The sequence below is a fragment of the Bubalus kerabau genome, chromosome 3 (assembly GCF_029407905.1).
Source record: "Bubalus kerabau isolate K-KA32 ecotype Philippines breed swamp buffalo chromosome 3, PCC_UOA_SB_1v2, whole genome shotgun sequence".
NCBI lineage: Eukaryota > Metazoa > Chordata > Mammalia > Artiodactyla > Bovidae > Bubalus > Bubalus kerabau.
This window is the reverse complement of record NC_073626.1, coordinates 163,148,123-163,292,301: the sequence shown is the minus strand read 5'-3', so window position 1 is coordinate 163,292,301 and position 144,179 is coordinate 163,148,123. Positions and strand designations below refer to the sequence as shown.

The 144,179-nt window shown below is 38.9% G+C and overlaps 3 long non-coding RNA genes across 4 annotated transcripts; 2 read left to right on the top strand and 1 right to left on the bottom strand.

Moving 5' to 3' along the window:
* The first annotated feature begins 62,758 nt into the window (after positions 1 to 62,758).
* On the top strand, positions 62,759 to 64,852 carry LOC129647853 (uncharacterized). Its single transcript, XR_008712542.1, has 3 exons — positions 62,759 to 62,864; positions 64,173 to 64,295; positions 64,734 to 64,852. It is a non-coding gene; the product is annotated as an uncharacterized LOC129647853 (long non-coding RNA).
* Positions 64,853 to 67,542: 2,690 nt separating this feature from the next.
* Positions 67,543 to 119,709, top strand: LOC129646805 (uncharacterized). 2 transcript variants are annotated; one of them, XR_008712176.1, is made up of 3 exons: positions 67,543 to 68,263; positions 88,597 to 88,839; positions 107,820 to 109,566. It is a non-coding gene; the product is annotated as an uncharacterized LOC129646805 (long non-coding RNA). The 2 variants fall into 2 exon arrangements; XR_008712177.1 differs by lacking the exon at positions 107,820 to 109,566 and adding an exon at positions 118,872 to 119,709 and having other exon boundaries at positions 67,544 to 68,263.
* On the bottom strand, positions 100,261 to 132,952 carry LOC129646806 (uncharacterized). The gene is made up of 3 exons (XR_008712178.1): positions 132,820 to 132,952; positions 103,892 to 103,932; positions 100,261 to 100,397 (listed from the first exon to the last, which is right to left on the bottom strand). It is a non-coding gene; the product is annotated as an uncharacterized LOC129646806 (long non-coding RNA).
* Positions 132,953 to 144,179: the final 11,227 nt, after the last annotated feature.

Sequence of the window (144,179 nt, the reverse complement as noted above, 5' to 3'; positions counted from 1 at the left end):
TAAACTTCCAAGAGGAGAAGCACATTAGTCTAATGAAGGGAGTGGAAAAAAAAATATCCCTGTACATACTAATTTGAGCAGCAAAATGATCTGGAGAAGTTGGAGATCTTGATAAATGGGGCCAAGTAATTGACAGAGTGTTATAATTAGGGCAAGGCATCTGTCAGTTAATTATCTTTTCCACCATAAATAATTACAATTTTTACATGTTCCCATAGCTTCTAATTTCTAGCTGGGATTATCTTCTCCATTCTCATCGATTTAAGCTTTGAAGATGAGACAGGAATGGATATAAAGAGAAAATTTCCCAGTTATCCTCTCTGAAAAATAAATGCAAGGTAAAAAGTATCTGGCTGGGTAGGCTATGAATTTGGCAAGAAGGAATGTAAATTGGCAGTAATGTAATTTTCTATTTCAGGTTTCCTTTGTGTGTGATTCAGACAATGCACCCAGGCTTGGGAATTCATTTGCTCACTTGTCAATTTATTTAAAAAAAATCTTTATAGAATCCCTAATGCTATAATAGCTCAGGGATCTACAAAGATGTTTTAAAGAACTCGTGGTTTGGTGGAATAGACTTATACATGAACACGAAAAAGGCAATGGGAATAGGAATAGTATAAGAAAAGACATCTCAAAATCTTTAGAGCAGTGGTCCCTTTATTTTGAATTGCACACCCCTTTTAGGAAAAATATTTTGGGTGTAGACTCTCATTATCTAAACATAATTTATAAATTATGTATAAGTACAGATGTTAGTCTGCATATTAGATAGCTATACAATTTATTTTAATATTTAGATTAAATACAAACAGAAATTCTGAGTTTTTTTAATATACAATACATTTTAATATATTCCTTGTGTTATACCCATCCCACTTTGTAGAATCATTGCTTCCAAAACTTGATCATGAATATTCCAACATGCCTCAAGCTCAAAAGATTTGGAAAGTAGAGGGCAGAGATGATGCAAAAAAGTTAGGTGGGGATCAGACAATAGTAATGTGTATACTGTAGTTCAATGTTTTCCAAAGTGTGTTCCAGTGAACATTAACTGAGATTCTTTGAAATTAAAAAAACAAAAAAAAGGTATCTAACAGATTTGGAAACTGTAGGCTTGAATTATAAAATTTCCTTATTATAGGTCTAACAGTCTGTGATGGTCTCATGGTTGCCTATTTGTCATTTTACTAAGCTCTTGAGTTGAAAGACTATATTTTTCCATTTTATTTTTATTCAATAGTTAACCATTGAAAATGTCTGCAAATATTAGGTTCATAAACATTGGCACTGTGCTTGGAATTGAATTCTGTTGTTTAAAGGTAGGAAAAACATGATTCCATTAGACTTTAAGAGTATTGTTTTTTACCTTATATTATTGTCACTTTTCTATACTAGCCATTAGTTAATGAATTGCACAATATTTCTATTTTGACTTAGTCATCTAAAAACACTCTTCACAGACCAGCTATCTGTGGAGGAAAATAAGTAACCACTCTTTCCTTGTCAGTTGAGGGGCTCCCCAAGGATCTGAAATCCTGGAACTTTTTACCAGCACATCAAAAGTTGGGATTAAGGCCCTATATCTCCAGATAACTCTTAAAATTTGCTAATGTTCTATCTATTGTGGAGCAACATGTCCAGTTGAGTGAAGGTCACTCTTTTGTGCCTAAACATATTTAGATGTCTGTTTTGGAGAAAAATATTTCTCAAATGCTACATGCAGCCTTGCTATCACAAAGACAGCATAACAAACAGAAGTCGACTTTTATCCGATGACACAGAGTTGTAATTATTGTCATTAATCACTGTACTGTGATTGATGGAAGCATGATATGCTTGAGCTATCTTGCTGCATAAGGTTGCTTTTCCCCCTATGTTAACTGACCCCAAACTATGGCTTTCCAAGTATGGCTTTCTAATTTGTGTGTGTTCTTTATACTTGTTTTTTCTATCCTTTAGTTCCAAGTATACATACTTGTAAAGAACAAGTATAAAATACAGCTATAAATACATAATTATATATATATATATATATATATATATATCTATATATATATATCTGTAACTGTGTGTCTGTGACCACTGCCCACAATCTTACCTCTCACTACCTTCAACCTCCTTCTTCTAATTAAACCAGAGAAATCAAGCTTATGAAAACTGGATACAAGTAGAATCTGAGTGATGGCCTGAGAGCTCCTTCCTGAAATAACTTTTGTTCACTACTTGAATCTCTCAAAGATTATTCTGCTGGTTTATCATTATTTGCATTTATCAAGTACTTATAAAGTAACAGACATTTTCACATACAATTTTCCCTGTGGTTTGTGCAAAAGAGTGCAAGTTAGATATTCCTAAGTGTATTTTCATGTGAGTAGGGTTTTCAGATTTAACCCAAAAATTTGCAGCACTCCCAGTTAATGTTAAATTTTACATAAATATTTATTATTTAGTGTAAGTATGTTCCTTGAGATGTAATTACATGGGGCATATTTATGCTAAAGATTATTTGTTATTGATCAGAAAGTCATATGTAACTGGGTGTTCTGTACTTTATCTGGTGAATTTACATGTTAAAACACTAATTTCAGAGAACTGAGGAATGATATAGATTTGCATAGCTAGAAAGTATTAGGATTATGATTTAAATTCAGGGCTTTTGACTTCAAGTCCAGGGCTCATGATTATTCTCTGTACCACTGAAAATGGTGAAACCTTGTCTTCTGGATAAGTGGATACTAATGTATCCACTGCAGGGCCCATATATCAGACTATTAATATCCTACTTTCCAAGGACAGTTATAACAAATTATGACAAACTAGGCAACTTAAAACAGCAAAATTCTATTTTCTCATAATTTTGGAGTCCAAAATCCAAAATCAAGGGACTGGTAGGGTTTATGCTCTCTAAAGACTCTGGGGGTAGTTGCTTCCTTGCCCTTTCCTAGCTCCTGATGGTTCCTTACAACCTTGACTTTACTTGACTGAAGATCCTCCAAGATTCTTTCTCTGTGTGTGTGTGTGTCTGTTTCTGTTATCTTCCTCATCTTTGAAGAAAAAGTCATTGGGCTAAAATCCACTCTAATACAGTACATCCTCATCTTAATTAAATCTGCAAAGGCAATATTTCCAATCAGATGACATTCAAGGTATGTAGGACTTAAACATATGTTTATAGGAGGATACAATTCTTCAGTGGTAAAGAATACATCTGCAATGTAGGAGATGCAAGATGTAAGATCGAAATGTTAGATTTCTTCGTTGGGAAGATCCCCTGGAGGAGGGCTTGGCAACCCACTCCAGTATTCTTTATGGGAGAATCCCATGGCTTTCTATGATCCATGGTATTGCAAAGAGTCAGATGCAACTGAAGCAAATCACACACCCATGCAATTCAACTCTTAACATGCAATTCAATCATTAGTACAGAGTGGAATATAAGAAAATTATATTACCAATCTAGAAAAACTAGGACACTAAATACAAGACCTAGAAATGTGAATGTGAATGGTGGACACTCTGACTACATTTGGTTTCTGATGGGATCGACCCAAAACACAGTGTAACTTGGGCCATGGGCAGAATAATAGAGATAGCTAATACACACTTATATATATTTTCCAGAGTCAGACGCTCAAATCTGTACAATAGTGCCAGGGGATAGGTATGATTTTCACTCTGTTTTATAGATGAGGAAAGGGATACAAAATGCTAAGTAATTTGCTGAAAGTCATGAAGCTAATATGTGATACAGTTGTGATTGAAGCCCAGGCAATCTGATGCTGGAATCCACATTCTTTACAATTACTTGGGACTATCTAGGGGAAGAGGAGGCAGTTTAGGCAGAAAGAAAGGCAATTTGAGGAAGGAAAATACAAATGAGAAATAATGACCACTCTAATTTTCCTGTTGGTTGGTGTTTGTCTTCTCTTGGTTTTGCCTCTTGACCTTGCTTATATGTACATCAAGCAGAGGTTCTCAAATTTGAGTGGGCATTAGAATCACCCAGAAGACTTGTTGAATACAAGTGCCCCCTCCCCCCATGACCCCCTAGTTTCTGATTCTATGGGGTCAGGATAAAGCACAAAAATTGGCATTTCTTACAGTTTGATGCAGATACTACCAGTTATAGATCACAGTTTGAGACAACTGATATAGAGCAAGTTGAGAAGAGATTAGGATAGAAAATGGTTTTCAGATTCAAAAATTTAATGGCAATTAGGATCTGTCCATAGGGAAAGAACCACCAATTATTTTATAGGGAATTCTTTTGTGCCTCAGATGGTAAAGAGTCTGCCTTCAATACAAGAAATCTGGGTTTGATCTCTGGGTCAAGAAGAAACCCTGGAGAAGGGAATGACAACCCACTCCAGTATTCTTGCCTAGAGAATTCCATGGACAGAGGAGCCTTGTGGGCTATGGTCTATGGGGTGGCAAAGAGTCAAACACAACTAAGTGATAAATTCTTTAAAATAATTTATTAATATAAATTATTTTATAAGCCAAACTCAAACTTCTATTTTTAAAATAATAATATAGTATTTTGTATCCATGTGTATCACACACACATACACATATACACATTGCACTCATAATTTATCATTAAAGATCCTGGATTTATAACACCTGCAAAGCAGCCTAGGATTTAGACCTTTGAAACAGGACATGGATTCTAGTTCAGGCTCGTTCATAAATTAGCAAGTACTTCTTTTCTCTGAGCCACATTCATTACCCCCACCCCTATAAACTAAAGGAGCTGAGATTGAGAAATAGTTACCTACACAGTGGTACCTAGTGCCATTACCTGTTATTTTTGAGAAAAACAATGATACAGAAAATATTATCTCTTATGCATTTTTTTCCTATTATCTTTTTTCATGAGCATAAGTTAATTGTAAAAGATTAATGCATTCAGACAAGCTAAAAATGCATATTATTCACAAAACCCCACTCAGAGAGAAGCATTTTTAATATTTTGGATATTAGTTCAAAAGTTTCAACATTCTATACATACTCAATATTCTATGACCATATTTGTATATTAATTCAAATGTATATATGTCAGTATTTTTAATACTCTTGTAGTATTACATTGCACAGTTATCCCACAAGTTATTTAACCAATGTAGTATTCTTGGGAATTAAAATTGACTCTAATTTGTGATGGCTTCCTCTATGGCTCAGTGGTAAAGAAGAGTCTACTCTAAATGAGGAGTTGCAGGTGATGCTGGTTTGATTCCTGGGTCAGGAAGTTCCCCTGGAGAAGGAAACGGCAACCCACTCCAGTACTCTTGCCTGGAAACTTCCATGGAGCCTGGTGGGTTACAGTATGAAGAGTCACAAAGAAAGTCAGACACAACTGAGCACAGAGCAAATGGTGATGGTCATCATGAGTACCTTCATACACACATTTTGATGCTTTTGTCCATTCTAGAGGTGAAATTGTTGGATAAAGTGATGTCACTTTTATGTATCTATAAAATAAAAAAACAAATTACTTATTTCTATGTGTTTATTCTTTGTGTGTCTAATGCAGAGAAAACAACTGTAAGGGTGACTTTGACATGTGAATAAATGAGATCTCCTGCTCTTTAAAGATGGATGACTTTTACATTTACTTTTTAGTGGTTTTCTGTGTTTCCTAATTAGTGGACACATAGGCATGAGTTGAGATATACTGTAAGCAGCAGCCTTGTTATCAAGGGATAGCCATCTCTAAGCTAAAACCAGAAAAGAAATATCAGTGTGGGAAAAGAGACAGTGAGAGAGGGATTCATTTTTCTAGACAGAAGGGGAAGAATTTGGCTTAATAAAAGTTTTAACCAAGTCCAAATGAAATACATGCATGAATGCCCTCAGGCCCTTGAGCTCATTCTACTCTCATAGGAAGAAGGAAAAGTAGTCAGGAAAATCAAAAAGAAAGACAGTGCCAAAGTCGGCAGGTACAGTCTGCAAGGAACCTGTGTAAAGGCTGTACTGAACTGAATCGCTCTTTGTGAACCAAGACTGAGCTGATCCAGCATCCTTTAGCCTGAAGGCTGCAAGGAGTGTGCTGCTAGAAACTAAGGCATCAGGGAACCCTTTCTGACTGGGAGCCTGTTCACACAGGGAGAGAGAGAGACAACAGGGGAAGTACCGGTTTGATGGAGAAGTGCTAAGGAAAATGGACCGAACCAGTGTTGACATGGCAGAGTGTCAGGACTCCACTCCAGCAGATGCTGGATCCCTGAGTGCCCAGATCCCAGCCTCAGTCCAGGCTGATAGCAGGAGATGGGAGGCTTCCAAATAGGCTGAGTCTGGGCATGCAGAAGTGTCAGAGGCAGCAGCCTTGTGGAGGAGAGGAGAGAGCTGTTCCACTCAGGAACAATCAATTGATCTTTTGATTGATTCCCTGGTACGCATGCCTGGCCATAAGTCAATCAGCACAAGATGTGTGTGGGGTGGAGGGAAGGCGGAGATAATAAGAGAAGAGGAGAGGAAGGTGGGATGTGGTTCACAAAGAAGGTGGGGTATGGGGTGCCTTCCAAGGCATCAGCTGGAAGAAAACTCAGTGCTGCCCTGGGAGAGGGAAGGCAGGCTGAAATTCCTCTCAAAACAGGCAGCCTTGCAGACCTTTCCCCGAGCTGACCTTTGCAGACTTGAGGGCTCATGTCCAAGGGAGCGTCTACCTCTGGAAGCACTGTGAACCTGGAGAGTGTGAAGGAAGGTTCCCTAGTGGATGGATGTGAGGAGGACACAGTCGGCTAACTTGGGGCTGCATTCACAGTATCAACAAGAGGGCAGTGGGTATGGGCTTCCTGCAGTGAGGTTGGAAATCCAGACACATAGCTCATGTTTTACTTTTTCGTTAATAAGACTAAAGAAGTTACACAACCTGTATAGATTAGAAATTAGAACATGGTTCCAATACAGTAGGAATTCAGGCAACACTTATCTCTGATTTTTTTCAGTTAAGGGAAAAAGACTGTATCTTAGTAAACAGACCTCTTGACATAAAATGAGATAATTTTAAATATATACACAGGGTCAAAGCCACAGAAAGCTATCCTGAAAAGATGATGCAACTAAGTCCTCAGGAAGGAGCTTAGGATTATAAAAGTGAACCAGAATCTAGAACAGAGAATCTAGAATGGTGGAGCAGAATCCAGAATCTGACAACATACCCTATACTCCGTTGTTTCATCTCGAAGGTTGCATGGGCAGCTACTCTGGTTTTGCTTCCTGCTTGTACCTTTGCACAATCTGTTCCTCTCCCAGGCAGTCCGTATCTACTTTGGCCTAACTGTCTCCTCCTCCTGGAGGCCTCCTTGACCATCCCTTCTGGGATGGCAACTAGCACTTCAACACTTTCATCTGCAAGTTCTCCTGCAGCCCCATCACAACACTCACCAAAATATCCCAAGCAATAACTAAACCACTGTATGCCTAGTTATCTCTTTTCTATCTGTCTCCTCCTCAAAAATATGATCTCCAAGAAGGTGAAACCAAGCCTGCCTTCAGAACAGTTCAGTCGCTCAGTCGTGTCTGACTCTTTGCAACCCTATGAATTGCAGCACACCAGGCCTCCCTGTCCATCATCAACTCCTGGAGTTCACTCAAACTCATGTCCATCGAGTCAGTGATGCCATACAGCCATCTCATCCGCTGTCATCCCCTTCTCCTCCTGCCCCCAATCCCTCCCAGCATCAGAGTCTTTTCCAATGAGTCAACTCTTCTCATGAGGTGGCCAAAGTACTGGAGTTTCCGCTTTAGCATCATTCCTTCCAAAGAACACCCAGGACTGATCTCCTTTAGAATGGACTGGTTGGATCTCCTTGCAGTCCAAGGGACTCTCAAGAGTCTTCTCCAACACCACAGTTCAAAAGCATCAATTCTTCGACGCTCAGCCTTCTTTACAGTCCAACTCTCACATCCATATATGACTACTGGAAAAACCATAGCCTTGACTAGATGGACCTTGGTTGGCAAAGTAATGTCTCTGCTTTTTAATATGCTATCTTGTTTGGTCATAACTTTCCTTCCAAGGAGTAAGCATCTTTTAATTTCATGGCTGCAATCATCATCTGCAGTGATTTTAGAGCCCCAAAAAATAAAGTCTGACACTCTTTCCACTGTTTCCCCACCTATTTCCCCTGAAGGCATGGGACCAGATGCCATGATCTTAGTTTTCTGAATGTTGAGCTTTAAGCTAACTTTTTCACTCTCCTCTTTCACTTTCATCAAGAGGCTTTTTATTTCCTCTTCACTTTCTGCCATAAGGGTGGTGTCATGTGCATATCTGAGGTTACTGATATTTCTCCCAACAATCTTGATTCCAGCTTGTGCTTCTTCCAGCCCAGCGTTTCTCATGATGTACTCTGCATATAAGTTAAAGAAGCAGGGTGACAATATACAGCCTTGACGTACTCCTTTTCCTATTTGGAACCAGTCTGTTGTTCCATGTCCAATTCTAACTGTTGCTTCCTGACCTGCATACAGGTTTCTCAAGAGGCAAGTCAGGTGGTCTGGTATTCCCATCTCTTGAAGAATTTTCCACAGTTTATTGTGATCCACACAGTCAAAGGCTTTGGCATAGTCAATAAAGCCTGCCTTAGATGCCATATATTCCCAATATAAGATGAGCATGTGTGTGCGTGTGTGTGTGTGTGTTAGTTGCTTAGTTGTGTCTGACTCTGCGACCCCGTGGACTATAGTCCTCCAGGCTCCTCATCCATGGGATTCCCCAGGATAGAATACTGGAGTGGGTAACCATTCCCTTCTCTAGAAGATCTTCCTGACCTAGGAATTGAACCCCAGTCTCCTGCATTGCAGGTGGATTCTTTATTATCTGAGCCATCAGGGGAGCCCAAGATTAGCACATGCTAATCAATAAATGAATGAGTGAGTGAATAAGGACCTGTAGCAAAATCTAGGAAAGATTCACAGACTCCAAAAAAGTATGGGTTTAGTGGGAAAATATTGATCTACAAAGCCCAAGAATACTGCAAAGCATGATTTAAAAAAAATCTTACTAGGTGGGCCCAATCAGTCAACGGTACTATCTGAAGGGAAAGACTATTCTAGAGACCTTAGTATTCTTCTGAGTGTGTCCACTTTGACCTACCTCCCTGAAAATCCTCCAGAACAAGAACTTGTCAAGAAGAGAAACTAGCAGGACACTAAGCACTTTGAAGCCTTATTTTGTGCCAGGCACAGTTAAGCAGTTTATATATGGGATCAGTTCATTCCCACAGGCAGATTTGTGAATTAGGGATTAGTGGTGCTCTTTTCGACTGGAGCTTACAGATGTCATCAGGTTGCTTAAGGGGAAATAGTGTTCAAGGGTAGAGCAAGGATACTAACCTAGATTTATTTCTGACTCCAGAGTCTATACTTTCCTTCTAGACACCATCTTCTTTATTAAAGATCTTCCAGTGTAGCTGCTGATTTTCTAAGGATTCTGAGATGGCATGAGTTATTCTTAGAGTGCTATAGCTGCCCTAGGGCAGTGTGTGTATGTATGTTTGCAAAAGCACATATGGGCAAACACATATGTGTTTTTGTATTTCTAAACAATGCTATTGCAAAAATATTAGCAATAACTTTGCCATCTCAACGCCAGCTTCCTAGGAAAGAAAAGAGTTGAAATTTTATCCCTGTTCATCAATCAGAAAATGGATAGTACATTTTTCTTTTACCTAGTGTGGAGTGGATTATGGATCATGTATGAAATGAAGTGGTCAGATTCACAGTAGCAAGATTGGTAGCTGGAATGTCTTCCCGTTTGATTATACTTGCAATCTAATAGAATAAAGAGATCCCCTTAATTACTTTTTTTGATACCATTTGGATTTGCCTATGGCCACTGCCCTGGATTACCTGTGGGTAGACTATTTCAGTTTGGGTTTTAGGTTTATTCAAGTGGCTTTCAAGTTTATTAATGATGACCCCTCTGCACGGAGGCTCTGTTGACATCTCAGCTCCTTCTGTTTACTTTATTGCCACAATGTCTCTTGAAACTCAAACACAGGCTTCTTCACCTAATCCAGGAAGGTCTAGGGCAGGGTGAACCCATGCATCAGTCTGTGAGTGATCTGTCGGTTCATAATATGAAGGAGCTTCCACATGAGACTTGAGCAGGAGGGCAAGCTGGGAAACTGGACACTTTCCTAGACTATTTTTTTCCTGTTCCTTTCTCTCCTCTTTTTTTGATAGGTGTGCCTTGTTATGTTACTTGAAGTGATTAAACTAAAGCATGGCATATATGTCTTTACTCACATCTAAGAGCAAGGCAGAATTAAAAGTCGAATGTAAATTGTCAATGTATTATATTTTTTTTATTTTTCATGTCTCTACTATATATAACCTCAGATATGCAGATAACAACACCTTTACAAAAGCAGAAAGGGAAGAGGGACTAAAGAGCCTCTTGATGAAAGTGAAAGAGGAGAGTGAAAAAGCTGGCTTAAAACTCAACGTCCAAAACGCTAAGATCTTGGCATCCGGTCCTATCACTTCATGGCAAAGAGTTGGGGAAACAATGGAAACAGGTACAGACTTTATCTTCTTGGGCTCCAAAATCACTGCAGATGGTGACTGCAGTCATGAAATTAAAAGATTCTTGCTCCTTGGAAGAAAAATTGTGACAAATCTAGACAGGGTATTAAAAAGCAGAGATACTATTTTGCTGACAAATGTCCATATACTAAAAGCTATGGTTTTTGTGATAGTCATGTATGGATGTGACAGTTGGACCATAAGAAAGCTGAATGCTGAAGAATTGATGGTTTCAAACTGTAGTGCTGGAGAAGACTCTTGAGGGTCCCTTGGACTATAAGGAAGTCCAACCAGTTCATCCTAAAGGAAATCAGTCCTGAATATTCATTTGAAGTACTGATGCTGAAGCTGAAGGTCCAATCCAATACTTTGGCCACCTGATGCAAAAGGATGACTCATTGGAAAAGACCTTGATGCTGGGCAAGATCAAAGGCAAGAGGAGAAGGGGATGACAGAGTATGAGATGGTTGGATAACATCACCGACTCGATGGACATGAGTTTGAGCAAGCTCTGGGAGTTGGTGATGGACAGGGAAGCCTGGTGTGCTGCAGTCCATGGGGCTGCAAATAATCGGACAGACTAAGCAACTGAATGATGATGATTTACCTTCAGCAAAGAAAATAACTCTGCTGGGACTCAATAGCATGATACAAAATGGGTCACCTGACAATCTGAGGTTAAAAACCACTTATGTAGACCATAGCATGCCTTGTCCTGGCTTTGCAAATGCAATCAGTTGACCAATTCAGCTTCCATGTTCAGGGCCAGAGCAGCTAACACTGAGCAGTGAGGTTCTGTGACTTGATAGGTGAAAAAGAGTCTTGTCACTTCAGAGGAAACTTCAGGCTCATCATCCATCAGGGTTTCCCTTCCACAAGGACAGCAACACCTCAGCTGCTTTCTTGTTGAAGGCCAAAGAGCCACTAGGAGGAGCTAACGACTGAGTGAGTTTGTGCTCACCCATATTTACAGCAAATTGCCTCCACAGACCTCCTAGCTTCGGCTGCAGGCTCAGGGTGTTTAATTATTTACATGGTAATGGATGGACCAGGAATTGCCTGCCCTTGAAACAGCTCACCTAGGAGAGCAATGGTGTCTCCTGGTTTCATTTGCGGTTTCTTTCCTGTGAGGAGGAAGGCATTTCACTCAATTTTACTGTAGACAGAAAGACAGAAAAAATGCTGTGTTAGCATGAGTCCCAAATGGCTTCCATTAAAAAAAAAAATACGCTGACTTCTGGGTTCCTTATGTTTCTGACAAGCTCCCTGCATGCAGGAACCATGGTAGAGACTCAGGTCACGGTGAATGCTTTCCTGGGTAACATGGGGAGTCCTTCCCTTTTTTGTACAGAGGATGCTGCTGCCAAGTCGCTTCAGTTGTGTCTGACTCTGTGTGACCCCAGAGATGGCAGCCCACCAGGCTCCCCTGTCCCTGGGACTCTCCCGGCAAGAACACCGGAGTGGGTTGCCATTTCCTTCTCCAATACATGAAAGTGAGAAGTGAAAGTGAAGGTTAAAAAAGAAGTGATTCTGTAGTCCAGCACCTGGGGTTGAATCTCAGATCTGCCGTTTCATATTTTTGGATGTGTTTCTTAACCACCTTGTTCCTCCTTTTCTCCATCTGTGAGAGTGCCATCTCCTCCTGGGGTTGTGGTGAGGATGAAGTGAATTAGCACATGTCTGTACAGGCATGCCTGATAGTGCCCAGCTCTGCTTGGTGAGTTTTCTATTCCTCAAAGCCAAATGCATCCCAAACTGACAGAGAAATTCAAGTGAAATAACAATTTTATACTTTGCCTTTTCAGTTAACAGTTTATCACTATTACATTCAGAAGTGTTTCTGAATTTAAAGCTCTCTGTAAGGGTGGAAATGAGAGTTTTCAAGTAATTTTCAACATTTTAAAAAAGACTAGTGATGCTATTAGGTTTAATTTAACTGAATTAAGAATCTATTTATTTTTGTTTTTGTTAAGATTTCTGGCAAAGCTATGAGTCTTGCAGTTCTATATCTTTAAGTATTTCTTAAATAGGTAAAAGTAATTAAAAGTATTCTTTTGAAGTAAATAGGATCTCCTAAACATTGGGATTTAGATGGAAAAAATTGTAAATTTTCCTTGATAAGAAAGAAGTTTGGAAACTTCAGTTATGCTATTATCATGTATTGCTATAGTCTTCATGACTCTATTATGAATTTGCATAGCCATTTAATTAACAGTTTTGACATAAAAGCTTAACTGTTTTTAAGTAAGTTTTCCTTACTGGTGGTAAAATAAAGACAATTGCAGAAGAAAATATATAAAATAAGAGGAAGTATGTTGAAGAAAATCCAGTCATCTAGGAATTCGGCCTTTGTGAAATAATCTTTTTTAAAATGTCCTTTTTATATTTGCTTTTGTATATACGTATAATGTATATGTGTTTATGTGTGTGTATATGTATGCATCTATATACATTGCTTTGCCAACAAAGGTCTGTCTAGTCAAGGCTATGGTTTTTCTAGTAGTCATGTATGGATGTGAGAGTTGGACTATAAAGAAAGCTGAGCGCCGAAGAACTGATGCTTTTGAACTATGGTGTTGGAGAAGACTCTTGAGAGTCCCTTGGACTGCAAGGAGATCCAACCAGTCCATTCTGAAGATCAGCCCTGGGTGTTCTTTGGAAGGAATGGTGCTAAAGCTGAAACTCCAGTACTTCGGCCACCTCATGCGAAGAGTTGACTCATTGGAAAAGACTCTGATGCTGGGAGGAATTGGGGGCAGGAGGAGAAGGGGATGACAGAGGATGAGATGGCTGGATGGCATCACTGACTCGATGGACATGAGTCTGAGTGAACTCCGGGAGTTGGTGATGGACAGGGAGGCCTGGCGTGCTGCGATTCATGGGGTCGCAAAGAGTCGGACACGACTGAGTGACTGAACTGAACTGAACTGAACTGATATATATATGTGTAGTTGTTAAATTCAGATTCTTGTTGCTGTCTTTCAGTCCCTCAGTCATGTCCAGCTCTTTGTGATCCCATGGACCGCAGCATGCAGTCCAGGAAGCCAGGCTTCCCTGTCCTTCACCATCACCCAGAGCTTGCTCAAACTCATGTCCATTGCATTGTTGATGCCCTCCAACCATCTTGTCCTCTGTTGTCCCCTTCTCCTCCTGCCTGTATCTTTCTCAGCATCAGGGCCTTTTCCAATGAGTCTGCTCATCGCATCAGGTGGCCGAAGTATTGGAGCTTCAGCTTCAACAACAGTCCTTGCGATGAATCAATTCAGTTCAGTCATTCAGTCGTGTCTGACTCTTTGTGATCCCGTGGACTGCAGCATGCCAGGCTTCTCTGTCCATCACCAACTCCTGGAGCTTGCTCAAACTCATGTCCATTGAGTCAGTGATGCCATTCAACCATCTCATCCTCTTTTGTCCCCTTCTTCTCCTTCCTTCAATCTTTCCCCAAATCAGGGTATTTCCACTGAGTCAGTTCTTTGCATCAGGTGGCCAAAGTTTTGGAGTTTCAGCTTCAGCATCTGTCCTTCCAATGAATATTCAGGACTGATTTCCTTTAGGATTGGTTGGTTTGATCTCCATGCAGTCCAAGGGACTCTCAAGAGTCTTCTCCAACACCACAGTTCAAAAGCATCAATTCTTCAGCGCTCAGTTTTCTTTATAGTCCAACTCTCACATCCATACATGACTATTGGAAAAACCATAGCCTTGACAAGATGGACTTTTGTCAGCAAAGTAGTATCTCTGCTTTTTAACACGCAGTCTGTTTGTCATAGCTTTTCTTTCTTTATGATCTGCTCATTTTCACTTATCATCACTATTATTTTCTCATATCATTCAAGTTTTAGAAGACAGTGTGCTTATTGTTTCTAGAATTACACATTATTTTATTTACCAAACCTGTATACTTGGACATTTATATGATTTCTAGTTTGTTTGCTCTTTTGGCAAAATACTTTAAAGCAGGATTTTTGCAGATAGACTGCTTGAGTTTAAATTTTGGCTATACCTTTTCCTGCCTGTATGACCTTTGTTAATCGATTTAGTTGTCAATGCCTCAGTTTCCTTTTCTATAAAATGGTGGCAAGGTTAATACATATCTTATGGAGGTTTGTGAGGACCAAATTATTCAATTTGTACAAAGCATTTAGAAAAGGGCATGTAATAAGCACTCCATCAACATCATCTATTGTGGTTATTATAAACGGTGCTGTGAGAAATAAAATGTTAATTCAGCTTTGATTTATGATCATGTCCTTAGGATACATTATTAGAAAGATTATTAGTACAAAAAAGATTTTATGTATCATTTTTGCAATTTGTGCACCTTTCTTTAATTCATGCAAAGTTTTAGGAGAAGACAGCTACACCTGCTGAGATCATTGTACATTTTTACTTTTATTTGAGAGAAGTGGGGAGTCAGTAGAAGATTTTGAGCAGAAATGAGATGCAATCTGGTATATGATTTTAAGAAATCTCTCTGACTGCTAATCATAGGGTCCAATGGCTGATAACAATGATGGGAGACCGGAATCCAATGATGGGAGGCCAGAATGGAATCTTCTAAAGTAGTCCAGGTGAGTGATCATGGGGACTCATACTGGAGTTATGGTGGAGTCAGAGAAGGTCGGATTCTGGATGTACTTTAACAGGTAGAGCCATCAGGATCTGCTGGTTGGATGTGGGAAGTAAAGAAAGAAGAGCTGAGAATGCATTCAAGATTTTGACTGGAGCCATTGGAAGGTTGGCGTTGCCATCGAGTGAGATAAGGAAGACTGTGGATGGAGCAGGTTTGGGGGTGAAGATATGGTATTCATATTTGAAAATCTTGAGTTTAGATGTTTAATAAATCTCTAAATAGAGATGTATAGTAGGAATATTTGTAGTTGAATCTGTTTTGGTAACTCACTGTATAATTTGTACTCCTGCAAATAAACTTGCAAGTTTGTGAAAAGATGCATAATAAAAGTGTACTAATTTGAACTTTACATACATATTATTAAAACCCAATAATTATCACAACACTTGTATTAGACTTAGAGTAACAAAATATTTTTTAGAGGGGAGGAATATTTTAATCATTGGCATTGGTTAGAATGTCTGGTTTGTGGTAATAATAAAATGCAGACTATCTTTTGATCAGTCTTAGTATAGTTTTTAAATCCTTCTTTATATTATCCACACTCTAACAAGATTGCTTCCAGTGCTTCTCCACCCTTGGAACACTGTTGTTTGAAATGATTCACCTTGAAAGCTCTACCAAAAGCTGAATTTATGGTGATATTAATGAAACTTGAGCTGCAGGGCCTGAAAGGGCAAAAAAAAAAGAAAAGAAAGAAATAAAAGTAAAATATATTAATAGCACATTCCATTTTGATCAGGTATCACTAGACAGTGCTGGGATATGGTTGAGGGTAAGTTGACTTGGGAAATGCTGCTTTGGTGTTAGTGGAATATATTTAGAAAGTCACAGACATTTCTTGTGGAGGCATGTTTATGCAAATGTCCTGCATTATAGCCAGGGTTATAATTCACCGACACATCTGCTATTGTGATACCATAGTGCAGAGACAGAAAATTCTTATATCTTGGTTCTCAGTAGGGAAAACAGGAAAAACAGAATGTGAAAGGTACAGGATCAGAAGTTAGTCTGTAAAGAAAAAAGATTCTCTATTATCATTTATATAAAAATTTAATACAGGATTCAATCATTATTGATACATATGCAAAAAATTAAAATTCTATCCTGACAGGAATTCACTCAATGATGCAGCATATATAATTATAAATGAGTCATACAATGAAATTATTTTCCTGTTTTTTTATGATTCAATAGGCTTCCCTGGTAGCTCAGGTGGTAAAGAATCAGTTTGCAATTCAGGAGACCTAAGTTTGATTTCTGTGTCAGGAAGATCCCTTGAAGGAAGGAATGGCTACTCACTCCAATATTCTTGACTGGAGAATTCCCATGGTCAGAGGAGCCTGGTGGACTACAGTCCATGGAGTTGCGAAGAGTCTGACACAACCAAGCAACTAACACTTTCATTCTCAAAATTCAGATATTCCACTACTGCATGAAATCAACAGCAAACTGGGTTAGAGAGTGTCAGTTAAGGAGTATTTAAGGAAAGTCACTGAGTAAGGCAGTTTGAAATGTTGGAACATTAAGCTTTCATACATAAAAGAAATTTGGCAATATGTAATCTCACAAACACATTACATTCTCAATGAGATGCTTTAATGATGAATTTCACTTTTTAAACTATCAATACTACAAACAAATTTTGTCACAGTAGGCTTAAATTCATATTTTCATTCTCTCTATGAAATATAATAAAAATGATCACCATATGAAAAAACAATAAAAAAAAAACCATACAGCCTAAGTACTGGGGGAAAATCTTATAGATGGGCACCAGACAACAATGTAACACAAATATTATATTTTTCTTGGTTCTTAAAATGTTTATGATAACTTTCAGCATTAAAAATTTTATACTTTGAAAGTTTTCACTTAAATTAAAATTAATCTTTGTACCTAATTTTGTATTCATAATACTGCATCCTTATTCCTCCTCCCCTCTTTTCCTCTTTTTTTCCCTTAAAGAAAGCCCTCAAAACTGACAATACTTCAGATGTTTCATCTCTAAAAAATTTGTATTAGGCTTCCATGGTAGCTCAGATGGTAAAGAATCTGCCTGTAATGCAGGAGACCTCAGTTCAATCCCTGGTTTGGGAAGATCCACTGGAGGAGGGCACGCAACCCATTCCAGTATTCTTGCCTGGAGAATTCCATGGACAGAGGAGCCTGGCAGAAGTGGCTTAGCACGCATGTGATGGTTCAAAAGATGTTGTGAACCACATCTTGAAGGGTGTGTGTTGTCAAGGAGATTCATTTAACCATATAAGACCTGATAAGATCCCAGCTATTCAAGTTTGTGGTCAGTGGACCTGATTTCAAAGAATAAAGCAAAAAGGGTTTTCACACAAATTCTACAAGTGCATCTGTTTGTTCTATACCAGATTAAACAGTTTGCTGTTCAGAATTATATCTTCTCTGGTCATTTACCTTTCTTCTTCTCAATGGCAATGACTGCTTCTGGCATTGTTTTTGTTCTCACCAATGGAGGGATGGTCTTGTATGGATGACAAGGAAACTCAGAAAACACTACTCTTGGACCAGAAAGATCAGTGAGTCATCGAAATGCTCAGAGTCATTCTAAGGATTTCAAAACAGGGACAGCAACAGCTAGCACCTGGCTTTGATATTATAATTAAACTCAGATATCTTGGGATCTTTTAACCATCTGAAAGTTTGAGCATTATTTAAGTAGAAATAAATTCTGGCTTCTAAAAAAAAAAAAAAATTGTCAGTGCTTTAAACCCAGATAGGCCCCTGCCACCATTTTAGCCAGAGGCAGCTTCATCTGAATCCACAAGGTTAGAGGGAAGCAGGGATTGAGCTGTGCTCTCAGAATCTTCTGAGGAAGGTATATAGAAATTTCTACATGCTCTGGTGTTTTCTGATGAACTTGCCAGTGATAGAGCTGCAGTGAGGAGGAGTGGCTGAGGCCCTAGCTCCTGAGCACCTGGTCCAAGGATCATGTGAGACTCACAGCCTCACCTGGAGGCACTGGGTTGAGCAGAAGTGTGATCAAGTCTCCCAGGACTGGTGGGTTGACTGTGGTCCAACCGTAGAGGAGAGGATCAGACTGAGAGTCCCTAAGCCACCTTCCATCACCAGTCTGCACCCAAGGTGACCCTACACAGCCCCCTTCACCAAATACCAGGCCTCCTCTTGGAAAGGACTGTGGAGATGAGAAGAAACTTGAAAAACTGAACATTTATCCAGTGCTTCAAGAAACAGCATGAATTGCTGACTTGCATCACATCTGGGGTGATCCTCCCATCTTCTCCATGCATGTGGATGGCTTTGTGAAAGATTAGTGCCCTGACAGAGACGTGAAGGCACGCGCTTCCTTGTACAGCTGACTGAAGTGTGAGTAAGCTTGCAACCCTGCCTCGTTCTTTAAGAACAACCTTGCTGCTCCCCATGGAGGTCAATAAGGAAAGAATTAGTACAACAGCTACATGGGGAATAAGGATTATCTGAGATTTTCACCTACTCCTAACCAACCACCTTGTCCTAGCAGGGATCTCTTCTGGCTTCCAGTGTCCTGCCAGAGAATGAGGCCAGGGTTGCAAACGTTATTCCTGAAATGCATCATTTGTTTCAAAGAAGGGGGGTGTGATTTGCCTCACAGTGGATCCCAGCAGTAGTTGGCTAGCCAAGAGGTAAGTCAGGGTTAAGTCACTTAACCCTGTAACCCATCTATGTCAGTGAGGTCTGGGCAGACACAGTGAGAAACTTGGCACAGAAACTGGTCTTTCATCTACTACTTTTCTAGGATGATTTTCCTGGGTGATGCAGGAGCCAATGAAAATATGCATAATGAAGGTCATTTTGGCTTCCAGTTTGGACTCAGCATTCGGCCCCCGCCCCACCTGACCTTCCTCCTAATCCACAGGACAGCCAAGAGATTTCCTGCAGCTTGACTGAAACAGACACTAAGTCAGGCCCGAGCTGCATAAATTCAGCGCCGCGGGATGCAGCAGGTACTGTCAAACGTCCAAGTGTTAATATCAGAGAGATTATGAGAAATTCCTTTCTGATTTGAGCAAGTTCCTTTTATGGAAACCAATGTGTTTCAATTAAATGTGCAAAACTGCCAAAGCCTGTAGGACATATAAAATCAGGTAGGCTAATAAAGTCCTAAGGTATGTTAGCAAAATCCAACATGTTTGTGCGAAGGAAATCAATGATTCAAAGAACTCACACTTCTGCCGTCTCTGAAGGGGAGGAATGGTTCACTAGGTGTGAGTGAGTCACTTCAAATACAAGTCCAGACGTTCCGGAATTTTATGTGCATAAGTGCAATGTTATTGGAGGAGTTCTCACGAAGACGAATGACTATGAGGCCCATCTACTTTCTCAGAAGAAGATTTATGGAACAATTCATCAATTCAGACCAATGTATTTAATTTACCAAGAGTGATACCCAAACAGCATTAATGACCAAAGGAGGGGCCTTCCTGGTTAGTCACACTCAGATGCCACCTCCCAGATCAACAAGGGGTCCCTCTATGTGAAATAGCTCTATTTCACACAGGACACTGCACACAGCACCATTTAGTTCCAACATTTGTGAGACAAACTTTAATACTGTTTGGCTTCCAAGTTAACCTCAGGGTGACTGTGCTTTAGAAATAAAAAATTTCGATGGCTATTCTGTTCCCTCCTAAACCCCCCAGGTTAGACAAACAGTTCAGCTTGAAAAAAAATGGTAAAGAAAAATAAATAAATCCCTTACGACAGCTTATGGAAGTTTTATGCTTAGTGTAAATAGAGGACAAAATACAAATGGAAAACTAGAGGAAGAGGGGCAGGGAAGATTCAGAGGCTAACAAAAGCCAGCAGTCCCAAGCCAAACAAAGAAAATTATTTTGTTCCAGTTCCATTTAAGTCAGTTTTTACACAATCTCTTTCTTTTATTATCACACTTACAATGAATAACAAATAAATATTTTTAAATAGCCTATGTATTGACAATGCTTGTGGAGTGTCTGTATTTGGGAGGAGGAGAATTGCTGAAGGTAAGAAATCTGGTTCACCGGAAAAATACACGTGGGCAGGTTGGTCTATGTAAGCAGCTGCCCAATGAGGTAGTTCTTGTTTAGTGGCTAAGTCGTGTCTAGCTCTTTTGCAATCCCATGGACTGTGGCTTGCCAGGCTTTCCTGTCCATGGGATTTCCCAGGGAAGAATACTGGAGTGGATTGCCATTTCCTTCTCCAGGGGATCTTCCTGACTCTGGGATCAAACCTGGGAAGCCAGGTCTCCTGCACTGCAGGCAGATTCTTTACCAGTGAGCCACCAATGACGATGCTGCAGCCAAAAGGCATACCTCCTGCCGCTTCTCCTCTCCAACAGCTCCAAAATTGAGCTGTATTTCCTCTTCTGTCTCTTAAAGGAAATACCCTAAAGATAAATGCATGAACTGCCAGAACTGACACCTCTTGTAGCAATTACCTTGGAGAAAGCCCTGAAATGCCAAATACAGAGTGAACTCATCCAAGTTTTCCTTATATCTGTGCTCATGGATTCTTGCCCCAGACATCCAGAGGGGTCTTTTTATGGAGCTAAAGACCTACATGTAGTATCTGTAGGAGTAAGTGGAAGAACCGTATCCTCTGGGAAGGGGAAGAATATTTTATATTTTTAAGTCTGAAGTGGGCAGAGTAAAGTTTAAAGTTTTCAATGGCACTGAGTGATGAGAATCTGGCTCAGGCCAAAGGCTGCTTATTAAAAAAAAAAAAAAAAAACAAAAAAAAACAAAAGCTGGCTTTCCTAAGCCTATTCTTTGGGGCTTATTGCTGAGTGATTTTTTTTCCTTTCCTTTGAGTAATCTCTTCAACAAAATGGGGATCCGAAAAGGAAAAGGAAACCTTCACAATGCAAACTGGCCCCTGGGAGCAAAGACTGATTAATGGACAATTTTATGGCTCATTTGTAAAAAGGGAAATTCTAACAGAGCCCTCTGTTTACTTTGCTCCTACAATTCATATAAAAAAGACAGAATGTGGAGATGTGGGAAGGTGGGGAGCATTTTTAGATCTTCCAACCCTCAATTGCTCCACTAAAGAGAGCAAATAGATGATGAGCATCTGAACATTAATGAGTCCAAATTACCTGGGGATTTGTTACAAATACTAATTGTCAGGAAATGACAAAGTGCCAGCACATTTTTCATTTTCTTTCTTTGGTAGTGTAAATGCAAGTTCAAATGAAACTCTGGAAGCTTAAGGCTGGACTCCAGTTTTTTCTTCCTCTCCCACAGTGAGCGCCATCATCACAAAGGTGGCCGACGGACTTAACAAGTCTGGCATATTTATCAGTGCAAGTGTGTGAGCATCCACGTGTACGTGCATGCTTGTATGTGTGCAGGGGAGTGCATCAGTGTGTAAGCATGCTTGTGCATGCAGATATATTAAACTGTTGTTAAGCTGGGTTGATTCTCCCTATTCAGTCCATCATAACCCATTTCCAAGGACAAGGGCTATCCACATCATCTATAGATAAATGAGCATTGTGTTGGTTCCGTGTCCTCCAAGTGCAAATTTCAGGAAGAACTAGTTTAGATGCCAGAGATGGATACACCCCACCTTCTAATTCAAGCCTCGTTTGAATTATATTTAAACATAAGTTTCTGGAGCTCAGTCTTACTAAGTAGCTACTCTACATTCTTTCTCTAATTCAGGTAAAGTGAAAAAAAAAAAACCCACAAAACTCAAAATAATAATCTAGATATGGCTCACTTGAAAGCACAGAAGCTCTCTAGTTTTACCTTGCAGGCTGCACCAGATCAGGTGTCTACAAGGGCTCTCCCATCTTCCTTTCTGCACAAATGCCTGCACACACCAGGTGCACAGCATAGCATTTGTGGTATATTTGGCTTTGATTTCCCAAATCTGGTGAGAATCTGTATGTTGTTTCACAGAGACTGTCCTCCTGGGAGCTTCTTTTTAGATGTATTTTTCTCTGACATCAGGGTTGATATATACTGGACTGGTTCCTTTCACGGCTGGTCAGTTGTATTTACACATGAAAAGGGCATCTCTTATTGTAGAAATCAAGTTTCTTTCACTTGCAAGTGACTAACACATGTCAAACTAGTTTAAAAAATCACATGGATTCACTCACTTTAGTAACTGACCATCATACCTGGTAGAGGTAGGTATTCATGTGATGCCGCTCAGTGCTTTCTTCTCTTTCTGAGTTTTGCTTCTTCTGACTTGGCTTCATTCTTTCCACAAGCTGCACCAGGAATGCAGCCTTGCAGGGGAGGGTGCCAGCAAGGAGCCAAGTCCACCTTCCCCATCACAATACATAAAAGCCATCAGAAGATGTGGTACATATATACAATGAAATGCTATTGTTCTTGCTTAGTTGGTAAGTTGTGTGCAACTCTTTTGAAACCCCATAGGCTGCAGCCCTCCAGGCTCCTCTGTTCATGGGATTTTCTGGGCAAGAATACCGGGATGGGTTGCCATTTCCTTCTCCAGGGAATCTTCCTGACCCAGGGATCAAACCTGCATCTCCTGCATTGGAAGGTGGATTCTTTACCACTGAGCCACCAGGGAAGCCTGTAATGGAATTTTACTCAGTCATGAAAAGGAATGAAACTGGATCATTTGTAAAGATGTGGATGGATCTATAGACTGTCATACAGAGTGAAGTAAATCATAAAGAGAAAAACGAATATCATATATTAACACATAATATGTGAAATCTGAAAAGATTGGTATAGATGATCTTTTTTACAAAGCAGAAGAAGAGACACACAGATGTAGGGAACAAATGTATGGATACCAAAGGTGGGGAGGGATGAACTGGGAGATTGACATATACACACTATTGATACTGTGTATATAATAGATAATGAATGAGAACCTACTGTATGGCACAGGGAACTCTACTCAACACTCTGTGGTGACCCAAATGGGAAAGAAATCCAAAAAAAGAGGCGATATATATGTAGTATAGCTAATTCACTTTGCTGTACAGCAGAAACTAACACAACATTGTAAAGCTACTATACTCCAATAAAAACTTTAAAAAAGAAAACCACTGGCAAAAAAGAATAACTACCAAAAAAGTATATTAAATTAAAGCCATCAGGGTCCCTCATCACCTTTGGGTGATGATGCTTGAAACTATTTCAGTGTTGGGAAGGGTGGGGTTACTATGATCGACCTGTCTTTGATCCTTGGCTTTTGTTTGTTTCCTCCAAGAAGAGGAAAGAGAAAGGAAAATAGAACCAGTAGCTACTGTAATCCATCACCCTTCGATACTGTATCCACTTGACTTCATTCTTGGTACCATTAATGTCAAGAATTTTGCTGGAGAAAAAGCCAATGAAAAAGTACCAAAAATCTTTAAAATAGATTTCCATGCTAAAATCTTTCTGAAAACATGTAGAAGAAACTGATAATGAATCTGTCTCTGAGGAAGACAACTGGGGACAAAAGGTAGTAGGGAGATTGAATTGGCACAGTGTTTTTTACTGTCTGTCTCACCAGGCCCTTGCATTATTTGTTAAAAACAGTTAAAAAAAATGAGAAAACCTATAAAAATGGCCTCACAAATAGGAGTATACTCAGATAATTGATATAAAGTTAATACAAAAGCAAACGTTTCAGTCTATTGTCTTTACAGTACAAAAGGAGAGAGATTAGGATAATGCTTCCAATGATCAAATTGTTTAAAATAATGTTTTCACAGCTTGTTTAATAGAATCTTAAAATGCATGTTAACTGTCATAAAAGAGCCATACAGAATGGCATAGATTCCAAATTCTACCTTCATAAAATAAAGTATATCAATTAAAATAGTAAAAAAAACTAGAAAATATGAACATTGATAGTGTCTGGGTGGTGGAGTTTAAAAGCGAGTTTAAATTTTTTCCTTGTATTTTCTAATTTCTCTCCAATGAGTATTAAACTACAAGCAGAAAATAATTCAGTTAAAATATGCTTAAGTACAGTAAGTGGCAATTTAGGTTTCTATTTTAAAAAGTACAGCATGAGTGTCCTTCTTTCTATTGATTTTACCCTCCAACTCTCCATTATTAATAATGGCAAGCAACAGTCTCACCCCTTACTCTTTACAGTATATTATTTCATTATTTCATTCATTAAGAAATACGTGATTCAATGTGCTTGAAAAGTGAAGGGCAAAATGAAGGGTTTGTCAAAATCTTGTTTCTACCCACGCTCCAATTCCACCTCCAAATCCAAGGGGTTGTAACTTACTCTTTCCCCGAATAAGTTTGGAAGGGTTGTTTTCCCCCTACTTAAAGCAATTAAAAAACTAATCATTTCTAAGAAAATATTAAAATATTCAATACACACTGGGGTCTTTTCCTGGGAAGGCTTCACAGTGAATAGTTGTATTGAGTCTTTGCTCCTTAACAAACTTGAGCTTCAGTATTGGAGTATTATTAAGAGGCAACATGGGCTTGTAAGCGAATTTCATGACTTTTGCAGCTACAGTCAGGGAGCCCATTTTCCCTTCCACGTGTGAATGCAACTCAGATTAATTTTGGTCTGAGTTGGGCCTGTGTATCTTGGGGAGAATAAACTCCTAAGTGTATAATTAGTAATTACACACTTATTTCTATGTCCTGACTTGTAGAGATCAATTTTGTTTTTTCCAGTTAAACACAATGACTACATTGAAAAAAAAAAAAAAAAGTTTTTAGAGCCAACTATTTGACCTGGTTTCTTCACAGTACAGTTCAGGGTAATGTGAGGTTTTTTGACAACTTTTTTTTCTTCTTGGCATAAGCTTACATCTCAGATATTTAGAGCATGGAATAGAATTTTCCTGTATGGCACATTGGATGTTGGGTAACAAACCTAGATTTTTTATACCTCAAAAGGGTGTAGTTGGGCTTATTATAAAAGTGTGATTGAAAAGACCTCTAGGATACCGTATATTTTACTTGTCCTTTAAGACAGGACTGATGCTTCTCTACCTGCAACATTTCTCACTAGTGTCGTTTAAGGTTTTGTAATGAGGGGCATAATGCATATGGCCATTAGGAAGTCATATTTATTTATTTTATTTTTTTTTGTTTCATATATGATATTATTCATGTTTCAATGCCATTCTCCCAATCATCCCACCCTCTCCCTCTCATACAGAGTCCACAAGACTGTTCTATACATCAGTGTCTCTTTTGCTGTCTTGTATACAGGGTTATCGTTGCCATCTTTCTAAATTCCATATATACCCCATGCCCAAGGTAAGAGAAACCCAAGTAAGACGGTAGGTGTTGCAAGAGGGCATCAGAGGGCAAACACACTGAAACCATACTCACAGAAAACTAGTCAATCTCATCACACTAGGACCACAGCCTTGTCTAACTCAATGAAACTAAGCCATGCCCGTGGGGCCACCCAAGACGGGCAGGTCATGGTGGAGAGATCTGACAGAATGTGGTCCACTGGAGAAGGGAATGGCAAACCACTTCAGTATTCTTGCCTTGAGAACCCCATGAACAGTATGAAAAGGCAAAATGATAGGATATTGAAAGAGAAACTCCCTAGGTCAGTTAGGTGCCCAATATGCTACTGGAGATCAGTGGAGAAATAACTCCAGAAAGAATGAAGGGATGGAGCCAAAGCAAAAACAATACCAGCTGTGGATGTGACTGGTGATAGAAGCTAGGTCTGATGTTGTAAAGAGCAATATTGCATAGGAACCTGGAATGTCAGGTCCATGAATCAAGGCAAATTGGAAGTGGTCAAACAAGAAATGGCAAGAGTGAATGTCGACATTCTAGGAATCAGCAAACTGAAATGGACTGGAAAGGGTGAATTTAACTCAGATGACCATTATATCTACTACTGCGGGAAGGAATCCCTCAGAAGAAATGGAGTAGCCATCATGGTCAACAAGAGTCTGAAATGCAGTACTTGGATGCAATCTCAAAAACGACAGAATGATCTCTGTTCGTTTCCAAGGCAAACCATTCAATATCACAGTAATCCAAGCCTAAGCCCCAACCAGTAATGCTGAAGAAGCTGAAGTTGAACGGTTCTATGAAGACCTACAAGACCTTTTAGAACTAACACCCAAAAAAGATGTCCTTTTCATTATAGGGGACTGGATTGCAAAAGTAGGAAGTCAAGAAACACCTAGAGTAACAGGCAAATTTGGCCTTGGAATATGGAATGAAGCAGGGCAAAGACTAATAGAGTTTTGCCAAGAAAATGCACTGGACATAACAAACACCCTCTTCCAACAACACAAGAGAAGACTCTATACATGGACATCACCAGATGGTCAACACCAAAATCAGATTGATTATATTCTTTGCAGCCAAAGATGGAGAAGCTCTATGCAGTAAGCAAAAACAAGACCAGGAGCTGACTGTGGCTCAGAACATGAACTCCTTATTGCCAAATTCAGACTTAAATTGAAGAAAGTAGGGAAAACCACTAGCCCATTCAGGTATGACCTAAATCAAATTCCTTATGGTTATACAGTGGAAGTGAGAAATAGATTTAAGGGCCTAGATCTGATAGATAGAGTGCCTGATGAACTATGGAACGAGGTTCGTGATATTGTACAGGAGACAGGGATCAAGACCATCCCCATGGAAAAGAAATGCAAAAAAGCAAAATGGCTGTCTGGGGAGGCCTTACAAATAGCTGTGAAAAGAAGAGAAGTGAAAAGCAAAGGAGAAAAGGAAAGATATAAACATCTGAATGCAGAGTTCCAAAGAATAGCAAGAAGAGATAAGAAAGCCTTCTTCAGCGATCAATGCAAAGAAATAGAGGAAAACAACAGAATGGGAAAGACTAGGGATCTCTTCAAGAAAATCAGAGATACCAAGTGAACATTTCATGCAAAGATAGGCTCGATAAAGGACAGAAATGGTATGGACCTAACAGAAGCAGAAGATATTAAGAAGAAGTGGCAAGAATACACAGAAGAACTGTACAAAAAAGATCTTCATGACCCAGATAAACACAATGGTGTGACAACTCACCTAGAGCCAGACATCCTGGAGTGTGAAGTCAAGTGGGCCTTAGAGAGCATCACTATGAACAAAGCTAGTGGAGGTGATGGAATCCTAGTTGAGCTACTCCAAATCCTGAAAGATGATGATGTGAAAGTGCTGCACTCAATATGCCAGCAAATTTGGAAAACTCAGCAGTGGCCACAGGACTGGAAAAGGTCAGTTTTCATTCCAATCCCAAAGAAAGGCAATGCCAAAGAATGCTCAAACTGCCGCACAATTGCACTCATCTCACACGCTAATAAAGTAATGCTCAAAATTCTCCAAGCCAGGCTTCAGCAATACGTGAACCGTGAACTTCCTGATGTTCAAGCTGGTTTTAGAAAAGGCAGAAGAACCAGATCAAATTGCCAACATCCGCTGAATCATCAAAAAAGCAAGAGAGTTCCAGAAAAACATCTATTTCTGCTTTCTTGACTATGCCAAAGCCTTTGACTATGTGGATCACGATAAACCGTGGAAAATTCTGAAAGAGATGGGAATACCAGACCACCTGATCTGCCTCTTGAGAAATTTGTATGCAGGTCAGGAAGCAACAGTTAGAACTGGACATGGAACAACAGACTGGTTCCAAATAGGAAAAGGAGTTCGTCAAGGCTGTATATTGTCACCCTGTTTATTTAACTTCTACGCAGAGTACATCATGAGAAATGCTGGACTGGAAGAAACACAAACTGGAATCAAGATTGCCAGGAGAAAGATCAATCACCTCAGATATGCAGATGACACCACCCTTATGGCAGAAAGTGAAGAGGAACTCAAAAGCCTCTTGATGAAAGTGAAAGAGGAGAGTGAAAAAGTTGGCTTAAAGCTCAACATTCAGAAAACGAAGATCATGGCATCCGGTCCCACCACTTCATGGGAAATAGATGGGTAAACAGTGGAAACAGTGTCAGACTTTCTTTTTCTGAGCTCCAAAATCACTGCAGATGGTGACTGCAGCCATAAAATTAAAAGACGCTTACTCCTTCGAAGGAATGTTATGACCAACCTAGATAGCATATTCAAAAGCAGAGACATTACTTTGCCAACAAAGGTTCATCTAGTCAAGTCTATGGTTTTTCCTGTGGTCATGTATGGATGTGAGAGTTGGACTGTGAAGAAGGCTGAGCACCGAAGAATTGAAGCTTTTGAACTGTGGTGTTGGAGAAGACTCTTGAGAGTCCCTTGGTCTGCAAGGAGATCCAACCAGTCCATTTTAGAGGAGATAAGCCCTGGGATTTCTTTGGAAGGAATGATGCTAAAACTGAAACTCCAGTACTTTGGCCACCTCATGTGAAGACTTGACTCATTGGAAAAGACTCTGATGCTGTGAGGGATTGGGGGCAGGAGGAGAAGGGGACGACAGAGGATGAGATGGCTGGATGGCATCACTGACTCGATGGATGTGAGTCTCAGTGAACTCTGGGAGTTGATGATGGACAGGGAGGCCTGGCATGCTGCGATTCATGAGGCCTCAAAGAGTTGGACACGACTGAGCTACTGATCTGATCTGATCTGATACTGTATTGATGTTTTTCTTTCTGGCTTACTTCACTCTGTATAATAGGCTCCAGTTTCATCTACCTCATTAGAACTGATTCAAATGTATTCTTTTTAATGGTTGAGTAATGGTCCATTGTGTATACGTACCACAGCTTTCTTATCAATTCATCTGCTGATGGACATCTAGGTTGGTTCCATGTCCTGGCTATTATAAACAGTGCTGCAATGAACATTGAGGTACATGTGTCTCTTTCAATTCTGGTTTCCTCAGTGTGTATACCCAGCAGTGGGATTGCTAGGTCAAGGAACTTCCTGACCCAGGAAGTCATATTTAGGTGGACTACTCCCATAGCTGGGGCAAAGAACATTCCACCCAGATCCCCCATGGCAACGATAGAACCAAGTGTCCATGTACTCCAACTCCCCCAATTTTCTCCCATCTAGAAGGAGGAATTAGAGGGGAATCAACTTTCCTCAAGAAACAACTTAAGATCTCCATTTTGTTTCCACCTTACATGTGAATCTAATTTTAAGAGAATTATAGGAAAGAGCCAATAAACTTAAGCTTGTTGGTTTGATTTCAACACAGACCCAATCATTTCACAGTATTTCATGACTGACAACCAAGGCAAAGCTCTCTCCTTTGATTTTACATCTATCAGCAAAGCTTTCTGATATTTCTTAGTTCAGAAGAGATCTCTTTGGGTGTTTAACTTGCCTCCTTGAAGATGGAGTACATGAGACCTCAAGAGAAATTGTGCAGTTATGAATTCAGGTGCACAAAATATAATTTATTTCTAAATTACTGAGGTCTACCAAGCTCAAGAGGCCCATTTCTGTAGTATAGGAGAACATCAGTTCAGTTCAGTTCAGTTCAGTCATTCAGTCGTGTCTGACTCTTTGCAACCCCATGAATCGCAGCACATTAGGCCTCCCTGTCCATCACCAGCTCCCAGAGTTTACTCAAACTCATGTCCATGAAGTCGCTGATGCCATCCAGCCATCTCATCCTCTGTCGTCCCCTTCTCCTCCTGCCCCCAATCCCTCCCAGCATCAGAGTCTTTTCCAATGAGTCAACTCTTCGCATGAGGTGGCCAAAGTATTGGAGTTTCAGCTTTAACATCAGTGCTTCCAAAGAATACCCAGGACTGATTTCCTTTAGGATGGACTGGTTGGATCTCCCTGCAGTCCAAGGGACTCTCAAGAGTCTTCTCCAACACCACAGTTCAAAAGCATCAATTCTTTGGCTCTCAGCTTTCTTTATAGTCCAACTCTCACATCCATACATGACCACAGGAAAAACCATAGCTTCGACTAGATGGACCTTTGTTGGCAAAGTAATGTCTCTGCTTTTGAATATACTATCTAGGCTGGTCATATCTTTCCTTCCAAGGAGTAAGCATCTTAGAATTTCATGGCTGCAATCACCATCTGTAGTGATTTTGGAGCCCCCCAAAATAAAGTCTGCCACTGTTTCCCCATCTATTTGCCATGAAGTGATGGGACCAGATGCCATGATCTTCGTTTTCTGAATGTTGAGCTTTAAGCCAACTTTTTCACTCTCCTCTTTCACTTTCATTAAGAGGCTTTTGAGTTCCTCTTCACTTTCTGCCATAAGGGTGGTGTCATCTGCATATCTGAGGTGATTGATATTTCTCCTGGCAATCTTGATTCCAGCTTGTGCTTCCTCTAGCCCAACGTTTCTCATGATATACTCTGCATATAAGTTATATAAGCAGGGTGACAATATACAGCCTTGACGAACTCCTTTTCCTATTTGGAACCAGTCTGTTGTTCCATGTCCAGTTCTAACTGTTGCTTCCTGACCTGCATATAGGTTTCTCAAGGGCAGGTCAGGTGGCCTTGTATTCCCATCTCTTTCAGAATTTTCCACGGTTTATCGTGATCCACATAGTCAAAGGCTTTGGCATAGTCAAGAAAGCAGAAATAGATGTTTTTCTGGAACTCTCTTTCTTTTATGATGATCCAGCAGATGTTGGCAATTTGATCTCTGGTTCTTCTGCCTTTTCTAAAACCAGCCTGAATATTTGGAAGTTCAGAGTTCACATATTGCTGGGGCCTGTCTTGGAGAATTTTGAGCATTACTTTACTAGCATGTGAGATGAGTGCAATTGTGCAGTGGTTTGAGCATTCTTTGGCACTGCCATTCTTTGGGATTGGAATGAAAACTGACATTTTCCAGTCCTGTGGCCACTGCTGAGTTTTCCAAATTTGCTGGCATATTGAGTGCAGCACTTTCACAGCATCATCTTTTAGGATTTGAAATAGCTCAACTGGGATTCCATCACCTCCACTAGCTTAGTTTGTAGTGATGCTTTCAAGGCCCACTTGACTTCACATTTCAGGATGTCTGGCTCTAGATGAGTGATCACACCATCATGATTATCTGGGTCATGATGCTCTTTTTTGTATAGGTCTTCAGTGTATTCTTGCCACCTCTTCTTAATAGGTGGCATCTGCTTCTTTTAGGTTCATACCATTTCTGTCCTTTATCGAGCCCATCTTTGCATGAAACGTTCCCTTGGTATCTCTAATTTTCTTGAAGGGATCTCTAGTCTTTCCCATTCTGTTGCTTTCCCCTATTTCTTTGCATTGATCACTTAGGAAGGCTTTCTTATCTCTCCTTGCTATTCTTTGAACTCTGCATTCAGATGTTTATACCTTTCCTTTTCTCCTTTGCTTTTCACTTCTCTTCTTTTCACAGAGATTTGTAAGGCCTCCTCAGACAGCCATTTTGCTTTTTCGCATTTTTTCTTCTTGGGGATGGTCTTGATCTCTGTGTTCTGTACAATGTCATGAACCTCTGTCCATAGTTCATCAGGCACTCTGTCATTAGTTAAGGATCTAATCCCTTAACTATATTTCTCACTTCTACTGTAAGGGATTTGATTTAGGTCATACTTGAATGGTCTAGTGGCTTTCCCAACTTTCTTCAATAAGTCTGAATTCGGCAATAAGGAGTTCATGATCTGAGTCACAGTCAGCTCCCAGTCTTGTTTTTGCTGACCGTATAAAGCTTCTCCACCTTTGGCTGCAGAGAATATAATTAATCTTATTTTGGTGTTGACCATCTGGTGATGTCCATGTGTACAGTCTTCTCTTGTGTTGTTGGAAGAGGGTGTTTGCTATAACTGGTGTGTTCTCTTGGCAAAAGTCTATTAACCTTTGCCCTGCTTCATTCTGTACTCCAAGGCCAAATTTGCCTGTTATTCCAGGTGTTTCTTGACTTCCTACTTTTGCAATCCAGTCCCCTATAATGAAAAGGACATCTTTTGGGGGTGTTAGTTCTAAAAGGTCTTGTAGGTCTTCACAGAACCATTCAACTTCAGCTTCTTCAATGTTACTGGTTGGGGCTTAGGCTTGGATTACTGTGATATTGAATGGTTTGCCTTGGAAACGAACAGAGTTCATTCTGTCGTTTTTGAGATTGCGTCCAAGTACTGCATTTCAGACTCTTTTGTTGACCATGATGGCTACTCCATTTCTTCTGAGGGATTCCTTCCCGCAGTAGTAGATATAATGGTCATCTGAGTTAAATTCACCCTTTCCAGTCCGTTTTAGTTCGCTGATTCCTAAAATGTTGACGTTCACTCTTGCCATCTCCTGTTTGACCACTTCTAATTTGCCTTGATTCATGGACCTAACATTCCAGGTTCCTCTGCAATATTGCTCATGGACCTTGTTTCTATCACCAGTCACATCCAAAACTGGGTGTTGTTTTTGCTTTGGGTCCATCCCTTCATTCTTTCTGGAGTTATTTCTCCACTGATCTCCAGTAGCATATTGGGCACCTACTGACCTAGGGAGTTTCTCTTTCAATATCCTATCATTTTGCCTTTTGATACTGTTCATGGGGTTGTCAAGGCAAGAATACTGAAGTGGTTTGCCATTCCCTCCTCAGTGGACCACATTCTATCAGACATCTCCAGCATGACTCACCCGTCTTGGGCGGCCCCACACAGCATGGCTTAGTTTCTTTGAGTTAGACAAACCTGTGGTCCGTGTGATTAGATTGGCTAGTTTTCTGTGATTATGGTTTCAATGTGTCAGCCCTCTGAAGCCCTCTCGCAACACCTACTGTCTTATTTGGGTTTCTCTTAACTTGGACATGGGGTATCGCTTCACGGCTGCTCCAGCAAAGCGCAGCCGCTGCTCCTTACCTTGGACGAGGGATTATCTCCTCAGGGTCGCCCCTCCTGACCTTGAAAGTGGAGTAGCTCCTCTTGGCCTTCCTGTACCTGCGCAGCTCCCGCTCCCTGGGTGTGGGGTAGCTCCTCTAGGTCACCACCCCTGACCCTGGGCTAGGGGTAGCTCCCCTCAACATCAGTCAATCAGCTGGGATTTAAAAGTCAGTCACTTTGCAGTAGCTACCTAGTCAATTCAATCCCTTCTCTCTAGACCTTTTGCTTCTGGGTTGAGGCCAGGCTTATATTGGTCCATGTACATCTTTCAACCTGCCAACCACCTTGCAGGTAGCCAGTCCTGCAGGAAGTGTGGTGGGAAAACCTATCCAAAATTGTGCACATACCTGCATGTATGTGTGTGTGCATGTCCATGTGTTCACTTTCTTTTGTTCACCCCCCCCAACCCCGGAATCATTTAAGCAGAAATAGCTTAAATGTCATCATTTAAATGCGGTCACCACCATTTACTTGTGTGGCTTCAGCTGGTCACTACTCCTCTTGCTGTGGCCACATATGTTGAGTTGAAGCTCTGTGTCCTTCTGGTCCCAATATTAGTGTCAACTAATCCTGGGTCTTCCAGATTCTTCTGGATCCCTCCTGGAGGTGCAAATAACTACTGCTCTACAGACATGGAATAATTGGAGACTCTCAGGCCCTCCTTCAGTTAGGTCTGCCCTGTCAGCTTCTCTGTCTCCTATAGGTTGGCTTTCTAAGAAGGGTGTGACTTTTCTAAGAAAATTTCTTTTTCTCTGGCTAAATTTCTTCTGCAGCCACATAGATATATTTTCAGGCTTCTTTGATCCCCCTGGGACACAGTCTCAGGCAGGAATCCCACCCCAGGAGTCCCACACTAGGCTCTTTTCTCTGCTTTCTCTCTTCCTCCCTCTCTCTTCTGTGAGAAGATTCAACTCCTTCATGGGGTGGCCAGGAAATAACTCTTGCATTATCTTGACTTCTTCCCCACTCTGAGATTTATGACATAAATTCTTTGCTCCAAGTCTTCCAATATTTGCTCTTGATATTTAAATCAAGTTTTCAAAAACTGTTAGTCCCTGCATATTTGTGGTTAGTATCTTACTTTGGGGATAATATCTTTCTTTAGGGGTAATGCATCTCAAAAACACTATTTCTGTTTAAATGATTGGGGGGTGCAAAAGAAAGTTAGCACATGGACATGTGCACACACATACATGCAGGCACATGCACAATTTGGATAGGGTTTCCTACCACATAGCCTCATATTTTAAATTATTTGGCTCATTGTATATGTGTGTGTTTGTGTGTGTGTGTGTGTAATTTAAATGATTGATATGTAATTTCTGTTCCCTTTTTTAATTCTTAAGTGTCCACGGAGGGGTCTATACAAAGTAATGAAAGCTGATATGCTGAGCATAATTTAATTAACCAGTAAACTATATGAAAAAAGACATCAGGCTTCACTTCTGGGAATCCTAGAATCTATCCTTCTTCTGTCATTTGGTCAGGAGGTCAGCATCTCCTGGGAATGATGGGACTGAAATAAACAACTTTCCAAGGCTGGAGAAATGGACAGTCAGTGTGAAATTAGTGTGTGTGTGTCTGTGTGTGTGCTCATGTGTGCATACTCAGTTGTGTCTGACTCTGTGACTCCATAGACTGTAGCCTGCCAGGCCCCTCTGTCCATAGAATATCCCTGGCAAGGATACTGTAGCCAATTGCCATTTTCTTCTCCAGGAAGACTTCTTGACCCAAGAATTGAACCTGCGTCACCTGTCTGAACAGGCAGATTTTTTACCACCTAGCCACCAGGGGAAAGATGCATTAATAGCTGCCTACATGACCCAGATGGTAAAGAATCCATCTGTAATGCAGGAGACCTGGGTTCAATCCCTGGGTTGCGAATATGCCCTGGAAGAGGGCATGGCAACACACTCCAGTATTCTTGTCTGAAGAATCCCCATGGACAGAGAAGCCTGATGGGCTACAGTCCATGGGGTGGCAAAGAGTTGGACACAACTGAGCAACTAAGTACAGCACAAGACACTCAGCCTGGAATGAGAAACTCCTTTCTAGATGTCTCACTGGCATTATTATCCTTTCCCCTCATATCTTTTCCCCATAAAACATTTCTGTCCATTTTCAACTAGTCATACCTTCTCACACATTAAATGTAATTTCATGTCTTTGTTCCTTCTGCCTAAAAATGCAGAAGAAATTTGCTCAAATGTTTCATCAAGCTGCTTGGTCAGTTCTCTAGGGGAACCTTCCCTAAACTAATCCTCTGGACAGTTAGATTCTTGCCTTTCTGTATTCCTATCACCCCAGAAGTAAACTTCCATAATGGGATTTGTTGCATCATTTAATCGGGGTTTGTTTATGCCCCAATATTCCTCACCAGATGACGATCCCTTTGAAGGAGACTTGGTCATCCATGACTTAGCGATGAATAGCACAGTGTGGGCACATAGCTGTGCCCCATGTTTGAGAAATGAATGAGTTACTATAGATGGAAGAGACCCAACGAAAATAAACAAAATCAAACAAAACAGGCAAATGTAAAAGACAACCTTGTTCATAGAATGTTTTTCCTATAAATACTCCAGAATTTAATAATCACTGAACCAGAATCTACTGGTGTGAAGGGAATAAATTGCTCACATTGTAGCAGACATATTAATTCTTTGGGGCCATTAAGATCAATTTAGATTTTGATTACACAATTCCAAAATTGCTTGCTAACCTCAGTTAGCAAATCAGTTAAAGCTTGGAGAGTAAATCCGTGTATTGGAGAGAGGCCAGTAAAATTTCTAAAGTGTTAGTTTTTCTTATTTTTAATGAGGTTTTTTTTTTTAATTTTAACATCACTGAACTACCACATCTGTGTTAATGAATACAAAATACTCATTTGGAATGATCCAGGGACATTTTTGATAAGTAAGTGTATACTCTACTAGTTCAACAAAACCAGGGAAAGTTTCTTCTTTAAAAACCAGCTCACAGCAATCTGGTTTGCACAGTAATATCTTGCTTGAAATACTTTTTTGTTTGTTTGTTTTTGCAAAGGTAAATTTTATTTCAACTGACATTGACTTACATCAATTTTCTTAATTTGTTGTTGTTGTCTAATTGCTAGGAGGCAGGAGGGGTGAATTTGCATTTAGAATCAAACCCCATTCCTGCCAGAGACACTCAGAGGGCTCAAACAAACCTTGTGCACATCACGACCGAGGGACCCCACAGAGACTAAGACAGAACTGAGTTTGAGCATCTCCTGTGGAGGTATGGGTCAGCAGTGGACTGCCACAGGGACAGGGGCCCTGGGTGCAGCAGACTTGGGTATGGCATAAGCCCTCTTGGAGGAGGTCAGCATTAACCCCATCATAGAGCTGCCAGAACTTACACAGGACTGGGATACAGACTCTTGGAGGGCACAAACAGAACCTTGTGTGTAACAGGACCCAGGAGAAAGGAGCAGTGGCCCCACAAGAGACAGACCCAGACTTGCCTGTGAATGTCCAGGAGTCTCCAGCAGAGGTATGGGTCGGTGGTGGCCTGCTGCAGGATTGGGGGCACTGAGTGTAGCAGTACATGCATGGGATCTTTTGAAGGAGGTCACCATTATCTTCATTACCTCCACAATAGTTAGGCCCCAGGTAAATAGCAGGGAGGGAACACAGCTCCACCTATCAACAGAAAATTGGGTTAAAGATTTACTGACCATGGACCCACTCATCAGAACAAGACCCAGTTTCCTCCTCAGTCAGTCTCTCCCATCAGGAAGCTTCCATAAGCCTCTTATCCTTCTCCATCCAAGGGCAGACAGACTGAAAACCACAACCACAGAAAACTAACCAATCTGATCACATGGACTACAGCCTTGTCTAACTCAATGAAACTATGATCCATGCTGTGTAGGGCCACTCAAGATGGACAGGTCATGGTGGAGAGTTCTGACAGAATGTGGTCCACTGGAGAAGGGAATGGCAAACCACTTCAGTATTCTTGCCTTGAGAACCCCATGGATAGTATGAAAAGGCAAAAAGATAGGACACTGAAAGATGAACTCCCTAGGTTTGTAGGTGCCCAATATGCTACTGGAGATCAGTGAAGAAATAACTCCAGAAAGAATGAAGGGATGGACCCAGAGCAAAAACAACACCCAGTTTTGGATGTGACTGGTGACGGAAGCAAGGTCCAATGCTGTAAAGAGCGATATAGCATAGGAACCTGGAATGTTAGGTCCATGAATCAAGGCAAATTGGAAGTGGTCAAACAGGAGATGGCAAGAGTGAATGTCAACATTTTAGGAATCAGCAAACTAAAATGGACTGGAATGGGTGAATTTGACTCAGATGACCATTATATCTACTATTGTGGGCAAGAATCCCTTAGAATAAATGGAGTAGCCATCATAATCAACAAAAGAGTCCGAAATGCAGTACCTGGATGCAATCTCAAAGACGAAAGAATGATCTCTGTTTGTTTCCAAGGCAAGTCATTCAATATCATGGTAATCCAAGTCCATGCCTCGACCAGTAATGCTGAAGAAGCTGAAGTTGGTAGGTTTTATGAAGACCTACAAGACTTTCTGGAGAAGGCAATGGCACCCCACTCCAGTATTCTTGCCTGGAAAAACCCATGGACGGAGGAGCCTGGTAGGCTGCAGTCCATGGGGTCGCAAAGAGTCGGACATGACTGAGCGACTTCCCTTTCACTTTTCACTTTCATGCATTGGAGAAGGAAATGGCAACCCACTCCATTGTTCTTGCCTGGAGAATCCCAGGGACGGGGGAGCCTGGTGGGCTGCCGTCTATGGGGTCACACAGAGTTGGACACGACTGAAGTGACTTAGCAGCAGCAACAAGACTTTCTAGAACTAACACCCCCAAAATATGTCCTTTTCTTTACAGGGACTGGAATGCAAAAGTAGGAAGTCAAGAAACACCTGGAGTAACAGGCAAATTTGGCTTTGAATATGGAATGAAGCAGGGCAAAGGCTAATAGAGTTTTGCCAAGAAAACACACTGGTCATAGCAAATACCCTCTTCCAATGATACAAGAGAAGACTGTACACATGGACATCACCAGATAGTCAACACCGAAATCAGACTGATTATATTCTTTGCAGCCAAAGATGGAGACACTCTATATGGTCAGCAAAACAAGACTGGGAGCTGACTGTGGCTCAGATCATGACTCCTTATTGCCAAATTCAGACTGAAGTGAAGAAAGTAGGGAAAACCACTAGACCATTCAGGTATGACCTAAATCAAATTCTTTACAGTAGAAGTGAGAAATAGAGTTAAGGTATTAGATCTGACAGAATGCCTGATGAACTATGGAAAGCGGTTCGTGACATTGTACAGAACACAGAGATCAAGACCATCCCCAAGAAGAAAAAATGCAAAAAAGCAAAATGGCTGTCTGAGGAGGCCTTACAAATAGCTGTGAATAGAAAAGAAGTGAAAAGCAAAGGAGAAAAGGAAAGATATATCCATTTGAATGCAGAGTTCCAAAGAAGAGCAAGGAGAGATAAGAAAGCCTTCCTCTGTGATCAGTGCAAAGAAATAGAAGAAAACAGTAGAATGGGAAAGACTAGAGATCTCTTCAAGAAAATTAGAGATACCAAGAGAACATTTCACTCAAAGATGGGCTCAACAAAGGACAGAAATGGTATGGACCTAACAGAAGTCAAAGATATTAAGAAGAGGTGGCAAGAAAACACAGAAAAACTATACAAAAAAGATCTTCATGACCCAGATAATCATGATGGTGTGATCACTCACCTAGAGCCAGACATCCTGGAATGTGAAGTCAAGTGGGCCCTATGAAGCATCACTGTGAACAAAGCTAGTGGAATTGACAGAATTTCAGTTGAGCTATTTCAAATCCTGAAAGAAGATGCTGTGAAAGTGCTGCACTCAATATGCCAGCAAATTTGGAAAGCTCAGCCTTGGCCACAAGACTGGAAAAGGTCAGTTTTCATTCCAATCCCAAATAAAGGCAATGCCAAAGAAAGCTCGAACTATTGCACAATTGCACTCATCTCACACGCTAGTAAAGTAATGCTCAAAAATCTTTAAGGCAGGCTTCAACAGTATGTGAACCATGAACTTCCAGGTGTTCAAGCTGGTTTTAGAAAAGGCAGAGAAACCAGAGGTCAAATTGCCAACATCCACTTGATCATCGAAAAGGCAAGAGAATTCCAGAAAAACATCTATTTCTGCTTTCTTGACTATGCCAAAGCCTTTGACTGTGTGGATCACAATAAACTGTGGAAAATTCTTCAAGAGATGGGAATACCAGACTACCTGACCTGGTTCCTGAGAAATCTGTATGCAGGTCAGGAAATAACAGAACTGGACATGGAACAACAGACTGGTTGAATATAGGAAAAGGGGTATGTCAAGGCTGTATATTGTCACCCTGCTTATTTAACTTATATGCTGAGTACATCATGAGAAATGCTGGGCTGGAGGAAGCACAAGCTGGAATCAAGATTGCTGGCAGAAATATCAATAATCTCAGATATGCAGATGAGACCTCCCTTATGGCAGAAAGTGAAGAAGAACTAAAGAGCCTCTTGATGAAAGTGAAAGAGGAGAGTGAAAAAGTTGGCTTAAAGCTCAACATTCAGAAAACGAAGATCATGGCATCTGGAATGGGGGAACAGTGGAATCAGTGGAAGACTTTTTATTTTTTGGGGCTCTAAAATCACTGCAGATGGTGATTGCAGAAATTAAAAGATGCTTACTCCTTGGCAGGAAAGTTATGGCCAACCTAGACAGCATATTAAAAAGCAGAGATATTACTTTGCCAATAAAGGTCCATCTAGTCAAAGCTATGGTTTTTCCAGTAGTCAATATGGATGAGAGAGTTGGAGTATAAGGAAAGCTGAGTACCAAAGAATTAATGCTTTTGAGCTTTGATGCTGGAGAAGACTCTTGAGAGTCCCTTGGACTGCAAGGAGATCCAACTACTCAATCCTAAAGGAAATCAGTCCTGAATATTCATTGGAAGGACTGATTCTGAAGCTGAAACTCCAATACTTGTGGCCACCTGATGCAAAGAACTGACTCATTTGAAAAGACCCTGATTCTGGGAAAGATTCAAGGCTAGAGGAGAAGGGGACGACAGAGGATGAGATGGTTGGATGGTATCATCGACTCAACGGACTTGAGTTTGAGTAAAGTCCAGGAGTTGGCAATGGACAGTGAGGCCCGGTGTGCTGTGGTCCATGGGGTAGCAAAGTGTCGGACACGACTGAGCGACTGAACTGAACTGAACTGAATCGCTAAGATGTGTTGGAGTCTTATCTCATCCCATGGACTGTTGCCTAGCCAGGCTCTCTGTCCGTGGGCTTTTCAAGGCAGCAGTGGTTGCCGTTTTTTCCTCTAAGTGAGTTTCTGCACCCAGGGATTGAAACAGTGTCTCTTGCGTTGGCAGGAAGATTCTTTGTCACTGAGTAAAGTGAAAGTGAAGTCGCTTAGTCATGTCCAACTCTTTGCGAATCCATGGACTGCAGCCTACCAGGTGCCTCAGTCCATGGAATTTTCCAGGCAAGAATACTGGAGTGGATTGCCATTGCCTTATCCAGGAGATCTTCCCAATCCAGGGATTGAACCCAGTTCTCCTGCATTGTAGGCAGAAGCTTTATTGTCTGAGCCACCGGGGAAGTCCACTGAGCAACCAGGGTATAAATTAATGAGGTCTTATTTTATCTGGTGAAATTCAGCCTCCTTTCCTCTTTTACATGTTCTCTCTGCTAAAATGGTTCTATGGGTTTTTATAGTCCTCTGTGTCCTTTTTTTTTATCCTCCCAGATCCTGCAACACATTTTTTCTAAAGTGAAAATGTTGCATTATCTGCTCTAAGCTTTACAGTGTCTCCTCATAAAATCTGCAGCTTTCCTCACTGGCCTCAGTTTTCCCTTCATGTTTCACCCCTCCCATCCCTTCCCACAATCCCTTGCAATTCCTCAAAAGCCTCGTGCCTGTTTGTTCTGCTCCCCATGCCTGGAAGCCTTTTTGCACCTGGCTACCTGGTATGCCTGCATCACAACAACGTCAGCTTAGTTTCTTGCCTATGAAGCCCACTTTGCTTTGTTTTCCCACAATTGGATTAGAAGACCCACCATGTTCCTAATAGAACTTACTTGCACTGAACTCAAGCTGCCATTTTCCCTGATTCTTTCTGCCACCAGGATTTGAGGTATTTGAAAGCAAGACCCTTGTGGCATTAATCATTGTGTCACACATAGCCTATGACTGTGTCTGATCACTGTAGGCTTCAGGCATCTTTTGAATGGGACTCTCACTCTTTCTTTAGAGGTGGGTGAATGGTTTTGAAGCTCATGGGAAAACATGACTCAATGGACCCTGAAGAGGATTAATGTAATTACACTGTAGTTTCCTAATTTGTGTTCTTTCTAGTCTTTAGTGACTGAAAACTCAGAGTCAAGGTGAAGGTTTTGGAACTCCAGGTTCTTCTTTATCTATCCTGCAGGATTGCAAGAAGAATTCCTTGGCAACCTCCCAGGATTAGAAAATCAAGAGATGAAAGCAATAGTCACATTAATGTCTCACAAGTTGAGGATGTACTAGGGAACTTTCTCTGAACACATTATCCCATTTAGTCTTTACAGTAACCCTAGAAGGTAAATACTGGCATTTGAATTTTATGGGTAATGAAACTAAAGCTGAGAGAGACTTAAAAATTTCCTCAAGGTCAAGTGGTCAAGTTTAAAACGGGTTTTCCTAGCCTCCAAGGCAGTGCTCCAATATTCTATATATCAAGAGTCCAGAATGGAAAACAACACCATTGTCAAGAAGCAGCATAGTCCATGTGATACTGACCTATTAGAAAAGAGAGAAGAATGTTTATTTTCCCACATTGCAAGTTTACCACATAAAGACAGAGAATACATTTGAATGAACATCTAAGAAGCATAATGATATCATCCAGACGTAGGCTTTTAGGACATCATTGGACCCTGATCTTGCTTTTCAAGTGAAAGGTTTTATAGGACAAGGTGAGCAATTTATTGTTTCCTAGAAAATAAATAAAAAGATAATAAAAAAGGGAAAAGAACACTAGAAATTGAAATCTTCCTTTGTAAAAATAATATTAATGCACATCATTTTAAATATATGGAAAATAATAAACAGTATAACATAAATAAAAATCACTAGTAGTCCCATCAATAATCAATAATTTATATTGTTTCTGCAGTATTCTTCCCTTCTTAATATTTTGTAAGCATTTTATAATTTCTTTGAAACTATGAAATTATTTTCCATCATGTAACTATATCGTAACTGAATTAGCCTTTCTTCTTTTTTTTTTAACATGCAGGCTGTTTCTATTTTTTTCTCACTTTTCAAATAACACATTGAAGATAATGTTTGGTTATTTTTTATTCTAATGTAATTTCAAACTTAGACAACTAAAGTTGCAAGCATAAGGAACTCCTTATAACTTTTATCCAGGTTTATTCTTCCTTTTGGAGAAGGTGATGGCACCCCACTTCAGTACTCTTGCCTGGAAAATCCCATGGACGGAGGAACCTGGTAGGCTGCAGTCCATGGGGTCGCGAAGAGTCGGAGATGACTAAGTGACTTCACTTTCACTTTTTACTTTCATGCATTGGAGAAGGAAATGGCAACCCACTCCAGTGTTCTTGCCTGGAGAATCCCAGGGACAGGGGAGCCTGGTGGGCTGCCGTCTATGGGGTCGCACAGAGTCGGACACGACTGAAGCGACTTAGCAGCAGCAGCAGCAGCAGCATTCTTCCTTTCTTCCTCTCTCTCTCTCTCACACACATGCATATTCAAACATGCCTTCATTTTTTTCTGAATTGTTTGAGAATGAATTCTGCTTTTATATTAAAACACTGTCTGTAATTCCTAAAGACAAAAACTTTCTCCTACATAATGACAAAACAATCTTTAAAATTTGAAACTTTAATTTTGATATCACTTTATCTAATCCACAGTAAATTTTCAAAGTCTTTTTTCAGTCTAGGATCTAATGCATCATAGCAAAAAACATTTTTATATGTGTTTTATATAAATTTTTACCTTTAAATTTATAGTAATCTTTTTATTCTAGATACCTAAAAGAAGGATTATGAAGTTTTTTTTTATTCAGTCGCTAAGTTGTGTCCAACTCTTTGCAACCCCATGGACTGCATCGCATCAGACTTCCCTCTCCATTGCTTATGAGGTTGTAAGATATAGATATTTTCATGACTGTTGATTTAAGTTGCTAAAAGTAGTGGTCATCTGACCAAAAATAATAGGAAAGTACTCATAAGACATACTGATCATTAACTGCAATCATTAAAAAACCCAAAAAACCCAATATCACATTCTCTTATATTACTTCAATTTCTCTGATTGCCCACAATAAGGAATTTTTCCCTTTGTGTTTACTGACCTATTGTGTTCCTCTTTTTGTTAGGTATTTACAGCCTCACCTCTTTTTTCAATTATAAACTTTAAAATTTTCATATTTTCTTACATACTCTTTACATATTAAGGATCAGTGTCAGTCAATGTTAGCTGCTCAGTCATGTCTGACTCTTTGCAACCCCATGGACTGTAGCCTACCAGGCTCCTCTGTCCATGGAATTCTCCAGGCAAGAATACTAGAATGGGTTGTCATTTCCTTCTCCAGGGAATTGTCCCAACCCAGGGATCTAAACCTGGTATCCTGGATTGCAGGCAGATTCTTTACTGTCTGGGCCACCAGGGAAATGATTTAATTGTTCCCAGTACAGAGAAGCCTTTAAATTTAAATTAGCACAGCCTGATGTTAACTACATGAATCCATCCCATAATTGTGGGAGGTTTTATTCCTTGGTTGAAATTTTGTTTGTTGCTCTGATTGAACTTGAGTAATAGAGGAAAATGTATATTTATGGCCAAGATCAGAGCAGGTATTATTAATTGATAAGGTGACAGAATCTTATCTTGTAATATCAATAGTGGCCTGAACATAACTATATATATTTTTTTCTCTTTTAAGTTAAATTTCCTAAGAGTCAACCAATTAAAGTCTTAGAGTGGTGAAATCCACCAAGATAACCCAGAAAGTGCTAGACACAGGTAATTTGCACAAACCCATGAATTGGAATGATTTTTAAAACTAGCATAGGATCATATCTATGATAGAAAATCATTTGATTCATATGCAGAGTTCCAAGAAGTCAAGAAAATATTATAAAGGATCATATGAATCAGGTTAAGGGTCTTGGGCAAGTTGTCTGCTTCTGATGTCATCTTTTTATTTCTCATGTGAGTGCAGTTTTTCCTCTTGAGTATTGTTTTAAGGCGATTTTGAAATCAGCAGTCCTCTCTATAGGTCAGTCCAGTGCAGGGAAACTTTGTGGGTGAAAATTAATCCAAGAGTTAATTACCTTCAGTTTTACTGTGCATTTATTATATTAAGGATATTATTATCTATTCATCATATGTGATAGTCAATAATTTGGGTGATCTGTTTGCCTTTGGGGAATTCCCTCTTTATAGTTCTTATAAGATGACCATGGAAGATCTTTAAGGCTCTAATATTTAGATACATAGAGAAGGAAATGGCAACCCACTCCAGTATTCTTGCTTGGAGAATCCCATGGACAGAGGAGCCTGGTAAATTAAGTCCATGGGATAGCAAAAGTCCGACACGACTTAGCAACTAAACCACCACCACCATTTAGATACAATGATAGAAGAAATGAAAAAGATCTATAAAAAACATTCTAGAAATTAAAAAGTTTCTTAAACTCAGTTGGAAACAATCAATATCTGGCAGAGGACTGTGATTGCTTGAACAGAAAAAAGGAAGGAATTATGGAAGGAATTATTATAGGAAGAAATTATGACGTTGTACTTTGAGACCTGTAGTATAGTTCAGAGTGAATCAATAACTCCTCAGCTGTGTATGCCAGAATCTGAGATTCCTTAACTGCAGAATGGGATGGCCCAATTCACACGGTTAATGGTCTTACAGTGTGAGATGAAAGACTAATTGTGATGCATATTATTGTATATTTTAGGGATGCAGAAAAACTTGGGCTATATTTAATTGTCATGAGAACAGAATGCAGGGAAAAGTTTTATGGGTGCATAAGAATATATGTGGGGAATGTATTAAGATCATCGTGAATGTATATGCATGAATGTTTTATTATAGCATCCCAATAAAGGACTCTAAGTAGAGAACACTGAGCATAGTAAAACATTCAGAGAAAGACAGTCAAAGCTGAAAGTGGAGATTTAAGAGGAATTCAAAGAAGATTTTGAAGTAACTAAAGATATCTTAGACAAACCAGGAAGCCTAGCAAACATACATACACTTTGAAAATCATTGGTTGATTCTCTGTCTTTCATCTGACAGATATAATAGTATGCCTTTTATATAATCACACATCATCTTGATGTTGTAAATACAGTGAGAAATGAACTAAATGTAATTTTTTGTTTTCAAAGGCTTATAGTCTAGCTGGGAGAACAATAAATGTTCAATTATGTGCATTATCACTTAATTAGCTGCACTAAGGCTAAGAAGGAAAGCACTGGATGCCTAAGCACTTACAAGAAGGGACCAGATCTAACTGGGGTGTGGAGGAAGTTGGAATAAGATGTATTTTCTTAGCGGATTCCTGGTAGGAGGAACAAGAAACATAAGTTATACAAAGTTCAAGTTACACAAAGTGTTAAAGTTTAAAATTCAGAAGGATGTGAAATACACTCACTTGTTTACTGAAAAAACTTATTTGCCAGTTCTGAGAACACAAAAGAGATGGTTTCTAGTTCAGATTGTTCCCAGAGAACTTGGACCCAAGTGAAATATTCCAGTTGGGGCTGCACAAGACATTCATTTCTTTTGGTGGCACGGAGAGAAGACTTCTGCCTGGTCTGCATGTGGTATCAGAGAAAATAGTCTGGACAACTGGTGCCAGGAGTAGATAAGCCCGCAGGTGGTGAAAACACGAGGGAACGGCAGGATATTCCTAAAAGGGAGCATACACTTGGTCTTGGAAAGGTACGATTAGCACCAACTGAGCCATATGGAAAACGGTGAGCAGAATCTGGGCAGGATTCTCACTTCCAGCTGTGCCCAATCTGTAGCCCATATACAAACCTGTCATGAATCCAGTCCTACCTATAGCTTAGTCCAAATGACAGGATTGTGTTTCTTCTCTCTCAAAGCCAGGGGCAGGTCAAGGAAATAAAAACGGAGAAATGACCTTCCTCACTGACATCGTCCTTCCCGGCTATCTGAACAACTCAGGGAGGTGGGAGCCTGGCTGGAGAGTTTTCCGGGGGTAGATCTGCCCATGAGGACCTTCACTCTGCAGGCTGAAAAGCACAACAGAAGTTTGGAGGTTAAAGGGGGAGAATGGTGGGATTCACAGGGAGTGAGATGTCTTGAGGTTTAGAACCAGAAGTCAAGGAGCCAAAGACTAAATGGTTAAAGAACAGTTCATTTGAAATATAAATACAATACTATAGACTCTAAGTGGTTTATGAGCAAAATGCAGTTCAGAAAAGCAGATTTGGTGCCATGCTGAATGTTTTAATTTTTTTTTTTATATGCTCCACATTAGAGCTTGCATTTTCTCATACCTCCAAGGCATAGTCTTTTATGGTTTTGGAGATAAAAGATTTACATTTAAATCATGCTTTCCCCATGCCACACTGTAACAATAGCATTTTAAGTTCTACTGTTCAACCAAAGGTCAGAATGCCTCTTTTTTTTTTTTTTTTTTAATTCTACATATGCTACCACCTGAGCCAAGTGAGCAAATCTTTTTAGCTTTGAATATCTAAATATTATAATAGTGTATACTGCATGAAATTCAAGTGCAAAGAATTTCACAACAAAATGGAAATAGGAAAATGTTATCCTCGGTTTCTTGTGACAAGCAGATATCACAGAAATACAAGATCCCAAACCCTGAAGTAGATACTTTTTGTTAAAGACTCACATCTATTTTTGAGCCAGGGGGACCACCAAGAGACTATGTTCTAGGCTAATAGACTCTCCCGAAAAGCATAAAATTGACAACCAAACGCCAAGACCATTGTTTTCTTTCATTATTGTCTTGAAATTTACTGCCTGCAAAGTCCCTAATTTTTCCTTACAACATTAAACCTATAGTGAATAATAATGTGTTGTACACTTAAAAAATTAAAAGAATAGATATTATGTTATATCCTTATGACATTTGAGAAAGTCCTTTAAAAATCATCTCCCAAGCATATTTTTGCAAACGGGATCATGAGCTGTCTTTTTTTTTTTTAAATTTTATTTTATTTTTAAACTTTACATAATTGTATTAGTTTTGCCAAATATCAAAATGAATCCGCCACAGATATACATGAGCTGTCTTGTTACTATGTACACCAAATCCTAATTAATTATTGGAGACAGAGTTTTGGGTCAAACAGAAAAGAACAGCTTTATTGCTTTGCTGGGCAAAGGGGGACAGAGCAGGCTAAAGCCCTCAAAATTGTGCCCTAATCAAGAGGGGGTAATGAGATGATTTATAGTAATGGTTCAAAGAGCGTGTGGCCAGTTCATGAACATTCTTATGATTGGTTCTGGTGAGGTAAATAGAGTCAGCATCATCAACCTTCTGGTTTCATTGGTCTGGGGTCTACGTGCTTATGAACTACATACCCTTAACTTCTCCTACATAGTGCGGGTTTCAGTATCTACAGAACAGGTCAAAGATATTGTTATATGTAACTCTTGTGGGGAAACCAAGACCTTGCCCCAAGGCTGCACTATTGTTTCTTAACTTTTCCTTCCTTGCCTTTGCATCCCCTCCTTTCCTTAATTAGCAACCATCTGAACTTGTTTCTTGGAACTCAGTGGAAGTCATAGAAGCCGTTGTTCAGTTGCTCAGTCATGTTCAACTCTTTGTAACCATGGGTTGCAGCACACCAGACTTCCCTGTCCTTCACTATCTCCCAGAGTTTGCTCAAAGTCATGTTCATGACCCCATGAATTGTAGCCTGCCAGTCTCCTCTGTCCCTGCTATTTCCCAGGCAAGAAAACTAAAGTGGGTTGCCATTTCCTTCTCCAGGAGATCTTCGAGACCCAGTGATTGAACCCAGTTCTCCTGCACTGGCTGGCAGATTCTTTACACTCACTGAGCCACCAGGGAAGCCCTTCATCGAAGCTGAATGAAGCCTATTTCCTGTAATAAGAAGTGGGGAGTACAGAAAGGCTTTTATGCCCAGAGACCACACAAAGTCCTGCTTGGTATCACTATCATTAATATCCATTGCAAAGCCCATTTGTATGTTGTTCATAAAGTTGGATGCAAAGAGGAGGATTGGAATGCATAGACTTTCATAATCAAGTGTCCTTATATTCAGATGTGTTAGGGGACAAATCTCCCAGGTAAAGATATTGATTTGTACCTTTGTCCTTGTAATTACTGGAGAAGGAAGTGGCAACCCACTCCAGTATTATTGCCTGGAGAATCCCATGGACAGAGGAGCCTGGGGGACTACAATCCATGGGGTGGCAAAGAACCGGACACAACTGAGACACTGAACCACCCTGTAATGACAGTCTCGGTCTTTCATTTCAAAATTGAAATTATAAGACAAAAATGGGAAGATAGCCTGTTTCTGATTCCAAATGTGAGATCAAATGTTTACTAGAGTCATGTATTCTTTGTTTTTAACTAGACACAAACTCTCTTTATCACCTGCAGATTTGGTGAATGAACCAAAGAATGAGGGTGTGTTTCCAAAAGCCAAGAAAGAGTGGAGAAGACCTTTGCCTTCACGAATGGTGTGATGGACCCAAGCATTTAATTGAAAGTGTGCAAATAAAGAAGCTCAAAAATAAGTCCTATCAAACAAAAAGTTTCATTTTTAAATGATAGCAGGTGTGGCTGATTATTTTTTAATAAATAAGACTTGAGAGTTTTTTAAGTATGTAAAAGTTTGCTTTTATTAACATGCACATATCAAATTCCTCTAGTTCTAAGGTGTTCTTGGGGGTAAAAACGAACTGCAAATTAGATATAGTTCATTCCTTTGGCTTCAGTGAAATGTGGTACCAGAGGGAGTCTATTACTACATGAAGCTAAAATTTGACCCATAACAGTTACTTAAAGCTCTCTGCTGCTCTAATATCTTCCAGCCAAATGATTTTTTAGACAAAAAAAAATCTGCTAAGTTGGAAAAGGAAATCACTTTGTCTACTTTGGACAATCAGTGATATAGCACTTCATCTCAAAGGAATGTGAAGGGAATGTTTAAACTGTAATGTTTTCACAGGCAAGGAGTGTCCCAAGGATCTATAAGGTCAAGACTGGATGGATAGTTCATCTTTTTTCAGAGTAAAACTGTCTAGAAAATCCAATGAAAATAGTCTTTAGTAACTTATGGTTGGACATCACTCCATAGTGCTATCTACCAAAATCATTACCCTTTAGACGAGAGAAAATTTGTGTTTATTAAGAGTTGCAGAGAGCTACCTGCAGTGGAGGTATTTGCCCTCGGTACTATCTAACTTTCTCCCCTGCTCCTCCTCCTCTTCTTTGTTCTGTGTCTTTTTACCTGCCATCCTGCTCATCATTTATTTAGTATTCTTGAGGATGTTCCTTTCCTTTTTCCCAGCCCCAAACTTCTTCTCAAGAAGACACTCAAAATAGCATTTGCACTGGGATGTGGAATTAAGTCAACTGTACTTTCTCCTGTTTTGTGTGTTTTTCATGTTTTTTAAAATGTTTCTTAATTCAACCTTTTCTAAAGATGTTCAGGCATGAGCCGGTATTTAGAAGAAATGCTTTAGCCTTCAAAACAGAAGATTTGATGGCATCCCAAAATCATGTTCTCTATAAGTGGCTTACTCACTTCAGCCTACAGTCTCGAGAATAATGATTAGGCCTGGCATGCTACAGTCCATGGTGTCACAAAGAGTCAGACACGACTGAGCAACTGAACTTAACTGAACTGAATATTTCACGGTATCACAGGAGCCTAAGAAGCATCTGTGATATTTACTTAGGCCCTGAATTGCTTAAGAGATGTCCCGTAGTTGAATATTAGTGACAAATATTTTCCATGTGACCATGGAGAAGGTCCCCTAGTTTTCAGAGTGGACACATATTGTAGAATTCTTACCAGATCTAGAAGTATCCCCAGGACAGAGTAAGCAAAGTAGACATGGGTTGTTTTTGTCTACCTAACATTCCCTTGGTATCCAGCTCTTCTTCCATTTTCAGTCTATGGTTATATTTAGAGGAAGGTATATCACCCTGAACTGGAAACTCAGATTATTTCATTTTTCTGATACAAAGTGATTGGCTTCTGAATGGTCATTTGACCCAAACTGAGTGATGAGAGTCAACTCCCCGAATTTAGTTGTCTCTTTTTAAAGACATTATCTTTGGCTAGAATTGATAGCTATGAGTATGATGAAAGCTTAGAGCCACTTTCAACCATCTCATGAGGAAAAATATGCTAAACATTAAGCCAACACATAGCAAAGCAGAACTGAGAGATAGGAAGCCATCCATGTCTTAGTGATGTTGCCTCAGCTTTTAGATATAGCTGGGCTTGGAATCAGCCACACTGTCTGAGCTCCTCAGTACGTTCTAATCTTAAATTTGTGTGAGCTGGGTTTTTATCACTGGTGACCAAAGAAGTATTGTTTAATCAAGGATGTCATCGAGTGACCCATTAATGAAGATGCCAAACAACTGATTAGAGCTGGGGACACAGAACAGATACAATTGCTAAAGTCAAACTCAAGGTGACATTGATGCTACCCTTTGTTGACTGTCTGCCTCATGACAGATGATTACAATGTTACAGACACATGCCCTCTTTCACCCCATCTCCGGCTCTTCGCTGATAGGTGATTTCTGATTGACATTTGGAACACATTCCTAGAATGGACAGCAAAGTGGAATTTGACACCAGGCTATTTTTTCTCCTTGGTCAGTTAACAGTGCCTGCTTGAACTGGTTCCTCCCTGTCAAGTGTCATTCAAAAATCACCCAATTGTTGGTCCACCCTTGCTCTGTTGTTGATGAGAATGCCATGTGGGCTTGAATCAAAGCTTTGGTGAAATTTGTCTATTTTACATCTGTTCCTGGCTGGGAACTTAATGAGACGCATGGCATAATGAGATGTGTGTCTGGAGTGTGTAATGAGATTCTTGATTCAAATGTCTAATGAAGCCTATAGCCTAATGAAATGTATAGCATAATGAGATGCATGGCCTGGATGTATGGTACAGATTTGAAAGTCCTTTTAGAAAATATCATTAGGCATGCAAAGTTTTCTCCCGTCGTATGAGCCCCACCCACATTTCTTTGAGATTTGTTTAGCTTGTAATTTCTCAGTGCCATTGTCATCATTATCATGTGTGCTTCCCACGTTCAAAGCAAAGAGAACACAGGCACTAACCTCACCAAATGTGACGAAAAGTCTGAAATCAAAGCAGACATCTTAGCTTCTTGAAAAACGAAAATCAGATTTTGATTTTTTTTACCTTTAATTTCTTATTTTTTAATGCAACAAACTATATTAAAGGCCTATTACCTAACAAAAATCCTAAAACTCTGTGGCCTAAATAATCAGCATTTATTACTGCCCGTGGGACTTCCCAGGTGGCCCAGTTGGTAAAGAATCCACCTGCCAATGCAAAAGACACGGATTGGATCCCTGGACTGGGAAGATCTTCTGGAGGAGACAATATCAACCCACTCCAGTATTCTTGCCTGGAAAACCCCATGGACAGAGGAGCCTGGCAGGTTATGGTCCAGGGAGTCACAAAGAGTCGGACATTACTTACCATGAATGAGGATTAGTCTACTAGTCAACTGTGAGGCTCTCTTGGACTTAACTAGACATACTTGTGGGCTTGTAATTAGAAACATGTCAGAACTGTTGAATGTGACTGGGCTGTGAATATACAGCCTTGATGTACTACTTTTCCTATTTGGAACCAGTCTGTTGTTCCATGTCCAGTTCTAACTGTTGCTTCCTAACCTGCATATAGGTTTCTCAATAGGCAGGTCAGGTGGTCTGGTATTTCCATCTCTTTCAGAATGTTCCACAGTTTTTTGTGATTCACACAGTCAAAGGCTTTGGCATAGTTAATACAGCAAAAATAAATGTTTTTCTTGAACTCTTTTGCTTTTTCGATGATCCAGTGGATGTTGGCAATTTGATCTCTGGTTTCTCTGCCGTTTTTAAAACCAGCTTGAATTTCTGGAATTTCGCAGTTCATGTATTGCTGAAGCCTGGCTTGGAGAATTTTGAGCACTACTTTACTACAGTGTGAGATGAGTGCAATTGTGCAGTAGTTTGAGGATTATTTGTCATTGCCTTTCTTTGGGATTGGAATGAAAACTGACCTTTTCCAGTCCTGTGACCACTGCTGAATTTTTAAAATTTGCTGACATAAGCATCATCTTTTAGGATTTGAAATAGCTCAGCTGAAATTCTATCACCTCCACTAGCTTTGTTCATAGTGATGCTTCCTAAGGCCCACTTGACTTCATGTTCCAGGATGTCTGGCTCTAGATAAGTGTGGGTGATCACACCATCATGATTATCTAGGTAGTGAAGATCTTTTTTGTACAGTTCTTCTGTGTATTCTTGCCACTTCTTCTTAATATCTTCTGATTCTGTTAGGTCCATATCATTTCTGTCCTTTATTGAGCCCATCTTTGCATGAAATGTTACCTTGGTATCTCTAATTTTCTTGAAGAGATCTCTAGTCTTTCCCATTCTATTGTTTTCCTCCATTTCTTTGCATTGATCACTGAAGAAGGCTTTCTCATTTCTCCTTGCTATTCTTTGGAACTCTGCATTCAAATGGGTATATCTTTCCTTTTCTCCTTTGCTTTTCACTTCTCTTCTTTTCACAGCTATTTGTAAGGCCTCCTCGGACAGCATTTTGCTTTTTTGCATTTCTTTTCCTTGGTGATGGTCTTGATTCCTGTCTCCTATACAATGTCACGAACCTCTGTCCATAGTTCATCAGGCACTCTGTCTATGAGATCTAGTCCCTTAAATCTATTTCTCACTTCCACTGTATAGTTATAAGGGATTTGATTTAGGTCATACCTGGATGGTCTAGTGGTTTTCTGTAACCTCAGTCCGTGGCATTTTCCAGGCAAGAATACTAGAGTGGGTTGCTGTTCCCTTCTCCAGGGGATCTTCCTCACCCAGGGATCAAACCTGGGTCTCCTACATTGCAGGCAGATTCTTTACCATCTGAGCCTTCAGGTAACCTAGCCAGGCTTAATCTAATAGTAGAGTCAGGGGACCAAGAGGGGAGAAAAAGTCTGCAAAGTTTCAAGTGTCTGGACTCCAAACAGTCACACTGTTACTTCAATCACATCCCTTTGGACCAAAACACTTATAAGGCCAGCCCAGAATCAAGGAATGGGGAAATATATTCCACCCCTTAATGGGAGGAAAAGCCATGTCGTGTTGACATAAAGAGAATGAACACAGGAAGGAGGGAAGGCTTTTTATACTTTACCAAAGTGGAGAAGAACATCTTTCCATTCTTTCACCACTAATGAAAATTTTTATTGGGCTGGGGGGGTAGTATTTATGAAAAATTCCTTTTTCTGTAAATGTGAGAAATTTTCAAAAGCATAGAGATATTGATTATGAATGTTCTAAGTCACATAGTGCATCTCACTGAAACCCTATGTCCTATGGGTTGACAATGGATGCTTTCAGTAAATGAAATAGCTGAAATTCAATCTTCCTGGAAACAAATAAGCAAAAATGCTAATGAGAATTATCTCTAATTTTCCTTTTAACATTTGGAAAATATCTGATAGTGGATAAGATCAGGAGTCTACTTCATCTTTGAATTAAAATCTAGTGAAGTTTTTTTTCAACCTTTTCCTGGGTTGCCTTAAGAGTTATATTAAAGATTTCATTCTGCCAAGAACTACTGGTGATTAACCCCAGGCATGAGGTATATGTTACATGAACCGGCCCTAAAGTTTCTGAAGAGCTGCAGAGAGTTTTAGCACTGAGTATCTCATTTGCAATAGCCTCTTGGATGAAACCCAGGACACTCCTTTGAAAATTTATAGGGACTAGTCTATCCAGCAGTTTAACAGGCAAACTGATTTTTTTTGTTTTAAACATACCACAGCCAAAGTTTTATCTCCTTCCCATCTCCCAGATTGAATATCCATTATCTTTCAAGATGCCATTACCCTTAGATGCCTCAGATTTATTTGTCTAGCAGTTTTATAGAATAAAGGCCTGATAAGGTCCTCTTTAAATACACATCCTAACCACATTTTAGAAACCAGCAGTTGGTCCCATCATTTCCCTAACTTAAGATTATGCTTTTCTAATGTAGGGGGATCATAAATTTCACTCCCATGTGCATTTTACAATTATGGAAAGGAATAAATCAAACAAAATACTCAAAGATAAGAAATTGTTTTTTTCCAATTTATTTTCCAGCTGTGCTTCTGTATCCATGGAATAGTTTTCTTAGGTACCTACAGGTAAGAATGCTCATGTGTATCTTCAGTACAGGTTTGTGAATGCATTGATTTATTGATTATTTTGATTCAAAACCTGGCCTTAACCTGATTAACCTTAGCAGTCTTTCTTAATCTTAGCTTCACTAACTGAGTATGTTTAAATACTTTAATACTTCTTTCAGTTTAATTCAGTTCAGTTCAGTTGCTCAGTTGTGTCCGACTCTGCAATCTCATGAACTGCAGCATGCCAGGCGTCCCTGCATTGCCAGGAGTGAACTCCCGGAGTTCACTGAAACTCATGTCCATTGAGTCAGTGATGCCATCCAGCCATCTCATCCTCTGTCGTCCCCTTCTCCTCCAGCCCTTAATCTTTCCTAGCATCAGGGTCTTTTCAAATGAGTCAGCTCTTCACATCAGGTGGCCAAAGTATTGGAGTTTCAGCTTCAGCATCAGTCCTTCCAATGAATACCCAGGACTGATCTCCTCTAGAATGGATTGGTTGGACTCTCAGGAGTCTTCTCCAACACCCCAGTTCAAAAGCATCAATTCTTCTGCACTCAACTTTCTTCACAGTCCAAGTCTCACATCCATACACGACTACTGGAAAAACCATAGCCTTGACTAGACGGACCTTTGTTGACAAAGTAATGTCTCTCCTTTTTAATATACTGTCTAGGCTGGCCATAACTTTCTTTCCAAGGAGTGTCTTTTAATTTCATGGTTGCAATCACCATCTGCAGTGATTTTAGAGCGCCAAAAAATAAAGTAAGCCACTGTTTCCACTGTTTCCTCATCTATTTGCCATGAAGTGATGGGGCTGGATGCCATGATCTTAGTTTTCTGAATGTTGAGCTTTAAGCCAAACGTTTTACTCTCTTCTTTCACTTTCATCAAGTGGCTCTTTAGTTCTTCACTTTCTGCCATAAGGCTGATGTCATCTGCATATCTGAGGTGATTGACATTTCTCCTGGCAATCTTGATTCCAGCTTGTGCTTCCTCAAGCCCAGAGTTTCTCATGATGTACTCTGCATATAAGTTAAATAAGCAGGGTGACAATATACAGCCTTGACGTACTTCTTTTCCTATTTGGAACCAGTCTGTTGTTCCATGTCCAGTTCTAACTGCTTCTTCTTGACCTGTATACAGGTTTCTCAAGAGGCAGGTCATATGATCTATCATGAAATATTTAGGCATGATAGTTTATTGTTAATCTGATAGCATCTAGGTCTCTGTGTTGCCTACATGATGTGTACCATTGTGGACTCATGGCTCCCAATTAAATGCTACTTGCGGCTTTACATACAAAGTGACTTACAAAATGAAAACTTCTCTGAGGTGATTTTATTAATGTAAATGTCTTCCTTGATCAAATCGTCTTACCCAGACCTCTATTTCACTGTGTGCTGTGCTGATTCACAGATTCAGTTGCATTTATTCCCCAAAGGTTCTGTAATTCATTTCACCTCAATGAGTAGCAAAACTCACATGTAATTTATTATTTGTATAATTTAATGCTAGTATCAGGGCCAGTCTGTAGTCATCTTGAGGGATGTGCACAGTAGTGAAGCAGCAGAGATGGCAAGAACCTGGGCAGAATACAGAAAAGCCAGGGAAAGGACTGAAAAACTTTGGTTCCAGGGAATCTGGTGGTCTTCAGTCATAGAAATCTAGGCCAGAATTTCTCAAAATGGAATTTTCAGATCACCTGCAGTAGAGTTATCTGGAAGTGAAAGTGTTAGTCACTCAGTTGTGTCTGACCTTCTGTGACCCCATGGACCGTAGCCTGCCAGGCTCCTCTGTCCTTGGAATTCTCCAGGCAAGCATGCTTTTGAAAAAAAACGTGGCTGTCATCTATTCTACTCAATCAAAATCTCTAGGACAGGTCTCCAGAATGTCTGGCAGCTTGTAGATGATTATTAAATGAATGAGGAATCATTGAACAAACAAACTATATTGATATCAACATCAAAACCATACAATCTCTCAGTCATCCAGCTCCAGGTTAGTAATGAAAGGCAACAGATGAATGAAGCATGCCATCAACTAAAGGATGTCTGGTACCGAGCCGAATGCTATTAAAGTTGGTGGCGTTTCATATTCTACCTGTTTCTGTGTTCTACCTTCTTTAGAAACCAAAAGGCATTCCATTGTCTGGCTCCATCTGTGATCTGAGTGTGGATGCTCCTCAGTCCACACTGGTGAATCTTTCCAACTTTATAGTTCAAGTCAGGTGAAAGACCAGGTAGACATCATCACCAACATTTCACAAACATTGGTAATAGACACAACCAACAGTTTCCAGGGCAGAGGTTCAGAAAGTTTGAGGCATTTGCCCCAGTTCATACAGCTAGAAAGTAGAAGAGACAGCACAGAAATCAGATTTGCAAGGCTGTTCAGGAAACTGTCTCTGTTGATACTGGTCACTTTCTAGAATTTTCAGCTGTGAGGGACACGCTCGGACTTGGAATGAAGACCCCTTGACTTGCTTCTGTTCTACAACTAGCTTTAGTTTTTATACCCAAAGAGGCTCATTTTTCCCTGAACAATGAGCTGTCTCCCCCAAGACACATATTATGCAAAAAAATGTTGCAACAAATGTTCACTTTAACAGCAAGTATTTTTTTTTTTTTTTTTTTTAATTTTATTTTATTTTTAAACTTTACATAACTGTATTAGATTTGCCAAATATCAAAATGAATCTGCCACAGGTATACATGTGTTCCCCATCCTGAACCCTCCTCCCTCCTCCCTCCCCATTCCATCCCTCTGGGTCGTCCCAGTGCACCAGCCCCAAGCATCCAGTATCGTGCATCAAACCTGGACTGGCAACTCATTTCATACATGATATTTACATGTTTCAATGCCATTCTCCCAAATCTTCCCACCCTCTCCCTCTCCCACAGAGTCCATAAGACTGTTCTATACATCAGTGTCTCTTTTGCTGTCTCGTACACAGGGTTATTGTTACCATCTTTCTAAATTCCATATATATGTGTTAGTATACTGTATTGGTGTTTTTCTTTCTGGCTTACTTCACTCTGTATAATAGGCTCCAGTTTCATCCACCTCATTAGAACTGATTCAAATGTATTCTTTTTAATGGCTGAATAATACTCCATTGTGTATATGTACCACAGCTTTCTTATCCATTCATCTGCTGATGGACATCTAGGTTGCTTCCATGTCCTGGCTATTATAAACAGTGCTGCGATGAACATTGGGGTACTCGTGTCTCTTTCCCTTCTGGTTTTCTCAGTGTGTATGCCCAGCAGTGGGATTGCTGGATCATAAGGCATGTCTATTTCCAGTTTTTTAAGGAATCTCCACACTGTTCTCCATAGTGGCTGCACTAGTTTGCATTCCCACCAACAGTGGAAGAGGGTTCCCTTTTCTCCACACCCTCTCCAGCATTTATTACTTGTAGACTTTTGGATTGCAGCCATTCTGACTGGCGTGAAATGGTACCTCATAGTGGTTTTGATTTGCATTTCTCTGATAATGAGTGATGTTGAGCATCTTTTCATGTGTTTGTTAGCCATCTTTATGTCTTCTTTGGAGAAATGTCTATTTAGTTCTTTGGCCCATTTTTTGATTGGGTCATTTATTTTTCTGGAGTTGAGCTGTAGGAGTTGCTTGTATATTCTCGAGATTAGTTGTTTGTCAGTTGCTTCATTTGCTATTATCTTCTCCCATTCTGAAGGCTGTCTTTTCACCTTGCTAATAGTTTCCTTTGATGTGCAGAAGCTTTTAAGGTTAATTAGGTCCCATTTGTTTATTTTTGCAAGTATTTTTTCCAAACTCTATGTATTAATATATGTGTTTGTGCGTGTATCTCCGTTTCATTCATTTATAGCTCCTTCAGTCCTGTCTGCCTTCCTGTCCTTGAAGACTCCTTACTCTTGTTTTCACATAACCACAAATGACTGTCATACTGAAATAGTATTCTCAGGCTTGGTCCCCCCAACCTAGCTACCACCCACAGCATCAGTGTGTTAACAGTCAAACACCACAGATGGTGAGGGCTAGAAAAACCTTTGAGATCATCTAAGATAGCTATCATTTCACATGAGGAAACAGGGTCCCCCAGGGGTTAAACTCTTCATCCAAAATTTTAGCATTGATCAACACTGCCCTTTTACTATGTGTGCTTTTTCATCAATTCAGATACAATAAAAACAAATTATATTGGTAAAATGAGATGCTGTTCTAAAAACTGTGTTTCTCTTTTTAGTGACCTTGACACATCTCTAACCTGTCACAGAAACATGGTAAAGCCCATATTTAATCCTGGAAATATCTAAGTAAATCTGCTCACTAATAACACTTTGGGTCTGATAATAGAATAATCAGGCTGAATAGTAGGTAACGTAAGTTGTTTTCTTATGGAGTATGCTTTCTTAAGTTGACCCACTTAGGAGAAAATGATAGAGACTGTTTCTAAAGTCAAGCAAAGAGCAAATTGTGATTTGGGGTTAAACTTCTAGGTGACAGAGATGAGCTGTTTCTCTGTTGTTTAAAATAGCAATTTACAGCAGGAGTTTACAATTTCTCAGAGAAGGTTCTTATCAACTTAAATGTCAGGGAATTTGCTGGCTCTGTCTCTTGCTTTTGGCAAACATGTGAATCCCATTCCCCTGGTCCGTGGAAACACAGAAGATTGTATATTTTAATTCGTCTGAAGTTATACCACAGAGTCTGTAAATATTATATAACAAATCTGAGCATTACTACATTCTTGTGCATTCAGGAGACATCGCTATGATCACCATAATCAACCTAATTGGGAAAGACTGTCTAAGCGAAGGCAATAACATTTGTTTACTTGCTTGTAGGAATGTGTTCACAGCCTGGTACCACCACATTTAAATTAGTTTTCATCCCAAACAGAGAGAAATGCGCCCTTCAGTCAACACAGTCTGTTAATTTGAATGTGTTTAAATGAACTGTGTGTGTGCCCGTAGGAGACTCGGAGAAGCTCTGTTCTTTGTCCTCCTGTGGGAGGACTCAGTGACATTCAGACCTTTGCCTTCTTTCATATTTTGCAGATGCAGAGAAGAAGGGGCCCTCCTCCATTCCCTGAGGAGGCTGGTCACAGGCCCAAAATTGCCCATAGAACCTCATCCCTGGTTACAATGGGGGCAGCGAAATCAAGTCTCCTTAGTGTTGTGGTTCGTCATGAAAAAAGGCAAGACTGTGAGTGTAAGAGACAGTGGCAGAGTGACAGAGTTGGACAAATCAAGTCCAGATGAAGATAGGGTGTTCATACCCCTTTTGTAGGAAATCCTGTACCATTTGTGTTACTCTGTCTCACAGAATTAACCTCTTGACCCCAGACATTTCCTTCAGAATCACCATTGTTTTATTCCCAAAGGAGTTGCCACCTCATCCCCATTCCAGCCCCACCTTCTGCTTCACCCTTTCCTTGGAAACCTTTGCCAGGTTCACTTTCTATATCAGATCTCCATGTCCTCAATGCAGGGTGGTAGCTCTGGGTAGCAAATCTGGAGGCAAGGAAAGGGGGGAATCAGAGGGAGCAAAGAGTGTCTCCCATGACTTGTGCTACATCTCATCAAAGCGTTCGTGTGTCATCATGGAAAGCGTGGGTACTAGTGTTACTAGCATTCTTGTGTTAAGGGAAAGTTTTTCAGTGTAAGAGGTTTTAGAACAATCTCTCCATCAAGGAAAGACCCCTGTCCCTAGAGAAGGGGGAAGAATGGAATTCACAGGATTGCCCTGCCCTGTGCCGTCATTGTGTGAGGCCATGTTGCAGGCAAATAGAAAGTGAGACAGGACAGGGTTCAGAGCGAGAGGGACAAACATTCGGTGCCCCCAGCTCATGCTAAAAATACCCCATGAGACACCCATGCACAAGTCAGTTGAAATTAACCGAAGTTACCTTTTTGCCTTTATATGCATTCTTCAGAAAGCATTTTGTGTTTTTGTCTTATTCCCTGGGAACCTCCCAATCCCAGATTTTACCTTTAAAATTTTTCATGGGGACTAAGGAGTATGCTATATTGGTGGTCACTTTTGTTGACTTTAAAGGACATCAACTATGATTGGCACTCACTCAACATGTGGTGAATGAAAGTCATACCCCATGACTTGCTGCTGGCCCTCTCTGCAAATGTTAACTATCAAAGAAAGTGGTTTTATTCAACAATAATAAACTACAGTTGTGTGGGTCACACCAGTCTGAGAGGTATAACCTCAGAGGGACAATAAAACAACAGCAACTCTTTGCAGTAGACTTTTGAGAGAATGAATACCTGGAATGCCAATCACCATTTCTTGTCATTTTCATGAACTTCCTAGGGAGTCTGATGTGTAACTAGGGGCAACCACAGTTCTCTTTCTTCTTATAGCATGGACCATTTTGTTGACTTTTGTTAGTAACCAATGTTCCTGGTATCTTTCTTGTCACTGGTCACATTTTCTCTGTTTCCCCAATTCTGTTTATGTAGGATCCTTTTCAGTTATTCCTGGCAGTAATACAACTCACATTTAAACAACCCAGAAATTTATTGATCCTCATCTGGGACATGTATGAAAAGAACTGTCTTCAGGTTTAGCTGGATCCTGGGGTTCACAAATGTCATCAGGGATTCTCTTTCCCCTCTTTTAATAATTTTCTCTTCAAATGCAGCTACAAATAGTAATGAGAAGCTTTACACTCATCTCTTTAGCTTAATCAGTCTAAGGAAAACAGGTAGAACTTTCTAATGACTCCTAAAAAGTATTCTGCTGAGGATTCTAGCATGTCTAGTTTGTATCGCATGCCCATATTTTATTGATTAGTTTGTTTGAGGCATACAGATCCTAACTGGGTCAAACGAATGCTGCTGTTAACAGCTAGTGGGTTCAACTCCACCTGATCCATACTGATGGGTTCCCTCTAGGAAAAGAGATCCTATTAATAGAAGAAGAAGGGGAAGAGGGTTTTAGAGAGGCCAAGCAGGTTTCTACAACCATGTTTCTGTGATGATTTTCCGAGGCTTCTGGAAGTAAGTTAATTATTCCAGGTTCCAAAATAAAATGAAATAAAATTCCCTTTCTCAGTACAAGTGTTACTTTATTTGACTAGTTGTAGAAGTGAAAGAGAAATTTTTGGAGACGTGGATATTATAGCCCTTTTTGTTTGTTTGTTTGTTTAGAAAGAGCATCTCCCAAGGGCTCTGGCATAAATGAGCAGCCCCTGGGCAGTCCATAAAAGACAATCTGTGGCATGTGAGGACTATGTCATGCTGGACTTAACAATCACAGCCTAATTGCTGCTGCCTATGTTCTGAGTTTCTTCTCTTGGAGGTTGCTTCTCATCATAACGCCTTCTCCTAGAGAAGGCACACTGATTAATTTCCTGGTGATTAATCCATCCAGCCCTGGGGATTGGGTATCAACAGCAGTGCTTTGTGTTCATTCATTGACCCATCCATGAATTTCTTTGATGTTCTCTAGCAAATAGACTAAGTCTCTACTCTGTTCAAATGTCATCTGTTCAGATAGCGTTTCTTTACTTGACCTACAGCAGCAGCCCACCCTACACACTTACTAAATTCTGATCCAGCTTTACTTTTCTTCTTAGCACTTATTCCTGCCTGATATGATGTCACATGTGGTTGCTTATTACTTTTCTGTTTCTCTCATTATAATACAAGGAGCCTTATGACAGGTTTCTTTTTTATCTTGTTCTCTGTTGCATTGCTGTTCCTAATGTAGTGCTTGGCACATCCTAGCCATGCAGTAGTTATCTATTAGTTGTGACAAGAAATGAATAAATGAGCAAACAAGATTATAGCAGGTGTAGGTCTTAGACCATAATTCTGGGACCCTTATTACACAAACATAAACATGTTCAGTAAAAAATCCATCAGTAATTTTTTAATGTGTGAATAAAAGTGTCTGTAAAAGATCTCAGATCATGCCCTGTACTTTGTATCACATTGTTAGTCTTGCATCTCCTCTTAATTTCTTTCTGCTTTACTTACTGGTTTTCCTTTTACCCCAGAATCATGACTAAACTGATGGGGATGATTAATAAATAAAATAAAATATTTTGATGTGATTTCTGCTAAGTAAAGCCATAGACCAGGTATAATTTAAGCTGCATGGAATAATTGTATTAATTTTTCAGAATTTTTTTTTTTGAGCAACTGCCTTAAACACACAAATAGAAATATGACTTCTAATGTGCATTCTTATTCTTTAACTGTCACAATTTTAATTTTCTGTCTTTAAGATATTTTATTTTTAGATTTACATTCTTTGCTACATCTGAGTATAAGGTCATGCCATCCACTTGGTGTGAATAGGTTCAGTTAAAATCCAGAATGTTGGTTTCATAATTTCATTCCTCACCCAATTTCTCCTGCCTCTTTGTCTTTAGGGTGCCTGGAGACTGTGGGCAGCTCAGAGCCAAGCAGAACCAGTAGCCTGTTCTGGAGATTCTGCTACCCCTCAAGTGCAGTGGGAATTCCTTTCTGCCTGAGTGAAATGTCTAGTCTATAAAACTGGTTAGTAAAACATACTGTAATTTGGAATTTGGTAATGCTGGCTTCATTTTGACAGAACCCAGGCTGACCCATAGCATTACGTCATGAACAGATGTGAATTCTAGAGGGGTGGAATTCTTAAAAGCTAGTTCAGAAAGAAGAAAACTGAGTCAAAGGCGGTCTTAATTCTTCTGTAACTTCTACACAGTAAGCTGTGTTTAACTCTCTTTTTAGTCCAAGTGACCTTAGAATCACCTTTGTCTCTCTTGATATGTAGATGAGAGAAACTGGTAATAGCACAAATGAATGCTTTCAAAACTGTGCTTTACACGTAATTAAGACCCTTTGGAATCTCTTACGTTTAAATAATTAAGAATTCTAATAGCTTAATGATGCCAGGCAAGTCAATCAAGAAACTCCATCCTCAGCTGTTTTCATCTGAAGAACAGAAACAATAATACCATAAGTGCGGTTTTATTGTAACAGAAATAAGAGGTTAGTTGTGGAATTATTGTGAGACCAAATGGGTAATGACTGTGTGAATGTACTTTTCAAACTATAAAGCTCTATAAAAATATTACAGTAGTTAATATTAATAGCTATGGGCAGATTAAAATAATGGCAATGATTGTATTATAGAAAACTTTGTTGCCAGCATGTTTTTAAGAGATTATGTCATGCTTAGGACTTTGATAGAATTTTCCAAGCTGTATTCATAACTGTGTCTCCTTTTAGACTTTAACTGATTATTGATTATTGATTATTTAATTGCTTCAAAAACCAATTACCATTTGGTGGGAATAGAAGTGAAAGAGTAGAGGGCTACTGAATGCGTGTATATATATGTATATAGATAAATAGGGATATATAAACAGAGATGTCTATGCTAATATAAATATATGTTAAAATTCTATTTTCTTGCAAAGTAAGCAAAACTCATGTCAAGATATGTTAAGAAACTATTGTACTGATGATACTTCACTTGACCATTTGTGAAGAGTATCCAAACAGAAAGAGTCCTTGTTCAGATAACATCTTGGAAGATGATCTCTGTTATCAACTTATGATACTGAGATGGTGAATAATAAATACAGATTTTATTCAATCATTTTGAAACCTGTTACCCAAAGAAGTTCCGTGAATACAGAGCATTAGTAAACTTTAAGTCATTACACATAGTCATTCAGGAAATATGTCAGTTGCTGTTCTAAGTACTAGAGGTTTATGAAGAAAAAGATAGACATTGGCTTTAACCTCAAGGAATTTGTATCTAATATTGGAGTGAAACATTAAGCAAATATATAAAAGAAAATAACCACAATTTTCTAGGCTCCAGTTCTCCATTAAGTCATCATCTGGGATGATAAAGTCAAAAGAAAGAAAAATCCAAGAGCAATGGTGACTTTATGGTGCAACATGAGGCCTAAGGACACAGACTCCTTGGAGATGCAGGTCCGTGGCTCTTCACATTGCTGTGATGCATTTCAATGAATTCCTTTGTTTGCTTGATTGTGTATTTGTGTGTGTATGTGTGTCATTCAGTCGTGCCTGACTCTTTGTCACCTATGGGCTGTAACCTGCCAGGCTCCTCTGGTCCATGGAATTCTCTAGGTAAGAATACTGGAACGGGTTGCCATTCTCTTCTGCAGGGGGTCTTCCTGACTCAGTGATGAATCCCAGGTCTCCTGCACTGCAGGCGGATTCTCTGACACTGGCACCAGTGCTTTTCAGTGAATTCCCTGTTGACTTTACCAGCTTGATTAGCTGGCACCTAGTTGCTCAGTTGTGTCCAACTCTTTGTGACTCCATCGACTGTAGCCCACCAGGCTCCTCTGTCTATGGGATTTCCCAGGCAAGAATTTTGGAGTGAGTTGCCATTTCCTTTCCCAGGGGATCTTCCTGACTCAGGGATCAAACCCATGATTCCTGTATCTCCTGCATTGCAGACAGATTTTCTACCCGCTGAGCCATCCAGGAAGGCTTGATGGACAAAGCAGACCACAAATGGTAAGTAGACATCATAGCAGGACCTAGCTGCTATGGGGTCTGGGGTCATCTACCAAGACTTTGTTTCTGTGACTTAGGTGGAATTCCCAGGATAATATATGTCTTTGTTTGAGCCTGGGCCTTTTTTAGTCACTGTCCTCATTCTATACACTGACCCCCAAATATACATTTATATGCCAAATATACGCCCCCCATTCTATACACAACTGCATCCCCAAATAGTTAGGATCCTACACTGAATCACACTGACTTAGTGTCAGCTAGGTCCTCTCTTCCTGCTGCTGCTAATAATAACAATAAATAATGCTATTGTGGGGCTTATGATATCCCTAGAAGTACTCTTAAGCATGTTAGATAAATAACAGTATCAGATTTTGCATATTATGAAGGGCATTCTAAGTCTCTATGTATAAAATATTTCATAGTTTGTTGTTGCTGTTCAGTCACTAAGTCATGTCTGACTCTGTGATCCCATGAACTACACCATGAACTACAGCTTCCCTGTCTTTCACTGTCTCCTGGAGTTTGCTCAAACTCATAGTCATTGAGTCAGTGATGCTATCTAACAATCTCATCCTCTGCAGCCCCCTTCTCCTCTTGTCCTCAAACTGTCCCAACATCAGGGTCTTTTCCAATGGGCGAACTCTTCACATCAGGTGGCCAAAGTATCAGCACTTAAGCTTCAGCATCAGTTCTTCCAATGAATATTCAGGGTTGATTTCCTTTAGGATTGACTGGTTTGATTTTCTTGCTGTCAAAGGGATTCTCAAGAGTCTTCTCCAGCACCACAATTTGAAAGCATCAATTTTTGGTGCTCAGCCTTGTTTACGATCCAACTCTCACATCTGTACATGACTACTGGAAAAACCATAGCTTTGACTATATTGATCTTTTGTTGGCAAAGTGATGTCTCTGTTTTTTAATATGCTAAGTTTGTCATAGCTTTTCTTCCAAGGAGCAAGCATCTTTTAATTTCATGGCTGCAGCCACTGTCCACAGTGATTTTGGAGCCCAAGAAAATAAAACCTGTCATTGTTTCCACTTTTTCCCCATCTATTTGTCACAAAGTGGTAGAACCAGATGCCATCATCTTAGTTTTTTGAATGTTGAGTTTTAAGGCAACTTTTCATTCACCTCTTTCACCCTCATCAAGAGATTATTTAGTTCTTCTTTACTTTCTGCCATTAGAATGGTATCATTTGCATATCTGAGTTTTCTGGTATTTCTCCCAGTAGTCATGATTCCAGCTTGCGATCCATTCAGCCCATCATTTAATAAAGTCAGTTCATGGAGTTCTCATGGCAAGTATACTGTGAAGGCCTAGCGTGCTGCAGTCTATGGGGTTGCAAAGACTCGGACATGACTAGGCAACTGAACAGCAACAAATAAAGACCATTTCCATTTACTGTGAGTACTCATGTTTCTATTTGAAACTGCACAGTTATACCACCTAAGGTTTAGCAATTATATACATTAAGAAGTATGTCTTCCTCCTGTAACATTAAAAGCAGGTAAACCCATATATTTAATATGGGTTTATTCTTTCTTATTTATTTGTTTATTTATTCTTATAACCTATTAATATGGGTTTAATTTTGTCAGGACCTTTCAGGTGGTGCAGTGGTAAAGAATCTGACTGTCAACTCAGGCAATGCAGGAGATGCAGGTTCGATCCTTCAGTCTGGAAGGCTCCCTGGAGAAGGAAATAGCAACCCACTCCAGTATTCTTGCCTGGAGAATGCCATAGCAGAAGAGCCTAGTGGTTTATAATCCATGGGGTTCCAAAGAGTCAGACATGACTGAGCCCAGACAGGCATGCATGATCTTGTTTATATTCCATATATTCCAGGAGCTTTAAAACTTGTTTAAAACATTATTAAGCAGCTAAGAGTGTTGCTGGTCAGCTAGAGGTTGCTACAAGATTAGTATATAAAAGTATATCCCAATCCCTACTATTACTTCCCTTATTTTACTTTTTATTATGGAAAATTTATAATATGTACAAAAGTACAGGAGCCAGTATAGCTGACCCCCATGTACCCATTATGTGGCTTCCACAACTATCAACTGATGACAGTTTTACTGTCATGCACTTTATTGTTATATTTATAAAATTAGTGACCAATGATATTTCCAGATGATACATCTTCCAGACGTTCTAAGAAGATGGTGGTGGAGTGGGGAATGTCTGGATTGCTAATGTAGAAAAGGAGAACATACATGGAAGGAAAGAGCTTGGTAAAATTAGAAAAAGCACTCAAAAGGAAAATATTTGAAGATTAGAGTGTATAAAAAAAGGCCACAAAATCTCCATCCCTAGGTTGCCCCGGGAATCAGCCCCAGCTGAGCACCTGCCTGACAACCATATCACCTACCAGCTACGGGGATACCATCTTGTAATTTCCAGCCCAGCTGAGCTCCATATGAGATTATGTGGAGGAAAAGAACTACCCAGCTGAACCTAGTCAACCCATGATTTGTTAGAGAGAATTTTAAAAGTTGCTATTTTAAGGAAACTAAGTTTTAGGTTGGTTTGTTAAGTAGCAAAAAATGAAACAGAATTGGTACTGGACATAAAGGGCTGCCATGGTGAAAAATAAAAGTAATAATGATTTTGGAACTGGGGCAAGTAGAAGCTGGAAGGACCTCAAGAAGACTGTTGGTGAAGGTGTAAAATACAGTGAGAACTTTTTTTTTTTTTTTTGAGAGTTGGGGAAAAGAGGAGTTAAGTCCCAATAGAAAATAGTGAAACATTGCCTGAGGAAACATGGGAGAAAAAGTAGTTAATAAACCGATGGGTCTGACAAAGGCTATTTCCAGAAAGAATATCAAAAATTACTCAGGCTATTGGCCAAAGTAAGTCTGAAGGCCAGCCCACATTCAAAGGCTTGAGAATGGACTTCACTTCCTATGAGGGTAGTGGAAACAATCTGTGACCTCTGTTAATCCACCATAATGAATAGTTGATGTATGAAGGGTATGTACAATCCCAGCAGGTAGTGTAAGAGAGCCCCCCAAATAACCCTGAATCTGACTGAAGAAACACATAAGAAAGAAAAGGTTAATGTATAAAACCCTTCCACCTTGAATAGAGTAATGGGTTGATTTAGTCTTTAATTAGGAGGGCTTGTCAATTCTGCAAACCTGCCCTTTGCTTCTTCTATTATCCCTGAAAGTAATCAAGCAGACCAGCCAGAATAATCACAGATATAAATAGGACATTTGCTTCCACTATGAGAGAACAAACCAGGTTTATTGTTTCCTTGATGTTGAATTAAGGATCTAGTCTGGTTTTTCCATTAAACAAGACTAAAATCCACATCCGAGCAAGTTACTCGGCTCTGCTTTAAACAAAAGGCCATCATTGTCAAGATACAGACTGTTTCATTTTTATCACAGGAAGAAATGTTAAGGTAGGTTAATGTCTTTAGAAATTATTTATCCCAGAAACTCTCCTGTGCATTATACTGAAGTAGACTGAGAATCACAAGACATTAATCTGAAAGAAAGAGCCACCGCTGTCTTCTGCCATAACAAGAGACCATGGACTGTAGCCCGCCAGGCTTCTCCGTCCAAGGAATTCTCCAGGCAAGGACATAGGAGTGGGGACAGCCACTCCTTTCTCCAAGAAATCTTTCCAACCCAGGGATTGAACCCATGTCTCTAGCATTGCAGGCAGATTCTTTACCTACTGAGTCACCAGGGAAGCCCAACAAGAGACCACGATTATAGCAAACTCCCCCCAAATACCTAAATAGTAGATTTTTTGAGTCTTTTTAGATACTGCTACTTAACAGCTGTGTTCTATTATGTTGCTTATGTGTGCCCCAAAGATGGTCAGTATATCTTTGCTTGTAGTTTTTTATTATTTACTTATTTAAAATTTTAAGGCTTTATTTAGTTTGTTACAATATTGTTTCTGTTTTATGGTTTGGTTTTTTGGCTGCATGACATGTGGAATCTTAGCTCCCTGACCGGGGATTGAACCCGTGTCCCCTGCATTGGAAGGTGAAGTCTTAAGTACAGTACTGCTAGTTAAGTTCCTATTAAATACTTGTCCATGATCATTTGAAAATTAATGAGAAAGCCCTGGGGGAAAAAATCTTACGTTTGGATGTTTCAGCCAATTTCCTCCCCCCATCTCTTTCCTGGTTTCATAACAACCCTCTGTGCAGAAAAAAAATATGAGATCCTAGAGGCTGATGCTACTAGAGACCAAATTCAAACTGGTCAGGGAAGAGATGGATAAGAATAACGGGTAAACTCTGATTGCCCAGATGAGTGTGTGCCTCTGCATTAATCTCCTAATAGAGAAGGAGAGAGGGCCCTGACTTGCCTTCTCTCAGATCCATTATTTCAGGGCTGGAAAAGATCTTAATAGATACTCCAAGAACTTCCAATCTGCTACCTCAATTTTTAAAAACACAGTGAAACTGCAGGGCGAACAAAGGCCATCAGCAATTCTGTGCATTCAGAAAAGCAAGTGTAGGAAGGACACGGAGTTCTGTACAAAGTTGGTAGAAAAACTATTCTATTACTCACCCAGCTTTCCTAACCTACATTTCTTGCTCCATGAAAAGACAAACTATCTGCCTATCAAAGGGTTCCGATGAAATGTCCTGCCCTGATGGGTCCTGAGGTCACCAGTGGGCTGGGGCCACTATCTTGTCTCAGTTCAGTTCAGTTAGTCAGCCACAAATAATCTGGCTATAAATGTGCCTAAGTACTGCTGCTAAGTTGCTTCAGTCGTGTCCGACTCTGTGCGACCCCATAGACGGCAGCCCACCAGGCTCCCGTCCCTGGGATTCTCCAGGCAAGAACATTGGAGTGGGTTGCCATTTCCTTCTCCAATGCATGAAAGTGAAAAGTGAAAGGGAAGTCGCTCAGTCGTATCCGACTCTTTGCAACTCCATGGACTGCAGCCTACCAGGCTCCTCCATCCATAGGATTTTCCAGGCAAGAGTACTGGAGTGGGGTGCCATTGCCTTCTCCGTGCCTAAGTACAGATATTTCCAAATAGTTGGCTCCCCGTTCCCTTCATATCCTCCATGGTTTTCTCTTGTCTGCATGTTTCCCTCTTTTAGAATTAGGATTTCCAGTGCAAGAAATCTTGATTCTAGTTGTGAGGCTCCCTCTAACACACTTATAATAATGATATCTTGTGCTAGTCATTTCACCACTCCATCCCATTTTCCCATCTATGGATTACGCTTTGCCTCTAGAACTAATATCCTATGATGCTACACCTGGTCTGCGTTCTCCCAGGGGCCCCGATTTTCCTTAACCATAGCCCAAAAGGCTTGAGCAGGAGATCAGTGACTTCTTTTTTCTGGGACGTGCTCTTTGTTTTGTTTTGAACAGAAAAATCATTAACCCAGGTGAACAAAAGGATGCAGTTTTTCAAGAAAAATTAGCTTGAGTGTCTCACACAGGAGCTAGCTGATATTGCTTCAATATACATTCTATTACAGTTCAAAATACTAACAATTGTATTTAACAGTTTAACAATTGTGCACACAACAGAGTTGGAGGTAGAAATACCAGAACTACTGATCATGAATTTCTCCCCAACATATCACAGTTATAACATATGTCTGTTACCCAGTAGTAGGAATGATCTATGGCAAACATTATTCAACTGACTTTGAAATGACTTGTGTGCTTCCTTGGGTTTGGTGAAGTTACTGATGACTCTGAGTTTGGCTAGGGAGAAATGTGGGAGAATGTGCTTTTTCATTTACAGAACAGGGTTAGCTCACATAGTGAGGAAATATGCTTGTGGGTGACAGTTCCCAAGGGCAATATTATCAGAACAGGAAAAAAAAAAACTGCATACAAATGATAAGTAAATATTGAAGCTGAGGAAGCAAATACAATCCCACACTTACATGGTTTTATAGTGGAAAACTCAGCCAAGACAAAAGTTCATTTTAGAGGGTGTTCATAAATGTTTGGTCCAGTGCCCATCTGGATGAGGAAGCATTATTTTTCTTCCCAAACAAGTTTTCCTGCTTTGTTATTTATTTATCTATTCATTTATTCATTTTCTGTTAATCTTCTCTTGGATTTCTAGGCTGATAGCATGCAAGTTGTCCTCAATATTTCCTGTATCCTCCAGTGTAATGGATCTGTGACTCTGTCTGAAATGACTTTCCTGTTCCCCCTTTCTCTCCCCTTTCACCACACTGATTGGCGCCTCCATGAATAAACGAACCCACAGCTGAAGTGCTCTGTTTTGACAGGGCTCATGACTCTGGGCTTATATCTCTCCCATAATATTTATCAAATGTTGCCTTGCTTTGGTTTGGTTTATACCCCAGTATTTTTTACATTCCCTACCGGATCATAAGTGGATGTCAGGCAACAGTTTCTTCATGTCCACATTTTCCATGGCATTTAGCTCTGTACCTGGTACACAAAAGAGCCTTAATACATTTTACAAATTGATTTCAAAAGCCAATAAATTATTTCTCCAGATCCAAGAAGCCAATGGGGTAGAATGAGAGCAGCAGCCAGATGAAGTGTAACAATTTGAGCAGTGCTAATAATAATAATAACAACAATAATGACCCATTATTTGAGGGTTTATAGATTCCAGTTCAGTTCAGTTCAGTTGCTCAGTCGTGTCCGACTCTTTGCGACCCCATGAACCACAGCACGCCAGGCCTCCCTGTCCATCACCAACTCCTGGAGTTCACCCAAACCCATGTCCATTGTGTCGATGATGCCATCCAACCATCTCATCCCCTGTCGTCCCCTTCTCCTCCCTCCCTCAATCTTTCCCAGCATCAGGGTCTTTTCAAATGAGTCAGCTTTCTGCATCAGGTGGCCAAAGTATTGGAGTTTTAGCTTCAACATCAGTCCCTCCAATGAACACCCAGGACTGATCTCCTTTAGGATGGATTGGCTGGATCTCCTTGCAGTCCAAGGGACTCTCGAGTCTTATCCAATACCCTAATTCAAAAGCATCAATTCTTCGGTGCTCAGCTTTCTTTATAGTCCAACTCTCACATCCATACATGACTACTGGAAAAACCATAGCCTTGATTAGATGGGCCTTTGTTGACAAAGTAATGTCTCTGCTTTTTAATTTGCTATCTACATTGGCCATAACTTTCCTTCCAAGGAGCAAGTGTCTTTTAATTTCATGACTGCAATCACCATCTGCAGTGATTTTGGAGCCCAGAAAAATAATGTCAGCCACTGTTTCCCCATCTATTTGCCATGAATTGATGGGACTGGATGCCATGATCTTAGTTTTCTGAATGTTAAAATTTAAGCCAACTTTTTCACTCTCTTCTTTCACTTTCATCAAGAGGCTCTTTATTTCTTCTTCACTTTCTGCCATAAGGGTGGTGTCATCTGCATATCTGAGGTTACTGATATTTCTCCCAACAATCTTGATTCCAGCTTGTGCTTCCTCCAGCCCAGAGTTTCTCATGATATACTCTGCATATAAGTTAAATAAGCAGGGTGACAATATACAGCCTTGATATACTTCTCTTCATATTTGGAAACAGTCTGTTGTTCCATGTCCAGTTCAAACTGTTGCTCCCTGACCCGTATACAGGTTTCTCAAGAGGCAGGTCAGGTGGTCTGGTATTCCCATCTCTTTCAGAATTATCCACAGTTTATTGTGATCCACACAGTCAAAGGCTTTGTCATAGTCAATAAAGCAGAAAGAAATGTTTTTCTGGAACTCTCTTGCTTTTTCCATGATCCAGCAGATGTTGGCAATTTGATCTCTGGTTCTTCTGCCTTTTCTAAAACCAGCTTGAACATCTGGAAGTTCACAGTTCACATATTGCTGAAGCCTGGCTTGGAGAATTTTGACCATTACTTTACTAGCGTGTGAGATGAGTGCAATTGTGTGGTAGTTTGAGCATTCTTTGTGATTAAATTTCTTTGGGATTGGAATGAAAACTGACCTTTTCCAGTCCTGTGGCCACTACTGAGTTTTCCAAATGTGCTGACATATTGAGTTCAGCACTTTCACAGCATCATCTTTTAGGATTTAAAATAGCTCAACTGGAATTCCATCGCCTCCACTAGCTTTGTTCCAAGTTGTATATTAATCATAAATATGATTATATATAAGATTAATAAGAACAAATAAGCATGTTTGCTGTTATTGCAGATTATAAATTATTCTGCATATTAGAGAACTGAGAAGCAGAGAAATTAAGAACATTGTTCAATGTCATAAGCATAAGCATGAGCATTAAATTCCAGAAGACCTGACTGCAGAACCCTCCATAAAACAAGTATGTTATTCTGTTCCTTAATCTCTCTAATTTTCTCCTCCAGATCACAAAGGTCAAGCATGTTCTAGGGTATCTCATGTTCTCTTTTTCTTGCTTCTGCAAAACCTCTTGGACTCCCTGACCTTTAACTAATTGCCCTGGAGCTATGCTAGGAGTCCAGGGCTGGAAAGTCCATGGGTAGCCAGGACTACCTCCCTTTTTCAATTATGCCTGCAAATCCTGATGTAGAGCCCTGAGCCTTGCCAGGCACACATGGATTGGATAGGAAAGTTCGAATAACTAATCATCCCAGAATGGCTTCCCAATGATCTCACCTTTTGTTGGGCAGAGTCTCCCAATACATGCTCACACAAAGAACCAAATATCAAATGGTGATAATGAAAATGAAGCAGAGTAGAGGAAAGTGAGTGAAGGAGGTTATTTTAAGTAGGTTGGTCAGAAAAGGGACTCTCCCATAAAGTACAAATATGAAGTAAAATCCCTGGTGGCTCAGACAGTAAGAATCTGCTTGCAATGCAGGGTTTGATCCCTAGGCTTGGAAGATCCCCTGGAGAATGGAATGGCTACCTGCTCCAGTATTCTTCCTGAAGAATTCCATGACAGAGGAACCTGGAGGGCTGCAACCCATGGGGTCGCAAAGAGTCAGACATGACTGAGAGACTAAGACAACAAAACATTTTAAAGGAAGCTTCCTGAAATTATGCACAGCCTCTGATTTCAATAATTTCACTTCTTTTGGTGTGTGCTGTCTTAGGAAGAAGGGCCAATCATACTGAAAATGGAAATTTAGGAAAATACATACATACATACACACACACAAGTACGTATAAAGACACACAGACACAGATATAAAAATACATAATGAATGAAATTTACTGGCTATGGATATTTCAAAAGTATTCAGCAAATTGAAGATCTCCTATTAATAAATTTGAGACAATTTGAGGTGTACAAACCAGGTGGAGGAGGATTCGAGGACAGGAGAACTTTTTCTACACTCCTGGGGTCAAGCCCCAGATACAACCTGTGCCACCCATGCCCAAAGACAGGCCTTCTCTAGATCAGTAGGTTTTCAGTTTGATATTCTTATAATGTGGGTTTTAGCTTTAAGTCACTCAAATAGACATTTCAGGGATATATGTTAAATCAAATTCCAGTCTATTATTAAAACACCTGTTCAATTGTGAGACCGTTTCTGCAATATGAGGGATTACAAGCTGGAGAAAGAAATGACAGTACAATTTATGAGTCCTCTCACAGTTCAGTTTTGAGGAAACTAACTCCATGTATTTTCTGTCAAATTATTATTAATAAAATTAATACAAGTCTTTCCCTTTAAACTTATAATTGCACCAAATGCTATTGATTAATTTCTTACATGTCATCATTCTGGAACAAAGCAGGAAGACAGGAGAAAATAATTCATTTCCTTGAGTCATTCTCTGTGATGTAGATTCTGACAGTCAAATTTCTGTGACCATGTGGTCATTCACGGATAGGTGTCCATTTCGTAAAAGCTTGGTCTCACCATCTCTGCTGACAAAATACAAGGGAATCCAAACATGCTTTGTTATTCACCTTAATACATCTTAATCTGACTCCATATTGATTGTTTACAATCCTCTGTAATGAAACAAAAGAAGGAGATCAAGCCCAGTAACATGAGTATCCTTCCTTGTGTGCATCAAGTCCATTAACAGGAACAGCTCAACAGCATAAGTTTTAGGTCAATAGCTTTTAAAACGTGGAGTGTATAACTCAGAAGGTGAAGAAATGGAATAGGAAGTTGACAATGGGAGGCATATATTGAAAACTAAGGGGAACAAAGTTATTTGATTATAGAATTCCATCCAAAAGAAAAAATTGAGCAGGTTCATCTTTTTAATTTTATAGAGTGGTTTTCATCATATCTAGACCTCCTTTCTTCTGTCTCTTCACAGTTCCAGTTTTGTGAGTCACAAACTTGTGATTTAGAATTGTTTTAGAATATGAATTGAAAGAATTATGCCATGAAAGCAGGAAGGAAAGAATATGAGTTTTATCACAGTATAAAACCAGAAGTATTATATGACTGGACTCAGTTCTGGAACTCAGGTGTCTAAGAGACAGTTCAGAAAACCAAGTGGTGTGATATTAGAGGTTACAAAGATTCCAAGCTTTTGGTTAAAGAGATAGGTGACCAGCCTTGACAATTCTCAGTAATATTTTACATTAAAGGAAGTTTGAATCTTTGAAAGAGGAGAAAATGAATGTCATCCTGAGAGTGGGAATACTGAGGAAACTAGAAGAGTTGAAGGAAAAAGAAAAGAAGTAAAGAAACAAGTTGATAACATAGCTGAAAGCAGCTTTCAAATATCAACCTTTCAAGTACAGGGATTTTTTCACCATCTGTTCATTCATATATTGAATTAATAAACATTCATTGAGTATTTACTGTGTTATGCAGTGTTCTAACACATTGGAGATACAATGAAGGATAAAACTGACAAAATCCCTGCCTTCGTGAAACTTACATACTTATGGGAAAAAGTAAACAGTGAATATTTGCATACATTTTAATATAGTTTTAGATAGTGATAGGTGTCATGAAGCAAAATAAAATGAATCGATCTTGCCTGATGAATTGGAGGAGCATCAAGAAGGCAGGGTAGCTGGAGAATAGTGAGTGGTAAAAATAGGTGAGGTAGGCGAGACCAGGATCTTTAGGTGTTGGTGTAGACCGTCTTGAGATCTTTGGATGCTATTTTAACTGTGATGGGAAGTAACTGGAGGAGTTTGAACAGGAGCTTAGCATGGTGTAACTTACATTTGAAAAGGACACTCAAACTGCTAGTGGAGAGTATGGTGGTAGAGATGGACAAGAGAGGAAGCATAGAGACAAATTTGGAAGACTTTGTCAAGTATCCAGGCCAAAGATGATGGTGAATTGAATGGAATGGAAGATGGTAGAGCTGGTGAGAAATTATATTTGAGATCAATCTATCTTTCATGCATGTATACATACATGCACATATGTATATGTATACATATGTTCAACTTCTGGAAATCGAACTCCAAACGTGATGTGGATTGCTTTAGGTAAAACACCTCAGAAGTGGTAAAGTCAGGACTGATGCCAAACCCACATCTGTACTGCTCAGGATGAAGCACTGATGAAGCATTAATGGGGTTCCTTTGAACCAGACCAGGGCTTGAAGATAAGACTGTCTGGTAAGAGCTTTGAAATATATTTTGAAACTAGAATGAGCAGTGTTTGTTCATGGATTAGATCTGGACAGCAAGAGAAAGAGAAGTGTCAGTGATGTCTCCATGAATTTTTAAAAAATATTTATTAATTTATTTTATTTTATTGGCTGAAGTGGGTCTTTGTTGCAGCTTGCAGGCTTTCTCTAGTTGCAGCCAACGAGGGTGACTCTTCATCGTGGTGCATGGGCTTCCCGTTGCGGTAGCTTCTCTTGTGGAACTCGGGCTCTAGGTGCATGGGCTCAGTAGTCGCAGCGCATGGGCTCAGTAGTTGTGGCCTGGGGGCTCTAGAGCACTGGCGCAGTAGTTGCGGTGCATGGGCTTAGCTGCTCTGCATATCAAACGAGAATCCCTTGTGTTGCAAGGTGGATTCTTAACCACTGGACCGCCAGGGAAGCCTGTCTCCATGAATTTTATCTGAGTATCTGAACTAGTGGTTTAGCCATAGAATAAGTTGGAAAGTGTTAGGGAAGAGTATATTTATGGGGAAAGGCTAAGCATTTGGCTTTAAATATGCTGGGTTTGAGATGCTTCCTAAATAGCCATGAGGCAACACAGAAAGGCAACTAGAAATGGAATCCGGAGTGTAGAAAAGATGTTGGGGCTATAGAAACAAATATGGTAGTCATCAGTCTTGTAAATGGTATTTAACTCCATGGAATTAGATGAAATATTTATGGAGTAAGTGGAGAAGATACATGAAGGTAACTCAAGCATGGGGCCCTCTGAAATTTAGAAATTAGAAGTTCAAAGTGTCCAGCTATGGAGAGAAGAAGGAAAGAACCCTAAAGTAAAAATAAAACAATAAAATTTTACTTTCCCAAAGTCAAGGAAAGAAAATATTTCCAGGGGGAAAATGGATAGCTTTGCTAAATGCTCTTCAGAAGTTAAGAAAGACACTGACTGAAAACTGATGGTTGAGTTTACCTACATAAAGGTCACTGGTGACCTTGAGAGAGTTTCAGTAGGAGGAGAATAGTGGAAGTGTTGAGGCAGAGCTTCCTGTGAGTGATTTTGAGAATGGGTGATAGGATGATGGAGAAAGCTAATATAGACAACACTTTGAAATTTTGTTTTATAGAAGAGCTGAGAAATGATTCAGGAGTGTAGAGAGATGTGGGTTCAAAACAGAGATTTTTAACAGAAGTCTTACAGCATTCTTGTGTACCAATTGTAAAGATCAAAAGTAGGAGAATTAATGACACTATAGAGAAGCAAGAAAATTACAAGCATAAGGCCTCTGAGTGAGAGGGTAGGATGAGATCCAGAGAACAGGTGGAAATATTGGTCTTAAAATGGAGCCCAGGCCATTCATTTATCTCAGCAGGAACAAAGGCAGAGCATAAGGGTACAGAGGAGGCCAGGTGAAGTGTTGGTGGTCAGCAGGAAAAAGCATTCCCTTTTTTAGCTTCTATTTTCTCAGTGAAATGAGAAGCCAAATCATCAACTGAGTGAGTAGAAGAGAAGGGGTGTTTGAGGTTTGAGGGGTGAGGAAATATGTTACCTGGGACTATGGGAGATAGGGGAGTAAATCAACTATAAGGCTGCTTACCAGTGCTAAGGGTCCACCGGAGATTTGCTATCATAAATACAAAGTGAGCCCAGTCACTAGTCAACACGGCTGGTGTTTTCCTCCAGCAAAATTCAGCTATTTGATTACTGTTGTAGAATCGGAAAGGAATGGGGTTTAATTTGGTTTGGAGTTTTTCTAGGTACAGAAGAATGGAGGGTAAGGGAATAGATAATGGATGTAAAGGAGCATTTGTAATAATGATCTATGAAATCTAAGCTAGGTAGGGAAGAATGTAAGAAGTATGAAGTGCATGTGTATGTGTGTGAGAGAGAGAGAGTGAGAAGGAGAGGTGTAGGGGAGAGAGAGATGTGGCAGAGGTTCCAGTGTGATAATAGGTATTTATGGATCTCAGATCCTAGTAAGTCTGGTATTTTGAGTACTAGGAGGAGTAAGCTCAAAACATAGGAGAAAATGGTCAGAGAGTAGAATAGAATAGGTTAATTAAGGTTTTGGAAATGGTACACCTACAGATAATAACAAAGTAGTACTAGAGAGATTAAAAAAAAAAACCCAAAACACCAAGTACAAGCTTCACCTCTAATAATTGAGTTTTGGAGATGTGGGACTCAGGCATTGGTATGTTTCAAAAGCTTCCCATATAATACTAATGTGCATCCAGGGCCAAGCACCACTGGTCTAAGTAATTGTATTTTAATTGGTATGAACTAAGTCCCGAGCATTAGGAATTTATAAATGTCTTCCAGGATGATTTTTTCAATTTTTTTAATTGCAAGAAAGTACATGTAACTTAAAAAGAAAATATTTACATAAAATACCTTTTTCTATCCTTTCACAGCCTATTTTGTGCCTTTGTATCTAAATTGATCCTCTTGTAGGTAGCATGTAGATGGACACCATGTTCTATACATTCTGCCAAACTCTTATCTTTTGATTGGATAATTTAATCCACTTATATTTAAAATAACTGCTGAGAAGGAGGGACTGACTTCTGTCATTTAGTATTGGTTTTCTATATGCTTTATACCATTTTGTCTCTCATATCTTACATTACTATCTTCTTTTATTTTTAATTGCTTTTTGAGGTAGTGAGCTGTTTAAACTTCTTTGTCATTTCCTTTCATGTAGGTTCTATTGCCATTTCTTTTTGGTTATATAAATGTAATGTGGAAGTTACAGTTAGTGTCCTAAAGTTAAATGCTATAATTTGAATTTATACCAGCTTTACTTCAATAATATACAAAAAATCTAACTCTTTATGGCTCTATCCCCATCCCTTTCTATTAGTGATGTCATAAAATTATTCTTTCATACATTATGTGCCCCTAAAAGTATACTAGTTTTTTAAATGCATTGGTCTTATAATTATTATGTAGAAAACAAGATTTGTAGTTACAAATCAAAGTTACAATGATATTAGCTTTCAGACTAGTAGTTGTATTGTTTTCTTTAAATGTACTAGTCTCTTGAATGGGCATTCCTGGTGGCTCAGATGGTAAAGAATCTGCCTGCAATGCAAGAGACCTGGGTTTGATCCCTGGGTCAAGAAGATCTCCTGGAGATGGGAATGGCACACCAGTATTCTTGCCTGGGAAATCACATGGACAGAGAAGCCTGGTGGGCTACAGTCTATGGGGTTATAAAGAGTCAGACATGACTGAGCTACTAACACTTCCACTTCCATTTAGGTCTCTTGAATAGTGTAGAAAATATAGTGCAGTTACATATGTTACAAATGTTACAATGTAACAGTTAAACAATGTAACAAACCATTGTTACAATAATGGTAGGTTTTATAATTGCCATACATTTACCTTTATTGAGATCATTAATCTCCATACGGCTTTGCATGTCTTTTTATTTTGCCTTTGTGGACTTCTTACAGGTCTAGTGATCACAAACTTCCTTAGCTTTTGTCTATCCAAAAGCAATTTCACCCTTGCTTTTGAAGAAGGGTTTTTGTCAGATATAGGATTCTTGATTGACAGGTTTTTTTTTTTTATCCTTTTAGCATTTTGACTCTATCAGCACAATCTCTTCTGGTTTCCAAAGTTTCTCATCCAAAATCTACTAATAATCTTATTGAGGAACACTTGGATGTGACAATTTGCTTCTCTCTTGATGCTTTCAAGATTCTCTCTTTGTCTTTGTCTTTTGAGATTTTGATTATAATATGTCTTGATGTGGATGTCTTTGAGTTTATCTTACTCCCAAATTTGTTGAGCTTCTTGGTTATTTATATTCATGTTTTTCACCAAATTTGGGAAGTTTTCAGCAATTATTTCTTCAAATCTTCCCTCTGCCCCTTTCTTTTTCTTTTCTTCTTTGTGACTCCCAAAATGTGTATGCTGATCCACTTGACAATGTTCCATGGATCTCTCAGTCTCTTTTCACATTCCCTTTTTTTCCCCTGTCCTTCAGATTCAGTAATTTTCCTTATCCGATCTTCAAGTTTGCTGATTCTTTCTGCCTGCTCAAATTTGCCTTGGAGTCCCTCTAGTGAATTTTTCATTGTAGTTATTCTACTTTCCAACCCCAGATTTTTTTTTCATGTTTTATATTTCTTTATTGCTATTTCTATTTTATTTGTACATCTTTTTCTTGACTTTCTTTATGTTTTCCTTTAGTTCCTTGAATATTTATGACAGTCATTTTAAAGTATTTTTCTAGTATATGGGATATTACATTTTTTTCAGGGACAGTTGCTGACGTCTATTTTTCTTCTTTGAATGGGCCATACTCTCCTGTTTCTTTGTATGCTTTGTGATTTTTGTTCAAAAGTGAACATTCATATCTAATAATGTGGTAACTCTGGAAGTCAGAGGCTTTCCCTGCCTCATGGCTTGCTGGGTTTTGCCCTTGGGTGTTGGGGAGGGGTATTGTTCTAGGCTGTCTCTATGCTGAGGATCAGCCTGAGTGGTAAACTTAAGGTTTTCCCAGATTTTTCTGAGTATTTTCCTGGACTAGGACAATCACTTTCTAATTTTCCCTGTGCACGCATGCTCAGCTGCTTCAGTCATGTTCTCTTTGAGACCCTATGGACTGTACCCTGACAGGCTTCTCTGTCCATGGGATTCTCCAGGTAAGAATACTGGAGTGGGGTGCCATGCCCTCCTCCAGGAGATCTTCCCAACTTGCATCTCTTATGTCTCCTGCAATGGCAGGTGGGTTCCTTACCAGTAGTGCCACCTGGAATGTCATGTGTTTTAACGTCTGGTTCCCAAAAAGGGAAAAGAGAAAAATGAAGAGTGAGCAAAAAGCACTGGCCTTTTAAATCCCTTAGAAGTCATTTCAGCCTGTGGGAGTGGAGTCGGCAGCAATGAGGGAAAATGCAACAAAATCAGCCACCTGCTTCTTCACCTGCCCCTCTGTGATCTGAAGCAGCAACCAGCAATCACAGCACAGATTCTTGATATTTAGAAGACAGAGACCTTTTTGCCCACCCTGGCTCCTTCAAGCTGTGTGCGAGCTGCTCCAGGAACCATGCACAGCTGCCTGCCATGTGGCTGAGGGTTGGGATAGGTAGCTGCTATTGTGCTAAGAGCTGAACTGACCAAAATAAGTCAAAATATACCCTCCAAGTCTTCTCCTGGATGTTGTAAGGTTTCAATAGATTCCAGAGTTCAAAATACTTATAACAGATAGATTTTGCCAGTGCAATTGTTGTCTAGGTGAAGAGGAAGATCCCTGGTGCTTACTACTCTGCCACTTCTCCAGAATCTTCTCTCATTCCAGGTTATATTCAACATAAATTAAAAAAGAAATCTAAAGGATTTGTTAAAGCAACATTTCTGGCCCTACCTCCAGAGTTTCTAATTCATTAGGTTTTTTTTTTTTCTAATTCATTTAGGTTTTGGTGTTAGTTGCTGCTGCATTTGGTCCAGAGACCACACTTTAAGAACCAAGTTTGTAGACTAGAGTATTAACTCTGGGAGTAGGTAGGTTAGATGAGTAATCCTTCAAAATTTTACTGTGCATATCAATCACCTGAGATTTGATAAAAAGCAGAATCTGATTCCATAGAAGGAAACTGTGGTCTGAGATTCTGTATGTATCATAATTGACCTCATGCAGCTGCTAGTCTGAAGATCATACTTTGAGTAGCTGGAGATAGAGTGTGAAATAATAGGTGAACTAATAGGTGAGACCTTTTGATGAAAGAAGCAACAGATATTTATTCAATCCCTGTTCTGTATGCCAAGCATTGTGGTGTTCTCTGCCAAAAATTTAAATATGAAAGGGCAGAAACTTACTAAATATATTCTATGCTTCATTAAGTGTTCTTGCTTGATTATAAAAATGACAGGTTGGTGTTAGTGATATGGTGCTTCATTCTCAAACTTTTTCCGTGTAGAATTTCCATATGTAGACAAGATTGGATACTTAACCCTATTTGGCTATTAGGTGAGTTGATGCAATTACCTGCATGTTAGATGTGATTTAAAGTTTTGTGTCTTATGCGGAGCCCTATATACCTGAGTCACAGGCATGGAGCCCTGTACTAAGGTCATAGAACAAAACTTTCATGAACTGAACGAGCCCCATAGCAACTGTTGCCATGAGCCTCTGGATCTAAACTGGCCAGTTCTCTGACCCTGTATTAACTAAAATACCCAACCTATTAACCAATCACCTAATGCCACCATTCCAGTAGGAATTTTCTGTTGTGAGGCTATAAAAATTGGCTATTACCCTGCAAGAGGGGTCAGCTTTCCTTTGAGCCGGCCTGCTTTTCCACCAGTGTCTCCCACTCTAACAAACTTTACTCTCCTCTCATTCTGCCTCATGTCTGGAAATTCTTTTCCAGCCTGCGCACAGACCATGACATTTTATCATAAAAAGCTATATAATAAGTTTTACTTGTTAAGCCATAATGCCTGTTTTATAGAAAAAATTTCCCTTACATCTTAAAAAATAATATTCAAGGAAATATTAATATTGTATTAAAGGAGACAAATGTCCTTAAATTAATTTTAAGAAAAATTAATAGTCAAAGAAGGCTTAGTCTTGTCCTCTGGTTTTGCTTTTCTCTTGGAGTGTGTGTAGTCAGTGTAAGAATCACCTTTGTAGTAAAATAGACATAAGACATGACAGAGCCACTGTTATAAAAACATCAGCACAGAGCCTCTAGACTCTCAGTAAGTGAGCTCAGGCTGGCTCCAACACTGTCAGCTTGGTATCTGGTTTCTGAAGAGTTCCTTAATCTCTCTATATACACCTGAGTTCTAAGACTGAATAGAAAAATTCAAATAGTATTTACCCAATCGAGCTTTTGGGAGGATTAAATGTGGTATTTGTGTTTAATCTTCATCACAGTATCTGACACAAATGGTTTATTCAATGTTAGCTATTACTATTGTTACTACTTAGGGTAATAAGTATATCTGGATTCAAGTCTTGCCCCCAAAAGAGCACGTTTTCTAGACTTCGAGTCAGCCATATCTCTTTTCAGGATATCAGTTTTCTTCTCTGAAAAATGAGAAGAGCTCTGTGGTTCTCAAACTTTATCCAGCATCACAATCCCCTGGAGTTTCTGACTCCACAGCTCTGTAGTGAGCTTTGAGCACTTGCATTTCTAGTAAATTCATTCTATCTTCTATTGATATTTAGCAGAGGGTCAACAACATGTGCAGTCATGTTCAGGAGTTAGAGAAATGAAAGAATTTAAAGAATGCAAAGGTAAAGAACTCTATGGCTGAAAAGAGTCCTGGTGGTTATTTATAGAAGAGATAAGAAGCTCAGAGAAGAGAAGCTACGGTCCAAGTTAATGAAAATCTGGAACTAACACCCTGATTTGGACCCCTGTTTCTGTTTGCTTCTCCATGGTTCAAGTGATAAAGAATCCGCCTACAGGGCAGGAAATGCAGAGACTAGAAGATACCTGGAGGAGGAATGGCAACTTGCTACAGTGTCCTTGCCTGGGAAATCCGTGGACAGAGAATCCTGGCAGGCTACAGTCCATCAGGTCCCAAACAGTCAGACATGACTGAGCACATCCGGCTATGATTGCCACACTACTGCTGCCTTCAGCTCACACAACACCTACAAAGCCATCTTTAATACCTTAGGCCAACTTTGGGCAGTGCTTGATCAGATATCCCTAGCCAGAGGGTGCAAATGGGATAACAATAAAAAAATAATAGTTAACATTTATTGGGTCTTTCCCATATACCAGGAACACAGACATAAACTATACCCCTGTGGCTGTCACCAGCATTTGCCATTCAGTATTATTAGTAACTTCTGGAAATCCTCTGAGATATCTCATGTGTGGACACAGACAAGATGGTATCTTTGACATGTCTTTCTTTCCTTGCTTCAGACTCCTTCAGTGATATTGGCTGCTAAAGTTATCTATGGAGGCTCAGCTCCCTTCATTAGGAAGAGGCTTCATTTCCAACTTGAGGACTTTGTCCTAAAATTCTGATGAGCTGGGCACCCCATCATCATAAGTGCAGCCATGGTTGCTGAAGCCTGTTTGTGTTTCAGACAAATAGTGGAGGACCCAAGAGATGTCCATTGACGCTCTAGGGCTCCTTCTGCCTCAGAGAGATACACCCTCAAGGAGATATGGCTATCTAGCATTCTCATTCAAACAGGCTTTGAATTTCTGAGCCAGATGTAGATGGTGGGGAAAATGATAAACGGTCTTCCTTCTTTCTTTCAGTTCTACTGGTTTCAGTTCAGTTCAGTCACTCAGTCGTGTCTAACTCTTTGCGACCCCATGAATCGCAGCACGCCAGGCCTCCCTGTCCATCACCAACTCCCGAAGTTCACTCAGACTCATGTCCATCAAGTCAGTGATGCCATCCAGCTATCTCATCCTCTGTCGTCCCCTTGTCCTCCTGCCCCCAATCCTTCCCAGCACCAGAGTCTTTTCCAATGAGTCAACTCTTTGCATGAGGTGGCCAAAGTACTGGAGTTTCAGCTTTAGCATCACTCCTTCCAAAGAAATCCCAGGGCTGATCTCCTTCAGAATGGACTGGTTGGATCTCCTTGCAGTCCAAGGGACTCTCAAGAGTCTTCTCCAACACCACAGTTCAAAAGCATCAATTCTTCGGCGCTCAGCCTTCTTCACAGTCCAACTCTCACATCCATACATGACCACAGGAAAAACCATAGCCTTGACTAGATGGACCTTTGTTGACAAAGTAATGTCTCTGCTTTTCAATATGCTATCTAGGTTGGTCATAGTTTATTTACTGTCTTTTTTAGTATTTAAACATTTGTTGGCTGCTGCTGCTAAGTCACTTCAGTCATGTCCAACTCTGTGCAACCCTATGGACAACAGTCCACCAGGCTCCTCTGTCCACGGGATTCTCTAGGCAAGAATACTGGAGTGGGCTGCCATTTCCTTCTCCTATTTGTTGGCTACCAGTTGACTTTCTCAACTAAGCATTATCAGCTTGATTTAAAGGAAATTCCTTTAAGAGTCTGGCACTCCTTGAGCTTTTGATGGTTGCATTTTGGCTCTTTTGAGTTATAAATATGTTAGTGAGAATTGAAAGGTGCTGAATCAAAGGAATGCTTAGCCATTTTTGTTAGCTTTTTCTTTTTTTTTTAATTTTATTTTATTTTTGAACTTTACATAATTGTATTAGTTTTGCCAAATATCAAAATGAATCTGCCACAGGTATACATGTGTTCTCCATCCTGAACCCTCCTCCCTCCTCCCTCCCCATACCATCCCTCTGGGTCATCCCAGTGCACCAGCCCCAAGCATCCAGTATCGTGCATTGAACCTGGACTGGCAACTCGTTTCATACATGATATTTTACATGTTTCAATGCCATTCTCTCAAATCTTCCCACCCTCTCCCTCTCCCACAGAGTCCATAGGACTGTTCTATACATCAGTGTCTCTTTTGCTGTCTCGTACACAGGGTTATTGTTACCATCTTTCTAAATTCCATATATATGCGTTAGTATACTGTATTGGTGTTTTTCTTTCTGGCTTACTTCACTCTGTATAATAGGCTCCAGTTTCATCCACCTCATTAGAACTGATTCAAATGTATTCCTTTTAATGGCTGAATAATACTCCATTGTGTATATGTACCACTGCTTTCTTATCCATTCATCTGCTCATGGACATCTAGGTTGCTTCCATGTCCTGGCTATTATAAACAGTGCTGCGATGAACATTGGGGTACACGTGTCTCTTTCCCTTCTGGTTTCCTCAGTGTGTATGCCCAGCAGTGGGATTGCTGGATCATAAGGCAGTTCTATTTCCAGTTTTTTAAGGAATCTCCACACTGTTCTCCATAGTGGCTGTACTAGTTTGCATTCCCACCAACAGTGGAAGAGGGTTCCCTTTTCTCCACACCCTCTCCAGCATTTATTACTTGTAGACTTTTGGATCGCAGCCATTCTGACTGGTGTGAAATGGTACCTCATAGTGGTTTTGATTTGCATTTCTCTGATAATGAGTGATGTTGAGCATCTTTTCATGTGTTTGTTAGCCATCTTTATGTCTTCTGGAGGAATCAACCTACCTGACTTCAGGCTCTACTACAAAGCCACAGTTATCAAGACAGTATGGTACTGGGCAAAGACAGAAATATAGATCAATGGAACAAAATAGAAAGCCCAGAGATAAATCCACGCACATATGGACACCTTATCTTTGACAAAGGAGGCAAGAACATACAATGGATTAAAAACAATCTCTTTAACAAGTGGTGCTGGGAAATCTGGTCAACCACTTGTACAAGAATGAAACTAGAACACTTTCTAACACCATACACAAAAATAAACTCAAAATGGATTAAAGATCTAAACATAAGACCAGAAACTATAAAACTCCTAGAGGAGAACATAGGCAAAACACTCTCTGACATACATCACAGCAGGATCCTCTATGACCCACCTCCCAGAATATTGGAAATAAAAGCAAAAATAAACAAATGGGACCTAATTAACCTTGAAAGCTTCTGCACATCAAAGGAAACTATTAGCAAGGTGAAAAGACAGCCTTAAGAATGGGAGAAGATAATAGCAAATGAAGCAACTGACAAACAACTAATCTAGAGAATATACTAGCTTTTTATTTGGATGCATTTTTGAATTACAGAAAAGCCGCAGAGAATAGTATGAAATTTGCTCATATGCCTCACCCAGCTTTCACTATTGTTAGTATCTTAAGTTACCATTGTACAACAATTAATACCAGGGAATTAGCCTTGGTCAGTACTACTAACTAAACAGCAACTTACTTGGATTTCCCTAGTTTTTTTCACTAATGTACTGTTTCTTTTCTAAGGCTGTATCCAGGGTCTCAAATTTCTTTATCTTTCTTTAGTCTTCTCCATTCTCTAATATTCCTCAGTCTTTCCTATCTTTCATGATCTTGATACTTTAGAAGAATACTGATCATTTACTCTGTTGGTAAATTTGGATCTGATGTGTTCTCGTGTTATGATGAGGTTTTAGTTTTCTTGGCAAAAGTGATGTTATATTCTCCTCAGTGTTTCATATCAAAGGGTTCATGATGCTGAATTTTCTTGTTCTTGGTAGTGTTAACCTTTATTCCTCATAAAGAAAGGTAAGGTAGGATCTGCCGGTTTCTTTACAGAGTTATAATCTTTCCTTTCGTAATTCATAAATATCATAGGGAACATACTTTGATACAATACATACATATATCATCCCTCCACAAACTTTTATCCATCAGTTTTAACATTAGCTGATGTTAAGCACACGTTAGTTGATCTTGTCTGCAATAATTACAGTGATATTTCCCTAATCACGATTGTCTAGTTTTCTCTTTCTGCTTTATCATTTGTAATTCTTTTACAAGGAAAAATTCACTCTGTTCTTTAATTTTATAGATATGAACTTATGGATATTCATGCTATATTCTGGGGGTTAGAATTCAATGCACTGTTTATATTATTTCTCTATTTGTTCCACTTTGGTCTTTGCAAAGTCCTTTGAGTTGTTTTCTATATCAGAAAGTAATTTTAATGGAAATTGGCATGAATATTATTCCTTCTAAATTGTAGATTGCACTTGTACAGTATAATAATCTCCTGAGGGGACTGTTAAAATATAATCCTTGTCCCCATTCCTAAAGTCTGATTCTGAGGATGGGGTTTAAACCCTGTAATCTGCACTTTAACAAAATGTATAATGGATTGTTAAACTAAAGGGCCACATAAAACCTCTGAGGAACACTGTTTCAGAGAACAATGTTTCAATATATATTTTCCAGACCTTTGTATCCATTTACCTTTATTTCTATCTCTACCTAATATACATACACAATTTGTATTAGATATTCTGTTTTATAATCTGCTTTGTTTTCACTCAATAATTTCATGAAAGTTTTTCAATGATGAAGAATATGCTTCTTCATTACACTTTCCAATAGCTACTGTATTTTACATATCATAGTTGATTCGATTTTTTATCATTATAAATAATGCTATTGACATATAGCTCATATATAACCAATTATTTCTTTAGAGTGAATCTGTAGAATGATGTTGCCTCAAAAGTTATTTACATGGTTAAGGCTTTGGAAATCTATTGTAGATTTGCCTCCTATTGACAGTAGATGATAGTGCTCCTCCCTGCCCACTGCCCACATTTTTATCAGTCCCTAATCATGTTCATTTTGTAAAATTGGTAGCCAGAGAAAAGCATCTAGTTGTTATTTGTAAGTCTTTTATTTTAAATGATATTAACTTTTTAAATGCTTTCATCAGTCATTTCTGCTGCTGCTGCTGCTGCTAAGTCGCTTCAGTCGTGTCCAGCTCTGTGCAACCCCATAGACGGAAGCCCACCAGGCTCCCCTGTCCCTGGGATTCTCCAGGCAAGAATACTGGACCCATTTCCTTCTCCAATGTATGAAAGTGAAAAGTGAAAGTGAAGTCGCTCAGTCATGTCCGACTCTTCACGACCCCATGGACTGCAGCCTACCAGGCTCCTCCATCCATGGGATTTTCCAGGTAAGAGTACTGGAGTGGGGTGCCATTGCCTTCTCCGATTGGTCATTTATATTTCTTATCAAATGTTAAATTGAAACTTTCCCTCTTGATCAAAGAAGCTAAGTGGGAAAGCCATGTTTTTAGGAAGACTGACTTTGTGACAAAATGAAGCACTGATTGTGCTGCTGAGAGTTGAATAGAGGGTTGCATATCTGCTCAGCTACTAAAAAACATCACATGCAAAAGTTGCTCCTATGTGTATCCCGACATAGCATTTTTGTACTGCTTTATTTGTCTACTTATTTGGCTGCCTCTTAAGTTAAGAATGGACCATCTCTTAAAGGCAAAACTTTATCTTGCTTGATTTGTAAATCAATATCCATCTAGTAGTTCTTTGGCATTGGGTTGCATTCCAAGTACATGTTAGCTGGAAGAATATAAGAATATCCCCACTGATAGTGAAACATCTCAGATCATCCTTGACTAAGAGAAGAATATCATCCACTTTACTGACTCAATGTTAGAAGTAATAGTGTGTTTTTTTTTTTTTTTCTTCTAAAATCTGTCATTTGTCTTGTTGCCTAGATTGTCTGCTGGCTTCAGTTTTTCTGTTTTATCATTTATGTCTTGCCTATTCCAAAAAAAAAAAGATGTTTTGTAGGTTAAAAATAATTAAATAAACTTTGAAAATTAAAGGACAGTTTCCAGGAACTTAAGGCAATATAATTTAGTTTTAAGATTTCTGGGAGCCAAGAAAAAAGGTAAACATGTTAAGTTGTATAATTTTTATTGCCTCTAAGAGGAAACTCAGTGGGGAAAAACTAGTGGAAAAAGCAGTTAATCACTAGGATCATTATGTAAAAGATACATCAGATACCTTAAAAAAAAAAAGTCTTCTACTACCACTTTGTAAGAAAAAGAAAATGACACATACATAAACAATATTATACACATAGTCCTGCATGTAGACTGAAATACGTTTTATCTTTCTTTGACTGCAGACTTGTACAGACTAATTCAGTAAGCACATTTTAACAGAATACAGTCCAGGTATATTGCTGTTTGAATATCCAAATGTAGATGGAAACAGAGCTCAGAAAACCCAAATCCACAGTAGATAAGAGAACTGGGATACAGGTTATCTTGTAGGGGTAGGGGCTTCCCTGATTCTTTATCTGCCTGCAATGCAGGAGAACAGGAGACATGGGTTCAATCCCTGGGTCAGGAAGATTCCCTGGAGGAGGAAAATGGCAACCCATTCCAATATTCTTGCCTGAAGAAGCCCATGGACAGAGGAACCTGGCGAGCTATGGTCCATAATGTCACAAAGAGGCAGACATGACTGAATGACTAAGCACATCAGCACAACATCCTAGCAGGCACAGGTGTATGAATAAGCTTCAAGAAGCCTGTGCATTTCCTCAAATTCTTTTTAATACTTAGATAGTCTCTGGGGAGAAGGCCTCTATCTGCCTCCTATTTTCAAAGATTGGTCATTGATCCAGCTTGCTTTAGAATTACTTAGTCCAAGTAAAGGAAAGCTCCCAAATCATTTTCATTTGATTTAAATACAATGCTTTCTGGATTATTTAAAAACTCTCCTTCCATAAGCTAAGAATTAGGAGGACGTATCATGGTATTTTTCTGGGAAGAGTCCAGGGTGACAGGGGAAGTAAGAATAGGATTGATGCTCTGGGCTTGCATAACTAAGCATGCAGATGATGTTGGGGAGCTGATGGATGCCCAGCTTTGGCTTTTCAGGTGGGTCCCTGCTTATTGAGTCACTCCAGGTCATAAATTGCAATCGCTTCCCTCCTTTTCTAATTTCAAAATCTCTCATTAAAAATTTATAGTGGGCAGTCATCCAGCTATTTATGACTATGTCTAGACAACTGAAAAACAGCAGACGGTGGCAGGGTCGATCCGGGGCTTTCACTTGTCTTGGTGACCAGTTCAGATCAGGGCAAAGTTGATCAGATCAATTAAGTGGAAATCAGATGTTAATGCCACCACAGCAATTGACTGAGGGAGAAAAACTGATCATACACTCTGGGAGTGGCAGGGGCCACTATTACATATCCACTCTTTTGTTTGCAAGCATTTGTCAACAGTCTCATGCTGTTTGTCTGGGCTGGCATCACAGAATCCCACAGATTGAGCGGCTTAAACAAAGGAAATGTATTGTCTCACAATTCTGGAAGCTGCAGATTCCAGATTAAGGTGTGTCAGGGTTAGTTTCTAGTGGGAACTCTCTCCTTGGTTTCTGTACAGCTGACTTCTCCCTGTGTCTCACATGATCTTTTCTCTCTGCACAAGTAGAAAGAAAGATGTCTCTCTGTATCTTCTTTGTCTTATCAGTTAAGGCCCCAGTCTTGTTAGATTAGGGTCCCACTCTTGTGGCTTTATTTAAGCTTAATTACCTCTCTAAAGGTCCTATCTCTGAAAACAGTCATACTTGGGGCTAGGGCTTCACATAAGAGTTCTGGGTGGACACAATTCAGTCCCCATCAGTCCCTGATGAAGTAGGGCAAGGCATGTTGAAAGCTGGCTGTGCAAATAAGGTGACACCTCATTGTTTTTAGACAAGGTGCCTTCATTACCTTGGTGACAGTGAGACCTGTTAGTCACCTTTCTTTGGGAGGGATTATTAGCTGGCATTCATAGCTTGCTCAGAAACAGTCTTGTTACTGATATTGTTACAGACAAAACACCTGGAGACAGGTAGAAAACACTTAGGACATGGGAAGGGAAAGATAAGCAATGATGAATTTTGTGGCCACTGCAGAATTCCTGCTTATATAAACAGAAGTGTCGCCTGATGTGAAGAACTGACTCATTAGGAAAGACCCTGATACTGGGAAAGATTGAAGGCAGGAGGAAAAGGGGATGACAGAGGATGAGATGGTTGGATGGCATCACTGACTCAATGGATGTGAGCTTGAGCAAGCTCCAGACAGGAGTTGGTGGTGGACAGGGAAACCTGGCGTGCTGCAGTCCATGGGGTTGCAGACACAACTGAGTGACTGAACTGACTGAACAGAATCTGTGTCAGTGGATCTAGGCTACAGCAATAAGAGAATCTATGGTTCAGTGTCCAGATTCTTCCTATTACAGAGCATGCATTTGTTTGCTTGTGGGATAATGGGCTGTGTGCCATTCTTAATGACATGGCAAATTGGAGGATGGTGGAAGCACAAGGCTTTTTCAGCTTGTGTGTGACAAGGATACAGGATTCTTGCATTTTAGAAATGGCAGACTTAAAGGGTGGAAGAATACTAACAGTCCTTTGTAGGTTTTTTTGGAGCTTTGTAGCCAAGGAGACTCTTACATACGATTAGTGCCTAGCTGAGATTGACACCAGGTGTGGACACCTGGACTTAGCAAGGCTGGCCAGATTCTCTCTCCTACAGATGTGGAACTGGAACCAAAAGAAATTGGTTAATTGTTGCTGATGTCTGGACCTAAAGGTATATAAACACAGGAGCTATGAGGAAATTATATCCAAATGGACCCAGTGAAAGCTGTTTGGCAGAGATAGAAGATTGAATTATATATGCAGAAAGTAACAGAGATAGATTATGGAGAAGGAGAGAGAGGGAGAGAGCTAGAGAGATGAGAGATAGAAAAGCAGAGACTGAGGAGTAATGGTTCAGTTCCTTATGGATTCAAAAATTAAATCTGATTCACATGGCCTTGTCTGCAGATAGGTAGATAGGAGAAATTCATAGAACAGCAGGAAGACTATTGTGAGTTTTGGAAATCTCCAAATGACTTTTAATTATGTTACAGTTTAGACTCTTGTCTAATCTTTATTTTACTAAACAATACTGCCTTCTAGAACACATATGAAGCTATAGACTCTGTTGTTTAATCCTGAAGGTGTATTTCAGCATAAAAAATATTAACATTTGCAATGAAATCCTTTCAAAATGTCTCAAGATATTTCTATATAAATCCCAGAAATATTTTTTAAAATATCTTTTTTTTTTTCTTTCTGGTTCACTGTTCTCACATGCCACAGCTGTTCCCATGCATCTTGCTCCAGTGACCTGCTTCTCGAAAAAACCCTTTTGCCCTTCACCTAACAGCCTCCTGAGAGTCCCTTCACTACATTTTTTTTTTCTTTTTTTAAGTTACAAATGCAAGAAATTTCTAGAAGAATAAGAAGGAAGAGAGAATGAGAGAGTTAAGATAGAATTCTCCTAATCTTATACAGAGGAAAGGCAAAGACTGCAAATACTTTACTTTTGTCCTTTGTGTACCTGTAGACCACTCTATTATTCTTGGATTTTCCTGGTGGCTCAGACGGTAAAGGGTCTACCTGCAATGCGGGAGACCTGGGTCATTCCCTGGGTTGGCAAGGTTCCCTGGAGGAGGGCATGGCAGCCCACTCCAGTATTCTTGCCTGGAGAATCCCCACGGACAGAGGAGCCTAGCGGGCTACAGTCCATGGGGTCACAAAGTGTTGGTCATGACTGAGAGACTAAGCACAGCACAGTACACACTTGCAGTAACATATAAAATGATGATAAAATCTTAGAATTTTGAAAGACTTCTGAAATCTTTAAATCTAGACAACAATTCTACAAATGAAGACATTTGGTCCTGAATTTGAAAATCAGCTTCATAAAGTTACACCTCTAAATAACAATGACCGAATATATGAATGTGTCAGAAGAACAAAACACTGAACTCCACATATAATTGTCTAGTGCTGAACCAAGAAAGAATCTGCAGATAATTTCTTTAGCTTCCTTACTTTGTAGTGAGTACTCTGCTGGTTAAGAAAATCAAGTGACTTACCCTGGGTCTGAAATCTAATTAGGATTAGAGCTAAAATGTTACCTTGTTCTCAAAGTGCTTTCTTTGGTGAATGGTTTTATCCCCTTAGACAGTTGGCTTCCAAACATTTTATTATATTTTAATTTTAAAAATGAATTCATTGTTTAGACAAATTAATATGAAAAATTCTAATGATAATACTGATAATTCCTTGAATGAGGCATTGTTTGAGAATTTCCCTCAACACACACACACATACACACACAGAGTCCTGCCTGCTTACCATCATCACACAACTTTTTTTTTTTTTCTTTTTATCACACAACTTTTAGTCCCTAGGGGGACTGAGAAACCTCCAGACCTCTGTAAAGCAGAGTTTGGAAACCGTACTTGGAAACACTAGTAGCTCAGAAGGTAAAGAACTGGCCTGCAATGCAGGAGATCCAAGTTTGACCCCTGGGTTGGGAAGATTCCCTGAAGAAGGGAATGGCTACACACTCCAGTGTTCTTGCCTGGAGAATTCCATAGACAGAGGAGCCTGGTGGCCTATAGTCTGTGGGGTCACAAAGAGTCCAACATGACTGAACAACTAACACTTTTACTTCATTTTCACTTGGAAACACTCACACATGCCAAGACACTTTCTGTCTACATTTATGAAATTTGGGAGAATTCAGGCTTTCTAAAGAGAATAGAGCAAAGAGAAAATACATTTGCTCCAAAAGGTAACACTACAAATTTACAGACAAAGCAGCATAGAATGAAGAGGAGTAAAATAGATAAGATGGAAGGGAAGATCAAAAATTACCCTGAGATCTGGTCTAGGGGATATTAAAAATCATTATTTATTTATCTTCTAAAGAGGCAGAAGTGTATGAACTTGATCTCTCTGTTAGACTGAAGATCCATCACTAATTGATAGATGTTGGGACAAGAAAACAGATTGCCATTCCTCCCCAACATACTGGTCAGACACCAATCCTTCCACTAATTCCCAAGGTGCCTCCTAATTCTCCAAATATCTTTGCATTGTAGGGATCTGCTGACTTTATTAAGAAACAGAGATAACTTCTTGCAACCCTGTTTGTTCTCCTAAAGTCTTGCTCATAACCCTAAAAAGAAATTTCCTGGACTTTCCAAATATTGAAAACACAGATTGGGTTAATGCATGCTAGGAGAAGGATTAACTGAGAAAATTTAACAATCTATTACAAATGACAGGCAAATTTTAAGCAATGGAGTCAAAATGAAGAATAAGGGGATGACATTTCTTTTATGACTCGTTAGTGGAAGAGTTCCAAAGCTGGCTTTCCCTTAGTCACAACCATCTGTCAAATATTATACTGAAGGTCTATTCTAATAATGTTCTTAAACTACTTTTGAATATGAAATGTTACTGGGATTGGAAATAGAGATTTTTCTGAAATTAAGTTTTCATATTTATCCCTGTATATTAAAAACAATGAGCCTAAATCATAACTTAAAAATTAAAAAATGAAAAGAATTAAAAAATATTTTAAAGTCCTAAATACATATTTTCTGTGAATAAGAATGTACTCTTTCTGATTAATTATATAAAAAAAGAAAAACATATATATTTTTAAATTAAAAATGGAAAGAATTAACAAATGTTTTAAGGTCCTAAATACATATTTTCTATTAATAAGAATGTATTCTTTCTGATTAATTAATATAAAAAAAGAAAAAATATACTTATATTTTTACAGTCACTAAAAGTTAACAAAGCACAAAAAGAAATCAAAGTAGTTTAAATTTAAACCTGAAAAGAAACAATTCTAATGTCAGACTAGAAAAAAAAGATGTAGGATGTATTTTCAATAAAAGATTTTTATTTACTATTTTAAAATTTTAAGGACTGTAAAGTACAAACAGGCCTACCTGAAACTCAGACTAAAAAAATTCTGCTGAATAATTCTGGTTCTAATATATTCTCATTTTATCTACATTAAAATATTCTTATAAAGAGAAGGAAGTTATTATTGTGTTAATCTTGACCTTCTTTTAGAGTTCTTAAGTACTCTGGTTAAAGATTTTATAGAAATTCTTGGCCAAATAGATTTCTGTATAAGAAAATTCAGAAGAAAAGGATACATTCATATTATGATCATGAATGTTGTAATTAAAATTAATGTACTGTATCAAAGTCACCCCCAAAAGGACTTTTGTTTCAATACCTGCTTTTATAATTTCAAATAATTGCAAACTGAAATAATAAATACATTTATATCCAAATTCATTTGGTATGACTCTAAACTTGAAATGAAAATGAGAAGGATTGCAAATAAACAATGTGATCATCTTCACCTTATTATGGATAATTGTCATTTAGGTTAGTTGGGATGGCTAATTCTGGGCCTGGGCAGAAGAATTAAAGGTAAGAATAATATTGTTACTATATCTTATTAGTAGGATGAACCAACACCAGTTTGCAAATAATATCAGCATTTTTATTTCGCAAAAGATGGAAAGTGTGTGGACTGTAACTAGCCCTTCAGGCTTCTCTCTGTCTGTGGGATTCTCCAGGCAAGAGTACTGGAATGGACTGCCATTTCCTTCTGCAGGGGATCTTCCCAATCCAGGGATCAGACCCAGTCTCCTGCATTGTAGGCAGATTCTTTACACTCTGAGCCACTGGAGAAACCCCAAAAGTGTCTGGGAAATATTTGTAAGTGTGTACTGGGGTGAAATGAACTCTGGAAGTAGAATGAGAAAATCCAATTTGGAGTCCCATATCCGCCATTTATGCAGTGTATGACTGAGGTCAGCTCAGTCATCTGGGGTTCAATTTTCTTATCTGTGAAATGAGAAGATTGTACCAAAGAATTTTTTAAAAACCCTTTAAAGTATTTGTGATAACTCTAAATGCTTATATGTTTTAAAATTGAGAACCTAAATAGAAATTATTAGTGAATATGGCTTCCCTAGTGGCTCAGATGGTAAAGAATTTGCCTGCAATGCTGGAGACCCAGGTTCAATTCCTGGGTTGGGAAAATCCCCTGGAGAAGAGAATGGCAACCCACTCCAGTATTCTTACCTGGAGAATCCCATGGACATGAGGAGCCTGGTGGGGTACAGACCCATAGGATCATAAGGACTGAGTGACTAACACTTTCACTTTCACTTTCTTTGACAACAACAACAAAGGACTACAGATGGCATATATAATGAATATTATATATTGGGCTTCCCAGGTGGCTCAGAGTCCACTTGCCAATGTGGGAGTGTGTGGGAGTCTCAGGTTCGATCACTGGGTCGGAAAGATCCCTTGGAAAAGGAAATGGCAACCCACTCCAGTATTCTCACCTGGGAAATTTCATGGATAGAGGAGCCTGTTGGGTTGCAGTCCATGTGGTCTTAAAAGAGTTCGACACAACTTAGTGACAAAATAATAATGAATATACAAAAGGGAAAATATGACTTAATTCCCATCTTTGAGAAAATTAAAGAGGAGACATAACAAAAACTTGGGGTATCAATAGAGTATATACCAAGGACTATAAGTTAGGAAAAAAAAAAAGACAACCACCTCTGTATTAACACACTTACATTCTGTATTAAATATATTCCTACTGGGGAAAAAATGGAAAAGATTTTAACTTTTACCATTTGGGTAATTTTAAAGATGAGATTATTGAGTTGGCTTTTTTGATTTAAACATTCCATGTTATGACACAAATTGAGTTGCAAAACTGACATAGCATTGTATTTTTAGATATTTGATAAAACATTGAATATTATTGCTTTTAGTTTTCCTCTATATCTTAGAGCCAAGAAATATATTTTTATTGGTCTCAGATATTTTCTTAGCCTTGAATGTTTGTAGGTACTGAAGCATGGGCTTATACTGCCTAAATAATAGAAGTAACCCTGCAGGATTTCTTCTATTAATATTTCTTAAATGAACAAATTCAAGTCCTGTGCATCTTTCAATGCTTAGTCTGACTCTTGCCACTTTTCCTCTTTATCTCCTTCTTTTTGGAGGTGAGGGTAAAATTTCTCAGGACTGATTGACTACACAGTTATTGTCACACCATTTGAGTGACACAGAACACTTGATATCATGCCAAAGCTTTATCCGCCCTCCAAACACCATTTCTGCCCAAGTAGATGCTCACAGAATTTGACTGAGGCAGCCACAGTGAGGAAAAAGGACAGGTCCCCTCTTTCTCTCTCCCATCTTCCATCTCTGGGTTTGGATGCGATCACTGCAGCCCTTCCGGTCTCCTTTTCTTCCTCCCCAGTGTGCTCCAACTATGACTTATTCTTTGATCCCTTCTTTAGAGGACAGGATCCAGCTAATGCTGAGTTTAGGAAAACATGAAATAATGTCTATTCTGGAAAGAATTAGGAAAGGATGCCCGAAGAGCTCCTTCAGTCCTACACAGTCTGTCAGGGGAAGCATAGCAGACTCCATCTGCAAGGAAGACCCAAGCATTGTGGACAGTGGAGAGGGTGGGGAAGCAGGAAGAAGTGGAAAATGAACCAAAAGTACCAACCAAGAGGATAAGGTGAGGATTCTGAATGTAGTCTACAGGGGACAAATTTCTTGGAGTCAGATCTACCTCAGCCATTCACCGTATTTGATGAAGGCTACAATGCGACTTGCTCTTGTCTGAGTTGCTTGGTGTCAGCTTGGTTTCTAGAAAGTCACTGTCTCTTCCATTATAGCCCTTATCTTACAGACAAGGTTGCCAGATGAAATGTGAGATGACCATTAAGTTTGAATTTCAAATAAGCAATGAAAAAAATTAGTATGTCTCCAATTTTTTATACATACCTCCCACCCACCCCCACCAGAATCTGGCATCATTTTCAGGGATCAGTCAGCCTTGCCTGACCCATATTTCCATTTTCTATTCATTCTCCTGATGGACTTTGCATTGCTCTTCTTATTAACTCTATCTTTTGGCTTCTGGACCCATGCATTTTTTAATAGATGAGCTAAAACCATAGAGTGCTTCTAAACAGAACACTCCAGAAATAAGAATCTCAGTTCAGTTCAGTTTCTCAGTCATGTCTGACTCTTTGCAACCACACGGACTGCAGTACATCAGGTTTCCCTGTCCATCACCGACTCCTGGATCTTGCTCAAACTCAAATCCATTGAGTTGGTAATACCATCCAATCATCTCATCCTTTGTCGTCCCTTTCTCCTCCTGCCCTCAATCTTTCCCAGCATCAGGGTCTTTTCCAAGGAGTCACCTCTTCACATCAGGTGACCAAAGTATTGCAGCTTCAGCCTCAGCATCAGTCCTTCCAATGAATATTCAGCACTGATTTCCTTTTGGGGTGGACTGGTTGGATCTCCTTGCAGTTCAAGGGACTCTCAAGAGTCTTCTCCAATACCATAGTTCAAAAGCATCAATTCTTTGGCACTCAGATTTCTTTAAAGTCTTACTCTCACATCCCTACATGACTACTGGAAAACCATACCTTTGACTAGATGGGCCTTTGTTGGCAAAGTAACATCTCTACTTTTTACTATGCTGTCTAGGTTGGTCATAGCTTTCCTTCCAAGGAGAAAGCATTTTTTAATTTCATGGCTGCAGTCATCATCTGCAGTGATTTTGGAGCCCCCCAAAATAAAGTCTGTCACTGTTTTCATTGTGTCCCCATCTATTTGCCATGAAGTGGGTAAGTGGTGGAGTTGGATGCTATGATCTTAGTTTTTTGAATGTTGAGTTTTAAGCTAACTTTTCACTTTTGTCTTTCACTTTTATCAAGAGACTCTTGATTCTCCTCCACTGGGGAATCTCAGGCTGGCACAAAACTTAGTTCAGTAAACCCTCACACCCCTGTCTGAGACCAAATGGTCATGGACCCTCCAAAGATAAAGACAAGAGCCAGGCCACTGACAGAAGTCCTGGCTCCACAGAATACAGTTAGCTGTGATGAAATAAAGCCAGAGTTTCCTTTGAGGTTGGTGTGTGCAAAGGTCTGACTTTCCTCCAAGGAGGACATGTTGCTGTCCTCAGATTGACTGAAAGGGCTCAATAGCTTATATTCCAATAAATAGTGGTAGCTGGTCTCTTTACTTGATGGTGCCATATTAGGGGCTGGAGGTGCATCTTCCGAGTCAGCTAATATTAGGTCCTCAGCAATGGTGGCAGTTCCCAGAACTGTAAGGGATGCCTTACAATTGCCATGTGAAACTCCTGCTCTTGCCACCAATGCCTACTATGGGCCAGAACCAGGCAAAAGTGCTGATATCACGTTTTGTTTAGCTTCTATTTTGTGTGTGTACTTTTCAGGCTTTTCTGAATAGAATATCCCTAACATAGGGACTTCCCTGGTGGCTTAGATGATAAAGAATCTGCTTGCAATGCAGGAGACCTGGATTCAATCCCCTGGTCAGGAAGATCCCCTGGAGAAGGGAATGGCAACCCACTCTAGTATTCTTGCATGGAGAATACCAGGCATAGAGGAGCCTGAAAGGCTATAGTTCATGGAATCGCATAGAGTCAGACACCAACTGAGCAACTAACACACTTTAACATACATGAAGAACATTGCATACCCCACTCTCTGAAATACTTTTGTAAAATGACATTAGGTACATGTCTACCTTTTAGTAGCACACTTGAAAGGAAAAGAAATCACAAACAGGTCATTTTAATCTGAAAGCTGAGCAGAAAGGAAAAAGCATAGTGCCTACTTTCCAAGCAGGAAACAGTGTCATCCCATTTCTCAGCAGGAGCCTCAGGCGTTTTGGCAGCCATATTGGGTGTCAGTTTCTCCCACACTGTCAGCCTTGAGGGCAGTCACTGTACCTCCTTCTGCAAGTACAAAGAGAACACGCCCAGGGTACAGCCTTACATTCCCTTTCCTTGGAGGGAGATGGTTCCAAACATGCAAAAGTCCCATATGTTATCTTTCTCTCCTCCTGGGCTCACCCATTCTTCTTGCTCAGGTATTTCTTTAAGGATCACCTCACTTCATAGCAGTTGTTTTTTTCTTTATTTCCTCATAGGAGGCACAAGAAATGTGTAAGGAGGTGGAGGGAACAGCTCAGATGCAGTTTCCCATAATGATTTCTTTGGTCTCCAACCACAGAAGTAATTACCTTCTCCCTATTTTATATACTTTCAGTCATTTACCATATACCTTCCCACCCCCAGTAGACTGTATACAGTAGACTGTATGATTCTGGAAAGCAGGGTTCATTTCTTACCGACCTGGGGCCTTGGTTTCCTCTCAGGAGTTACTGGAAGAGTATTTTTTATGTAGAACTGATGCAGAGTTCCAAAGAATAGCAAGGAGAGATAAGAAAGCTTTCCTCAGTGACTAGTGCAAAGAAATAGAAGAAAAAAAATAGAATGGGAAAGACTAAAGATCTATTCAAGAAAATTAGAGATACCAAGGGAACATTTCATGCAAAGATGGGCACAATAAAGGACAGAAATCATATGGACTAAACAGAAGCAGAAGATATTAAGAAGAGGCAACAAGAATACACAGAAGAACTATACAAAAAAGATAAGATCTTCATGACCCAGATAACCACGATGGTGTGATCACTCACCTAGAGCCAGACACCTTGGAATGCAAAGACAAGTGGTCCTTAGGAAGCATCACTACGGACAAAGCTAGAGGAGGTGATGGAATTCCAGTTGAGCTATTTTAAGTCCTAAAAGATGATGCTGTTGAAGTGCTGCACTCTATATGCCAGCAAATTCAGAAAACTCAGCAGTGGCCACAGGACTGAAAATCGTCAGTTTTCATTCCAATCGCTGAAAAAGGCAATGCCAAAGAATGTGAAACTCCAACTCACTGGAAAAGACCCTGATGCTGGGAAAGATTGAAGGCAGGGGAAGAAGGAGATGACAGAGGATGAGATGTTTGGATGGCATCACCAACTCATTGGACATGAGTTTGAGGAAGCTCTGTGAGTTGGTGATGGACAGGAAGGCCTGGAGTGCTGCAGTCCTTGGGGTTGCAAAGAACTGGACACAACTGAGCGACTGAACTTAACTGAACTGATTCAAAATATTGATCAAAAGTAAGCTCCTAGTAGAAATAAATTCCCATTTACAATGCATGTAAAATACCAAATGTATCACATTCTTACAATGTTATCATACACTGTCATACACAAATTTTGTGCAATTATGAAATCATAGTTAATAACAGATCATTAATTTTTCTATTAATTGCCCCCTGTTTTGGAACTTTGAAGTATCCTTTTTACAGAGGTTACCACTGTTTGTTCCTGATCTCTAAATGGCCCACGAATATCAACCCATCAGCAGCAGGTGAAGGATTTTTTTTAGCTCTTCAGTTCAGTTCAGTTCAGTCGCTCAGTCATGTCCGACTCTTTGCGACCCCATGAATCGCAGCACACCAGGCCTCCCTGAACATGACCAACTCCCGGAGTTCACTGAGACTCACGTCCATCGAGTCAGTGATGCCATCCAGCCATCTCATCATGTCGTCCCCTTCTCCTCCTGCCCCCAATCCCTCCCAGCATCAGAGTCTTTTCCAATGAGTCAACTCTTTGCATGAGGTGGCCAAAGTACTGGAGTTTCAGCTTTAGCATCATTCCTTCCAAAGAAATCCCAGGGCTGATCTTCAGAATGGACTGGTTGGATCTCCTTGCAGTCCAAGGGACTCTCAAGAGTCTTCTCCAACACCACAGTTCAAAAGCATCAATTCTTTGGCGCTCAGCCTTCTTCACAGTCCAACTCTCACATCCATACATGACCACAGGAAAAACCATAGCCTTGACTAGACGGACCTTTGTTGGCAAAGTAATGTCTCTGCTTTTCAATATGCTATCTAGGTTGATCATAACTTTCCTTCCAAGGAGTAAGCGTCTTTTAATTTCATGGCTGCAGTCACCATCTGCAGTGATTTTGGAGCCCCCCAGAATAAAGTCTGACACTGTTTCCACTGTTTCCCCATCTATTTCCCATGAAGTGATGGGACCGGATGCCATGATCTTCATTTTCTGAATGTTGAGCTTTAAGCCAACTTTTTCACTCTCCACTTTTTTTAGCTCTTAGGCATATCTAAATCATTAGAGATTTTGCGTTTTATTTTTTAACCTAATTTGCAGTACTTTTTTGTTTCAAAAACTAGGAACTGTAGGAATGGTCTTCCCAGTAAGATGGAAATTAACTCAGAAAAATACCTGTCTCATAGGCTGAGGTGGATATAACTCATAATAAAAGAGTATGAAGTTATTTGAAGAACCAGACCTTTTTTAAAGAGAAATATTTTTCAAAAACCCAATGGCTTATGATAAATGTAAATATTTAAATATTTTGTTATAAAGCATCTCAGTTGAATCCAGGGTGGGTTACTAATCACGAGACATGGGTGAATTTAAGTGACACTTTTTGCCCTTGTACCTAGTAAAATACATCTCTCTGACACAGAAATTTCATACAACTCTGTACTTTAAAAGCAACTTCCTAACTAATCATCCATGAGTTCACTCCTACCACTTCATTCCAAACTCTGCTCAAATCCTAATTGCTCTATGAAAACCTTTCTTTATTAACCAGGTTGGAGAGAGGCTAGACACTGTCCGGAACCACTCCTGTGGAACTTTATTAAACACCCTTACTCCTGCACTCCATTGTGTTAATGAACACGTTTCCTCTTCACTCCTCCCTTAGCACCCCAGAACAGAACACACTGCAGCCAGAGCTTCAGGGCTCAGGACAGCTCCTTCTACACAGCTTTTCAATCTTCTGCAAGGACTGGGCTTACTGTTGCAGTGGACCTTTGGGGTTGAAAAGAGCAGAAACTGGATCTACCTAACAAGCCAAAAGGGAAATTCTTGGAAGCAAAGTGGGCTGCCTAACAGGATCATGAGGCCTCTCAAAGGGCATGCTTAGAAGTGCAAGAACCAAGGCAGCAGGAACCACTTAAAAGCCTGCTTGATGGTGGTCCAACTCCCACTGTTTTCAGACTTTGCCTCATTCTGCTCCTAATTTCATTTCCAAGAAGAAAGCTTTATATTAGTTCATTCTGAGCCACCAGCCCTCCTACCTTCTTACCTAAAGGAGCAATGGGCACTTGAACCATTCTACCTCATGTCAGAGAAGAATTTACCCAATTAGAAATAAAGGTGCTATTATTTCTAATAGATAGATGATAGATGAAGAAGCAAAAGAAACAGCCAATAATCACCATACATTTATTGAAGATAGTGGCATAGGAGCCTCTGGAAATTTCTTAGGATGCCTGTTGTAATAAAAGGCAAAGTAATAAAGGAGAAAGAACATGGGCATTGGAATCAAAACCACTTGGTTTTGCTACTTACCAGATGGGTTGTTGTTCTTTTCTGAGCTTCCATTTCCTCATCTGCAAAATAGATTTACCTCTTGAGGTTAGCATGTGGATTGTGTTAGATAATATGTGAAAGTACCTTCTGCAGTAAGTGACACTGAGTAGGCCCTTTTTTTTAATTGAAAGATAATTGCTTTACAATGTTGTGCTGGTTTGTTTCTCCCATACAAAAATATGAATAGGCTATATATATATATATAGCCATATGCCAGAGAAGGCAATGGAACCCCACTCCAGTACTCTGGCCTGGAGAATCCCATGGACGGAGGAGCATGGTAGGCTGCGGTCCATGGGGTCGCTGAGTCGGACATGACTGAGCAACTTCATTTTCACTTTTCACTTTCATGATTGGAGAAGGAAACGACAACCCACTTCAGTGTTCTTGCCTGGAGAATCCCAGGGATGGAGGAGACTGGTGGGCTGCCGTCTATGGGTTCGCACAGAGTTGGACATGACTGAAGTGACTTAGCAGCAGCAGCAGCAGCAACAGCAGCCATATACATATGTATATATATATATACATACATATATGTGTGTGTGTGTGTGTGTGTGTATCCCTTCCCTCTTGAGCTTCCCTCCCACATCCCCTCTCCTCTAAGTTGTCACAGAGTGCCAGTCTGGGCTCCTTGTGTTAAATAGCAGCTTCCATCAGTAGCTGCTAGGCATTAATGAACATGTTTGCTTTGAAGAATATAGGCATTTTTAATACTACTAGCTTCACTTGTTTTGGTCTATGAGGAGCCTTGTTGTCCAGAAATTTTAAAAATAACTCCGAAGCTTTGTGCTTGCTCTTACGAGAGTATTTTCTCTTTAGAAAACTTCAACTACTTTATGGTATTAACAGACACAAGCTCTCTCTAAAGTCACTGGTGCTTTCAGTAAGGAATACTTTCCTAACTCTTACATTTAAGTATTGCCTCTTACATTATGGTCATTTGAAAAATCTTTGTTGTATATTTTCTTTACATGTTTACTTAATGTTTAACTCAACCCCCCCCACCACTACCACACCCCTCACCTTCCCCACTATACATCTGCTCTTCTACCTGCTCCCCACCACCTCTGTCAGCAAAGAGCATCATCCTTTATCCAACTGCTCACTAACACTTTGTCATTTTCCTAGTTATGCTGAAATTTTGCCCCAGAGTCTTAATCACCAGGTCTCGTGGATTCTGTCTCCAAATATTTCTTGATCCATCAACTTCTTCCCAAATATACCACCAGCAACTGAGCCATTGTTTCTGAATCCTCTCCACCTTGTTAGTTTCATGTAGCTCTTTTCCCTGATGCTCACATGTTGCTGATAGACTGGAATCTTCTTGCCTGCAAAGCTGACCTTCCCATCTTCGCACATCACAGACTACATGTTTACAAGTTGCCTCTGCCTCCAGCTACCTCCTGCTCACACTTGTCTCCCAGCTTAGATGTTAGTTTCTCAGGAAAGTTCTCCCTAATCCCACTGGCTAAATTGGTTTTACTACTAAGTATACTTGTGGAGCTCTGTGCTTCATTATTCTTCTCATCTGGATTCTTAATATAGGAAAAGGGGTATTTTCTGATTTGTTTATTATTTATTACACCCACCAGACAACAGATTCCATATGCGCAAGGACTAGCTCTGTCCTACTAATCATTTGTTGATACTCAAAAATATTTAATACATAATGTGTGCAGTTATTTTATTACTTTTATTAACATCTAATATTTATTAAGGATTGCTATATATCAATTACCATGTCAAGAACTTTACAGTCATTTATTCCACCCAACTATCCCATAAGTAAGGGATTATTTTTAGTATCATCATTTCAAAGATGAAGGAAAAGAGCCTTAGGAAAGTTCAAAGTCATGGAAGTTCACATGACTCTTTTTCATAACTGGCCTTTGAACCTGGCTCTTTTCAAAATTAGTCCAAGCTCTTAATATACTAAGAGTGAGTCTTAATATATTCAGTTCAAGACAGGGCACAGGCCATTTGAAGGCTTTTATTAGGAGTAGCCACCATTACAATGACCCCCTGCATTTTAGATTTAGAACTACTCTGTGTAATATTCCTATTATAGGTTCTAAATCTAAAATGCAGGGGGTCATGATAATAGTGGTGACTCCTAATAAAGCCTTTCAAATGGCCTGTGTACTGTCGTGAGGGTTTCACATATATTGTTTCATTTAATTCTCATGCAACAAATCTGCTACATCTCATTATTCCCTTTGAAGTATGAGGGAGAAGAAGCTTGTCAAGGTTAGTTAAATTTTCAGAGGTTCTGCTGCTAATTGAAAAACATGCAATGAAGTTAGGACCCATATCCTCTGACTTCTGGCCTCAAGGTCAAACTCCTAACTGGTCTTTAATGTGCCCCTTCTCCACCCTCAAGCCACTGCCCCCATTTCTGCCATGGTACTGGTGGCGCCTGCTTGCCCTGGCTTCTTCCAAGACCCCGCATCAGACTGAGGGGCTCTTTGGAACTTTTCAGAGCACTAAGTGAAAGTCTGTGCATGTGTGTGTGTGTGTGTCTGTGCGTGTGTGTTCAGTTGTGTCTGACTCTTTGAGACCCTCATAGTCTGTAGCACGCCAGGCTCCTCTGTCCATGAAATTTTCCAGGTAAGAATACTGGAATGGTTGCCATTTTCCTCTCCAGGAGATCTTCCTGATGCAGGGATCAAATGTACTTTTCGTGCATTGGCAGGTGAGTTCTTTACCACTGTGCCACCTGGAAAGCCCCTTTGTAAATATATGAAGTAAATTCTATCATGTAAACATACAGGGGCCAGATCGTCTCCACTACTACAACACTTAGCAAGATTCCCTCCAGGGGTTTGTTTAAGCCACATGTCTATGCATTGTATAGGAACAAGTATAATTCTCTGAAAATGCTTGAGAGTTTTAGTCATTCCTTCAGAGAAACTCTTCTTATTCAAAACCTTTTATTCTTAAGACTTGGTGACATTTTACACTGAATCACTGGGAAACTCCTTATTTCTAAATTTTGGAAGCACAATAGTCAAACAATATCATTGTCTATTAAGATTCTGAAATGTCATTGTGGACTGCCTATCATTTTCTCTGTTATAATTGCATATCTCATTGGTTTTTAATGTTAAAATAAAAAAATATATATGTGTGTATGTGTGTATATATATATACATATGTATATTGCTATTATATACACACACACATATATTGCTATTCTTTCAGAATTAGTATCATGCATTTATATGTGATATATATGTATGCATATACATATACATGTATATTATTTTTCCTTAAGAGTTTTATTTTATGAGTTACTCTGCCTTATCCAAGCTTATTTACTCAAATCTTCACAAGTTTTCTTTGGTTCACTGTCATTTAATTCTAATCTGTCTTTGCTATCTGTGGTGCCAGGTCAGTAGCATCACAAAACCAAAGATTGCCAATAAATTTGTGGGAGTGGTTTGAGTTGGGGAAGATGAGAGAAGAGAAATTGTTATTCCATAAAATAAACCATTAAATATATGTTCCCTTGGAATTCAATGCAAAGTGGAACTTCCCCCTTTTCCCTGTCATCTCAAGACCATCCATTTACGTACCTCTCTTTTGCCTGTAGAAACCATATGAAGTATCTGATGCAACTCACTTAATGTACAGTCTTAGTTCTCTAATGCAGGAAATTCCCTGAATTTATACTGTTTGTGATCTACATTATGATAATCATACTATACTATACTTACCAGTCAATTTGCTTATGTGGATGACTATATAACATAAGCCCTTATTCACATTTTATTGTGTTTCTTTTTGCAGCCTTGAAACAACTTTAAAAAGACCATAGATTCTAGTATTTATTTGAATATTTGAGTTTAAGAAACAGAGCAAGTATATATTCCTTTTCTAAAAACACCGCCATTTCGTTTTCATGCAGAATGATCAGAAACACTATTTCCTAGTGGGATCTCAAGAAGAGTCTACTGAAACTCGTGTTTCCAAACAAAATCTTTCAAAATGTTTCCATTCATCCCAGAAGTTTAGAGACGGGTTTCACCCCACTGTGCTGGAAGGCCCATCACCCCTCACAGTGGCTTGAGTGTGCTAGAGCTCCCTGGCTGGTGTCATATTCATGCCTGATACCCAAGTCCTCTCCAATTTCCTGGAAGGTCATGGACTCCCTTTGTCTCCCTACTATGTCTGCACACATCTGTCCATCTTTCTCATTAGCGCTTGTTCAAGGGACACCGAAGCACGGGGATTCAGGAGCAAGCTGACTGCTGTGAATACTGGGGACACCTTAGGTTGTGCTACTGACCCTGCATAGGTCAGTTTCCCTTCTTATAGAAGCTTGAGGAAAGAAGATTGGGGAATGGTACTTACAGCAGGTTAGATACAATCACCTATTCAATGGACATGAACTTGGATGAACTCTGGGAGATGGTGAGGGACAGAGAGGTCTAGTGTCCCTCTAGTGGGACCTAGGGGCCTAGGTCCATGGAGTCACAAAGAGTTGGACGTGACTTGGCGACTGAACAACAACCTCCTATAGCAGGAGGAGGCACCCCTCTCTAAAGATGAAAATGAAGACATTGATGATAGCAGATACCATGTATTGAATGTGGTGATTGTGCTAAGACCTTTCCTTCATCATCTCATTTAATCCTGTCAGCAGCCCTGATAGCTAAGTATCTTTATTGCTATTATTCCCCAGCAGTCTTCTAAGAGATCTATATGCATTAATTCACTTAATGAGAAGTATGTATTATACAAATACAGTTTTTACATATGGGAAACTTCAGGTCAAGTAAATCTCTGAGATCACACAGTATGTGAAGTCTGGTTCAAACCCAAGTGGTCAACCCCAAAAACCCTGGACTGCAGCATGATAGGTCTGTCCAGCAGCTTGCTTCAACAGAACACCTTGGTGGTGGTAGGTTCTGAAATGAAATCTAGCTCTTTGATCTGTTTGTGGAGTGTTTTCTCAACTTGATCTGTGGTCTACAGCTTCTAAGAAGGTTCTTAGTGGTCTCCACCCCTGATGTTCCCAACCTGCATAACGCCCTTCCCTGAGTGTTGGCTGGACCTGGGATTTTCACCTAATGTGCAACTCTGGCAGGATGTCACCTCAAAAATTAGATTTAAAAGAAGACCATGTCTCCCATCTTGCTTGCACTTCTCCCGAGTGGCAGTTCTTGCTTGCTTGCCTGATTAATGAAGTGAGCCGTCATACTGTGAGCACCCTATGAAGAAGCCCGCATGGCAAGGAACACAGGGCAATCTCCAGCCAATGGCCAGTGGACAATTGCTATGCTCCATCCAAACCACCCAGCAAGGAACTGAATTCTGCCAATAACTGTATAAGTGAGCTTGGATGTGGCTTCTTCCCCATTCAGACCATGAGATTGTATTACTGGCTGAATATTTGTGTCCTCCCTAAGTTCAAACATAGACCTCCTAATTCCCTATGAGATGGGCTTAGGAGGTAGGCCTTTAGGAGGTAGATTGTAAGGCTTAAGCTCTCAGAAATGGATTAGTGCCATTTTATAAGTAGAGACCCCAAAGAGCTCTCTTGTATTTTCTGTCATGTGTGGATACAACAAGTCAGTCACTGACTCTCCCCAGAACCCCACCATGCTGGCACCTGATTTGGGCTTCCAGCTTCCATAACTTTAAGAAATAAATTCTTACTGTTTATAAATCTACCAGTCTATTGTACCTTGTTAGAGCATCCTGAATCAACACCTAGATTATAGCCTGGTGAGACACCTGAGTCAGGGCCCCAATTAGACTGTGTTCAGATTCCTTATCTACAAAAGCTATTAATATAATCTAATAAATATTATTGTTTCAAGCTACTAAATTTTGGTGTAAATGTTGCAGTTAAAAATAATACATTTGGCTGACCCAAAGAAATAACTCATCTAATCTCAAGATTTTATTAAGCACTCAAAGGGTCTATAGAGAATCAATGAATTCCCATGATGAAATAAAAGCTATGCATTTAATATTTACCATTAAGGGGGGAGGAGCCAAGATGGCGGAGGAGTAGAACGGGGAGAACACTTTCTCCCCCACAAATTCATCAAAAGAGCATTTAAACGTCGAGTAAATTCCACAAAACAACTTCTGAATGCCGGCAGAGGACATCAGGCACCCAGAAAAGCAACCCAACTCTTCGAAAGGAGGTAGGAAAAAATATAAAAGACAAAAAAAGAGACAAAAGAGGGAGGGACGGAGTTCCGTCCCGGGAAGGGAGTCTTAAAAAGAGAGAAGTTTCCAAACACCAGGAAACCTTCTCACTGCCGAATCTGTGCCGAGCTTTGGAAGCACAGAGGGCAACATAAAAGGGAGAAAAAAAAAAAATAAACAATTAAAAATCGCAGATTGTGAGCCCTACGGTAACTCCCCCAGCGGAGAAGCAGCGCAGATGCCTGCACACGGCATTAGCAAGCGGGGGCTGGGCAGGGAAGCGCGGCGCGGGCTGTGTCCCTTAGAGTAAGAATCGGGCCCGAATGTCCTGAGCGCTATCTGAGCGAAATAATTTGGGCTAGCAAACCAGACTGTGGGATATCTACCACGCGAAAAGCCAGCCCTAACCTAAGACACCGCCAGGCCCGCGCACAGAACAAAGGACTGAACAGAGATAGCCGGTTGCAGACCTTCCCCCTCCGGTGACAGGCAGCCAGAGCGGTAAGGGGGCAATCGCAGCCCAAGAGAGACACTATCTATAAAACTGTAAGCAGGCTTCTTTGCTAACTAAAACTTCTTGGGGGTCTGGACGGTCAACATCTGCCTGAGAAGGTGCGCCGGTTTTACACCCAGATAACCGAGTGGCGGGGAGGCGATAAGTCGCAGCATTGGCGCCCGCCAAACACCTCATCACCTGAGCTGCTCGGATCTGGGAAGAACACAAAACGCAGGCCCAACCGAGTCTGCGCCTCTGAGGACTACCCGAGTGCCTGAACCTGAGCGGCTTGGACCTGGGAGCTCAGCCCAGGGCCGGCCTCTGATTGCTCCCGGCGGAACAACCTAGAGCCCGAGCAGTGTGGGCAGGGAGGCTACACGCACCGTGAGCGGGGGCAGACCCAGTGTGGCTGAGGCACTGCGAGCGCACGCCAGTGTTATCTGTTTGCAGCATCCCTCCCTCCCTCCCCACAGCGTGGCTGAACAAGTGAGCCTAAATAAAATAAAAAAAAATAGTGTCCTCCACCGTCCCCTTTGTGTCAGGGCGGGAACCAGACACTGAAGAGACCAGCAAACAGAAGAAGCTATAACAGAGGGAAACGCCTTGGAAGCTACAGGCCATAGACTAAAACCCTGTGGTTACTACGGACTACATAGGAAGGGGCCTATAGATCTTGAGAAATATAAGTCAGACCAAGGAACTAGCCAAAAATGAACTGAACCCACAATACTCACAACAAAACCAGAGAAAGACCTAGATATATTTTTACTATTTTTACGATCAATCTTTCTTTCTTTTTTTTTTAATTAAAAAAAAAAATTTTAAGTCCTCTATTGTCCTTTAATTTTCACTTTTATAACTATTACTTTGCAAAAAAAAAAAAAAGACCCTATTTTTTTTTTCTTCTTCAGCAAACTTCATATATATATTTTATAATTTTTTGTCCGTGTTTTTTTTTTTTTTTTCTTTTTCTTCTTTTCTTTAACATGTGTTTTTGAAAGTCCAAACTCTACTCTAGATTTTTAATTTTAGCCTTTTGGTATATGTTATCAATTTTGTACATATAGTTTTTTTCATAATTTCTGTGACTTTTTTTTTCCCTCTGTTTCTTTCTCTTCTTCTTTTGTATAACATCATATATCTGCAATTCCAAACTCTACTCAAGATTTTTAATTTATGCTTTTTGGTATTTGATAGCAATTTTGTACCTGTATTTTCTTTATAATTTTTGCGACATTGTTTTTGTTGGTTTGTTTGTTTTCTCTCTTTATTTTTCTTCTTCTTATTTTTAACATTGTATTTTTGAAATTCCAAACTCTACTCTAGATTTTTAAATTTTGCTTTTTGGTATTAGTTATCAATTTTGTACCTGTAGTTTCTTTATAATTTTTCGCGACCTTGTTTGTTTTTCTTTGTTCGTTTTTTCTCTCTTTCTTTTCCTTCTTCTTTTCTTTAACATCGTATTTTTGAAATTCCAAACTCTACTCTAGATTTTTAATTTTAGCCTTTTGGTATATGTTATCAATTTTGTACATATAGTTTTTTTTTTTATAATTTCTGTGACTTTTTCTTCCCCCCTCTGTTTCTTTCTCTTCTTCTTTTATATAACATCATATATCTGCAATTCCAAACTCTACTCAAGATTTTTAATTTATGCTTTTTGGTATTTGATAGCAATTTTGTACCTGTATTTTCTTTATAATTTTTGCGACATTGTTTTTGTTGGTTTGTTTGTTTTCTCTCTTTATTTTTCTTCTTCTTTTTTTTTTAACATTGTATTTTTGAAATTCCAAACTCTACTCTAGATTTTTAATTTTTGCTTTTTGGTATTAGTTATCAATTCTGTACCTGTAGTTTCTTTATAATTTTTGCAACCTTGTTTGTTTTTCTTTGTTCTTTTTTTCTCTCTTTCTTTTCCTTCTTCTTTTCACTAACATCACATTTTTGAAATTCCAAACTCTACTCTAGATTTTTAATTTTTGCTTTTATGTATTTGTTACCAATTTTGTACCTTTAAGAACCCAATCTTCAGGACCCATTTTTCACTAGGGAACGAGATTACTGGCTTGACTGCTCTCTCTCCCTTTGGACTCTCCGTTTTCTCCACCAGGTTGCCTGTATCTCCTCCCTAACCCCTCTCTACTCTACCCAACTCTGTGAATTTCTCTGTGTTCCAGATGGTGGAGAACACTTAGGGAACTGATTACTGGCTGGATCTGTCTCCCTCCTTTTCATTTCCCCCTTTTATCCTTCTGGCCACCTCTGTCTCCTGCCTCCTTCTTCTCTTCTCTGTATAACTCTGTGAACATCTCTGAGCAGTCCAGTTGTGGAGTGCACATAAGGAAGTGACTACTGGCTAGCCCACTCTCTCCACTATTGATTCCACCTCATCTCATTTGGGTCACCTCTAACTCCCTCCTCCCACTTCTCTTCTCCATGTAATGCTGTGAACCTCTCTGAGTGACCCTCACAGTAGAGAAACTTTTCATCTTTAACGTAGATGTTTTATCAATGGTGCTGTATAGAAGGAGAAGTTTTGAAACTACTGTAAAAATAAGACCGATAACTGGAAGTAGGAGGCTTAAGTCCAAACCCTGATTCCAAGGAACATTAATTGACAGGAGCTCATCAAACGCCTCCATACCAACACTGAAACCAAGCACCACACAAGGGCCAACAAGTTCCAGGGCAAGACATACCAAGCAAATTCTCCAGCAACAAAGGAACACAGCCCTGAGCTTCAAGATACAGGCTGCCCAAAGTCACCCCAAAACCATAGACATCTCATAACTCATTACTGGACATTTCATTATACTCCAGAGAGAAGAAATATAGCTCCATCCACCAGAACATCGACACAAGCTTCCCTAACCAGGAAACCGTGACAAGCCACCTGCACAAACCCACACACAGTGAGGAAACGCCACAATAAAGAGAACTCCACAAACTGCCAGAATACAGAAAGGACACCCCAAACTCAGCAATTTAAACAAGATGAAGAGACAGAGGAATACCCAGCAGATAAAGGAACAGGATAAATGCCCACCAAACCAAACAAAAGAGGAAGAGATAGGGAATCTACCTGATAAAGAATTCCAAATAATGATAGTGAAATTGATCCAAAATCTTGAAATTAAAATGGAATCACAGATAAATAGCCTGGAGGCAAGGATTGAGAAGATGCAAGAAAGGTTTAACAAGGACTTAGAAGAAATAAAAAAGAGTCAATATATAATGAATAATGCAATAAGTGAAATTAAAAACACTCTGGAGGCAACAAATAGTAGAATAACAGAGGCAGAAGATAGGATTAGTGAATTAGAAGATAGAATGGTAGAAATAAATGAATCAGAGAGGATAAAAGAAAAACGAATTAAAAGAAATGAGGACTATCTCAGAGACCTCCAGGACAATATTAAACGCTACAACATTCGAATCATAGGGGTCCCAGAAGAAGAAGACAAAAAGAAAGACCATGAGAAAATACTTGAGGAGATAATAGTTGAAAACTTCCCTAAAATGGGGAAGGAAATAATCACCCAAGTCCAGGAAACCCAGAGAGTCCCAAACAGGATAAACCCAAGGCGAAACACCCCAAGACACATATTAATCAAATTAACAAAGATCAAACACAAAGAACAAATATTAAAAGCAGCAAGGGAAAAACAACAAATAACACACAAGGGAATACCCATAAGGATAACAGCTGATCTTTCAATAGAAACTCTTCAAGCCAGGAGGGAATGGCAAGACATACTTAAAATGATGAAAGAAAATAACCTACAGCCCAGATTATTGTACCCAGCAAGGATCTCATTCAAGTATGAAGGAGAAATCAAAAGCTTTTCAGACAAGCAAAAGCTGAGAGAATTCTGCACCACCAAACCAGCTCTCCAACAAATACTAAAGGATATTCTCTAGACAGGAAACACAAAAACTGTATATAAATTCGAACCCAAAACAATAAAGTAAATGGCAACGGGATCATACTTATCAGTAATTACCTTAAACGTAAATGGGTTGAATGCCCCAACCAAAAGACAAAGACTGGCTGAATGGATACAAAAACAAGACCCCTACATATGTTGTCTAAAAGAGACCCACCTCAAAACAGGGGACACATACAGACTGAAAGTGAAGGGCTGGAAAAAGATTTTCCATGCAAATAGGGACCAAAAGAAAGCAGGAGTAGCAATACTCATATCAGATAAAATAGACTTTAAAACAAAGACTGTGAAAAGAGACAAAGATGGTCACTACATAATGATCAAAGGATCAATCCAAGAAGAAGATATAACAATTATAAATATATATGCACCCAACACGGGAGCACCGCAGTATGTAAGACAAATGCTAACAAGTATGAAAGGAGAAATTAACAATAACACAATAATAGTGGGAGACTTTAATACCCCACTCACACCTATGGATAGATCAACTAAACAGAAAATTAACAAGGAAACACAAACTTTAAACGATACAATAGACCAGTTAGACCTAATTGATATCTATAGGACATTTCATCCCAAAACAATGAATTTCACCTTTTTCTCAAGCCCACATGGAACCTTCTCCAGGATAGATCACATCCTGGGCCATAAAGCTAGCCTTGGTAAATTCAAAAAAATAGAAATCATTCGAAGCATCTTTTATGACCACAATGCAGTAAGATTAGATCTCAACTACAAGAGAAAAACTATTAAAAATTCCAACTTATGGAGGCTGAACAACACGCTGCTGAATAACCAACAAATCACAGAAGAAATCAAAAAAGAAATCAAAATTTGCATAGAAACGAATGAAAATGAAAACACAACAACCCAAAACCTGTGGGACACGGTAAAAGCAGTCCTAAGGGGAAAGTTCATAGCAATACAGGCACACCTCAAGAAACAAGAAAAAAGTCAAATAAATAACCTAACTCTACACCTAAAGCAACTAGAAAAGGAAGAAATGAAGAACCCCAGGGTTAGTAGAAGGAAAGAAATCTTAAAACTTAGAGCAGAAATAAATGCAAAAGAAACAAAAGAGATCATAGCAAAAATCAACAAAACCAAAAGCTGGTTTTTTGAAAGGATAAATAAAATTGACAAACCATTAGCCAGACTCATCAAGAAACAAAGGGAGAAAAATCAAATCAATAAAATTAGAAATGAAAATGGAGAGATCACAACAGACAACACGGAAATACAAAGGATCATAAGAGAGTACTATCAGCAATTATATGCCAATAAAATGGGCAACGTGGAAGAAATAGACAAATTCTTAGAAAAGTACAACTTTCCAAAACTCGATCAGGAAGAAATAGAAAATCTTAACAGACCCATCACAAGCACGGAAATCGAAACTGTAATCAAAAATCTTCCAGCAAACAAAAGCCCAGGTCCAGACGGTTTCACAGCTGAATTCTACCAAAAATTTAGAGAAGAGCTAACACCTATCCTGCTCAAACTCTTCCAGAAAATTGCAGAGGATGGTAAACTTCCAAACTCATTCTATGAGACCACCATCACCCTAATACCAAAACCTGACAAAGATCCCACAAAAAAAGAAAACTACAGGCCAATATCACTGATGAACATAGATGCAAAAATCCTTAACAAAATTCTAGCAATCAGAATCCAACAACACATTAAAAAGATCATACACCATGACCAAGTGGGCTTTATCCCAGGGATGCAAGGATTCTTCAATATCCGCAAATCAATCAATGTAATACACCACATTAACAAATTGAAAAATAAAAACCATATGATTATCTCAATAGATGCAGAGAAAGCCTTTGACAAAATTCAACATCCATTTATGATCAAAACTCTCCAGAAAGCAGGAATAGAAGGAACATACCTCAACATAATAAAAGCTATATATGACAAACCCACAGCAAACATTATCCTCAATGGTGAAAAATTGAAAGCATTTCCTCTAAAGTCAGGAACAAGACAAGGGTGCCCACTTTCACCATTACTATTCAACATAGTTTTGGAAGTTTTGGCCACAGCAATCAGAGCAGAAAAAGAAATAAAAGGAATCCAAATGGGAAAATAAGAAGTAAAGCTCTCACTGTTTGCAGATGACATGATCCTCTACATAGAAAACCCTAAAGACTCCACCAGAAAATTACTAGAACTAATCAATGCAATAGTAAAGTTGCAGGATATAAAATCAACACACAGAAATCCCTTGCATTCCTATACACTAATAATGAGAAAACAGAAAGAGAAATTAAGGAAACAATTCCATTCACCATTGCAACGGAAAGAATAAAATACTTAGGAATATATCTACCTAAAGAAACTAAAGATCTATATATAGAAAACTATAAAACACTGGTGAAAGAAATCAAAGAGGACACTAACAGATGGAGAAATATACCATGTTCATGGATTGGAAGAATCAATATAGTGAAAATGAGTATACTACCCAAAGCAATCATAGATTCAATGCAATCCCTATCAAGCTACCAACAGCATTCTTCACAGAGCTAGAACAAATAATTTCACAATTTGTATGGAAATACAAAAAACCTCGAATAGCCAAAGCGATCTTGAGAAAGAAGAATGGAACTGGAGGAATCAACCTGCCTGACTTCAGGCTCTACTACAAAGCCACAGTTATCAAGACAGTATGGTACTGGCACAAAGACAGAAATATAGATCAATGGAACAAAATAGAAAGCCCAGAGATAAATCCACACGCATATGGACACCTTATCTTTGACAAAGGAGGTAAGAATATACAATGGGTTAAAGACAATCTCTTTAACAAGTGGTGCTGGGAAATCTGGTCAACCACTTGTACAAGAATGAAACTAGAACACTTTCTAACACCATACACAAAAATAAACTCAAAATGGATTAAAGATCTAAACGTAAGACCAGAAAATATAAAACTCCTAGAGGAGAACATAGGCAAAACACTCTCTGACATACATCACAGCAGGATCCTCTATGACCCACCTCCCAGAATATTGGAAATAAAAGAAAAAATAAACAAATGGGACCTAATTAACCTTAAAAGCTTCTGCACATCAAAGGAAACTATTAGCAAGGTGAAAAGGCAGCCTTCAGAATGGGAGAAGATAATAGCAAATGAAGCAACTGACAAACAACTAATCTCGAGAATATACAAGCAACTCCTACAGCTCAACTCCAGAAAAATAAATGACCCAATCAAAAAATGGGCCAAAGAACTAAATAGACATTTCTCCAAAGAAGACATACAGATGGCTAACAAACACATGAAAAGATGCTCAACATCACTCATTATCAGAGAAATGCAAATCAAAACCACTATGAGGTACCATTTCACACCAGTCAGAATGGCTGCGATCCAAAAGTCTACAAGCAATAAATGCTGGAGAGGGTGTGGAGAAAAGGGAACCCTCTTCCACTGTTGGTGGGAATGCAAACTAGTACAGCCACTATGGAGAACAGTGTGGAGATTCCTTAAAAAACTGGAAATAGAACTGCCTTATATCCAGCAATCCCACTGCTGGGTATACACACTGAGGAAACCAGAAGGGAAAGAGACACGTGTACCCCAATGTTCATCGCAGCACTGTTTATAATAGCCAGGACATGGAAGCAACCTAGATGTCCATGAGCAGATGAATGGATAAGAAAGCAGTGGTACATATACACAATGGAGTATTACTCAGCCATTAAAAAGAATACATTTGAATCAGTTCTAATGAGGTGGATGAAACTGGAGCCTATTATACAGAGTGAAGTAAGCCAGAAAGAAAAACACCAATACAGTATACTAACGCATATATATGGAATTTAGAAAGATGGTAACAATAACCCTGTGTACGAGACAGCAAAAGAGACACTGATGTATAGAACAGTCTTATGGACTCTGTGAGAGAGGGAGAGGGTGGAAAGATTTGGGAGAATGGCATTGAAACATGTAAAATATCATGTATGAAACGAGTTGCCAGTCCAGGTTCGATGCACGATACTGGATGCTTGGGGCTAGTGCACTGGGACAACCCAGAGGGATGGAATGGGGAGGGAGGAGGGAGGAGGGTTCAGGATGGGGAACACATGTATACCTGTGGCAGATTCATTTTGATATTTGGCAAAACTAATACAGTTATGTAAAGTTTAAAAATAAAATAAAATTAAAAAAAAAATATTTACCATTAACTGAGTACTTACCATACATCACTATACTAAGTTCTTTTTTTCACATTCAACATTAATATTTAAGCCTCACAACTTTGGGGAGGAACATTCTTAGTCATAACTATATTCATCAAATTATATTTAATAATGATATTTTTGTGTTTATTTTCAGCTATCTCATCAATCATTTAGCTCTTACTAGAGATCTATGCCCCAACCACTAATGCTGAAGAAGTTGAAGCTTAATGGTTTTATGAAAGCCTACAAGATCTTCCAGAACTAACACCAAAAAAAGATATCCTTTTCATCATAGGGGACTGGAAAGCAATAGTAGGAAGTCAAGAGATACCTGGAATAACAGGCAAGTTTGGCCTTGGAGTACAAAATGAAGCAGGGCAAAAGCTAATAGAGTTTTTCCAAGAGAATGCACTGGTCATAGCAAACACCTTCTTCCAACAACACAATAGATGACTCTACACATGGACATCACCAGATAGTTAATACCAAAATCAGATTGATTATACTCTTTGCAGCTGAAGATGGAGAAGTCTATACGGTCAGCAAAAACAAGACTGGGAGCTGACTGTGGTTCAGATCATGAACTACTTCTGCCAAATTCAGACATAAATAGAATAAAGTAGGGAAGATCACTAGGCCATTCAGGTATGACCTAAGTCAAATTCCTTATGATTTAACAGTGGAAGTGACAAATAGATTCAAAGGATTAGATCTGATAGACAGAGTGCTGAATGAACTATAGAAAGAGATTCAAACATTGTATAGGAGGATGTATTCAAAACTATCCCCAAGAAGAAGAAATGCAAAAAGGCAAAATGGTTGTCTGAGGAGGCCTTACAAATAGCTGAGAAAAGCAAAGCAAAAGGCAAAGGAGAAAAGGAAAGATATACCAGTGTGAATGCAGAGTTCCAAAGAATAGCAAGGAGAGATAAGGAAGCCTTCTTAAGTGAACAATGCAAGGAAAGAGAGGAAAACAGTAGAATGGGAAAGCCTAGAGATCTCTTCAAGAAAATTAGAGATACCAAGGGAATCTTTCATGAAAAGATGGACACAATAAAGGACAGAAATGATATAGACTTAACAGAAGTAGAAGATAATAAGAGGTGGCAAGGATACACAGAAGAGCTATATAAAAAAGACCTTAATGACCGGGATAACCATGATGATGTAATTGCTCACCTAGAGCCAGATTTCCTGGAATGTGAAGTCAAGGGGGCCTTAGGAAGCATCACTACAAACAAAGCTAGTGGAGGTGATGGAATTCCAGTTGAGCTATTCCAAATCCTGAAAGATGATGCTGTGAAAGTGTTGCACTCGATATGCCAGCAAATTTGGAAAACTCATCAGTGGCCACAGGACTGGAAATGGTCAGCTTTCATTCCCATCCCAAAGAAAGGAAATGCCATAGAATGTTCAAATTATGACATAACTGCACTCATCTCACACGGTAGCAAAATAGTGCTCAAAATTCTCCAAGCCAGGCTTCAACAGTATGTGAACCGAGAAATTCCAGATGTACAAGCTGGATTTAGAAAAGGCAGAAGAAACACAGGTCAAATTGCCAACATCTATTGGATCATAGATAAAGCAAGAGAATTCCAGAAAAACATCCACTTCTGCTTCATTGACTACATTACAGCCTTTGACTGTGAATCACAACAACTCTGGAAATTCTTAAAGAGATAGGAATATCAGACCACCTTACCTGCCTCCTGAGAAACCTGTATGCAGGTCAAGAAGCAAAAGTTAGAACTAGACTTCGAACAACAGACTGGTTCTAAACTGGTGAAGGAGTACATCAAAGCTGTATATTGTCACCCTGCTTATTTAGCTTATATGAAGAGTACATCATGTGAAATGCCTGGCTGGTTGAAACACAAGCTGGAATCAAGACTGCCAGGAGAAATATCAATAACTTTAGATATGCAGATGACACCACCCTTATGGCAGAACACAAAGAGGAACTAAAGTGACTCTTGATGAAGGTGAAAAAGGAGAGTGAAAAACCTGGGATAAAACTCAACATTCAAAAAATGAAGATCATGGCATCTGATCCCATCATTTCATGACAAATAGATGTGGAAACAAAGAAAACAGTGAGAGACTTTATATTCTTGAGCTCCAAAATCACTGAAGCTGGTGACTGCAATCATCAAATTCAAGGACACTTGCTCCTTGGAATAAAAACTATGACAAACCTAGACAGCATATTAAAAAGCAGAGATGTTACGTTGCCAACAAAGGTCCATTTAGACAAAGCTATGGTGTTTTCATGAACTCCGGGAGTTGGTGATGGACAGGGAGGCCTGGAGTTGCTGCAATTCATGGGGTCGCAAAGAGTCGGATACGACTAAGTGACTGAACTGACTGAACTGACTGATGGTGTTTTCAGCAGACATGTATAGATGTGAGAGTTGGACCATAAAGAGGGCAAAGTGTGGAATTGATGGCTTTGAACTGTGGTGTTGAAGAAGACTCTTGAGAGTCCTTGGGACTGCAAGGAATTCAAACTAATCAATCCTAAAGAAAAGTAACCCTGAATATTCATTTGAAGGCCTGATGCTGAAACTGAAGATCCAATACTTTTGCCACCTGATGTGAATAACTGACTCATTGGACCCTGATGCTGGAAAAGATAGAAGGCAAGAGGAGAAGAGGATGACAGAGGATGAGATGATTGGATGGCATCACTGACTCAGTGGACATAATTTGAGCAAGCTCTGGGAGATGGTGAAGGACAGGGAAGCCTGGAGTGTTGCAGTCCATGGAGTCACAAAGAGTTGGAAACGACTGAGCAAAGAGATTTCTTTTCTCAGCTCTACCTTGATTTCCCTCTCTAGTATTAGCCAACTTGCTGAAAGTCTTCTTGAAGGTCACTTCTTTTTATGTGGACCAATATTACTTTAAGAAGATGATCAGACTTGACTTTTATGAATGCTCATTGTGCTTTAGATACAGAATCTACAGCTTGCTTTTTGTAATATCTGCTGCACAAATGCCCATTGCTTCAGATCACTTATGATTGGGATGAGTTCCTTTTATTGATATTATGCCCCTGCAAGGTTTTGACTATTTCTATTGTAATCCTCTGTGTTTTGTTGATGATGGAGTCACAGCATTGAATGTGTAGAAACTTCATCTTTTTTATTAACATGAAGACTAAAATTGGATTTCTCTTCCTATATCTCAATAAAGGGCATATTATCTTTCATTATGCAACCTCTCAACACACACACACACACACACACACACACACACACACACACACACCCCTCACATACACACACTAGTTATAATAGATCAGGATATTCTATTTGAGTGCTTGATGCTCACTGTAAACCCAAAGTGAATCTGTTATACTAAGTATTTTAGTTCTATTAGTTGCTTCTTCACATTTTTCACATGTGCAGACAGGCACCTATTTGTAAAAAGGCATATCACTGTCAAGACCATCATATGCTCAGCTTCCTGGGTTCTCCAAGGCTACACAGTCTGCGCACTCAGGATTTCACAGCAAGAGCAGAACTGAATAAGCCCACATGGCAGATTCATTATTTGAAAAAAATCAGTGTATATTCAACACATATGAATTTCATTTGCCCAGTGCACAATCTAGAGATAAACTTTCAGTCCCTTTATATTTTATAATAAAAAAGGATTTAAAAATTGATGTTTAGTTTTTTTCCTTAGATAAACATTTCTAACATAATTGCTGAGCTCCTTAGATTCCATTCCATTTATTTTTTCTGTATGACTTTTATTGAAGTTCTGTTTAAGTTCAGGCACCAGGCCACTGAAAAGCATGGAACATTTAGGCATTAACAATTTCTTCAAGAGTCTCGTGCCAGATAACTCCTGGTGTGTTTTAACTTTTAAACCCCCTTTCATCCCCTTAACCCTTGCATTGAAAAATCTGATTTTCAAAAGAATTGATTAGTTGTTAGAGAAGATGGGAAGTCCTTCTTTCTTGGGGTTCTCTGGATGCCCTTCTCAATGCTACATGGATTCAGGAACATAAAAATAAGCAACATGTTTGGCATTATTGTTGAAATATAGAGCTCCACATTTTGCTACTCTGAGACTGTGTTATAACCCCAGCCAGATTATCGTGGAAAATGAATGACTTTGATATTTTAGTGATCAATATGGATTACTAAAATACAAATAGCAGGGCTCCTGCAGGCCAGGAGAATGGTGATAAATAGTTTTTGGGAATGTGTGGACCACTTTAGTCATTATAAGATTTGGGAGAGGCGAGCTAAAGGAAGAGAAAGGATGAAGAATGACTCTCAAGTCTTGGCTTCATGATGGGTGGAGTCATTCACAGAGACAGGAAATCCAAGCTTCAGTTTTCAGTGAAAAATAGTGGATTTCTATTTGGATATGTTAAGTAGGAGGTGCCCGACTGACCTTTAGTTGGAAATGTCTAACAGGCAGTAGAATATATTTGTCTGGCATTCAGGCCAGTGGTCAAGACTCGGAGTTTGTGGGGAATGGAGGGATTTAAAGTAATGAGAGAATGTGCATGTTAATGGATTGATATGTTGCTATTTTTAGACAAGGAGACTTAAACCTACAAAAGTCGGGTGAAAGAAAAATGCCTTTGGCATCAATATCTGTTCAAAATTTCATGTCCATAGCTTAACTGTATGTGACTTAATTCTTTGAAAATATTTATTTAGCTCTTACACAAAGGCTCATCTTACTACCATGAGATTATTTGGGCACCGGGGAGGATCTTGCCTTGTTCCAGGTGGAGATAATTAACCTTGCACATCGGATAGATGGTCCTCTCAGGAGTCATCCTTCTCTACCTCTAGTAAAACAACTGTAAATTAAAATCTGGCATTATTATACTTATTTTACAAGCTTTCATAAAAATTAAAAAAAAGAAGGCATATAACAGATTACTTAACAAATTACACATCACTTTTTAAAAACAATTTCTAAAGAGAGCTATCACAGTTACCTGTTTCCATAAGAATACCTTATATTTTAAAAGCCACAAAACATGCATGGCATACATGATCAATTTGTGTTCACATGTTTGGGAAAGCTGAAGATTGGCTGGTGGCTATGCTAATCTAGCTGGGCTTCCTCAGATATTTGGTTGTCAGGGATAGAATCTGGGTCTCCCCAATTGCCAGGAGATTTGTTACAGTCTGAGATTGTCGGCTAGCTATCAGCTCAGGCATCTGGGACTCCACATTACTCTTGTCCTCCTACTAGCTGGCCCTCACCTATCTTCACGGCAATGGCAGAGACACAAGAGAGCAAATCTGAATGCAAGCCCATTTCAAGCATTTGCTGGGATTCTATCTGCTAAAATCCTATTAGCCATGTGCCTGCCCACTGCTCTATTTAAAATGGATAACCAACAAGGACTTACTGTATAGCACATGGAACTCTGCCCAATGTTATATAACAACCTAAATGAATTTGAAAAAGAATAGATACCTGTATATGAACCATTTCACTGTATACTTGAAACTAACAAAACAATGTTTATCAACTATGTTCCAATATAAAATAAAAAATAAAAAAAAAGGGGGGGGAATTAAAAAAATTATCTCATTAGCCAAAGCAAGTCATAGATGTGGTTGACCCTGGTATTAATGTGGCAGTCCAAAGTTGTTTGGCACAGGGTATGGCTATGGGGATAAGGAGAGAAACTGGACGGGCGCTGCAGTCTATCATAACAGCAAGCCTCCTGTCCATCAACATGGGTCCCTGGAAGTAGCAGTTAAATACACCTCTCCTATCATCTACTTAGAGTTAATTGGATCAATAACTATCACTATCCAAAGCTAAAAATCTAAGATGGTAGAGATGCATAAATATATAATAGATAAACAACAAGGACCTACTATATAGCACAGGAAACTAGATCAGTATCTTATAATAACCTATAAAGGGAAAGAATCTAAATATATATACATATATATGTATGTATAACTGAATCACTTTGCTGTACACCTAAAACTAACAAAACATTATAAATCAAAGCCAAAGTTATCAAGACAGTATGGTACTGGCACAAAGACAGAAATATAGATCAATGAAACAAAATAGAAAGCCCAGAGATAAATCCACGCACATATGGACACCTTATCTTTGACAAAGGAGGCAAGAATATACAATGGATTAAAGACAATCTCTTTAACAAGTGGTGCTGGGAAATCTGGTCAACCACTTGTAAAAGAATGAAACTAGAACACTTTCTAACACCATACACAAAAATAAACTCAAAATGGACTAAAGATCTCAATGTAAGACCAGAAAATATAAAACTCCTAGAGGAGAACATAGGCAAAACACTCTCCGACATACATCACAGCAGGATTCTCTATGACCCACCTCCCAGAATATTGGAAATAAAAGCAAAAATAAACAAATGGGACCTAATTAAACTTAAAAGCTTCTGCACATCAAAGGAAACTATTAGCAAGGTGAAAAGGCAGCCTTCAGAATTAGAGAAAATAATAGCAAATGAAGCAACTGACAAACAACTAATCTCAAAAACATACAAGCAACTCCTACAGCTCAACTCCAGAAAAATAAATGACCCAATCAAAAAATGGGCCAAAGAACTAAATAGACATTTCTCCAAAGGAGCCATACAGATGGCTAACAAACACATGAAAAGATGCTCAACATCACTCATTATCAGAGAAATGCAAATCAAAACCACTATGAGATACCATTTCACACCAGTCAGAATGGCTGTGATCCAAAAGTCTATAAGCAATAAATGCTGGAGAGGGTGCGGAGAAAAAGGAACCCTCTTCCACTGTTGGTGGGAATGCAAACTAGTACAGCCGCTATGGAGAACAGTGTGGAGATTCCTTAAAAAACTGGAAATAGAACTGCCTTATGATCCAGCAATCCCACTGCTGGGCATACACACTGAGGAAACCAGAAGGGAAAGAGACACGTGTACCCCAATGTTCATCGCAGCACTGTTTATAATAGCCAGGACATGGAAGCAACCTAGATGTCCATGAGCAGATGAATGGATAAGAAAGCAGTGGTACATATACACAATGGAGTACTACTCAGCCATTAAAAAGAATACATTTGAATCAGTTCTAATGAGGTGGATGAAACTGGAGCCTATTATACAGAGTGAAGTAAGCCAGAAAGAAAAACACCAATACAGTATACTAACGCATATATATGGAATTTAGAAAGATGGTAACAATAACCCTGTGTACGAGACAGCAAAAGAGACACTGATGTATAGAACAGTCCTATGGACTCTGTTGGAGAGGGAGAGGGTGGGAAAATTTGGGAGAATGGCATTGAAACGTGTGTAATATCATGTATGAAACGAGTTGCCAGTCCAGGTTCGATGCACGATACTGGATGCTTGGGGCTGGTGCACTGGGGCAACCCAGAGGGATGGTGTGGGGAGGGAGGAGGAAGGAGGGTTCAGGATGGGGAGCGTATGTATACCTGTGGTGGATTCATTTTGATGTTTGGCAAAACTAATACAGTGTTTCAGGTTTAAAATAAAATAAAATTAAATTAAAAAAAAACACATTATAAATCAGCTATAGTTTAATAAAAATAAATAGCGTAAAGATGTAGAGATGCAAAAAAGCTTCTCCATTTGAAGTAAACATTTATATTAGAGTTTTTTTCATAAGTTTAAGATTTTACTATAGTTTAAAATTATTTCCACCATTTTGTCCTTAATAATATCACATGAAGAGAATCCTTTACATAAACACATCAATAAATATATTCATCTCTTTAATTGCTTGGTACTGTCTATTATATTTATTGTGTCATACACTGAAAAATATATTAAAACATGGCCTCTGCTCTCATATTTAGAAAAATGGGAAATAAATCACAAAGAATGCAAGGTGATATGTGATTATAATAAAATTCAGTCTAAGTTCCACACAATTTTGTGCCATCACATTTTGAGCCCTATGCTAGTTGCTCTAAGGTTTTCATCTTGTAATACTCAATGAACACACATAAGTAGGTATTTTTATCTCTGTTTCTCAAGCTAACATACTGAGGTCTAGAGCTTTTAAGAAAGGTGCTTAAAGTTCCTTCATCTTCCAAACATTTGATTCAGGTTTGAACCTAACTCTTACTAACCTCAGAACCCAGATACTTTCCATAACCAAAACTGCCTCCTTCTCTTAGGAATCCTCTCTCCATTTATTAATATTATAGTGGTTCCTTGTTAATTTTGGACAGGAGACCACATTTTTAATAGAAAAAATAAAAGAAAAAAAATTTTTTGGTAGTATATTAATTTAGGATTGTTAAACTTTTGAAATGAGATGATAGTTTCACCAGATCTTTTTACGTAAGGTATTTTAACTCATCTTTTCATTACACAAAAGTATGTTGCAGGTGCCAGTACATATTAAACATTTTTAGCAACATAAACAAGACATTGGTTACATCTTTTAATATATTGCTGATGAAATGAAAGTCTTCCAAGCAACTATAATAAATTCCATGGTCTCTACCCTTTGAGACTACTTAGTTGGTACTACAGAACATTTAAGAAAATGAAGCACCATTGGCAAACATCAGCTCTTCCACAGAAAGCTTCCAAATGACTCAGAAATGGGCTTCATGAATTTAGCCTGGCAAGGCATGTGTTAAAATAATGTGAATATTACTATTACTTGCCCAATAATGTATAAAGAAGAAACTTGCTTGAATGTATAATTTAATATAGTAATTATTAAGCATGGTTATTAACTCATTGTTAATATAGTTATTAAAAATTAACATCTGAAAGCTATTGAAATTTTTGAAAATTTAACCCTAAGGCAGGGTAGTAAATAAGCATCAAATATTTTGCCTTAAAATAAAAAATAACTATCTTTAAATTTAGTGTGGAATACATAAAGCATATTAAAGCAACATATTTAAATAACCTCTGGCAAATATTTTTATTTCTTCTAACTTCAAAATTTGTCAACATTTTAAATTTTCTGATTCTGGATAGAAGGGCTACAATGAAAATTCTTTTTTTTTTTTTTTTTTTTTTTTACAATGAAAATTCTTGATCAATGTTTATACCTGAGGCATAAATTATAGATACTAGATGCATCTCTTTATTAGCCTTATAGATAAATACTTCCTTAATAGATTCATAATAATAAGAAACATAAGCTCTTAAGTGTGCTTCTACTGCAGATATAAGAAAATATCTTAAACATGCCAAATAAGATACCTATAAAAATACTACATGCTTTGAGACTTATATGAAAGGGATAATAAAATCAGCACAGAAACTTAAGTCAGAAAGTGATGTTTGAAATTTTGCTTTTCACTTATAATCCTGACTGTACATGTAAATCATCTGAGACACTGTTAAGCTATATCAATTCCTTTGGCCTCATCCCAAGATGCTGAATTAATCTATGATGCTTGTACTGCTTTGTTAAAACATCCTCCTCTGCCTCCAGAGGCAATTGTAAATGCATACTCAATTTGAGAAACACAACATTAGATCTAGTTGCTGAGCCTGAATCCTCTTCTAAAAAATGGGATGACATTGATTATTACCAACTACTTCTCAAGAGTTTTTAGAAGACTCAAATGAGATATATACACGTGTTATATCAGCTTTTAGTGCTAGGCGTTTCAACTCTGTTAAATTGCTTTAGTGAATCACATGATCCTCTCTAAGAGTAATGTAGTGTGCCTCTGTATGTGAGAGAGAGGGAGAGACAGAGACAGACACAGAGAGAGTGATTCATCAATTTGGATGTCATTTCCTTTCTGTGGATCTGCCTTATTTTTCATGTAGAACAAAATATTATTAATGGATATTTTAAAACTATACTTAATAGATTTAACATAAGATTTGTATTTTTTCCAGTTAGGTTAAGCATCTTGTCTGATAAATCTTATTTCTGTGGTTCTCCGATTATAAGCTAATTTATATTTCTACACTTAAAAATGCTGTTTATTAGAGAAATTTTTTTCAGAACATAGAAGCAATACATGCTAATAGATAAACTGGAAAATATAGAAATGCAGCAAAAGAAATCAGCTATGATCCAGAAAAAAAGCACTGTTGACAGTTTTATTTACTCATTTCTCCGTTTATTTAGTTCTTTTAAAATTATTTGTATGATATCATTCCATTAGAAAATGCTAATATTTATCTGTTACATGTTTTGCAAATATTTTTCTGATTTTATTACCAGCTTATTTATTTTCTTTTGGGTACACACTGTTTAAAACTTTTTGCAATCAAATAAACTGACTTTACTCTATGATTTCTTTTATTGTTTTTAGGTTTTTAAAGCCTTTTCTTCAATTATTCACCATATTTTCTACTTTGTGACTTTTTTTGGCTATTTCACTGATCCATTGTTACCATGTAATATGGATCAAATATCGCATATAAATGTAATTTCAGATACAGGCACACAGTTACATTTCCCTGAACAATATAGGGATGCATTTGTTCTTTTAGTTTTCTTTTAAACCTTGCAATTAAATCAAGCAGAAAGTTTAAGCCTGAGATTACTGAGTCTTTGAAACTTTTTTTTTTTTTGGGGGGGGGGGCTCATCCGGGATGAAACTTTTAACACACGTATTAATCTCCTTTAAAAAACAAACAAAGTGGAGGCCTTGGGCTCAAAATTTGAACAATAGCATCGAGCGAGCTTCACATGTGGAATTTATTTTTACAAGCACTTTCTATATTTGGCAATTCATAAATGTTTTCCATTTATGCTAATAGTATAAAGCTTCTTACAAAAATACATGTATTTAAGCTCTAAAAAGTGTATGCATATAAAACTAAATGAAGAAGAGTAGAGGTGATACAGGATGTAGCACAAAGATCAAGGCAAGAGAGGTGGCCTGGGTTTCCCTCCTGCCTGTGATAGTTCCCAGCCATCGCGGCAGGCATATTACAGCACGTTGCTGACTGAGCCTCTCGCCCCTAACCTGTAAAATGGGGACAGTAATAGTGCCACCGCATAATTTGGTTATGAGAATTAAGTTATTTATTCTTTGAAAAAGAACTTACAAAAGTGCTTCATGAATATTACTATTATCCTTAATAAGGTACCTGAAATTTAATGTCCCCTGACATTTAATTTTAGAGATTGTTTAAGGCAATAGTTCTAAAACTTGGGTATGTCTAAGACTCACCCTGAGAGGTTAACAAAACAGAGGCCCCGTTTCCCTGAAACTGAATCAGCTCTGACATTGGTCTTTTTATCAAGTTCCTTAAGGGATTCTGATACCCCCATAAGTGTGAGGACCACTAGGACCCCATCAAGAATTACTGATGAATGTGAGGAACTAACCTAAAATTCCTAGCTAACTAGTCTGTTTTCCCAGATTGCTGCCTATTTTGATGTCAGATACAGTCCTGGGAGAATAGGGGGGGGAAAGCCAAGTAAGAACTGTTGAATGAATAAACAAATAAATGAACTACTATGAGTAAGCTAGTTAGTACTAATTAACTAGAGGATTATCCAGTTTCTCAAATCAATTTTAACTTTAATATCATTCTGATTAATGTCCCAAAGGAGCTTTTTATGAAAGATGACAAAATGGTTTTGAATTTCTTCTGAAAATAAAACTAAAAATAATTTAAAAGAAAAAGAGTTTTGCAAGACTTTTTCCATTGGGAAGAAAATATATTATAAAGCAACTATAAACAGTATGGGAGTAGGTTCAGAATTATAAATGTGATTAATGGTAAAGACAGATATTTATGCAAATTCATTTACACATAAGTATTTAATATGTCATAAATAGAGCATTTTAAATTCAAGATGAATTTTTTTTTAACAAATGATGTTGTCATTGCAATCCATATAATAAGCTTTAAAGAGGAATAGAGAAAAATCAGAAATGCTTATACACCAAGATGTATTCCAGCTGCGTTAAAATTACATGTACATCAAAATTAAATCATAGGACTAGAAGAAAGTGTACATAGATATTTATATAATAATGACTAGGAAAAACACTTCTAAATGTAAAACCAAATCTTTCACAGAGTAAATGAAATAAACGCATACCCCAAAAATGAACACAGTCAACCAGCACGTACACACAGACAGGAAAAAAAACATTGATTATCACTGTCATGCCAATGAAAAGAAACCATTTTCAACTATCAAACTGACAAATATTAAACATTTAAAAATATTGACAAAGATATTGGGAATTAAGAAACATCAGGAACTGTATTTCATAGTATAAATTTCACAGAACTTCTGGGGAAAATTTTAACCAAGGTTTTTTAAAAGTCTTAAAAATGCACAAACTCTTTTACCAGTAATTTCCTTTGTAGGACTGTAGCTTAAGGAAGTTATCTAAACTATGGAAATGTTTTGATAACAGAATTTGTTTCTCTGAAAAAAACAAAACAAAACAACTGAAAGGATTGGCAAGAAGAAATTAGCTAAGAAAATCATACCATGCTTTTGAAATTAAACAACATGAATATATATTGCAAACTATGTCAGTAAAATATAGTCAAAGGAAAGTGTACACATTACATTTCTTCCATGAAAAATGAAATTCTACATTTTATAAAAAGGAAAATGATACAATGTTCAGAGGTCATATGCTAAAATCTAAGCAGTGGTAAATTTTTGCTTTTGCAGATATTAACAAATAATTTTAATATAAAGACTGTTTTCATCCATAAAAGACAGAGACTGGCAAAATGAAACCTAGTTTATTATTTTCACTAATAAACCTAGTTTATTAGTCTTCTTTAATTTAGTCCAATATGTTAAACTACTTTTTGATCCAGAGGCTAAAGCTTAAAAGGAAATTTTTAGGTATTACAGGTTTATCTTTCCTGGAATACCAGTAAAGAGTGTTTATCCATCTTTATAATATACAATTCCGGATTTGATAGTTATAGTGTGGTAGTGTGGTAGTTGTAGAATTAGAAGAAGTAAACTTGAGTCCACTCTCGGTCTTGTGAAAATCTCGTAAATCTTGGTTTCCTCAGTTGTGAAACAGTGAAAATCTTAAGGAAAATCCTGAAGGCACTCCTCCTGGCCTAGAGGAGTATCTTAAGGATTCAGTATCCAATGAGACTGTGTATGTAAGCTTGTATGCATCAAAAATGCAAAGTTGTAAGTGGAAAATAGAATGGCAGACCTGGAAGGGAACTTAAAGCCACTAACAACCATCTCCCCATTTAAAGGAAATTATTCATCTAATGACAGCATACACACTCAGATGAAAGTCTACATTTTGACATCTGTACAAAAGTTATCAGTGAACTCGATTCTTCAGTACCTGATCGCTTTATTAAAAGCCCTATACCATTCAACAATTGAAGTATTGTACAAAGATAAATCAAGGAGTCATGTTTCTTCTCAAAGAAATACACAATGTAAAAGGAATAATAAAACCTGATGATTTAAATCCCTATAAAATTAATGCATTGTATATGAAGAATTAGCATAAAACATACTGACATTTATAGAATTGTTTCCAAAATACACTGAAGGAATTTCTTGTTAGAGAAAACAGTGGTTTGGAATTGTTTCCTCATGTGAGCCATAAAAAGTCTTATACTTCAGTACTTTTATTTAGTTGCTTTAACCACAATTGAGTTCATGTAAATTGGAGCTTAATTCTCAAATATGTTTAATCTCTCTATTCCCATGCTAGAAACAGCTACTGAACTCTAAGTAAAAAGACACTTCCATGATGTAATTGATTTACCATCAAGGAAAATTAGTAGAAAAGGACTAGATTATGAAGAAGAGCTGCTTTTTAAAGCAAAATCTCTAAGCTTGAAATGTGCACATGACCTTTTTGTAAAGACTGCACAAATTTGCAAATGTTTTTATCCAGGTCAATGGGATTGTTCTTGGATTTGTGTCAATTTAAGTAGCAGTTATCAGTTATTAATCAGATCAATTTGATCCACTTAAAGCAAAAATTCCTAATTTTCAAGGCAAATACAAAACAGAATTGTCTTATATTTGAGGTGGAGGGATTCTTTCTTTCTTTCTTTCTTTGTAAGTTGTTCTATAGGAATGATGGGCTTCCCCCAAAGGCTCAGCTGGTAAAGAACCCATCTGCTAATGCAGGAGACACAGGAGATGTGAGTTTGATACCTGAGTCAGGAAGATGCCCTGGAGGAGGAAACGGCAACCTGCTCCAGTATTCTTGCCTGAAAAATCCTCTGAATAGAGGAGGCTGGCAGACTACAGTCCATGATGTGGCGAAGAGTCAGACAAGACTGAGCATAGCACCACTCTTCTTTAGTATTACCTCAAAAGAAAACCCTATTAGGCAGTCACTGCCCACTGCCCCTCCCCTACCAACCTCTGGGAACTATTAATCTGCTTTCTTGCTCTATAGATTTGCCTATGTTGGATAAGAACTATTTTTTTTAATTGTGACATAATTGACATATAATCTTATATTTGTCTCAGGTGTACAACATAGCGATTCAATATTTGTTTTTTTTAATAATGTTTTATTTATTTTTTTTAATTTTATTTTATTTTTAAACTTTACAATATTGTATTGGTTTTGCCAAATATTGAAATGAATCCGCCACAGGTATACATGTGTTCCCCATCCTGTATATATTGTAAAATGATCATCACAATAAGTCTAATTAACACTCATTGCCACACAGTTATATTTATTCCCCCTCATGATGAGGATGTTTAAGATCTAGTAGTAACTTTCAAATATATGAGATAGCATTACCTACTACAGTCGTCAAGCTGTGCATTACATCCTTGAGCTTATTTATCAGACTCTGTTTGGCTCTGGATCTTGGGAAATGGGTGTCCGTGGATTTCACTCATTGGGTGCCCCTGCTGTCTGGCTTCTGGTCAGCTGTAGCTCTCAACAAGCCTTGCACAAACTTCAGAGAATAAGAACAGTGCCCATTGTCTTAGCTTTTTCCCTTCCTGGCTCTGGGTCTGACTGACCATGGTTGTATTCCTCTATCCAGAGCCAAGGCTTCGGTGCCAGGTGTCCCTTGTCCAGAAAGTTCTCTCCAGATCTTAGTAGCTGTTCTGCCTTTCTCTTCACTCTTTAGGCCTCCCTATGAGGTGTTGCTCCCTGGTGTTCGTTTCACCTTCCCTTTTGAAGGTCATTGAAACTTCCTTATGTCATTGACACTAGTCAACACTTTTATAAATGGTTCCTTCACCAAGAAACTCTTCTTCAGTTGGCCCATTTGAGTGGGCTGTTTACCTGTGGAACACTGACTGATATAATAACTTGGCTGATACACTGACTTGATTTATAATGAATATTTTCTTTTCAATTATTATCTTTCACCATGAGGAAGTCATATTAAAAATTCAAAGATTTGAGATATGTATCATTTCTTCAAGGAAGGCAGATAACAGGGCAGCTGAGGATGCGGGGAAGGTAAACGTAAAGAGTTTTGTTGTTAATTTATTAAAAAATGAAATCTCTTTACAGTTGTTTTGCTTTATGTACATCATTTCCTTCCTGTTTGTATTTTTCATTTACCCCTCTTTGATTTCACTTTCAAATCCAGACTTGGTAGTTTTCTTCGCACTGAGCCTGACCCGTGTACAGCATACACACATACACAAGATGTGTAGTTAAATATCAAAATTAAAAAGTTTATTCATATAAAAATAAGTATAGCACATACACAATAATATAACTGGAAAAAAATAAAAATGAGTACAAAATTGTGAAATATAAAGGCAACAAGGAAAAACTATTTTATGACTATTGTCTCAGTAAAAAATGTGTTAAAAAATAATTACCCAGAAAAACATTTTTTAAAGATAAATGGTTCCATGCACGATACTGGATGCTTGGGGCTGGTGCACTGGGACGACCCAGAGGGATGGAATGGGGCGGGAGGAGGGAGGAGGGTTCAGGATGGGGGACACATGTATACCTATGGCGGATTCATTTTGATATTTGGCAAAACTAATACAATTATGTAAAGTTTAAAAATAAAATTAAAAAAAAATATTCTCATGAATTTACCTATAAAAAAAAAAAAAGATAAATGCAACATGTTATAAATGCATTCTGGCCTGATTTTGTGCTTGGTCCATAGCATAGAATATCTTAAATTGCTAAAGATTTTATTAATGCTAGTTATTTAGGACCCGTCCTTCAGTTTGAAGATCATCCTTTTAGAAATTTTGTCTTTGAAATGAGGTCAAGGTGTAGGTTGTGTCTGTAGTTATTGAAATTCCAGGCAGCATTTTGCAGTAGATAGGATATAATCCTTTATGATTTGACTAAATTTTAACTTGGGTAAATTTGAACTGTTTGCTGGATTTGTAGTCTCAGTCGAGAGGGACTAAAGATCCTGACAGTTTTAAGAGAATTTAGTCAACTTTAGTATTAAAAGAGCACAGCAACTTTCATTTTTCATATCGTACTGGTTTGGAAATGTCCTTATGTTCTTTTTTTAATTTAATTTAATTTTGATCTTTTGAATTTTGAAAAAAAAATGAGGATGCCAAATACTTTACGTATTAGCCAACGAATAGAAAAATCTTGTAAGAGAATTTTGTGTAAGGCATAGCACCCTATAATCACCCCATAAAAATAAGAAATATTTACAAATGCCAGGTTTTCAGTGGTGCAATAAATATGGCAGTGACTTAAATAAGTTATTCAGTACAACTGCTAGAGAAATAGACATGTAAGGAGCTTAACAGCTTTGTTATTCAACTCTGAATATGAATATGAGCTTTACAAAATTATTGAAAGAGAAAACCAACAGAACTGCAGTGGTTTTCAACTGAGGTCAGTTTGTAAATCACTCAGATTCTTGGTTTAGACTCAAGAATCAGAGCAAAGCTTTACTGCTTCTCAAAGAGTTTTCAATGAATTTATTTATAAGGCATGTTTCATAGACTTCAATATTACAAATCTGTAGAAATGACAGCTGTTTCTTCTCTCCAGACTGAGAGGGAAAAAGGTGATGTAAAAAGAGGATTGAAATTTTCACATTAGGAAGAGAAATTTACCTTGAGATTTGTCCAGAAAAGAAAATCCATGGATAATGACACTAACAAGTTTCTAAATATAACTTCTGTGCTATAAAAACTAACACATTGAAAAGATTAAATGAAAATCAAGTTAATGGTGATGTCATTAATAGTTCATACTAAGGAACCATGTCAGTAGGTAAAACAAGGCTACATTAATGACTTGGTGCAGAAATAAAATCAATTCTTAGGATATAAACTTGTTTTAACACCTTGAGAATTTAGGCTTAGTCTTTTTATAATTTGTTTTACACCCTTGGAAGGTAAGGGTTTATGGCTCTGAGGTCATACCTTTAAAAAGAAGTAAGTTTCCTTATGATATCTGACTTGTGGATTATTAAAGGCTTGCTTGTTTTAGCTTTTTAGGACATTTGAAATAATTCATGCCACTTTGTTTTTCTATCTATATCAAACAATTCAACGATGTCAAAAGTATGAGGAAAAGACAAATTATGTTATAGTTTTGAAAAACCATGTTAAAGAAAGTGCTCCATTTTATTAGTGAATTAGAGAAATGATATGCATAAAGCAGATTAATCCATCATTAAACCATCAACAGAATTAGGGAAGGGAATCAATAAAGCCTGAGACTGAACAAATATAAACCCCAGAAACATGAAGAACAAAGAGTTTGGACCCAGCATAAACACGTAAGGAGCATGTTCCTTAAACTGTTGGATTGTCTCTGTATATATGTGTGTTGATAAACTGCAATGAATCTACCAACAGAAAATGTAACATTGGCCCCCTTTCCCAGCAGTGCTCTACAAATGCAAACATGAAAAGCACAATGCATTCTTTAAAAGTTCAAGAAAATAAAGTTTCTTGATAACATTTGGTGCTTCTCAGTTTATTATCACTTTTATCTAAATCTTTCTTCCATGTCATTACAGTTTATGTTTCTACAATGAGACTCCGAGGAAGGTTTCATTGTAAAGAATCCCAAACTGACCAAATGTCTCATTGAGAGGTCTTGTGGTAGGAGAGCAAACCAGAAGCGCAGGGAAGGACTTACACAAATATATATGTTTGACATACCCTCATGTGATTGTCACTTTTTAATTAAAACAAATTAATACACCATACTGCCTGCCAATGCAGGTTCGATTCCTGGGTTGGGAAGATCCCTGAGAGGAGGGCCTGGCTACCCACTCCAGGATTCTTGCCTGGAGAATCCCATGGACAGATGAACCTGTTAGGCTACAGTCCAAAGTGTTGCAAAGCGTCAGATATGACGGAAGTAATTTAGCACACATGCATGCACTGTATCTTACTTTTGTAAACCAGTGCTCACCATACAATTTTTGTGTTTGAACAAATTTTGTTTTTTAAACAGAGCTCACATTTATAAAAAGAGAGTCTACTGCATGGGTCACTAATTGGAGAATAACAAGGAAAACAAAGTCAAGGGTGCTTTTACCTTTTCTCACTATTTATTTGCCATTCTAAGAGAGATGCGAATGAAAATAAAAGGCAAAACCACCATACCTTTTAACTAGACACATAGGAGTTATTGTCTTGTCGATCCAATTTCATTTAATTCCATTGGCCTAGTTTTAAGTACTCAAACCTCCCCAAAATTCAAAGTCTTACTACTGCCTTCCTTTGTTAGGAAGATTCTCATCCTTTAACGCCATTGTCCTCTTTTTAATAGTGTTCAGTCCCTTCTGGTCAGGTTGGGAAGTGTTTTGTCATGACCACAGTTTTCCCAAGATCTTTCCAAAGTAGCAATGAAATAGAATTTTATGTAAAAAATACTGTTTTAGATACATCTTGTTTTATATTTAGTTTAACTCAAAGTCATTTCTCCTTATATAAATAAGAAAAATTATGTTAAAAATATCTTTTGGGGTAAGCTTCAATTCAATAAGCATTTATGGGGTCCTTTCTTTCTGTCAGTCTTTCCTGGTAGCTCAGCTGGTAAAGATCTGTCTGCAATGCAGGAGACCCTGCTTCAATTCCTGGGTTGGGAAGATCCCAGGTAGAAGGGCATGGCAACCCACTCCAGAATTCATGCCTGAAGAATCACCCATGGACAGATGAGCCTGAAGGGCTACAGTCCATGGGGTTGCAAAGAGTTAGACAACTACGAACAAGCTAGGGGAGGTGATGGAATTCCAGTCGAGCTGTTTCAAATCCTAAAAGATGATGCTGTGAAAGTGCTGCACTCAATATGCCAGCAAATTTGGAAAACTCAGCAGTGGCCACAGGACTGGAAAAGGTCAGTTTTCATTCCAATCCCAAAGAAAGGTAATGCAAAAGAATGATCAAACTACCACAAAATTGCACTCATCTCACACACTAGCAAAGTAAAGCTCAAAATTCTCCAAGCTGGGCTTCAGTAGTACATGAACCATGAAACTCCAGATGTTCAAGCTGGATTTAGAAAAGGCAGAGGAAGCAGAGATCAAATTGCCAGCATCTGTTGGATCATCGAAAAAGTGAGAGAGTTCCAGAAAAATATCTACTTCTGCTTTATTGACTATGCCAAAGCCTTTGACTGTCTGAATCATAACAAACTGTGGAAAATTCTTAAAGAGGTGGGAATACCAGACCACCTGACCTGCCTCATGAGAAATCTGTATGCAGGTCAAGAAGAAACAGTTAGAACTGGACATGGGACCACAGATTGTTTCCAAATAGGGAAAGGAGTACATCAGGCTATATATTGTTACCCTGCTTATTTAACTTATATGCAGAGTACATCATGAGAAACGCTGGGCTGGAAGAAGCACAGGCTGGAATCAAGATTGCTGGAAGAAATATCAATAACCTCAGATATGCAGATGACACTAGCATTATGGCAGAAAGTAAAGAAGAACTAAAGTGCCTCTTGATGAAAGTGAAAGAGGAGAGTGAAAAGGTTGGCTTAAACCTCAACATTCAGAAAACTAAGATCATGGCATCCAGTCCCATCACTTCATGGCAGATAGATGGGGAAACAGTGGAATCAGTGTGAGACTTTATTTTTCGGGGCTCCAAAATCACTGCAGCCATAAAATTAAAAGACGCTTACTCCTTGGAAGAAAAGTTATGACCAAACTAGACAGTATTTTAAAAAGCAGAGACATTACTTTGCCATCAAAGGTCTATCTAATCAAGGCTATATTTTTTCCAGTTGTTAGGTATGCATGTGAGAGTTGGACTTTAAAGAAAGCTGAGTGCCGAAGAAATGATGCTTTTGAACTGTGGTGTTGGAGAAGACTCTTGAGAGTCCCTTGGACTGCAAGGAGATCCAACCAGTCCATCCTAAAAGAAATCAGTCCTGAATATTCATTGGAAGGACTGATGCTGAAGCTGAAACTCCAATACTGTGGCCACCTGATGCGAAGAACTGACTCATTGGAAAAGACCCTGATGCTGGGAAAGATTGAAGGCTGGAGGAGAAGGGAATGACAGAAGATGCAGTGGTTGGATGGCATCACCAACTCAGTGGACATAGGTTTGAGCAGGCTCTGGGTGTTGGTGATGGACAGAGAAGCCTGGCGTGCTTCAGGCCATGGGGTAGCAAAGAGTCGGACACGACTGAACTGAACTAAGCTACTAATATGATTTCATGCTAAGTTCTCAGAGAGATGCCTAGATTAATAGGATCAATTTACTGATCTAGAACAGCATATAGTCTAGAAAAAGAGACAGAAACACACACCGACTCAACTTTAAAATGCTGTAATAGTGGGAAGGAAAGATGATCAGGAACATTATGAAAGTAGGTTTTGAAAGTTATCTTGGTTTAGGATCATTATGTTGGTATTTGGCATGTATTAAAGTGGTCTTGGGTTTTTGGTTACTTCTTGTCAATGATTAAGGCCATATTTACCAGGAATCCTTAGAAGTTCTGTGGTTTTTCCATCACCATTCCTATTCTTTCTTACAAAAGTTAAAACACATCTGACTAACTCAGTGACTTAATTAACCAGATGCCTTATTTGGCTTCTGAAAACTGTGCTCACTTGTTCAAAATAAAGAGGTTGAGTCAGCACATTAGAGTACATCTACAGGACGGCTGGCTGGGATAAGTAATCATTATTCAACTGTATTTTTCAAGTGCAGAGTTTAACCTTTATATTGTCTGAAGTGAATAAAAATGGATCTAATTTCAAAACTATACAAAACTCATTGGAATGTTGACTTAATCACCCTTCTGATACTTGGCCCCATCTTCCAAAGGTGAGGTTGACAAAACAAGAATTCTGAGGTGCCCTTGGGGTATAATAGCAGTATTGGTTTTTAGAGGAGAGTAAAAGTTCAGGCAAGTAGCACCTGAAACTTATCTGTGATGGTGTTTCTTTTATAATTCATTTTTAATTGAAAAGTTTTGAAGTTCATGAGTTAAGATGATAAATGAAAGGAAAGGGCTTGAATTGAAATGTCCTCATTTCATCCATTTATCCTCAATAAGATCTTTCCTACTTTAGAAGAGTAACCTTCTCTACCTATAATGCCAACTCAAAGCAACTATTTGTGAAGTCAATCTGCTGCTCCATGATTGACTTACAAGTATATTACCCTAAGAATGGCAGCAACTCAACCATGGTTATAATACACTGGAACCTTAATCCTTCAAATGTGTGGTTGATCAGAAGCCTCAGCACCACATGGGAGCTTTCCAGAAATGCATCTTTCAGATCCCAGCCCAGGCGTCTTGAATCAGAATCTTCATTTTACCAAGATCCCCAGGTGGTTGGTATGTACATTAATCTTTGAGAAGCACTACAATAGATTTTTGACTTAAAAGGAAAATAAAAAAAGAAATACACTTAAAAAATTACACATCCTGCAGAAATTTAGTGTTGGCATTGAGGAGAAACAGCACCATGAATGATTAAGGATCCGTAGAGCTTTTTGCATCTGTGTTGCTTTGCCTTGATATTTAAACATGGTGATTTGATCAACAATCACGTCCATAAGAAAAAGAAGCACCATTTCTCTTTCCTCCAGAGTTTTTTGTAGTTCTACGTCACTGTTTTTGATGGGCCAGAGGCCTGCAGTTTGTCTCTGAGACAGAGACAAAGAAGAATAGCTTGCTGCTGACACAAATAAGAGAGCACAGCTCAATAATTCAACTGCCACCTGCCAACTGATCCTCCTTTTAAACTCAATCCTGGAGATTCCACAGATCCTGACTCTGTCTCACCTGGTCCCTGGTGGACAGTCAAAGGACTGGGATGAAAGTTGCTGATAAGGGTCAGCCAGAATGGTGGCCCACCAATTGTTGGCAGCTTCTTTCTGCTCACCATTAAGAGCTCTTCCAATCCATCAAGGGTCCCTTTTGAACTTGAACTCACAGACAAATCCCATGCCAGAGTAGTTAATATCTCCAGATCTCAGTACTCTACAATGCTTTGAGCAATAAGGTTAACTTGTGAGCTCATTCACTATTATATGAGAGCAATTAAAGTTATACACAGATGTGAGTAAGAGAAGAAGAAAGAACCTTCTTCACAGTCTCCGCTTCCTAAACCCTCATAAGCTTCAGGGAAAGAAAATGAGATGCGAGGTCCACTTGAAGATACCCAGGGGAACTCAGCCGATGAACCAGATGTTAGGATGATATTTATTAAAGGCAGGGTCTAAATATATGAGTTCAGGTCTTTTATCTTCTATTGCACTCAGCTTACTAGTGAATATAGCCACGTGTCTTTGTGTGTGATCAGATAGGATGTTATTAGCAAGCTTATGTTTTGACAATTGCCATGACCATTCATGGAGCCCAGAGTCCATGGGTACCCAGATAAACTGCTTCTCACGAGGACACTTCAATCTATCACAGTAAGGATATGGGCGGGTTACAAGCAATGAGATCCCCTGTGTATAGGTAGTATGTAAATTAGTCTCTTTATTGAAAGTATTCAGTAAAGGTGTGTGAAATTTTGAAGATAGGATTCAAAAGTTGTTCCCTATGAGACATGGGGTTAATATTTTATTTATCTGGACTTCATTCCATTGTTCTTAAAATGATGGATTTCAAATTAGTATTCCTTTGAACATGGTTCTAGGTAATTGTTTTAATACAAGGAAAAGATGGGAAGGTTTACCATATGCAAAACTTTCTATGTTCAACTCAGTGGGGAGTACATAGGATTCAACACAGGTAAATGGTCTCCTTTCCTTCATAGCATTCCAACATCTACTATGTGTCAGTATGGAAGGTGAGTATCAAAGGGGAGACACAGCTTGCTGGATCTTCCCAGATCCTTGACCTGGGTTGCCTCTCACTGTGGTGTATCTAGCCACATCTCCTGGACCAAGCCAGGGGATGGTCATGCAGATGATCTCCAAGATTTGTGCCTAGGCTGACATTGCTTGATTCTGTGATCATGGAGGCAACTCGTGTTCCTCCTTCATTTCTACCTTGATAGAACTGTCCTAAAGAGTTTCCATGGTTGGGAAGTCATTTACATTCTGAGGCACTGCACCCTTTACTTTGCATGCCTTCCTAATTGTATATTTAGGTAAAAACAACTAGCTCACAGTTATAAGCCAATCTCGAATGTAGAAAAGGCTTAAATATAAATTAACCTATTGAAAGTAAGCTGTTTTATTTTTAATTATGATTCACTCCAAAATAAAATTTGTATAAAATTTACACCAATGGTTAAAAATGAAATCATTTACTTGAAAGAGAATATATATATATATATATATATATATATATCTCCATCTATTTATCAGATAGTCAGTTTCAAATGTTTCTGGGGGTCTAGCTTCTGAGTCGGATACAACTGAAGCGACTTAGCAGCAGCAGCAGCTTCTAAGAGCTCAGAAAAAGTGAAAGTGAAAGTCACTCAGTTGTGTCCAACTCTGCAATCCCAAGGACTGAAGCCTGCCAGGCCCTTCTTCCATGGAATTCTCCAGGCAAGAGTACCAGAGTGAGTAGCTGTTCCCTTCTCCGGGAGATCTTCCCAACCCAGGGATTGAACCCAGGTCTCTGACATTTCAGGCGGATTCTTTACCATCTGAGTCACCAGGGAAGCCCTCTAAGAGCTCAGACTTGAATCATTTTTCTCTAAATAAATAATATAGTTGTGACAGCCATATGGAAAACATTTTATTGGGAAGATATTAAAATTAGAAAATTGTATGCCTAAGGTGTTTGTATTAAAGCTTGGTAATTGAATGTTAATACACCTTGAAAAAAATGCCAGTTCAATATATAATGTGTCCTGCTTAAATGATTCCTTATAGTATAACATTTTAAATTTTGAAGAATTCTAGGATCAAAAGAATTTCAGGTGAAAAGACAGCGGATTAAAGTTCTAATGCCTTATGGCTTCTAAAAGCTGTGCTAGAATTAGAAAGAAATAATAGATTTCCAATTTGGTTTTAGCAGAAAATGATGTAAACATACATCATTTTCACTGTTAGTTTCAGAGGGCTCTCTCAAGCTGAAAATTATTGGCTTTTTTTTCTCCTTTTCAAAGCTATCAGTAAACTTTTTTATTTTTTAAAATGACTCATTCAGTTCACATCTACTTGAGGGGGAAATTGGTAAGTTATTTAACTTCAAAATAAGCTATATCCCAGCCTTCATTAGGGTGGTTCCTGGAATCAGTCTAATTTTGAGTCCTCGTTCCTGGCTAAAGCTTATTATTACTAGAAGAATATGTGCTGACAGGCAGAGACAAAAAGGTTATGGGGAAGGTCACTTTTAAACAGAAATATGATTTATATACTATAAAGCACTCCATTATTATTAGACAGGAATGGAAGTGCAGGGAAAGAATATGGGACTTGAAAAGTCTTTTATTTCTGAAAGTTCAGACAGATTTTAGGGGGAAATTGTGCCATGAATTTCTGTTTCACCAAGAATGAGGCTACATGGTGGGCAGTGCAGACAAAATGAGAGACTGATCTATAAACCAAAGTAGTAGTATGTTTTAGGTTAGACTAGCTAAAATACTTGATTTTGTCTTTGTAGGGAGAAATTGTATTTATGCACATAAACGTGAAAGTGAAAGCCACTCAGTCATATCCAACTCTTTGCGACCCCATGGACTATACAGTCCATGGAATTCTCCAGGCCAGAATACTGCAGCGGGTAGCTGCTCCTTTCAACAGGGGATCTTTCCAACCTAGGGATGGAGCCCAGGTTTCCTGCATTGCAGGCGGATTCTTTACCAGCAAATCTGCTGCTGAACATGGTGTTTTAGGCAGCTCAGAGCTGCTACCTTTTCAGTGCTCAGAGTTTTGTATGTTTTCCTATTGTTTTATTTTTTCTATTTGGGGGTGGGGAGGACAGGAGGGAAGAAAAGGGGAGGGGAGAGAGAGGAAACCTTATTATATCTTTGAGTCAACGTTAGAATATGATAGATTTTCAAGAGTCAAAACCAGCTTTAGACGTATATACTAAATGCTGAAAAACAAAAGAAGGCTAATAAATTTAAATGACATCACAAACCACAAAACAGGCTCTGTTCCTTTACTGAAGTTAAAGACATCTTATTGGCACAGGGAAGATG